Source organism: Sminthopsis crassicaudata, chromosome 4 (genome assembly GCF_048593235.1).
Source record: "Sminthopsis crassicaudata isolate SCR6 chromosome 4, ASM4859323v1, whole genome shotgun sequence".
Lineage (NCBI taxonomy): Eukaryota > Metazoa > Chordata > Mammalia > Dasyuromorphia > Dasyuridae > Sminthopsis > Sminthopsis crassicaudata.
In genome coordinates this window covers 348,823,543-348,967,721 of record NC_133620.1, presented here as the reverse complement: position 1 = coordinate 348,967,721, position 144,179 = coordinate 348,823,543, and the positions used below count along the sequence as shown (strand labels likewise).

The window sequence follows — 144,179 nt, the reverse complement described above, 5'->3', positions numbered from 1 at the left end:
TGAATGACCTAGAATAGGAAGAAACTAGTTAGTGGCGGGCCGACCAACTAGCCGATATTCCTTTCCTCATGCCTGGTCTATTACAATAGCAACTAGCAGGTTATTGTAATAGACCAAGCATGAGGAAAGGAATATCTGTACCAGGAAGGAAGGAAGCTGAGAAGAGAAAAGGAAGTGAAATCTAGAGATGTTGCAAAGGAGAAATGGCCAAGACTTGTCTACAGATTGGATCATGGGGCTAAGAGATCGTTGAGTATGGCATCTAGGTTGTGAGCCTGGGGACCCAGAAAATGGTAGTATTCTTGACAATTATAATAAAAATCCAGAAGTGGAGAAGATTTAGGGGGAAAGAAAATGAATTAATAATGTGGAAATACATTTAACATGATTGCACATATCTAACCTACAGCAAATTGCTTGATATCTTGGAGATTAAAGGGAGTGAGGGAGAAAAATGTGTAACTCAAAATCTTATAAAAATGAATGTTGAAAACTATATATGTAATTGGGAAAAATACTATTTACCAAAAAAAGAAAAAAAGAGAGATAATGAATCCAGTGTAAGCATATTGAGTTTTAAGATGTCTATAGGACATTCAATTCAAGATATCTAACAGGCTGATGTTAATGCAGGACTGGAGGGCAACAGCAAGATATGTAGATCTGAGAATTATCACAGAGATGATAAGAAATGCATCATTCTTGAGACTGTTTTACAGAAATAGTTAAATTTTATCTTGACCACATTCTTAGGAAAGGGTAAGAATTATATTCACTATTTTAAAAGATGGGGGAAACAATCAAGCAGATTTTTTTTGTTGCCTCCTCCATGCAGGGCACCCCTCTAGGCACTGAAAACACAAAGAAAAGATAAAATGACTCCTGCCTTCAAGAAATTTACATTCTTTCTGGAGAAACAACACATATAAATATAAATAAATACAAATAAATTTTTGGGAAAGGCTCATTAGCAGGGAGGAGGGAACCTCAGACAAGATCTCATTAGGAAGGAAGTTTTTAAAAAAGGAAATTTATTAATCTGTGTTTCTCAACTCCATATAGGCTCTCATAACTTAATGTGTGTATATGGGTGAGGGTCACAAAATTGTGATTTATTATCAGTAAATATTTGATTTATATATCCATTTGATATACCTATATGATTAGATCTTCAATGTAAGGTGTGGTTAACAGAGGAATTGATCCCTGAGGCAGGCAGGAAGAAGGCTCTGATAGAAATCATCTTTGTGGTCCCACCCTCTGGGAAGGTCTTCTAGTCTGAAATCTAAGGTATGTTAAACCCCTGTGACCCACCCTCTGTAGAGGTCTCCAGCAATCTCACCTTGCCATGCCCTTTCAGAAATCCCAGTCTTGTCTCTGAGATTAAATTTTCCCTATAAAATCTGCTTTTTAGCCATCCTATGACTGCTGTTTTCCTTTGGGTCAATCTACCAAGGCACTCTACATAGTGGCATCTTTATTCTTCCCCCTGTGCTACGTGGTATATCTCCTAACTCCACTATGTTTCCCATATAGCTAGCTCTTTTGGGGCACTATGTCTCTTTCAGCACATAGCATGCCCCAACCTCATGGAGTGTTTCCTTTCTCCTAGTAAATGACAAATTCCTACTTGCCCTTTCCATCATTAATTATTAAAACTCATTTCATATGGTTTCCCACTTTATTTCATATTTACCAATCCTAGTGTCTATTGTGTCCCTTCATTTTGTCTATAACCTTTTCCCTAAATAATCTACCTTTTGCCAAAGAGAATGGCCATTGTGAATGCTTCACGTGACAGAACCCCAAGTTTTGGTGCTTACTGTCATCTGGTGTCTAAGTCATCCTCATCAGTTTGGTCCTCAGACTACAGCATATACCACATCATATGTATTTGGGGTCACGTAAAAATTTCTCTGACAAAAAGGGATCTACAGTGGGAAAAGTTTTAAGAAGTCCTGATCTAAAGGAAGCTAAGGATTAAGGGTGCTACCCAAACTAAGAACCAAAAGAACAAAATGTCTAGTTAAGATCTTTGCCCTTCTTTCCTAGAATATGATGCTATGATCCCTTTCTGTTCATTAAAGATAAGGGTATTGATTTTAGAAAAGTCCTTTTAGTTCTTGGGAAAAGCTGTCTAGGAAAGAATCTAGTAGTTTTAGTTGAACTTTAAATGACACTTGTTCTAGAACAGTAGTCCACAAACAAATCTGGTCTGTTCCTTTTTTTTTTTTTTTTGGTAGCGCTTTTATGTTTTAAAATACAAAAAAAAAACAAAAAACAAAAAACAAAAAAAAAAACAAACATGCTTTTCCCCCCCAAAAAAAATAAAAAACAAAAAACATTCCTTCAAGGCAAAGAGTGTTCAGCTTTTGCCTTCCTATCTGTCCCCAGTAGCCAGCTGAGTGCCTGGAACATAGTAAGTACTTAAAAAATTCATGACTTCTTAATACATATATATACTTTATTTTTATATACATATACGGATATTAAAGATGAGGGCTGGAAACTTTTTTTTTTTTTTTTTTTTTTTTTTTTGATAGGGATGTGTATCAAACAAGTTTGGAAACCATTGCTTTAAGATATGCCTAAATCAGATTGTAGCAGCTAAGTGGTTCAAAGGATAGAACATGGAACTTGGAGTCATGAAAAAAATATGAATTGAAACTCTACTTCAGATACCTGTGTCCTGCTTCACAAAGTTGTTGTAAGGACCAAATGAGTTAATATTATGTAAAGCATTTTGCAGCTGTTAAAGCACTATCTAAATGCTAGCTATTAATTATAACGTCATTCTGGCCACACTGCATTATTCTCTACCTATTATTTTCATCCTTCCCTTACTTATTCCCTCTTTTCCTTTCGTTTTTCCACTCTCTTCCTTAAGTTTAAATCTTTCAAAGTCCTTCAAATTTTTCCTTTCCTTTAAGTCCTTTAAGAAATCACGTGCCCTTTCCTTTGTGGAAACTTCCCAACAAGCTCATTTTGTCCACTCCCAGTTGCAAATGAACTTAAGAATTCTGATTGTAAACTGCCTGTACTTTTGCTTTGTACTTAGCAGTCTTCCTCATATCTATTTGCATAAATCCTCTTCATTCCTTTCCTCTGCTTCAAAATAAAATATAAATTTCTTGAGAGCAATGACTGTGTCATCTCTGTTTCTTTAATTACAAACAGTATATTACCTTGCACATTAAGAGTACTTGTGCATTATTAAAATTTTTGTTTTAATTTTGTTTCTCAGTCAGTTGAATAGAGGCGTTTGCCTTAACTTCCAAGGTTGGACTGTTGGAAAATATACTTGTGTCAGGTAGCATTCAGGACATACCATATGGAATAAGTCACAAGTAGCAGAGTATCTGAGATGAATGTTTTACTTTTACTTCTAGTTCAAATGTTGAACTCAGAACTCTGATCTCTTTCCAGGGACTCACTACTTAAATGAATCCTGGAAATATCTGTTCTTAGTTTCTTATTACCAAAGAGTTCTTGTCCTTCCCCAGCCATTATCATGCCTCCTAATAACAAAAACTGGTTTCCAAGAAAGTAAACCTCAGCTCTATTCCATGACTGAGAGTAAGGAGTCACTTTATCCTGGCTGAAACATCCCCCCATCTGGAAGGAAGAATATAATATCAGAGTTTCCATAAGAGTTGCCTAAAAGGGAGTGAAAGGGGAAACAACAAAGCTGGAACCCCAGGCCTGTTGGGTTGGAAAAAGCTGTGGACCAGAAACTTTGCCTAGCAATATTCCATCAATGCTTTCTTCTCTTCTTCTGTAACAGGGTTTCTTTACCTTTCTGTAAAGCCATTCTTCCCTTCTTCCAGATATGTATGTACCCTACCTTTTTTCTCAGAATATTTCTTCTATTCTCTGTGCCTAGTTCCCCTTCCATTGTAATCACCTCATAGCTAAAAAGCAAAAACAAAAACAAACCACTTGAAGTTTTACCCAACTGTCCACATAATATAAAAATCTTTCCTGGTAGAATGTCATGTCATTCTGTGTTTGAAAACTTCCAAAGACAAGAATTTTGACATCTAGGGATTTAGTTCTGAAAGAACTTCATCTAATCCTTTCATATTGTTATTTTTGTTTTTATAATGGCCTCAGCATTTCTTGAACATAGCAAAAACAAAAGGAAAAATATTAAGTACTTCTCCATAGAGCCTTCTATTTTCTCTCATTTCCTCAAATTCCTCCTATTTTTCCATTTTTGTATATAATCAGGGAATTTCTGAATTTTACTCAACTGTAGATTGTGAAAAGTGAAGAAGGAAAGGACATGGGTGTCCATGACCACAGCTCCAGGCCAGGGTGTCTAAATAAGGGAAGACAGGGGAACATTAGCAGGAAGATTGAGTCTGTTCTTCAATCCAGTGGGATTCATGACTTTCTGTAGTCTTGTGCACCAAGCACTGTTCACACCCTAATCCACACACCTCCTCTCTAGAGGAGGCTCTTGCATGCAAGCTGTGTTACTTCTCTGTCCTTTCTCATGTCTTCATGCCTTTTGTCTTCATGGTCTCTAAGGGGAAGATCATGGTGGTTATCTGAAATGATCTACCAGCTTCTGTCTCAATGAACATTTGTCAATATCATCCTCAATTCCATGTGGAAAATAGCTCTAATTCAAATAGATAAAGAGGACACTGTGTAGACAGAGGCTACAAAAATTACATATGAAGAGCTTTGTATGTAAAAAGAGATCATGTTAAGACAACTGAAAGGAACTAGACTTGGAATAAAAAAACCCAAAAACTTGCCTCTGATATATACTGGCTGAATAATCCTGGACAATTCATTGGATGATTCACCTCTCAGTGCCTTATGTTTAAGATGATGGGTGGCAGAGCAGGTACCTGGATATCTTTACAGAGAAGGTACTCATTGGGAGTTCATTACACCAATGAAATCATAAGTCTGATTAAAAAAAATTGTGCATTTTTAAAGCACTAAATATCATCTATTAGTCAATTTTGATGTTGCTAATTTTTAATCTCTTTGGTCCTATTAAAATTTAGTTTTCTTAAAACTAAATAAAATTAGCATTTGCATATCCAAAGTACGACAGAAAAATAAGATTGTATATGAAATGAGAAATCTCAATTATTTATAGCTTACTTTTCCTTTTAAGTATATAATAAATTTATCATATAACTTTCAAAGATGCCCTGCTTGTCTATTTCCTCCTGACATTCCTTCTGTTTTCATCTATGCATTTAAATAATGCCTCAGTAGAAACCCTTATCTTTAACACCAACTCCCCCTTTGAAAAAAAAAAAAAAAGAAAGAAAGAAAATTTTCTTCTAACAAATGTTCCTTCTAACAAATTTGCAAAGTCAGAACAAATTCCTACATCCTTTGTAACTGAAAATGTTTCAGCATACTAGGTCATTACCTTTTTATCTGGATGTATGTATGTACATGTAGCATGATTCATCAGTCCTCTGAAATGGTGGTTGGTTATTGAATTATTCAGAGAACTTATGCTTTCAAAGTTGCTTTTCTTTACAATGAGGTTGCTGTTATATCAATTATTCTTCTGACTTTGCTTATTTCACTTTGCTTCAGTTCATATACATTTTCTCAAGTTTCTCTGAAACTATTCCTTCAATCATTTATTAATACTATTGTTCAGTCATTCCCTAGTTAATAGGTACTTTTAATTTCCAGCTCTTGTACTGTAATAAAAAAAAAAAACTACTATAAATATTTTTACACATATTATTTTCCTTTTTTCTTTGACCTATATGGGCCTTAAGCTGAATAGTGGTAATATATTCTGGATCAAAGAGTTTGCAGAGTTTAATGACTTTCAGGGCATAATTCCAAATTGCTTTATAGACTTGCAGAACCATGTCCCAAATTCAATGCCCTTTCCTTTATACCAAGTTGCTTTTATTTTTGTGAGTCAGCTTGTTGTATTGTTGGATAATCCTCATTGTTGTAAAGTTATTTTTTTGTGGTTAGGTGAAATTTGTTTCCCTATACTTTTCACTTATTGATCATGACTGTGCCCTACTGGACTATAAAGAATAAACTTAATCCTTCTGCATGATAGCCTTTCCTCAAATATTATAACAAAGCTATTCTGTTGCTCTTTAATATTCTGTTCTTTAAGCTAAACATTCTATGTTCCTCATATAAGGTGGTTTCTAAACCCCTCCTGTTTTCGCCATCTAGTTAGTCAATGTACCTCTTAAAATGTGACACTTAGAAGTGAATGTAATTCTCCAGATGTGGGTTGAGTGTAATGGGATTATCACTTCTCTTGATGTTATGAGAAAATTGTTTTAACAGAACTATGACTGCACCAGCAGTTTTTAAAAGCAGTTGTGTTATACTGTTTGCTCACCTTGAGCTTGTGGCTGTTAATTCAATGTCCTGCTCTTCTTGAACTTGTACCTGAATTTTCAACCTAAATACAGGATCTTATGTTTATTTGTGTTAAAATTAATCTTTCTGAATTGGGTATATAATTTGAAATTTTGATACTGCCTTTCCAGTTTGTCATCTGCAAATTTAATTAACATGGCACATTAAAATTTGGCTAGGCTTCCATTTTTCCTAAGCACATTTCAATTTCTGATCTCTAAATTCTACTGCAATTTTTGTTTTCTGCTGTGACCCCTGACTACTTCTCTAGTCTTATGTCTATGGAAAAGGGGATTTGTTACTGCCTGAGGCCTAGAAAAACAAGTTCCAGGGCCCAACTGAACTGATGGTATTGCTGTATGCATATGGGGATGAGAAGGAAAAATAGATGGGAAGAAGGAAAGCAATAGAGTGTTGGCTAGGAAATAGAGAGTGAGAATCATCACTCAAACCTACTACCTTTTCAGTGAAGATTTTTGACTTTCTCATCCAAGACACCTGGGATCACAAGACATCTCTTGTACTGAAAAGTAGCAATAGGCTCAATTTGCTCTTCCCTGAAACTTAGGGAGTAGCTGCGCAAGATTTGGCCAACTAGCTACCCAGATGATGGAGAAAACAAAAGGAAACAGGCAAGCAGAGAAATGGCTATGAGTGTTGGGGAAGGTATTTTTCTTTGAATTTTAATTTGAAAGAAAAAATGCCAGGGAAAAATATTGTAATGGTCCTAAGAAGGTTTATATCAGATCAAAGGATCAAATACCTTGTACTATTTTGGGGGAAGGGGTGAAAGAGAATTGGGGGAGCAGGTAAAAAAGAATGAGAGTAGCCTTTTGCAAATCATTCTGTCACAGTTTTGGGAAGTGTGATCTCAGACTACTCAGGGCTTGAAAACTTACTGTGATATTTGGTGGATGATAAAAAAAGAAGCACAAGGATCTTCAGAGATCATTTAACTCCTACTTTCAGGAAGATTGTACCTGAGCTTTTCTAGATAGGAGTCACTTCTCTGAGTGATAGGGCTCAACAGTTTAGTGCTTCAGGCTCTTTAACTTAGTGCAAGAAAGAACTTTGGAGGCTTCTGAACCATCCAAACCTCAGAGAAATGAAGCAGCTTGTTTGAGGTTCACTGAATTGGGATTTAAGCTGTGGGCCTCTAATATCAAATCCCAGTCTTTTTGCCTCTCACATTTAGGCGATAACAGGCTTTGCTCTTTACAAAATCTACCATATGGCTGGTTTAGAGAGGAGTAGGCTGGAGAACAAGTCCTGGGGTTGGACCCCTATGGTCTGAGTTTGTCTCATTTCTTTTGCTTATTCCCTATGGGACCTAAGGTCAGTCATTTATCTTCTCCTGATTTCAGTTTTCTCATCTACAAAATTATCTTTAAATCTATGATCTGCTCATGATCTTCTGAAATCTCTATGCTCAATGAACTAGAATGATAAAGGGGGTGTGTGTCTTCTCTTTTTTTCCCTCTCTCTGTCGCCATCTTTTTCTGTGTGTGTATGTGAGAGAGACACACACAGAGACAGAGAGACCACTGGGGTTTATCCAGAACTTCAGAGTTCTGTCAAGAAAAGTTTGAATTCATTAATCAAGCATAAGTAGAGTGAAATAAATAAGAAATCCTTCAGCATCTTATGCATTTATAGGGCAAAGTAGTCTAGCAGAAAGAGCCCTAGGCTGGGAATCAGAAGACCCATATGCTACATTCATATCTGCCTCCAGTTCATTGCATGACCTTTGGAAGGTCTCATCTAAATCAAGAAATTAGCATCTCCTATGTTCTCATGGGAATGAATAAAGAGACAGGTAAAAGCTATGGCTAATATAGTGCTTTAAGATTTATGAGTGACTTTATATACCTTATCTCATTTGATGTGCACAATAACCCAGGATGTAGGTACCACAGATATTATAATTTCTCTTTTACAGAAGAGAAAACTGAGGATCTAAGAGCAGAAGTGACTCTCACAGCTGGTAAATATCAGAGGCCTTCTGACTTTTTAATTGCCTTTTTTTCAAATACTTAGAACTCTTAGAAGAAAAACACCAGAGGGATAAATAAAATCATTCAGATCATTTTTCAGCCATCCTCCAAAAAAAAAAAAAGATTATCCAGCAAGCAAACACCATGACCTGGATAAAGCTAAGGGCCTCAGTCTGATCATGACCCTATTATTGGACAGCTGACAGGATAGAAGGCTTAAGTTTTAAGCCAATTGCTGTTTACAATTTTCTGACCCCCTACGTGCTTCAACCAGGTGAGTTTTTTTATTTTTTTTATTTTTTATTTTTTTAATTTTTTATTTTATTTTATAATTATAACATTTTTTGACAGTACATATGCATGGGTAATTTTTTACAACATTATCCCTTGCACTTACTTCTATTCAGATTTTTTCCCTTCCTCCCCCAACCCCCTCCCCCAGATGGCAAGCAGTCTTATATATGTTAAATATATTACAGTATAATTTGGATACAATATATGTGTGTAGAACCAATTTTTTTGTTGCACAGGAAGAATTGGATTCAGAAGGTAAAAATAACAGTTTACATTCATTTCCCAGTGTTCCTTTTCTGGATGTAGCTGGTTCTGTCCATCATTAATCAATTGGAATTGGATTAGCTCTTCTCTATGTTGAAGAAATCCACTTCCATCAGCATACATCCTCGTACAGTATCATTGTTGAAGTGTATAATGATCTTCTGGTTCTGCTTGTTTCACTCAGCATCAGTTGATGTAAGTCTCTCCAAGCCTCTCTGTATTTCTCCTGTTGGTCATTTCTTATAGAACAATAATATTCCATAACATTCATATACCATAGTTTACCCAACCATTCTCCAATTGATGGACATCCATTCATCTTCCAGCTTAACCAGGTGAGTTATTAAAGTTTCAGCCAGTACTCCAAATGAAACCCTTTATCCTTGAAGTATATAGCTAACACAGAAGGAAAGGGGGAAAAAAATGTCAAGGGATAGCCAGAATGGGGTTGAGCTGGTTTCCAAAAGGAGAGAGCGCAGGTTGTGGGGGGGGGGAGAGAAAGAGGGAGAGGAGGAGAGAAGAAGAATGGCAAAAGAAACTAAGAAAGAAAAAGTGAGGGGTAGACAGAGAAGAGGAGAAAGATGACTGAAAAGAAGGAAACAGCTAAAAACGTCTATATAGCAAGAATCATGAAAGGAAAGAAGCCAACAAACAGGAGTGGAAAAAGAGAACTAGGGAGACATGAAAGGAACTGTGGGGTAAGGGAAAGAATGCTTAATTTGGTGTTAGAGAACCTGGGTTAGAGTCTCCCTTCTGCCAGTCATTGTGTGATCTCTGTGGAACTCAGTTTTTTCATAGGTAAAATGGGGTGGGGTTGGATTAAATCTTTCAGCTTATATCCAGAATCATTCAGCAAATAGAAGGTCCTGCTATGTGCCAAGGACTGTGTTAGGTAAGGGGATTTAAAGAAAATCAAAGCAAAACAATTTCTGCTCCTAGGAGACATGAACATGGTTAAGTATAACAGAATAAATCTACAGAAAAATCATGCAAAATAAATACAAAGTAGGAGAGAAGGAGAGACTCCTTAAAATTGAGAGATTGGGCACAAGTCTAGGTAGAAAGTGGTGCTTGAGCTTTATCTTGAAGGATGGAAGGGAAGAGGCCTGGGGGACTGCCAATGCAAATTCACTGTGAATAGAGATAGAAATGTCATGTATGAGGAACACAGAAAAAAAAGATCAGTTTGTCTGAATCATAGAGGGCAAGAGTATATTATGAAACTACAGAGAGATTGGGTTCAGGTTATTTTGATAAACACTTTTTAGGAAACAGGGATAGTATGGCACGAATGAAATACAGAAAGACAGATGGAAAGAAATAGCTAAGGGACTAGCATCCACAGTTCAGAACCCCAAACACCTCTAGTTGACTGGGCTGAACAGTACAAGATATAAAACCATTTTTTCCTAATAGTAGGAGAGTACCATAGAAGACAAAAACCAGGAAAGACCTTAGAATAATCTAGTTCATTCTCTTCATTTTACAGAGGAGAAAAATCAAATGCTGAAAAGTTTAAGTGCTTAAAAACATTGTAGAGATGAACAAAACCAATTTTTTCTGAATTATTACCACCTTCTTCTAAGTATTCATCTATATCATCTCACAATTTGGGGGTGAAAAAACTAGCAACAATAGTAGTAATAGCAGATGCTCTTAGCATTTTATGGTTAAATGTACATGATCTCATATGATTTCACAATATTTCTATGAAGAAAGTTCAGGTATTATCTTTGTATTACATATGAGGAAACCAGAGCTCAGAAGTTGTGACTTCGCCAAGGGCACTAGTAAATGGTTCTTGAATCCTGGTCTTCAAACTCTAGGAATCAGTGAATATGTAAAAGAAAACCAAATAAACTGACAAATGACTTTAAAGTTGCCTATTCCTATTACATGTAGCAAAGATATCAAGGATGACATTGAGGTTTCTGGCCTCAACAGTAAGAGGAAAATTAAGAACAAGAAAAGATTTTGAGGTAGGATAATAAGCTCTCTTTTGGATATATTAAGTTGAAATACCTGTGGGACATCCAATTCTAGATTTTTCAGGATGATGAAAGGTATGTAATTGACTGTCGGGTAATGTATTTTCAAACAGTTTCTTAATTTTAACTAGGGGGTTTATTAATTGCCTATGTTTCTGTTACAAAATTGAAGAGGAAATGTCATGTAGTTTGCCTTTGTAGAATGGGTTATAGTTATATCAAATCATTAAGCCATCTTAGAAGCCTTTTTTTTGCCTATTGGAGACCATTCCTTGGTATTCTTTCTAGAAGGTGGAATAGAAAACTTCTATGTTATTGAATATGGTTTAGACAGTATTTAAAGGGGAGCATTATTTTCACCATTGCAGCCAAAGGTGAAAGCTCTGAAATGGAAGTTGATCACTTTGTGTGCTGGGTCAACTTCAAAACTCCATTTAAAGAATAGTTTTCCCACCTCAGTCATCCCCTCATTTCTCACCTGGCTACATACACTACTTTGGCACAGATTGATTGACTTCTCCACTGTGTCCCAGGAAGCTTATTATTGGGACACTTTCATCATCCGGGAAGATCTCATCAGCCTTGGTATTTTATGTTATTACACATTTCTCTCTCATTAGCGGGGGGGGGGCCGTGAACTCCAAGACTCTGGTGGAGGTCCCCCTTTGTTCTCCTTTTCAGCTTCTTTTATGTTTTGTCTTCCCATTAGATTGTAAGCTTTTTGTATTTGATTCTAGCACAGTACCCAGCACATATTGTTCTACACTTGTTCAGTTATATTTGATTCTTTGTGACCACATGGACTATACTGTCTATAGAATTTTCTTGGCAAAGATACAAGGGGTTTACATCCCCCTTCTCTGGGGGATTAAGGCAAACAGAGATTAAGTGACTTCACAAGGTCACACAACCAGTTCATGTCTGAGACCAGATATTGGTTTAGGTTTTTCTGACTCCAGGTTTGGCTTGCTATCCATCTAACTGCCCACATAGACCATAGTAGGCACTTAATGAATATTTATTGACCATCATATTCAAGCCACCTTTTCTGCTATCTAGCTTGAATATCAGCTCTCTTTGCCTTTTTCTATATGGACCTGTGGCCCAAAGTGAAAAAGACTGGAGTTATACAGATGATTATCTTTTCATTCATTTTAAAATTTGTTCCACTTGAACTATACTCACAGAGTCATCTTATACCTCTCATTGTAAATTACAATATATCTAGTAAAATTCATTAGCCTTGTGTACAAGGGCTATTACAATATACACTTTATCTTTTCAGCTTCACCTTATGCTACATATGCTTTACTCCGGTAGAATATGAACACGTCCAGTGTTTTCCTATTATAATATCTTTGCTTATGTTGTTTCTTCTGCTTTAACCCAATTTCTGCCTGATGAACCATCTAAGCCATATCACAAATACTGCTTCTTTACTGATGCTTATTATAACAGAAAGTTATTCTTTTTTCTGTTTTTCTGAACCACTCCCAGTGGTTTTCAATCTCTCTCGCAGCATTTAAATTTAGTCTTGTATTATAGTTTTGTTTTTTTAATTTAAATAGTGCTCTCTCTGCAGAAATTATAGCTAGATGGTTCAAAGGATGTCCATTCAAGTCCATCAAAGCATTGTAGCCTTTTAAAAGGTAGGATATCAACTCATTTTTGTTTTCTGTGTAGCCATATCAAATTCAAGTTGAAGAGGGCCACTAACCCTGTATTGTATATAGATAAGGATCCTTGCCAGCTGCATATTGACTTAGAAAGCCACATATTAGCATTATTTATATTCTGTTTTATTTTTATTTATTTCATTAAGTATTTCACAGTTATATTTTATTCTGGAATTGGCTATGAGTTTCATATTCTTCTGTGGAGCATATATAGTTAAATATAGTTGTTTGTTTTAGGTGTTCAGTTCCAACTAAGAAGATAATATTTATCTAAACTAGATATCTGTAGTTAGTTGTCTTTGGACAATGAGAATTTGGACAGTGACCTAGGGAGGCAAGTATAGGAACCCAGTTCAATTCAATGAAGTGTTCTTTCAGTCTTGGCTTTGTTGCTACTTGATTTGTGACCTTAGGTAAATTCTTAGATGCTCCTCGACTTTATGATGGTTGTGGTTTCATTAATTTCCCAAAACATTTTTTTTAATTATTAAAAAAACCCCACCCAACAATAACCAACAATAACCCCAAACCAATAAACCAAAAAAAATCCCTAAATAGATTTCTGTGAGCTCTACCTTAATTTGAGTCCTAAGTATTAATGTTTCATAACATGGCAGGACTCCTTTGTACATCTTTGTTCCAGTAGAAGAAGAAAGGGGGTAAGAGGACTGAAGGCCCATCATGGGAAAAAAAATGCTGACTTATTAAAATCCTATTTTGGATGATGCAAGTCTTCGCAATTTGTGGAATAAAGTTCTATCTTAATTTAAAACTGTTTAGTCATTTTTCAGTCATGTTCAACTCTTTATGACCCCATTTGGGGTTTTCTTGGCAAAGAGACTGGAGTGATTTGCCATTCCTTCTCTAGCTCATTTTACAGATGAGCAAATTGAGAGAAACAGAGTTAAGTGATTTGTCAAGGATCCCACAAGTAGGAAGGATCGAAGACTAGATTTGAACACACTAGGCCCAGCACTTTACCCCTTGCATATTTAGCTTCCCCTTAGATAGAACTAGTATAGTCCTAATCTGGGGGGAAAAAAATAAAAATAAACACTTAACAGAAAATAAAGATAGTAAGTATTATAGATTAATGAATATTTTCTCTTACTCTAGTTCTCTCAGCTTCTAATCCTTTACTCCTATATATTAGATATACTTCCTTGGTTAGCATAAAATGGTAAGATGAGCACTCCTGTAATGTACATAATCCACCAAAGTTGATGATGCTTTCTATAATCCAAAACATTTCAGAGCAATAGGATTCTCAATCTATTCTTTACTCTTTAAAGCTTAGTGTATTGTACAGTTAGTGTATATTTAGTAAATATTTAGTAGTAGTAGTATTTAGTAAACCTTTCTTGAATGGTTTGAATTGTGCCTCTTTAACTAAAAAACTTTATTTTCCTTTTGTGCACTGTCCTGATTTGTATTGTCAGACACTGGGGATACCTGTGCTCTGGCTTATTCTATGTGAAGAAATATATAAATATGTATGCATATATATATGTGTGTGTGTGTATATATACATATACATATATATGTATACATGCATGCATATGTAGGTATATCTACATACACATACATACATGTATGTATACACACATGTATATATGTACTATCTATCTCTTTATATGAACTAAAATAGACTATATATAAAAACATGCTATGATTTTCCAGGACCAAAGAAAATAAATAATTATCATAGCTTTCCTTTGAGCTCCCCTGAATTAATACAGTCATACTATCTGCTGATGGAACACTATTTAAATTATCATCTTAAAAACACACTCATTTCTTTTATTTTTTGTATCTACATTTCCTTATTTTAATACTTATTGCTTTATGAATTATGTTGAGAGAGAGAAATCAGAACAAAAGGGAAAAACCATGGGAGACAAAAAAAACAAAAACATAGCATGTGTTGAATTACACTCATATTTTCATATCTCTTTTTCTGGATGCAGATGACATTCTCTGCCCAAAGTCTATTGGGATTGCCTTGGATCATTGAACCACTGAGAAGAATCAGGTCTTTCATAATTGATCATCAAACATTCTTGTTGTTACTGTATACAGTGTATTCCTGGTTCTGCTTATTTTGCTTAATATCAGTTGTAAACTAATTTCTTTCCAAAAACCTGCATTCTGACATCTCAAGGGTTTCAGAAGTATTATTCAGTCTGTCAACATGCATTTATATATATTTATATAGGTACATTCTATGTGAAGAAAGATATAAGTATATATGTATAAATTCCTATCCACATGCATGTATATGTAGCTATATCCACATATAAATACATATATGTGTATATACATACATATATACTATCTGTATGAACTAAAATAGACATTGAAGATATAAATACAAAGAATGAAATAATGTCCACTCTTAAAGAGCTTCTTTTCTTTAGGGTAGACAGATGAATAAATAAAAGGTAGTTAAATCTAGGGGATTGGAAGCATATGTCTTAAAGACTTTTGTGAGATGGAGGTAAAGAGGTAGTTGTATTCTAGACATATGAGGATGGCCATTGCAAAAGCAAGGAGATGAGATGGGCGATTTTGTGTGAGAAACAACAAGAAGTCTATTTTAGCTAAATTGAAAACTATAGCAAGGGGAGTTAATATCCAATCAGGCAACAATGGAAAGTCACTTTGGTAGTGTATCAGAGTATGGAGATATTTGAGGCAAAGAAACTTATTAGAAGACCATCATAATCTAGCTGGACATAGAGATGGTAAAATGTGGCACTTGACTGGATATTTGGAAGATGAAGGATGAAGATTTGAGCAAAAGGGAGGTTTACATATGTGGGAGATTGAGAGAGTGGTTATATCTTTAACAAAAACAGGGAGGTTTGGAAAATAAGTTCTCTGTTACTGGTTTTTTCTTTTTCTTTTTAAACAACAATTTTATTAGTTTGTGGTGTCAGTCAACTAGGATACTATGTGCCAAGTACTGTATTAAACTCTGCATAAACAAAGAAAAAAACCAACCAAACTTGCTGAAAAAAGATGATTTTAATGGGACAACATGAAAACAATTTTGTACAACGATAAATTGTGGATAGATTAAGGAGATTCAGAAAGTCTTGAAGGAAGCCAGGGAAGCTAGAAATGGAGGAAAGGGAGAATGTTCCAGGCATGAAGGACAGTCAGTAAAAAAAGGTCAGAGTTGTGTGAAGAACAGTAAGAAGGCCAGCACCAAACATTTTAGTTTAACCTTATAAATAATACTCTGCTAGAAAAAATCGTCAGTCTACTTGAATCAAGTTTCAGCTTTCTTACACCCATGCACAATGCAGATTCTTCAGTATCTTATTAGCAGATGGCATACTATCCCAAATATTGAATTGCTTATGGTATTAGGCAAAAGTCTTCAGGCCAAGCTCCTTCCCTGATTAAAAAAAAAAAAAAAAAAAAAGGGATCCCATGAGACCTTAGTATCTTTGGATCTACTTAACTATTGCTTTAAAAATCTCCTTACTCCAAAAATAATGTTAGACAAAGGCAGGGAATGTTTTCTGCCAGGCCAGAGGGTCAACATAAATTCATTTTTGATCCATTAAAACAGCAAATTAGGATCAACTTAAAGGGAGGAGAAATTGAAACCAGTTGGATTTTAAGATTGCCAGGACTTTATGATTTCAAGTCTTCTTTCTTTTAGTTAATTCCATTGGAGTGGTTTGATTCTGATCCATTTTTTTTTTCTTGCTTCCCCCTTAAAAACCAAACAGCCAAAAAGTAATTACTGTTGATAGTAGCATGCCAGCTACAGAACTATAACCTTTACAGACTTGGGATTCCTCAAGAAATGTTGGAGGAGCATTCCAGAGACCCACGCCTCATATATACACAGATGCATTTTTGTCAGCTGTGGAGGGTGTGGGCTGTCTTTTCAGTGGTAGATGTAACTTTGCAAAGCCTTTGTGGCTAACTCTTCAGGAGAGGTTTCAGCCAGACTGGATCATCTTGATTTGAGGATTAGTGGCAAGGGGCTGGTTTGGTCATGTTGATTCACTCATCAGGGACTAACAGACAACTAGTTGCTAGACTTAGGATCAATCTTAGTGAAGAGGGAAAAGTTGAATTTAAAAAAAAAGTTAGAAAGGAAATAAGAGTACTAGATTATGACTCAATTTTAACTTCCCAATGGAAAAATACCAAGAAAATTGAAATAATTTGAGATACATAAAAAGGCTTCCTTCAATTACATTCACATGCATAAGATATTCATTCTGTCAGTCTCAAACAAAAAGAAAGCATCTTTATACTTTTTGTAATCATTTTAGTATACTTTTATTTCATTAGCTTTTGCTGTGGTCTTTCTACCAAAGTATACTTTTATGACTTAGATGGTCTTGAAAAGTTGCTAGAGTCAAAAAATTCATCCTACTGTGATCAAAATGTTTAGAGTGTCCGAATATAATTCTTCCTTTGCAACAACAACAACAACAAAATTAGGTTCTGTGTATATATATATATATATATATATTGTACCTAGGATATACTATAAGATATTTAATATGTATGGGAATGCCTGCCATCTAGGGGAGGGGGTGGAGAGAAGGAGGGGAAAAATTCTGAACAGAAGGGAGTACAAGGGATAATGTTGTAAAAAAAAAAAATTACCTATGCATATGTACTGTCAAAAAATGTTATAATTATAAAATTAATAAAAAAAGAAAAGAAAAAGAAATAAGGAAATGATCCAAAAAATGTTTAGAGTGCTCCTCAAAAAATAGAAATAAAATATATTAATCAATCTCTATGGTTATGTGTGTGTGTTTAACACCATTCACTGGATCAAAGGAAGGCAGCTGCTGTCATAGTAGATGAAGGGCCTGATGTAGAAGTGGAAAGCTTATGCCTCTGGCATAAACTGACTAATTGTACACAGGCTATTTAACTTCTTGGTATCCTGGACAACTCTAAGATAGAAGAGTTACTGGTCACTCTTCGAAGAAAGGTGTTTGCACACCTGAGAATTTTTTCTACTGATGAAATCATATGGTCAATATCCAAAAATGTCCATAATTAAAGTAGCTGACTACATATATATGTACACATATATACACACATTTGTAGGTAACATATATCAACATATATCTCTATACATTTATATTTTAATACCATTTATATGTTTATATATGTATGGCATATGTATTAAAGCAAGTCTGGCTTATGGAGCTAGCTTAACCTACAGGGTAGATAGGCAACATTCCATCTGTACTTTTCATTTTCAACGGTCATCCCAACAGCCATTTTGAATTTCAGAAAGGAATCAACAATAGGTCTATATAGTATCAGTCTCTAATAATTTACTGTCAAACTTTTTTTTTGGACTCCCCCCCTCCTTATTGGGATTCCACATATTCCACATATTCAAGACATTCTGCGGGTAAGAAACATATTAATAAGATGATGTTTACAGTTTTCACATCTGAAGATGGCACAGGAATGTTAGAATTTACAGCAAGTTAGGCCATGATGTTTACAGTAATTTTTTTTCAAGAAATCTACATAATGAGTTGTATGCTTAAATGGTATTGATGAAAATGTGAGAATTTAACATTTAGTAATTGTTCACTATGTGCTAAGCACATCTTCCCTTCAGTGAACTTATGTTCTATTTTGTTTTTTGGGGGTTTTTTTTGGGGGGAGAGGTGGTAGTGCTGGCAGATAGGGAAGAAGAATATGAATTTAGAAAATTAAATATAAAATATGTACAAAGCAATTTGGGGGGAGAGCATTGGTATGAAGAATAGTTAAATGTAAATAGGGGCTTCAGGGGATATAATGGAAGGGTAAGGGAAAATGAGATGGAAATATTTTGAGGGATAAAGGATATAAGGTAGAGGGAGTGAAGACACATGAAAAGAGCTTTGGCCTAGGTAGCCTATGATATTAGAAGACTTAGAATCATGAGGATTTTGAGCTTAGCCATGGGGCAGAAGATTATGTCCTCCACAGTGGTAATGGTAGTAGTTTGAATAAGAGGTGGAAATTGGTGGGGAAGGGGATATATAGATGGATTTTTTGCTGACTATTTTCAGCAGCAATCTTTTTATGGTCCTATATTTGAATAAGGTGTAAGAGATTTTAACAAAATACTGCTAGGTTTATTGCTTGCTGATTTAAAAAACAAAACTTCTTAGAACAAAATTATAGCTTTAAAGGTTCTTATCCAATAGGATGTCTATCATTAATAAGGAAAAAAGTATACAGATTTCTCCAAAAGATATAATTATGAAGAATAACTTTGTTCAGCAACATTAGTTCAGGTATAAATCAAGAAGATGTGTTCACTTATGTTATTTGCTAAAGTTATGAAGGATATCTTGCAGTTCATGCAAAAGAATTCCCTATTAATGCCTACAATTTCCAAATATTATTTGCAGATGACAATGTATTCATTACATTGCAAGTTAAGAGTGCTATAGAGCCTTTTCAGTGAAATTTGAAGTAATGCAAAAGAGCTAATCCACACTAGATAAAAACAAAATGAATGAAAAAGACTCATATATTTTGATGGGTAGCCTATTGAATTCATCTAAGGCATTTTGGACTGGGCACTGCTGATAAATAACAAGCTGGACCTAGAATATTGTAGTACTAGTAGATTTAGCTAGTGCATTTAAAAAACTGCCCATTTTTCTTTTTTTTTAAATTTAATTTAATTTTTTTATTTTTACAATTATAACATTTTCTTTGACAGTACATATGCATAGGTAATTTTTTTTTTTTTTTTTTTTTACAACATTATCCCTTGTACTCCCTTCTGTTCCAAGTTTTTCCCCTCCTTCCCTCCACCCCCTCCCCTAGATGGCAGGCATTCCCATACATATTAAATATCTTATCGTATATCCTAGGTACAATATGTTTGTGCAGAGCCGAATTTTTTTTTTGTTGTTGTTGCAAAGGAAGGATTGTATTCGCAAGGTAAAAATAATCTGGGAAGAGAAACAAAACAAAACAAAACAAAAAAAAACAATGCTCACAGTTCATACTCATTTCCCAGTGTTCCTTTTCTGGATGTAGCTGATTCTGTCCATCATTGATCAATTGGAATTGGATTAGCTCTTCTCTATGTTGAAGATATCCACTTCCATCAGAATACATCCTCATACAGTATCATTGTTGAAGTGTATAATGATCCCCTAGTTCTGCTCGTTTCACTCCGCATCAGTTGATGTCTCTCCAAGCCTCTCTGTATTCCTCCTGTTGGTCATTTCTTACAAAACAATAATATTCCATAACATTCATATACCATAATTTATCCAACCATTCTCCAATTGAGGGACATCCATTAAATTTCCAGTTTCTAGCCACTTTACAAAAAGGGCTGCCACAAACATTTTGGCACATACAGGTCCCTTTCCCTTTTTTATTTTCTTGGGATATAAGCCCAGTAGTAGCACTGCTGGGTCAAAGGGTATGCACATTTTGATAACTTTTTGGGCATAATTCCAGATTGCTCTCCAGAATGGTTGGATTCTTTCACAACTCCACCAACAATGCATCAGTGTCCCAGTTTTCCCACAGCCCCTCCAACATTCATCATTATTTCCCTATCATCTTAGCTAATCTGACAGGTGTGTAGTGATATCTCAGAGTTGTCTTAATTTGCATTTCTCTGATCAATAGTGATTTGGAACACTTTCATATGAGTGGAAATAGTTTTAATTTCATCATCTAAAAATTGTCTGTTCATATCCTTTGACCATTTACCAATTGGAGAATGGCTTGATTTCTTATAAATTAAAGTCAATTCTCTGTATATTTTGGAAATGAGGCCTTTATCAGAACCTTTAGCTGTAAAAATGTTTTCTCAATTTGTTACTTCCCTTCTAATCTTGTTTGCATTAGTTGTGTTTGTGCAGAAACTTTTTAATTTGGTGTAATCAAAATTTTCTATTTTGTGATCAATAATGAATGGTCTCTTAATTCTCCCTTGGACACAAACTCCTTCCTCCTCCACAAGTCCGAGAGGTAAACCATCCCATGTTCCTCCAATTTATTTATGATTTCGTTCTTTATGGCTAAATCTTGGACCCATTTTGATCTTTTCTTAGTATGTGGTGTTAAATGTGGGTCCATGCCTAGTTTCTGCCATACTAATTTTCAGTTTTCCCAGCAATTTTTATCAAATAATGAATTCTTATCTCAAAAGTTGGGATATTTGGGTTTGTCAAACACTAGATTGCTATTTTTATTCACTATCTTGCCCTGTGAACCTAACCTATTCCACTGATCAACTAGTCTATTTCTTAGCCAATACCAAATGGTTTCGGTGACTGTTGCTTTATAATATAGTTCTAGATCAGGTACAGATAGACCACCTTCATTTTAAAAATTGCCCATTTTTCAACAATTCCAAATTATTTGCTAATGTAAAAGCCCATCTTTTAAATACAGGTATTTGATGGGTACAAATCATGGTATTTTGGAGCTATTCTAAGTTAATTTGGAACAATAAAAATTACAAGTCAAAAGACAATGAAAAGATGTCTGGTGACATAAGAAGCTTATAAAATGTTACCAATAATCATTTATTGCTTCTAAAAAGTGATGGAAAGGACACTATCAGAGATGTATATGATGGATTACCTGAAGAGATAACCTAAACTAATTATGTAGCTGAATATTTGAGATACAAGATGTACTGTTGGTATCTTCAAAATGTTAAAATAACCAAAGGAAAGCATGCAGTGCAGTAGTTATGTCCCCTATGAAAGATTTACAGAAAAATATGGACAAGAATCAGAGCATGAGATGTGGAAAGAATACCATTGTTGTTGAGATCATTGCTAATGATCCACTGATATATCTAAATGGGTTATTAATATTCTCTAAGTCTTTTTCATTTTCTTTTTAAAAAAAAAATTTTTTTTTTTTTTGAAACAATTGGGATTAAGTGACCTGCCTTGGGTCACACAGCTAATAAGTGTTAAAAGAATCTGAAGCCAGATTTCAATTCAGGTTCTCCTGACTTCAGGGCTGGTGCTGCCCTGCCTTTTCCATTTTAAGATTACACAACCAATGCCCTTTATTTTTGTTTACTTTCCTCACTTTTTCCCATTATCTATCTCTCACCTTTATTGAGACTTTGCTTTAAAAATATCCCTTCTAAAATCTTCCTTTTATGTCTTTTACTTCAATCTTTTATCTATCATCCCTAGTACTATGCAATCCCTAACCATACTTGAAGAAGCACCTTTAGGTAAGATGATTTAATGCAGGTATTGTTTCTCGTCTCTGTTTTACAGGTAAAGAGCCTGAGATATAGAGTCATCCAAAAAACATTTGTTGAGCCCCTGTTCTATATAGGTTCCTCTGGAAAAGTGTCCTTAGGTGACAGTCAGTCATTGGTGGACTTTACACAAGTTGACATGTCTCCAAATGGCCAAGGTTGATAATTTATGATTTTATCCTAATGTTTTCCAGATAACTGAAAAGGTCCAAGTAATAGTTATTAGCCTTGAAAGCAGTACTTGCACTTTTAGACCGTCTCATGCAATGGAGTATGATTTTTTTCCCCTTAGGGCCCTCATATATGCCTAGATTATTCATAGTCTTCTTTTTATAGGTATTATACCTTGTGCCCCTCCCTGGCCCCACCTAATATTATTAGCAGAACATATATTTAATCCCAAATTCACCCTTGATTTCCTGAGTTGCAACTACCTAGCTGTGGGAATGGGGACCAGACAAGTTCAACCTTTTATCTGTTAGCTCTCATTTTTCGCTATGAGGAAGTCTATAGCTTTGAGCCTTTATAAAAGAAAATCCATTCTGAGATCTTTTTCACAATGTGTGAGGAATAGAAAAGTGAGAGGAAAATGAATAAAATATATACAATTGTTCCTTTCATTACAATAATTGGGTTGAAATATCTTAGAGGAGGACAGGGTGAAAGTGAATGGGTGTGAAATGGGTATAAATAATGAGAAGACATAAAACTTGCAGTTAGGAACACATGAAACATGAAAAATATATTTAAGGATCAATATAAATAAAAAATCCCGTACCTCAAACTGGGTGCATAAGTGTTGAAAGAGCATTGAGTAAAAGAGTAAACAAGATGTGGTGGAATTAATCAGAAGTAGCTTCTTAGAGCAGATGAATTTTGCAGAAGACAAAAGATGTGAGATTGGCTGATAGGAGAGGAAATCAGTAAGACTGGCATGTGCAAAGCACTGAAAAAGGAATGAGCAGAACTATGAGGGGACAACAGCTTTGATTTGGTAGCTGTGAAAGAAGGTAGAAGGTAAGAGGACATAAAGTGGGCAAAAAACTATTAGGCTTACAAATCTGTATCTTTTGCCATAACAGCAAATAGTCAATGTCAGCATTTGAGGAGAGTTGAATAATATGTTATCAGAGGATCATAGCTTTAGATCTGGAAAGAACCTTAGAAATTATCTAAATTGAAAACTCTCATTTTACAAATAGAGGCAGAAAGAGTGATTAAAAGCCAAAGCATAAGAGAAAGATAGCTGTAGAAACAAAAACCTGTGGGACGAATGAATCAATTTGTCCTTCACTTGTGTCCTACTCTTTGTGATTTGGAGTCTTTTTTTTGGCAAAGATACTAGAATAAATTCCCATTTCCTTCTCTAGCTCATTTTGCAGATGAAGAAACTGAGGTAAAAAGGGCTAAATGACTTGTCCAAGATCACAAAGCTAGTATCTGAAGCTGGATTTGAATTCAGGTCTTACCGATTCCAGACCCAGCACTCATTTACTTTACTACCTAGCTGCCAATCAGTCAATTAGCAGGTTATTTGAGTGCTTAATATATGCCAGGTACTGTGGCAAGAGTTGGGGAGATGCAAAGAGTGGAAAATAGTCATGGCAACCAATAAGCTGACATTGTAATTCCAATAAGGGAGACAAAGTACACAAATAGGTATGTGTAAAATAAATTCAGAGTAGATACAAGATAACCTTTTTGGAGCAGGTACTAACAATTGGTGTTGAGATCTAGAAAATACTCTTATAAAAGCAGTTGTTTCCCTTCTTCCTGTTAGAAAGAAAATAAGACAGTAAAGCGGTAGTTAGTGTGCAGTGGATAGAACACTAGATCCAGAGTCAGAAGAAGCAGAGTTCAAATGTGGCCTCATATACTTAACACTAGATATGTGACTCTGGGCAAGCACTTAACTCCAATTGTCTTGACAACTCTCTCGACACCTCCCCCCCCCCCCCCAAAAAAAAAAAAGATAGAATTATTGGATCTCTTTCTCAAAAAGGTTTATAAGATCCTCAGGATGAGAATAAGATAGGTCAATCAAAGCACGTATTTATAGGAAGATTTTGGAAGTTAGGAAATAAATTGTACCTTTTGAAATTTTTTTACAGAAAATTGAAATCTGTAGTCTGAACTCTACCAGGGCCTTTTTGGCCCTCAATTTATCACTTGCAACATTTTTTTTTATCCCTATCTACCAGATGTGTATGTGTATGTGTGTGTTTATGTCTGTATATAAACTGATACCTAGTTTAGAAATAAATTTAGTGTTATGTATAGGCATTTTAAAATAAGTATAATGGAAATGTATTGTGAGGCTTCTTAAGTGGTTAAACATTTTTTTTTTTTTTTGTGAAGGACTTTTTTATTTTATAACTATAACTCTTTTTTTTTTGACAATACATATGCATGGGTAATTTTTTACAACATTATCCCTTGCACTCACTTCTGTTTCGAATTTTCTTCTTCTTCCCTCCACCCCCTCCCCTAGATGGCAGGTAGTCCCATACATGTTAAATATGTTATAGTATATTCTAGATACAATATATGTGTGCAGAACTGAATTTCTTGTTGCACAGGAAGAATTGGACTCAGAAGGTAAAGATAACCTGGGACGAAAAACAAAAATGCAAATAGTTTACTTAAGTGGTTAAACATTTTTCTGACCTAAAACAACTCTAACATATGCACATTGCCAAAAGCTGACAATCAAAAAGAGAGAATATATATATATATGTATGTATGTATGTATTTCAATATTTAGTGTGATTTTGTATAGCTAAAATCAGACTATTCTTTCAAAATAAGGTATTTACTTCTAAGTTCTGTTGTGTTGCTTCTTTTTTTTTGTTTCTTAATTTTAAAAAATCTTTATTTTTTTGTTTCTTAATTTTCTTTTTTCTTTGTTTTTATTACTTTTATAATCATAATTTTTTGATGGTACATATGCATGGGTAATTTTTTTTACAACATTATCCCTTGTATTCACTTCTTTTCCAAATTTTCCCCTCTCTCCCTCTACTCCCTCTCCTAGATGACAGGCAATCCCATACATGTTGAATGTGTTACCGTATATCCTAGATACAATATATGTGTGTAAAACCAAATTTCTTGTTGCACAGGAAGAATTGGATTCCAGAGATAAAAGTAACATGGGTAGAATGACAATAGTGCAAACAGTTTACACTCAATTCCCAGTGTTCCTTCTCTGGGTGTAGCTGTTTCTGTCCATCATTGATGTTGTATTGCTTCTTGGGAACAACATTGGCAATGTCTTTCATTCAACAAAAGTTTATTACATTCTTACTATGTGCAATGTGCAAAGAGAAATAATTCATCTTGTTTATTGAATTAAGCAAGGCATTATGCTAAGGATTAAAAAAAAGATAAAGCCCTTGTTCTCAAGGGACTTAATAATGGGGGGATCATATATGTATGACAAATAATACTGATAAAAATGTACTCTTAAGGGCAAAGAAAAGTTAAAGTACTATATTTTTGTCTTGGATGTTGGGTAATCAGGAGACATCTCATTTAAGGTGGGCCTTGAGGAAGTATAAAGATTTCAACAGATGGAAATGTGAAAGGAAGTGTGTTCTGATATAGAGGAAGAAGAGAGCAGGATAAGATCAGGGGATATTAATTGTTCATTTTGATTGGAACAGTATATGAAGACATGAAAATGGAAATAAAGATGGAAAAGAATATGAGAGCTAGATGAGAGCCATTCATATTTAATCTGATTGAAAGTAGGGAGTCACTGAAAGTTTTTGAACTTATTTTGGCAGCTATATCAAGGATGGATTGGAAAAGGAAAAAGTTGGGATGTAAGAAGTTATCAAGTGGTCTAAGTAAAAGATAATCAGGGCTTGAAAATTTGAGAATAGATAATATGAGATCTAAGTCATAGAGAGAGGCAGAACTGAGAGGAGTCAATAACTGTCTTGCTACCAGTTGGTAACTGTTGAATGAAATAATGGTAGAAATGAAAAAAGATATAACCCTCTCAAGTGACTTAATAATGAAATAATTCATGTACACAAGAATGATAAGAGATCTGGTCAAAGTAATATAGGAAATCTTAGGAAAGAAACAGTACTTTGTTCTTGGGGTGAGGGGTCATCAGCAGATACTTTTCATCTAAGCTGGACCTTGGAGAAAGATAAAGATTTCAACAGGAAGGAATGTAGCAAGAAAAGAGAATCAGAACTTTATAAATGTGGTACTGTGGGTCAAGGGAGATTTTAGGGCTAGATATGCAGATATTGTAATCTGCTGTATAGATGATGATAAACCTTGGGAATAATTAAGATTAGGGAGAGAGAGAGAGATTATACTGAGAAGCAAAAAGCCAAAGTGTGTAAAAGCTTCACTATTTTCCCTAGTTACCTTCTCATCAAAACCAAAGATCATGTCTTAGAGAATGTAACCCTTTTTTATTCCTACCCTGGGACTTTAGTCCCTCGCCTGATTTGCCTGCTCCAACCAAGCTTTGCTTTACCTCCCTACGATCACCCCCTTCCTCTTCCATTTTTTTGGAGATACATTCAAATCAATATCAATACCACCATTAATCCTGGAAGCTGGAAAGTATTTGTTAAACTATCCCAGTTTGTTTCCATGTGCCATTTTGTGTTCACTCTTTTTTTATGTGTTGTTTCCCTCTATTAGAATTAGAATATTAAATACTCCTTGATTGATGGTACAATCCTCACATTTGTATCACAGTGCTTGGCATGTAATAAGCACTAAATACATTCTTTTTTCTTTCATTCACTTACAGGGAACACTTCCTGTTAGAAGAAGAAAGGAGGAAGATGACTTATTGAAGGAAATCAAGGAGTGGTCACACAGGTAAGAGAAGGGAATTACATGAAGATAAGGGAAGGAAAGCCGTAAGGAAAAAGGACTGGCCAATAAGTCACAGAAAAGTGATGGAAAATGAGGACTGAGAAAATTCTTTAGTTTTGGAAATGAAGAGGTCATTAGTGACAGAGAAAATTGGTAGGAATGAAAGTCAGTACTGAGTTCAGGAATTTAAGAAAATAGTGAAAAGTGACAAGATGAAAACACTGGTGTAAACTCTTCTTTCCAGAAGTTTAAGTGAAGAAAAAAAAAGATGCTAGTTGAAGTTTTTTCCTTTTTTTTTTTAAGAATGGTAGGGAGAATGGAAGAAGCAAGTAGAGATTGCTACAGCAATCATGAGCAAAGAGAAGGGATGAATAACTGAATGGAAGGGTTAGTTTTGGCAAAGAGGAAGGCAACCATTCTTTGACTTTAGTAAGGAAGGAGATAATGGGTATAGAGCAGATTAAGTTAAAGAAATACAGCCCAGTTTTCTCAGAAAAGTAGACTAGTTTCTGCTCAAGATGTTTATAGGCGTGTGTGTGTGTGTGTGTGTGTGTGTGTGTGTGTGTAACAAAACCTGCACAGAAAACAAAATAGAACTAGGGCAATAAGAAAAGACACTAATAGTAGCATAAGCATTCACAAGAGAATTTCTAATTGGGAAATGATTTAAGAGAAAAATAATTTTTATTTATAAATTGATTTATGGTTTGCATATTGCTTAGGAAGGACTTCTTAGAGGAATTAACAGTTGCCCTTTACCCAATCTATCTTTTACACAGTTGCCAAATTAATTCTTCAAGCACAGTTCACACCATGCCAGTCCCCTGCCTAAAAAGCTCCAAGGGAACTCTCTTTTGCTTCTTAGATAAGCCAAACTCTTGTTTAACTTTAAAAGGCCTTGCTCTACAGAAGTGAGTACTAACTTATCTTTCCATGCTCACCACACATTCCTAACTTTAAGTGCATTCTATTTTCCAGCCAAACTGGTCTGTTCCTCTCCCCGCCCTCCCCAAGATTTCTGTGCTGTTGCACATGCCCAGAACCGCTGCCCCTCCACCTGACTGTTAAGAATCTATCTTTTCTCTCCAAGCTCAGCTGAAGCTGTCTTCTCCCGAAAGCCTATCCAGACTTCCCACCCCCCGCACAAGCTAATCTCCCTCCATTTTTAAATCACAATGGTTACAAGTAATGGATTTGGACTTTATGCTGACACTAGCAGGGTGACCCGTCAAATCACTGAACCTTTTTGCTCATCTGTAAAAAAAGGGGAACTAGATAGACGTTAAGACATCCCAGCTCGAAACTGTCATCCCACGTCTACTTCCAGTAGAAGGCAGGTTCTTTAAGGGGACTGCTGCGTTTGTCTTAGTGTCCCCAGGCGCCAGCAGCGTGGCGCCGAGACGGAGAATAGGTGTCTTTTACACTAATGAGCAAAAGACGCTAGTTGAAAGTGGAAAAATTCGGTTCTGGAGGGAGACCCCCGCCCCGATCCTGAAGGAGGTTTCACGTCGCTTCCCCGGACTTGCCCCGGGCCGGGGCGTCACGAGCCGGAGCCACGACAAAATTTTCCTCCCAGTTTTTCATCACCTCAGGATTCCAAGAGGTTGATGGAGCCAAGAGGGGATTTTCCTGACCGAATTTTTCCGAAGCACGGCTTTAAAGCCTTGGTCGGATTTTGGCTTAGAGGCAAAAAAAATTCCCGAAACTTGGATCTTTTTTCTTAACTCAATTGACTACTTCCCAGTCTTTCTAAGACGCACAGCTCACGGACTCCGCGCCCCCAGCCTGACAGGTGCACCGCCTCCCCCTCCGCTCCCCTCCGCTCCGGCCCGCACCTTAGCCCCCCCCTACGTCGCGTTGCAACCCTGGGCGTGCACGCCTCGGTGGGGGCGCGCCCGGCTGCGGGATCGCGCACGCATGCCTCCCGCCGCCTCCACCTCCCTTTCCCTCCCTCCACCCATCCCTCCACCCCCTCCTCTTCCCTCCCCCTCCCCCCTCCCCCTGTGTGCCGCCCGATCGCTCGCTCGCTCCCTCCCTCGGCCCCTCGCACTCGCTCGGGCTGGGCCTCCCCCTCCCCCCGGCTCTTTCGGTCTCCTCAGGCGGTAGCCCGCGCTCTGTGGATGTGGCTGGCCGCCGCCACCGCCGCCCCCCTCTCCCTAGCTCGCCGCCTGCCCTGTAGCCGCCGCCTGCGCTTCCTCGGCCCTCCTCCTCCTCCTCCTCCTCCTCCTCCTCCCCCCTTCGTCCTCCTCCTCCGCCGTCTCAGCTTCTGCCTCGGCCGCCGCCTCCACAGCCTGGGCCCCGCCGCCGCGATGCCGGAGAAGAGGCCCTTCGAGCGGCTGCCGGCCGACGTCTCCCCGATCAACTACAGTCTCTGCCTCAAACCCGACCTACTGGACTTCACCTTCGAGGGCAAGCTGGAGGCCGCCGCCCAGGTAGCCCCGAGCCCCGAGATCGGTCCCGGGGACCGCGCGCGGGTCTGGGGGGGGTGAGGCGGGCGTGGGCATGTGGGGGGATCCGGGCAGTTAGGCCGCGTCGCTGGAGGGGGGGAGGCGGCGGCGAAGAGGGCTGGGGGCCGCGCCCCGCCCCGCTGGGCTAGGAGGCCCCGGAGGAGGCGGCGGCCAGGCCCACCCTCCCCATCTCTTTTCGACTTGGACTGGGGGAGGTGGGGGTGAGGCACTCTGGAAAATGAGCTGTGGCAAAGGACTGGGGACACGGGGACCCAGAAATCTGCCCGAGTCTCCCCTCCCCACTGGAGCCTCGGAGCACACCTGTGTGGATCTCCCCACTCCGCCCCTTCCGGGCTTTGCTGCATTATTCTTGAAAGGGTGATTCAGGGAGGAAGAGGGGTCATGGGAGGGCTGTCCCTCCTTCCTCTACCTTCCAGCCTGTCACTTCTCCGTCCTCCCGCGGGCTGCGGGGCTGGGGGCTGAGGTTGCGGGAGATTAGAGGCGGGGGAGAGCGGGGAAGGTTAATCTCGGTCCAGTTTGTTGGCACATTTTCCCCGCCCTTGTTCTAAGGCCAGGAAGATGATCCTCCCCCTAGTGACAGTGCAGCAGTGACTTTGTTCCCCTCTCTCCTCTCCTCCCCACCCCCCACCCCCTTGGAAGCTGGGGCACAAGCCCTTCCCTCCTTTTCTTCATTTCAGAGTCCCAGCGCCCCCACTCAGGGGCTCTGGAAGCAGGTGGATTTATTGCTACAGTGATAGTTCCCAAACAGTGCCTTCCCCGGGAACAGTTAGTTTTAGCATGTCATTGGTGAAAATACTCTTTTCTTTATAATTGTAGATATGAGTAAGTCGTACTTTTTTTCAGCGGTTGCTATATTTCAGATTTTGCTAAATTTCAAGGCTGCACGAGTACCATTTAGAGTGTTTGAGAAGATGAAATGGAATTTTGAAATAGGAAATGTTTAGTCTAACTTGGATCAGTGATAGTCTTTAAAACACGTGCCATGTTGGGAGAAAAATGAGCAATAATGCATTTGATACCCTTAAAATGCTTTTAAGGCTTCCCCCCCTTTTTTCTTTACTACAATGGGGATAGGAAAAACCCAGTAGGCCTGCGTTCTAGGGGACAGGATTTATCAGTGAAATTAAAGCGATATAAACTAGTCTTGGAATGTTTGTTAAAAGCTCATTCAGTGAACTTGGCAGACTTCTATGACAGCCTAAAGGGCAAGATAAACAGGGTAAAAATCCTTCCAAAATGGTTGTTCAAGCAGACGGAATATTTTTGATGTGCTACTGCGTCAAAAGGCAAAACTTAGCATTGTGAAAATGAGGTGATTTAAATTTTTTTTTTCCATTTATATAAATAAATGCAGAATGAGAAGATCTTGGTCTAAAATTAGGATTTGGGAGTCTGGGTCTAGGTATGGTTTGAGTGGAGTGATTTTTTTTTTGCTGTTTGATATGTTAGCAGGGGGTAGGTGGGAGGGGTTGTAAACATTCTGTCTTGTGACTTGGCCAAACTGCAGGAAGATTGACCTAGTGATGAATGAAATTGTGAGAAAAGAGTAATCTTTAAAAATCACATTTTTTTCATCTTTTTTTTAATTGTCACAATTGTTCCTTTTTCAGAAAAAAGAAAAGATTTATAAGAAGTACATAGAGAAATAGAAAATATATACAGGCAAAAAACAATTTTAAGTTTATTTCATAGTTTGAATTTAAGGAAGGAAAGAGGGGATAAGGTTAGAAGTTTTTTTTTTTTTTCTCCTCAATTGGAATACCTGGAGCAAATACAGGTTTCTTTTCTTTAAATGCTCTTGCTCTTCAAAAGAGATGACCATTACATGAAAGCCTATTTTTGGATTTGAGAATCTACATATTAATATATTGGAATATATATTAAAAACGTTTATGGGTATGTAAAATATGGAATATGTAAATAATAAAAGAGGAACATGAAGCTATTAAAAGGATATTGTATGTAGACCTAAGAGTATGTAGCAAGGTTTGTTGATGTTCATGTGAACTAAAAACAAGAAGCTTTCTCTTAATATTGATATTTAACTTAACAAAATTAATACCTTTAAAGACCTATTTTGAAATGCAGATGGATGGAATTAACTCCATTGGCATAGTATCATTAAAAAGTATGCAAATTGTTTAGGTACCTTAGTTGCAAAATGTTATGATAAGCCTAGAGTATTTGTACAGGTTACATATTAGAAACTTAGTGGATTTTTAACTTTGTTTTGGGTGTGGACCTATGGGGGAGGTGAAGAAATTATTGTCCATGTGCAGGTCTTTTTGCCTTTGTGCAAAATTAGTGCAGATGACTTAGGTTTTGAAATCTTATTTCTTTGTATCTAGAAAAACTAGTCTTCCCCCCCTTTACTATTTTTTGAGGCAAATGCATTTGGTAGATGTCTCCAGTAGTAAACTTAAAGTAGTTTATAAATTAGTGAATGTGGCTATCTGTCCTGATAAAACCCTGTGATAACTGGTATAATACTTGGGCTTTCTCCTGTAATAAACAGAAGTAGCCTAAATCTTCAAGGCCAGAGATCAGGATATGCCAGCAAAAAATTATATTGTTACTGAGAGGGTAGTTACAACTATAATAGTTATTTTGACTGAAAGGAAGACTCCTTGGCACCTTAATGGATATTGTCAGATCCTTGTGGTGTGGTAGTTATTCTTCAAAGCATTTTTGTATTCCATGAGTAATCATTTTGATATTCTTTGTATTCCCACTTTTTTTGAGTGTAGGAGGTGAAGGGTGGGAAATGGTTGTAATTGAATTGACATTTTTTCAGATCAATAAATACTTTGAAGATGTTAATAGGACCTTATTCTGACATATATTGACTTTGAATATGTTGTTGGGAGGTCTAAAATACCACAAACTGGGTATTATGCAGTAATATACTCCTTTAGCTGGTTATCAGGGAAGAAAGTCAAGTTTTCTAAACAATTTCTTTAGATGCCAGAACTTGAAAAAATGGAACCTCTTTTGAATGGAGAAATTTCTGGATTGCATTATATACCTCTGTCACCTTAAAGTTTATGAAAAGTAATTCAACCTTTATTACTGTAGGTATTTCCATCATTTACTTTGCTATGCCATAATATGACTCTCACATGATAATTTCAGATGCCATCTTAGTATCATGGGGCTAGAATTGAAAAGGAGCTTAGAAATTATTTAATCTGACTTATTTTATAGATGAGTAGTAAATTAATGCTCATCAAGAAACTTTCACAAGGTCATACATACAGCACACAAGTGGCAGAGCTAGTATTGAAATCCAGATTGAGTAAAAGTCCTGTACTTTTCCCAGAATACCAACAGTCTGACATTGGCTCAGATTGAGATGTTTATAAAACTATTTACCCCTTGAGTAAATGACCCCTGCCTAAGTTTTTCATAACTTTGTGTCATTAAAAATTTTTTTTTCTTCCATTATCCTTCTTCATCCTCAGTTTGTTTTTCTATATACCTTCTGCCCAACTAACAGATAACTTCTAATTTGTGACTTCTAATCACCTGTAAGCTGGAAAGTCAAATACACAATATTATTAGATAAAATAAATAAAGAGATTCTGAAAGGGAAATTGAGGCAGTCTCCTGTGATTGAGGTGCTTGAATTTTTAATAACAGCATGTACATTTATACCATTCATTTTAGATGGTTAGAGACTTTAAAGCTGTCTTGCTGAATCTAGTGAGGTGTACTATGGTAGTACGGATTGTCTGTTTATTATGCTCGACACTGAAATGTTTTTCTGTATATCTTGAGTTTCTTTAGCTTGTTTATATTAATGTCTAGAATGAGTCCTTTGGTCATAATATTAATCTCTTTTGGTTCTAAATGGGTTAGGAGTCTTCTGAAATATGATTTATACTGAAATCAGGTTTTGAGGTTTAAGCTTTGCACCTTTATTTATATATGCTTTTGCTAACATTTTGGAGTTAGAAAATTGACCCATATTTATGTTCACAAATCATCTTTTTATGGTTACCTTGAGAAATTTTACTGCTGCTTCATAGACTCAGATTATTATAAATTTTATATGCACATGGTGAAACTCAAGTATCTTGTTAATCTGAGTGAGTCATACTTTTTAAAATGACTGCCATTTAAAAATTGTCACAATTGGAGTTTCTGTTATTGACAATCTGGGCTTTAGTAGAAATTCTTGGTTCACACTATAATAAATACCTTGTATGAGGTGATTCTGAATGATTCTGGTAAAAACTTATTCAGAAAAACATGAGCTGCTGCCGATGGCAGTCTTTCCAGGGATAGGAAACCGCCTTTGTAAAATTGTTACTAAGGGGTCAGACTGTCTCCTTAGCTTGGTTATTACTGAAGTGCATTCTGTATCTGACAACCTGGTAGGCTAAAACTCTGGGCAGGAAACAAAGAAAGGATACATGAATATTCTCTAATTTAGAAGAATAAAATGAAAAAGTTGAAAATGAGCTTGTTATTAAAACATTTTAATACTTAATATTTTCTTCAAATCTAGAAATTAGAGACTAAATCTGAAGTTAAGAAACTTGGGTTTTGGAATAAGAAGATAACCTTAAGGCAGTAATACTAAAATTTGTTTGAACTGTTTATCACTTCAGTTGATGCTGAAATAGTATCACTTATATGTTCTTGCTGAGAGAAATCATGATGAGTTCAGTTGTATTATCAAATCAGTGTTAGTGTTTAGAAAGTACCAACTTGGAGTAGGTTGGAGTAATAATTTCGAGTAGTTTTGAAATCATCTTTGATTCTTATAAGACCATGTATATACCATTTACAATATTTATTTCATGAGTTATGGATAGTTTCTTTTGAAATAATTTTTCCTTATCTCTTTATTTCTGTAATATGTTTTAAGTACATGCAAGTGTTCCAAACCAAGGTTGTTAACTTTTTAAAAAAATAGCTTTTATGAGTAATCTCTTAAGTAGTATAAGTAGTACTAAGAGATAAAAAGTACTTCAATATAGTATTTTTAAAAATCTTATATAAGTAGTGTTTAATTATAAAATGTTGGGTGATGCTCAAAAAATATCTTTTTGATTGAAATCCATTAGTGGATTTCATTTTTTTATAAAGTCTAATGAGTTCTTAAAAATTAATGAACTCTTTTAATAAAACTCTGGGTGAAGTTATATTTTTAAAATATTTCTGTTCCTTTCTACCCTTTCTAGAACTGACAAATGTTCTTGAAAAAATAGTAACTGCTCAGCAGTTTAAGTTGTTAGTGTGAACAGGTGGTTTTCCCTAAATATGTTGGAAATTTATGTCCTGCTAGAAGTTGTAGACTATCCATTTCTAAGATATGCACATACTTTACGCCACAATTGTAACAGTGGTAAGATGCTAAATGTAATTTGACATAGCCTTTTTAAATCAGGAGAGTAAGTACTATTTTGAAGCTGGTAGATTAACTGCTTGGCTACCATTAAGTCTACACTAGATGTTGACAGAATGAAAATGTGGTTGCCTAGATAAGGAGAAAAAACAGGTAACTGAGCTGCTGTAATTGTTCTATTAGCATAAACTTTAAACTCAGCAAAAGATAACTATACATTTAGCTCTTTGGGGGAATGGTCTATTCAGTCACTGCTTCATTTATGTGTCCTTTTTTTAAACTGCAAAATAACAGTCCAATACAATATAGCTGGTAATTTATGAATAGCAAAATCTCTAGTCCAAATACTGTAGACTAAATAGCCTTTTGTGATATAATTGACTTAATGCTATTTGAGGATATTTTTCTGAAATAAATTATGGGAACAAACATTGTTTTTAAAATATTACTTCCTGAATAATGCATTGGCACTGAAACAAGAAAACTTAAGGAAAGGTTTTTTAAATTTGTTAAGGTTCAACACCATACTTCTAATGATTTAATTAAGGCCATTATTTACTCAGAAATTAATCATTGGTTTAAAATAACAACTTTTTCCTTCTACTTTTTAGTGATATAATTATCACCTTAATTACATTATGGTGTAGTAGGTAGAGTTCTGCACTTAGAATTAAGGAAGAATTGGATTCAAATTCTACTTATTTAACTAGCCTTGTAATACTAGAAGAGTAATTTAAAATCTCTTAAGGCTCAATTTTTTAATCTATTAAATAAGGGTGAGGGACTAAAAATAGCACCTATACCACAGGGTTGTTGAGAGATTCAAGGCTTTATAAATCTTTAAGCATTATATAAGTTTAAGTTAGCCTATTAGGTGTAAATTTCTTACATGTATAAAATTAATGATCTAAAAGATCAGTTTTCTTTAGAAACTTTGGCCTGATTTGATGTATTGCAATTTCATATAGGACATTTGCCCTTCCTATTCTATGTCATTCAGATGTTTGAGCCATTTCATTAGAATGAATTGTATTCACTAAGTACTACAAAATAAATTTGTATGCAATCAAAACTTGTGGAAAGGAGTGCTTTATTTACTCAACTCATTTAGAAGATGTACAAATTTTAGCAAATTCTTAAGTGTTGATGTTACTGTAGCTTTTACTGGTTTTTACATATTTTCATGATTTATACTAATTTACTCAGATCTTCTGTTTCCATCTCTGATCTCTTAATATTCAAAGCCCAGTTTTAAATGAAGTTTTGGCATAAACAGCTATTAACAATGGCACACAGTTAAATGAACAAACATCTTGTGAAAGATCAAGAGGATTCATGACATTGTTGATTCTTGTTCCTAGGTGAGGCAGGCCACCAATCAAATTGTGATGAATTGTGCTGACATTGACATTATTACAGCTTCCTATGCACCAGAAGGAGATGAAGGTAAGAACCATTTTCTGCTTTGGTTTGTTACACTATAAATGTTGTTTTAGAAAGTAAATAAGTATCTGTAAGAATTTCTTAGATATGGAGTGTTAGACATTTTAATGCCATTCTATGTCTGAGAATAATATAGTAATAGAATGATGGAAACCGGACAGTTCTAAACCTACTTCTTACATTGAATTCTTTTGTGGCCCTGGGCAAATCATTGACCTTAGTTTTTCACAAATGAAAAATAGAAATCTACTCTTAATACCAGGCCAGTTAAAATATACAGTAAAGGAATTTACTGAGTTTCTTGGTTCTAGTTTATACATAGTTTTCTTAGTTTTATTCTCAAACTGTAGCTTTAAACTAATATTTTGAATCTTACTGAACAAAGGAGCAAAGGAAATTTACATGGTTGAAAGGTACTTTAAGCAGAAAGGTCTTTTTAAAAGAAATATAATCATTGAATAGGAAACCTTCATATTGGCATCTTTTAAATGTGTGGAAAAAGTTATATTAAATCATGTTAAGAAACAAATTAGTTGAGGTCTCAAATCTTAATCCTATACAAACTGCCATGTAGAAATCATGATTGGCATAAACTTACAGAATTACATTGGCAGTTCCAGCAAAATTACTTTTTAGGATTATATAGTTAGACTAGAAGAAAGCCTCTCATTTTACAAAGTAGGTAGACTAGACAGGTTAAGTGCCTTGCCCAGGGTCACATAGGTATTAAGTGGGAAAGCAAGAGTCCACACCCAGATCCTGTGACTCTAAAGCCAAAGCTGGAACTTGTTGCCTCCTATGGCAGGCTATCTTACAATTATCAATATCTTTGCTATCTCCTGAGAAGAGACTATTAAAATTGGATATAAGAATTAAGAGATTTGAGTTTTTAACTTGAGTATTAGAGTAATATTCTTTGCTCTCTTCCATCTCAGCCTGCTCAAGGAAGTATTTAAATACTATTTAATATCTAAGGGTCTATTTAATGATTATTTTTAAAATTCTTTGGCCCATAGAAAAGAAGCAAAATTTAAACAGCAGATGCTTAAACTAACACCACAAAGCACTTGTGTTAAATTTGATTACAAATGGGATCAAACTGCTGTGGTTTTAGGTTTAGAGGAAGCAGATCCTTTAAATGGATTTGAATAACTTCCAGCTTTGTTTGGAATGGCTTGTTAACTCAAAAGAGTGATTATTTAATTTTTCTAACTGTGAAGAAAAATGGAAACATCTTAGCCAGCCATACCAAGACAAACTTTCTTCTTGGACTGAAAACACTTGAATTAATTGGAGGGATGCCAAAGAAGTTTTTAGTGGTTCCCATCTTAGACAGGTTAAAGTGAAAGAAAATAAAACACTACCAGCAATTACTCCTCTAGCTGGCTTGTTTAGCTTGTGTTTGATTTTTATCTTGTCTACTGTTCTTTGAAAATTGTTCTGAAAAGGTTCGCAAAGAAGTCAGAGGGCCTCCAAGTTTTGAATGTGCATACATTCAAAATTGATGCCCAAATTGATAGTGATCTCTAGTCCAAGGAAGCAATGGTGGGTGTATTAAGGGGGTGGAGAGAAATGAAAACTGTTGTAAGGAAGTCAAAGAAGGCTATGAGAAAACTACAGATGAGGCATTAATGTTCATAGAAAATTTCAAGTTAAGTATTTCCCTCCAATCTAGTCAAGGATATATTTCCTGAGTTCAGTCCCCTTATAATTGCTAATGATCTCTGCCTTAAAGGAGGGGGGAAGGGGATTACCAAACTAGATTTGAGGACCTTGTGAGAATTCACTCAACTCAAAGCTTTGAGATATTGGATGCTAGTAGGTCACACTAGTTTCTTATTTTGAGGTATATGTAGAGAAATATAAACAATTCAGAGTGATTTTTTTACTTTATTATTATTTAGTATCTACACACAAATGTGTACCTTGCAATTAGTTTTAGGAATAAGGTTAGATTTACCTGTTTTCAGGTATTTTATTAATATGCCTGCTCTTGAATAACGATAGTCATGATCATTTGATGTTTCTCCATAAACTGATAGTGGAACTTGATAAATTTGACTCCCCAAATTCTTAATACTAGATCCTAAGTACTAGATATTAATGAAATAAGAAAATTTGGGGGAAATGGAAGAAACATCAATCTTATGCCATCTATTTTCAGAAAAGCTGGTTCATTTGCTATAGGAAGGACTAACTTTTGGTGCATTAAGATGAAAATGATAATAATTTGAAGACATGAAAACATTGCCACATATTTAACCTTCCTTATAAGTTTTACTAATGGAAAAAAAAAGACTCGTGCAGTAAATGCTATAGTATTCCAGGAAAACCATGGCCTATGTCTCTTCAAACTTAGACACCTGTCCTTAAATAGAAATAGTTTATTTTAAAAACATTTGAGTTCTTACTTTGTAATATTTTAAAATAAATCAGTAAGAAAAACGGCTGAAAACTGTTTTTTTACTGTTCTGCACTTCAAGGGTTGGTGAAATCACTAGCACTTAAACCAGTGCAAGGAATGCACCTCCCTACACAGTGCAGGGATTAGTATTGTCTTCAGCTCCCGCAAGAGAAATACGAAACTTTTGAGTGCCTGAACTCAGGTCCTGACAGGTAAAGAGCCTTTTAATTTATCCTTAATAGATGGCTTGGACATAACCTAGAAAATTATCATTTCAGTCTGTACTATTTTTTTCTTCTGTTTACATTATGAGAATTATGTTTGTAAAATTATTTGTATAAGAGCATTGCCATACAGAGTTCCAACACATAGATTTTATATTCAGTGAATTCACATGAGAAATGTGTTTTAACAGATTTATTTTTGAAGGTGGATATATGAAAGAGAAGGGAGAGAGAATATATGAAAATTTGGAATATGCAAATGGGCAGAGATTTTGAAATAAAATTCTTAAATTTGCCCCAGAGACTGGTTGATCCATCTTTAGTAGTTCAGACTTTTTGATTTGCAAATTAGACAAATCTGTTTTTTGGCTTTACTGATTGAGTGATGACTTATAAGAACATTACTAGTGGTTAAAATAGTGTATTAAATAGTAGTATAGGATTGATAAATATGAATAAAATTGGTTTTTAGCTTTAATATATCATTTAAAAATAAGATATTGGCAAAATAATAACCCTAAAAGAATGGGAATTTTGTAAAACACTTTGGAAAACTACCTAAAAAGTGGAAGGATCTAAAATTTTGCACTTTGTTCTATCAAAGAATTTCGACTATGGGCAAAGCTAATGTGAGTATCCATTAGTATGAAATTTATGTAGCTGAATAGCATAACACAAAACTGAATTGAGGACCTTGTAGTAAAAAACTACACAAATAATGTAAAGAATATAAAAATAAAGATACTTGTCAGTGGCATGAACACTATAACTTGGTATAGTGCTCCCAAAAATCTAGTGTAAACTACTATTTGATAGCTTTTGCTCATTGGTACTATAATGGAATAGACTCCTATTCATTTTATCTTTGACTGTCACAGGATTCTTACAGTTGTAGTAAATGGCATCCATAGCATAAAGTACACTTTACGGTACATTATTCTAAATAGTAGGGTTAGTTAGGCAAAACCCACTGAATATTCTTGACTCAATTGAAGAGCCAAATATTTTTCTCATTTTCAGAGGAATCTAGTTTTATCAGTTCAACATGCTCTTAGTAATTTTTAAAAATTAGGTTCCATTTTAAAATTTAAATGTTTTATTTATCTTTGAACATTAGTATATTCAACTTAACTTTCTTAGTAATTGTTTACACCAATGAGCAAACGCTAATTTACATGCCTACTTTGTCAGACACTGGCATAGAATATAGGGATACAAGGATGTTATGTAAAAAGCTTTAAATCCCAAGGAGTATTTTTGCATTTTATTCTAGAAATGTGAATTTAAATTATTAGTCCCATGCTTCAGTGGACAATTCATTCAGAAAGTAATTAAGTCTTCACCCTGAGGGAGCTTACAGTCTATAAGTAAACATAAAAGTATGCACAAAACTATTCAAACATGTACAAAATAAATGCAAAATAAATTTGGAGGTGTGGTGAGGGATGACATTAGAAGCAAGGGGGATCTGAAAAGACCTCTTATTGGAACGTGGCAGTTTTTAAATTGAGTTTTAAAGGAAATTAGGGAATTTATATTTAAATTAATTTCAAATTATAAAATATTGTTGTTTTCCAGTCATTTTGTCAGATCTTATAAAGATTCTAGATTTGTCTATTTATACATTGACTTTTCCTCTTCTCTCATCCTTATAAATATGTTCTAATTTTCTGGTTCTGCCTTTTTTTTTTTTTTTTTTTAACTGCATATGAGAGGTTAGCAGACTGAACTTATCTTGAAGCCAAGAAGATTTGGGTTCCATCCTTTCCTTGTCTGATGCAATTTATTAAGTATATACCTCTGGCAAATCATTGCTCAGGATACAAAACAAAAATTTTTTTTGAGACAGTACATGAATCTTTGTCCCCAGGAATCTCATAGAATGATTAAACACTTTTAAAAACTCAGAAATGTAAATAAAATTGTATCCAGAGTTTTGTATTTGTATTTGTGTTTTTCTTTTGAAGATGAACATGATAATGACATAAAGGAATCCTTTTTTTAAAAAAATCTCAAGAATTTTGTGATTTAATTACATTTGAAATGGGATAGGGTGAGTTAGTATTTGTTGAAGCTGCAAATGATCTTAAAACTTTTGTTTCAAGTAAAAATGCCTGATTCTGGTATTCAGGGATCTATTCCTTTTGAGTCTTACTTACTTCGATACTGCTTCATGCAGTTGTTCAGCCAAATTGGACATACTTCATCTCTGTTATCATCCTCCTCTTTATTGTCCTTATGCTTTTGTGCTTTTCCCTATGACTAGAATGTATTTCTCATTGAAGTTACTCCCCTTCTTCAAAGCCCATCTCAGGCCTACATGAAGGCTTGTCTGTTGGCTCCCAGATCAGATATAAAATTGATAATATTATCAGAGTTCTCCTTGCTTGTCTCATAGTTGTTTGTACATATTTTTTCGTTTCTAGTAGATTGTAAGCCCTGTGGGGATAACAAGTGTGGAGTGTATATATATGTGTGTATATGTATATATTTTACTTGCATTTCCTTACACTTAATTAAATGTTTTCTGAATGAATTATTCACTAAAGCTTTATACTAAATATGTTCATTTAAGCCTCCAGGATAAAATACAAAAATACTCTTTTACCATTTAAAACCTTTTACAGTCTGCTTCTGGTCTGTCTGGGCCAGGTTATTTATTATACATTATGCTTCTTTGTGTGGTGTCCTTTCCAGTCAAAATGGCCTGCTTGCCTCTTACACAGTATTCCATCACTTTCATACATGTGTTTGCACAAACTGTTCCCCACATCTGGAATGCACTTACTTTGTCGTCAGTCTTGCTTCTGAGGGCTTCCTTCAAAGCTCAGCCCAAGTGCCGTTACTTCCATGATGCTGATATCCCAGCCAAGAAGGGTATCCTTTTGCATCCAAATAATTTTAGATTTTACTTTATAGGAAATTTGTATTTACTTCTTTGTGTATACATGTTGTTTCCCTCAAAAGAATGTAAGCTCTTTTGAGAGTAGTACAGACACGTAGGCCTTTAATCAAACCTTGTTGATTGGAGTATAATGTGAAACCAAATAAACAGTTACTTGGTTCAGTCCTACTACTGTCCTGTTGATAGTGGAGCAGAAAAAACTCATGAATAGGACATGTGACTAGGAGAAAGAAGCATAGTGGTTGGCACTTTGATTTAACTCTTGTTGTTAAAGAAATGACTTTCCTTGAACCAGATATTAATAAATGATCTAGTTGAGGTTTGGTAATCTGAGGGTTGTGTTAAAGTTTAACTCTGAGAACATTTTAAAGAGCAACTAAAGTCATTTAAATAAACAATACACATACACAATTTGATGACTATTAGCTATTTATTATTTAGAAACTCTTTCAGTAACAAACATATTTGTTTTGTAGAACATCTTGTGTCCTGTGTAAAGTTTTTGGAGTTGATTTTATGTTATTATTAGAAGAACCTATAAATTGGAAACACTAATGGACATACTATATTTATCTGGATACTTATACTTCAGAAGTGAAGGGATATAATTTAATGTAGTACTTTATTGGTTCTGTGGCACATATAGTAGGAATGTTACAATTATTACTCTATTTGGGGAAAAAGATCAAAATAAGAATGTTTCAAATAGTGACTTTTCTGCAGTTGTATATTTTTCTCCTTGATTATTATTTAGACCAAATTTGTATTTTTAGTGCATTAACAAGTGGGTTATGCTAGACTGTTGCCAAACTTATCATTATTAATAAATTGGCAAAATTATGCCACCATCATTGAGGCTGTTCAGTTCTATCTGGAAAGTCCCTAGCTTCTTGGAAATTTTGAAAGTTATAAATTCTGCAGTAATTTAATTTGGGTGGGGGTATAAATGATGGATTCCTCTCCCTCACCTCCTTAATTTTCTGGTTGTTTCACATTTCACTCATTATCCTTTAATGAAAGATTGCTAGACAGACAAATTTTAGGAATGTTATGTTTTAGTCTTATGTTGTAAATTATTATTATGATTTCAGTTAGAATTTAAAAAGTTGATTTATTTAAATCTTCTAGAATCATGCTTGATTATTGTACTGATCAGACTTTCAATGCTGTTTGTCTTTGCAATGTAATAGACGTTATTGCATATATTGTCTTCTGGTAGTTGGTTTTGTTTTTTGTTTTTAGTCTGTTCGGTTTGTACAAGTCTTCCCAGGTTTCTCTGAAACCTTTCCCTTAGTTGTATCTTAACAGCACAGTAGTTTTTCCATAACATAATTTGTTCAGTTTTTCCCCACTTGAAGGGCATCTCGTTATTTTTCAGTTCTATTTCAATACAAAAAGAGCTGCTATAAATATTTTAGTACATATAAAATCTTTTTTTTTTTTTTTTTGTATTTAGAGAATAGGCCTAGTAGTGGTATCACTGGGGCAAAGGGTATGCACACTTTAAAAAGTGAATAGGTCCAAATCAATTTCCAGAAGAGTTACACAAATTTACCAACTACATCAATAGTGCATTAATGTATCTATTTCCCCCAGTTTGTCCAGCATTTGTCATTTTTCTTTTTTGTCATCTTGGCCAAGCTAAGGGGATAAGCTAGAGCTACAGAATTAATTTTATTTATATTTCTTTGATTACTAGTGATTTGGATTCTTTTAAAATTTGAACTTTTTTTTTTTCTTTGAGAATTGCTTGGTTTTATATCTTTTGACAACTTATGCAGAATGTCTTCTTCTTTTAAGTGTGAATAAATTTATCTTGGATTAAGACCTTTGTCAGAGAAGCTTAATTCTTTGACATTACCCTACTCCAGCCTCAAGTTGACTGTTCCTTTCTATCTATCTTTATTTAGTTTAGTTTAGTTTCGCAATAACTTAATTTTATGTAACCAAAATTAACCCTTTTATCTGTGTGATCCTTTGTGTCTCTTGATCATGAACTCTACCCCATCCATTGATCTGAAAGGTCATCGTTGCTTTACTCCTGTTTATTTGTCCTTCATCTCTCTTTGCTTTCATTAAAGAATATTCACAGTTTCTAAAAGAGGTATATCATTTTACGGTTTTACCAATGGGTGTATCTATTCTCACAGCCAGTCTAGAATTGGGTATGAGATAAAATCTGAGTTCTGTTGATTTACATTTCCTTTACTAGTGCTTGCTTTTATTGAATTTGGCTAAAAAAGATGGTTATCGGAATTCCTTTAGAAAGAGCTTTTGAAATAGTATGTCAAATTCATTAAAACTTTGGCCTTGGGGCAGCTAGATGGCAAAAGCAGTGAATAGAGTACCAGCCCTGGAGTCAGGAGGATCTGAGTTCAAATACAGCTTCACTTAACAAATATAACACTTAACACTTGGCAGGTCATTTAATCTCAATTTCCTCACAAAAACAAGGAAGCAAGCAAGCCTTGGTGTCATCATACATCTATTTTAGTGATATTATATGTAAATACATGGACACAGTGATGAAATTAAAGTGTAGTTCTAATGGACAATAATATAGTCACAACAAGCTTGATATTTTACATCACTTTTGGCATATGATATGGTAAAGATTGCTCTCTCTTATGAAGGCTTTGTAAAGTGGTTTAAGTGCTAAGAAAATATAAACTAGGTTTTTTTCAAATTGCCTAAATTTTAGTTCCATTTAGGTTTGTAAGGAAATTTTCTTTGAATGTCTTAGGCCACTCTCTTTGATCTTTTCTGTGTAGTTTACACATTTTTTAAGCTTTATATTTGTATAAATTCTGCATCAGATATTTACTAGCAGTGTAACCCTGGGCAAGTCATTTCATATTTCTTAGTTTCAATTTCTTTGTCTTTAAAATGGCATATATAATAACACCTATCTCATGATAGTGTTGTGGAGATCATATGAGCTATGTAATGTACTTTGCAAATCTTAAAAGTGCTATATGCTACCTATGATTATATGGAAAGAGCTTTGAAAATACATGTAGGTAAAACTTTAAACTTTTCATATCTATGATACATATTAGATATATATATATATATATTATATATATATATACACACACACATATACAAACACACATACATATATAAATGCTAGTTGTGATCATCAAAAAAAAATTCTTAATAGCAATCATAGGTCGGGGGGATTCCTTCAGTCCTATTCATGCTTTATTCAGGCCTTTTAGTATATTAGTCAGCTTTTAGCTTAGATGAAGATGCTTTTTTTCTGAGCAATTTAATAGTGATTGATATTTTTACCTGAAGTGGGTGTTTACTCTATTCATTTCCATTTTAAAATTATAGATATTTAAATGAACTGACCTGTACCATCCTGGAATCTTCTTTTCATCCCTCTAATGCCCCAGTCACTCAACAAAATTTTTTAAAGTCTTGCTATGTACCAGGCACTGTGGGACACCCTAGGGTTACAAATTCAATAAATAATCCTACTCAAAAGGAGTTTACATCTGATGGAGGAGATGATAAGGACATGTATAATTATATACAGAATAAATGTAAACATAATACTAGGCCATTTATATGAGAGAACATTAGTAGTTGAGAATTTCAGGAAAGGATTCACATAGAAGGTGGGTGCTTCAGATAGGTCTTGAAGGAACAAAGGACTTCTATAAAGTAGACATGAGGATGGTGGATGAGATCCAAGTTAATTTACTCTCTCTCATTTACTAACACTGCTTTGAACTATGATTGGGGAAAAGTATTTGTAAAATTTTATTTGCTCTATTTTCTGCCATTCTGCTTAGACAAAGATATTATATCCTCAAATTATAATTTTCACTGTATTTAATGCTGAGAATAAAAACAGAAGAAAACAAATACTTGGCACATACTAAGTGCCTAATAAATACCTGTTGATTGACTAATTCAACAAAATTAACATCTTTATTGCAAAACAAATAAGATGGCCTTTTCTGTCCAGAAGCTTGGACATTCTAATAAGGTGAGAAAGAAGAGGGGAAAAATAGAAGGAGGGAATGAGAATGACTCTCATACAAGTTTAGACACAGTCTAGAATGGGAGTTAAGTTGGGAGCAAAGGGAACAACATAACTGGGGCTCCTCATGAAATGGGAGCAGGCCCCAGGGTGGAGGCATCCCAAGGTAAACAAGGCCACTGGTAGAAAATTAAAGCTGTTGAATGAAACAAGCAGCATGACTGGAAATTCTTAAGAAAAAGTGACAACTTCAAGAAAATGGAATATGGGAGAATTCATTTTCTTGTAAAAGCAGTGTTTTTATGCTGGTTAATTTCCCAGACTGTCCTGCAAAAGCTTTTTAGATTTCAAAGATATTTTGAATCTGTAAACTTGTTGAAGTGGCAATGTTCGTGTAGAATGCAGTACTTTTCTATGCTCTCCTTTTATATTTTCCTCAGGGGGTCCATCCAGTGTTTTAGAAGCACTCTTCTGAATTTCTTGACTTTCTGTGGAGTGTACACTGTCTTTCTAATACGTTTGCCAGGTAGATATGGCCTACCTCCCTTTTTTAGTTATATCCTCTGATGATATCCATTATACTGCTCCTGTACAATTCTTTGTTGATAATGTTCCATTTTGCCTTTATGCCCTCCTCACATCTCTCTATTGTCCTTTGGATGAGCTATAAAACTTTAATTTTTAGGAAACTTCCATAAGAATACTAATGAGAATAATACTGTAAAGATGCTTCTTTATAGCAGCTTACTTTTTTTTTTTTTTTTTTTTTTCCCCTTAAGGCTGGGGTTAAGTAACTTGCCCAGGGTCACACAGCTAGGAAGTGTTAAGTGTCTGAGACCAGATTTGAACTCGGATCCTCCTGAATTCAAGGCTAGTGCTCTATCCACTGCGCCACCTAGCTGTCCTTTATAGCAGCTTTCAATTTTATAATTATACAAGTGACAGAAGAATACAGGAAATACTAGTTCTCAGTTTATTTAAAATTTTATTTTCAAATCCTCATTCTCTTCCTTCTGTTTTTCTTTCTTTTCTCCTACCCTCATTGAGAAAGCAACATAACTAAAACCCTTATCACAAATGTATAGTTAAGCAAAACAATTCCCACAATAACCATGAGCAAAAAAATCCAAATCTTTTCCAGGAGTAGAGTTTTGGCTAGAATTGTGGCTGGTCATTGTATTTTTTAGAGATCCTAAGAGTTTTTTCTTAGAAATGAATTTCTAGTTGATAAGTTGTCAAAGGCAGTTTTCATCTGAAGAAATCAGAGCTATTTATAATCATATGAAAAAGTAGACTAAATCACTGTTGCTTAAAGAAATGCAAATTAAAACAACTCTGAAGTGCCACCTTACACCTATCAGATTGGCTAATTTGACAGAAAAGGAAAATGACAAATGTCAGAGGGGATATGGGAAAATTGAGATGCTAATGTACTGTTTTGGGGGAGTTATTACCTGATCTAAACATTTCAGAGAGCAATTTAGGGCTATATGCAGTGGAATACAAAAGTGATCCAGCATAATCCACTCCTAGCTCTCTATCCAAAAGAGATCAAAACAAAAAAGGAAAGGCACCTATTTGTCCAAAAATATGTATGTACAGTAGTTATTTTTGTGAGGACAAAAAATTGGAAATTCTGAAGGTGCCCATCATTTGGGGAATGGCTGAACAAGTTGTGGTATCTGATTGCAATGGAATATTATTGTGCTGTAAGAAATGTCAAGTAGGATGATTTCAGAAAAACCTGTAAAGACTTATATGAACTGATGCGAAGTGAAGTGAGCAGAGCCAGATCATCATTTTATGTAGTGATAGCTGAACTCTTATGATGATCAAACCATGAATGACTTAGCTATTCTCTGCAGTATAATGATCCAAGACAATTCCAAAGGACTCATGATGAAAAATACTATTTGCCAATAAAGAAAGAGATGATAGGTAGAAGCAATACTTCTGTATTTTGTTTTTTCCTTTGTCTCTATTTTCTCTCATAATATGATTGAACATGTATTATCTATATCAAGTTGCTTCTTATCTTAGGGAGAGAGGGAAGGGGAGGGAGAGAGAATTTGGAACTCAAAATTTAAAAAAAAAGTTGAAAATTGTCTTTATATGTTACTGGGGGAAAATAAAATATTAATATTTTTTAAAAGAATTTTGTCTTAGGACAAAAATTATTTGTCTTTACAATTGCTATTGCTATGTAAAAATTTCTCCTGGTTCTGCTCTTTTTTTTTCTCTGTATCATTTCATATAACTCTAACCTGTTTTTTGAAACCATCTAATCATTTCTTGTACCACAATAGTATTCCATATATACTGTTGTTTTTAAACAATACATTTTATTGATACATTTCCTCTTGATAATAATTTAATTGTAAAATAAATGTAAATTTAAAAAAAAAAAACCCACAGCAGCAGCCCACCTTAAAACCCCTCCTTCCCTCATCTCTTACCAGTACCCTCCAAAAACATTTTAAGTAGAAGAAAATGCTTTGTAAAGTATACCAGATTTAAAAGTATAGAGTTGAAGAGGGGACCCTCAGAAGCTGTCTAATCTTAACACTTTGCTTTTATAGCTGAGTATCTCAATGTCCAGAGAGATGAAGAGACCCGTTTCATATAGATGTAGCAGAGCTGGGATAAAAATAAAGATTCTCTTACTCCAAACCCATTATTCTTCCTACTGGACTGTGTGGTCTAGTTCAGGATATCTCTCAAGTAGATAACTAGATTTAGCCAAGATTCATTGAAAGATATAATAACATAGAAGTGTAGTTGTTTGACCTTCTGATTTTTAATGTAAAGCAAAAACATATAACATAGGAATAAATATATGTACATTTGCATACAAACTCACACATACACTTCTGTCAAATATTATCATACTGGATTAATGCTATACTACATGTCAACTTTTTTTTTCTCATTAAAATTTTATTTTTCCAAATACATGTAAAGATAGTTTTTAACATTTCCTTTTTGTGTTCCAAATTTTCTCCCTTTTCTCTTCTCCCTCCCCAAGGTAGCAAGCAATCTGATATAGGTTAATATATGTGCAACTTATAAACTTATTTCCCTATTTGACATATTGTGCAAGAGAAATCAGCTCAAAAGGGAAAAACCATGAGGAAGAAAAAGTGAACAACTAATCTTCTCTCTCAAAAAAGGTGAAAATATTATGCTTTGATCCTATTTAGTCTCCATAGTTCTTTCTTTGGGTGTGGATGGCATTTTCCATCCCAAGTCTATTGGAATTGGTTTTTATGATCTAGGCTAAAAAAGGCCCTAATTTATAACACTGCTTCTGTGTGAAATATCATCTAAATTTCAGACATCTAACTTAATATGAATATAATTTGTTTTTAAATTCTGAGTGAATATAATTTGTTTTTAAATTCTGAGTACTATTGTTCCTATAAGGTTTGTGAAAAATTTGACATACTCTTTAAGAGCATAGTCCTGAATGCTTGTATATCCAGTCTTTCTAATAGCTTCCATTTCCTGGATAAATTATATTACACTTTAACTTAAAAGGCATTTTGAAGCTGTTTGTATTGGTTTTTATATTTATGAGAAAATACATGCTCACTTGGGATATAATCTTTTGAGAAGAGCAAAAATGGTGAATAGATTGAGGAAGAACAAGTGCTCTAATATGAAACTTTATTTCTCAAGTTTTACTTTAGGCAAACCTTAATTTGAGTTTTCTCTTATTCAACTTATAGAAAAATAAGGAAATTTAAAAGAAAACTGATAGATTTAGTCAGAGGTTTAGCTTTAAGGAAAAAAGTTAACAATTACATATAGATATCTTCTATGTACTTAAGTTATTATTTGTGGTAATTAATTTTTTCCCCAGTTACATGTGAAAACAATTTTTAACACTCTTTCATTAAAAAAAATTAATTTCCAAATTCTTTTTCTTCCCTTCTCTCTCTCCCTCCTTGAGATGGTAAATAATGTATTATAGGTTATACATATATAATCATGTAAAACATATTTCCATATTAGTAATTTTGTAGAAGAAAACTATAACAAAAAGAAAGAAAATGAAAAATAGCATGTTCCATTCTTCATTCAAACTCCATCAGTTCTTTCTGTGGAGGCAGTTAGCATTTTTTATCATGATTCCTTTGGAATTGTCTTGGATCATTGTATTACTAGCATAGCTAAGTCATTCCCAGCTATTTGTACTGAATACAATATTCTCCTGGATCTGCTTGTTCACTTTGAATCAGCTCATATAAATCTTCTCAGGTTTTTCTGAAATCATCTTACTCGTTATTTCTTATAGTACAGTAATATGTTATAAATGTCCATGTATAAATAGGTCCTCTTCTCTTTTTTTTGATCTTTTGGGTTACTGACCTAGTAGTGGTATTGCTAGATTAGAGGGAATAGTTTTATAGTCCATTGGGCATAGTCCCAAATTGCTCTCTGAAATGGTTGAATCAGTTCACAATTCCACAAATAGTGCATTAGTGTCCCAATTTTACCACAACCCCTCTGACTTTTTGTCATTTTCCTTTTCTATGAAATTAGCCAATCTGATAGGTGTAAGATGGTACTTCAGAGTTGTTTTAATATGCATTTATCTGATCACTAGTGATTCAGTGCAATTTTTTCATGTCTATAGATAATTTTAATTTATTCTGAAAAATGCCTTTTCATATCCTTTGACCATTTATCACTTGGGGAATGACTTGTATTATAAATTTGACTTAGTTTTCTCTTTATATTTGAGAAATGAGGTCTTTATCAGAGATGATTGCTGTAAATCCCCTTCATACCTCTCCCTGTCCCCCCAGAGTTTTTTTCCTTATTTTTGCAAAACCTTTTAAATTTAGTCAAAATGATCCATTTTACATTTTGTAATGCTTTGTCTCTTGCTTATTTGATCCTCAATTCTTAATTCATAGAGCTGACAAGTAAACCCTTCTTTGCTCCCCTGATTTAATTGTGATATCATTCTTTATATGTAAATCATGTACCCTTTTTGTCCTTATCTTGATATATGGTTTGAAATGTTGGTCTGCACTTAGTTTCTGCCTTACTGTTTTTCAAGCAGTTTTGTTCCCAAAACTTAGTTCTTTGGGATAATCAAACTTGGTCATTTACAAGAATGTATAGTGTTCCTGATATATTCCACTAATCCTACCAACTCTGTTTCTTAGCCACTACCAGATTTCTTTGATGGTAAGTTAGATCTGATATGATGGTGATATTGGGCTTCCTGATCTCTTATCCCTGATCTCTTTGGGAAGGCTTCTAGCTTATCCCCATTGCAGATAATGCTTGCTGGTGGTTTTAGATAGATATTTTAAGAAAAGCTGCATTTATTCCTATGCTTTAGTCATTATTGAACAGAAAAATAATCTTGTTGTTAGATTCCCCCATCATAAAAGTATGATTAGCATAGAGCAGGAAAGAAAGCTAATCATATTTTTAAGATAATATTTAGCAAGAGATTAAAGAGAAAGAAGGATTCTGGTTATCATTCAATTAATCACTGAACCTTGTGTCTTCTAGTTAATTTAAATTTTTACTTTTGCTTTACATTTTACAATGTTTTTACTGCTGATTCTGTTTGGAGTGACATTGTCTCCTTTATTAAACTATAAAATAAGGGAAGAATGGGGGCAGGTAGGTGGTGCAGTGGATAGAGCACCAGCCCTGAAGTCAAGAGGACTAGGTTCAAATGTGGCCTCAGATATTTAACACTGCCTAGCTGTGTGACCCTGGGCAAGTCGTCACTTAAACCCCAATTGCCTCAGCAAAAAGGAAAAAAAAAAGAGGAAGTTATTTGCTATATGAAGATGCAATTTGGAAGGATTGGTAATCTAATTTTTCTGTGTACCTAAAAAGGGAGTTCCTCTGGCAACTTTTCTTGTGATAAAACAAATTTGTAGTGTTTAATAAACTTGGGACTTTGAACAAATGGCATATAAAGTTAATCCTGTGTATATCTTAAATAATTATTATTCTTGTATAATTTTTAAGCCAATTTTTTCAATATATCAGCCTCAGTACAATTAGAATAGATTACTTTAATGAGCTTGTCTTTAACAATAAAACTAATGGTTTTCCAAAAGTCCCTGTGATAAGTATTTTTTTATGTCTTTCTATTGATTCTGTTTCCAGCTTTTGAAGCAAAAGTTATGATGATTTGCTTCCATAAACCTTCAGAATGTAGCTTATCAGAACATATTAAATGTTTCATAGTTAATATCCACAAATAATTGCTACATTTTGTAGAATGTGAATGCATAAAAGATACTTCATTTTAGAAGATTAGTATTCTGTTGGCTCCATCTTTGCTGTTTATTGATAAATTCTGAAGCTTCTTAAATTTTTAGTGAACATTAGCATCCTTCATTGGGGTGTGCTACCTCCTGCCTTGATCATAAAGAAAAATTCATAAATAATATGTATGTTTTGTTTTGTTTTCTCCCCTAAGTGCTGAACATGATAGCAACCTTGGGAACAGGGGACAAATGTGGAGCTAGTCCCCAGCTTTTTTTGATCAGGGTTCATTGTTATTTAAATCTAGAAGGGGCAGCTAGGTGGCGCAGTGGATAGAGCACCAGCTTTGAATTCAGGAGGACCTGAGTTCAAATGTGAATTCAGACACTTAAGATTTCCTAGCTGTGTGACCCTAGGCAAGTCACTTAACCCCAGCCTCAGAAAAAAACAAAATAAAACATTTATTTATTTAAATCTAGAAACTTAATAAATAATATGTACAAATATTGCAATGCTGCTAGATGTCTGGGAATCTTTGTTTTTTGGAAAGTTAGAGTATGAAGCGATTTTGACTTGGCTTAAGTTGAACTCTAAGCGGCTCTAAAGGATAGTTACATTAAAAACATTTCTTTAAAATTCCAGTCTTGGTATGATTCCTATAAGATAAAGAATGAATTATATTAGTTTTATTACACAGGAATTAGAATTGGCTTGTCTAGAATTGTGTAGAATGATGAATTTTAGAGTCTGAGAATCTGTGAAATCAAGAGAGTTGTATGTAATACTGTTCATCATAGCTCTAAATTTTTAATCTTAGGATCTGGATTCAGATTCTGGCTTTACCACTTATTTCCTGTGTAAGCTTGGGCAAATAACTTTTAATTCCCTGGATTTGTTTCCTCATTTTGCAAAATGAAGGCATTGCTCTTCAGCGCCCTGTTAATTATTTATTTGTCCTGTATATAGCTTGTTTGTATTTCTTCACCATTAGATTGAGTTTTTTGAAAGCAGATACTGTCTTTTGCCTTTCTTTGTATCCCTAAAATATGTCTGTTACATGGTAGGCACTTAAATATTTTTTGACTAAAATTCTCTGATTCATCTTGAAATGCAACCTCAATTTTGGACTGCACTAATAAACTTATTTCCTCAGCCTTCCTAGAAGAGTATATCTCAGCATTATATTATACTGAATGAAACCTCTTTGTGAAAAATTACTGTTTTGAAAATTTTTGTGGAACTTAGTTTTTTGGCGGTCTACAAAATGAGATTTCTTTATCCCAAGTATATTTGTATTTTTAGAGGTTGAACAAGATTGACCTTTCTAGCAGGGGAGCATAACTTTATTGCATCTTTGGCCTTCTGAAATTGTGGTAACTTATTTAATCTCTTGTGTATGTGAGAGAAATAGTAGCACAGAAAGGGAGATTTCTCAAATATGTCATAGAAATATGAGGGATACGTTAACAACCTTATTTTTTCTGCTTCCACATTTATGAATTAGCTTAAAACTTGTAATCATTTTCTTACAGAGGCAGAAGTCTAAATTGTTCTGTATCTTGGCATTTAAAAGTCATATTTATATATATATATATATAATATGTATGTATGTATTACATGTATATACATATACACACAATATATACATAAGCCACATATAACATATGCTTTTGATAATTCTTTAAGATAGTAAGTTATTTGCTGTTAATGGAAATTTTGATTTGATAATAGGCTGTTATCTGAATTAAGTTCATGAGTTTAAACTGGTACTCTTTGTTTCAGAAATACATGCTACGGGATTTAACTATCAGAATGAAGATGAGAAAGTTACATTGTCTTTTCCTAGTACACTTCAAACAGGTAAGCAATGTAGTAATATTAAGAAAAAATGAGCTATAGAACTTATTTTTTATTCAGAATATCTTGAGTTTAAAATGTTTTATTTTGAATAACATTTTGAAAATGAATGCTTTTGTCATCCAGTAATTTATGTATCCTATATATTTCCCTTGTTTTATTTTTTCTGGTTATACATGTAATATTAACTTTACATTTTTTTTTTTTTTTTAATGAATCATGTTGAGAGAGAAAAATCAGAGCAAAAAAGGAAAAGCCACAAGGAAAAAAAGTCAACATAGCATGTGTTGATTTACAGTCAATTTCCATAGTTTTCTTTCTGGATACTGATGGCATTTTCTTTCATAAAGTTTATTGAGACTGCCTTGTCACTATTGACAAGAAGCAAGTCTTTTATAGTTGGTCATCACACAGTCTTGCTGTTACTGTGTACAATGTATTCCTGGTTATCCTTGTTTGCTTAGCATCAGTTCATGTAAATCTTTTCAGACATTTCTAAAATCAGCTAGTTCATCATTTTTTATAGAACAATAATGTTCCATTACTTTCATATATGACAACTTATTCAGTCATTCCCCAACTGATGAACATCTATTCATGTTCCAGTTCTTTGCCACCACAAAAGAGCTGTTACATTTTTGCACATGTGGGTCCTGATTTCCTTGGGGTACAGATTTACTAATGACACTGCTGAGTCAAAGAGTATGCACATTTTTATAGCCCTTTAGGCATACCTCCAAATTACTCTCCAGAATGTTTTGATCATTTCATAACTCTACCAACAATACATTAGTGTCCTAGTTTTCCCAGATCCCCTCCAACATTTATCATTATTTTTTCCTGTCATCTTAACCAATCTGAGAAGTGTGAGGTGGTACCTCAAAGTTGGTTTTAATTTGCATTTCTCTAATCAGTAGTGATTTAGAGTATTTTTCCATGTGGCTATAGATGGCTTTAATTTCATCATCTGAAAAATGTCCATTCATCTCCTTTGATTGTTTATCAATTGGTGAATGACTTTGTTTTCTTTTGTAAGTTCTACAGTTCTTTATATATTTTAGAATTGAGACCTTTATCAGAAACATTGACTATACGTTTTTTTCCCCAGTTTTGTACTTCCCTTTTAATCTTTGTGTTGGTTTTGTTTATGCAAAACCTTTTTAATTTAATATAATCAAAGTTGTCTATTTTGCATTTTACAATGTTCTCTAGTTCTTTTATCACATATATTTCTGATCATATATATCCATATAAGCTTTCAGTTGAAAATTACATCATGACTTGTACATTTTTAGTAGATAAATATTATGTTGGAAGATTCAGGTTCATTGAAACTGGTCCTGGGTCAACAGAGTTTTCTTTTTAAATGAAAGAAAGATGAACTTAGTGAGAAAGTGCTCACATTATTTTGTTTTAAGTGAGTTATGTTGTGTAATTCACTATTATTCAAAAACCATGTATATAAATCAAAATTGTTTTTCCTCTGATTTAAATGTATAATTTCAGAGCTGTTTTATCTTAATTTCTAGTTAATCTTCACTCCATTTTTAACTTTTTACATACCATGAAATTACTGATCTATAAGGTGTTTAAATAAAGGAGGTCTGCTGTTTAAAGAAATTTTGTGGGGAATGGACAAGGGACAGGAATCCTTTTGTAATGGAAACAGCCATTCTAGAATTTATCTGTTTTGTCAGTTCAGATGGTATCAGATTTTCTTAAAGCAGGTCATATTTATATTTTAGAAGTCAAGAGACTATTACAGTAAAACTAATGATTTTCTAACAGTGAAAGATTTCTTTGTTTAAAACCTTGTCAGAGCAATATTGATCCAGGAAAATCTTGTAGCTTTGTAAATTTCATCCCTACACATTGTAATTATAGGTAGTTTTTCTCTTCTCGGAGATCTCTTGTATATTGTTTTATATCTACATACATTCACACACACACACACACACACACACACACACACACACACACACACACACCCCACTATGGGCACGTATAAGCATATATGATGCATCTTTGTGTATTATCATCATTGTCATTAATTATTGCCTAGGCATTTATTGCAAGTGGTTAACTCCAGATTGGGTTGTTCAGTATTTGTTGAGATTTTACTTTTTTCACATTTTATAATTTGGAAAGTACAAAGTAAGCCATTTCTTACACTTTTTAATATATTCACATACTTTTTTGTTACGGTTGTGTAAGTGGAAAAGTTTCCACTTAAATTTTTACATAACCCTGGCTATATAGGTATATAAAAGCATCACACAAATCAAACATTTATTGAAAATCATAGTTTCTTAACCCCCACATTGTTACCCTATATGGGGTTTCAACCCACAGTTTAAGAAGCTGGGTTCTAATTCACCCATGTTTCAATTAGTAGTCATTTAAGTGTCTGCTTTGCATTCAGCAGTAGGGAAACAAAGAAAGATAAAAGACAGTCCTTTTCAAGAAGCTTATAGCATAATGGGAGAGACAACATAAAAAGAACTATGCACAAACAAGCTATAGACAGATGAAGTGGAGGTAATAAACAAATGAGAGACACTAACATTCAAGGGGCTTGGGAAGAGTTTGGAGAAAGTGGGATTTTAATTGGGACTTGGAAAAAAACATTGGTGGAAGCCAGGAGACAAACATTATTATATTTGTGATGAGAGTGAGAGTTCTAGACTAAATGTGGTGACAGCCAGAGAAAATGCCTAGAGTCAGGAAATGGAGTGTCCAATATATTGTAGAGAATGTGGTAAGATAAAAAAGTGTTAAAACTAGAAAAGATAATGAAACTGAGACTGTAAGGGCAATGTCTCTTACTTCCTGTCATTTTTGTTGTCACTTGTTGCAGGAATTCTAGCATTGTGTTGCCATGGTTCTTTATCTTGAGAAAAGAAGAGCTAGGACTAGATTCTGACAGTCAGTGGAGAAGGATACTAGGATATAACATTTGGAATTATTTTCAAACTATCTTCTGTGAGACTATGCATGTATCTTTGCTGAAAGAAAGAGGTTCTCATTACTTTGAATTTCAGCAGATCTTATAGGTTGTTTGTCTTTCCTAATAACAGCATGAAATTTTCAGCAGATCATAGGTAAAATGCTAGTAATCTTTCTATTTTACCTTATTAAACTACTAATGATTTGAGGGCAAAAATTTGAAATGGCGCTGATGAAGTACAAGTCCATTTCTTGCATCTGCAAGTGTGCTGGCTAGTTGTCTTTATAACACTTAATCATTGGAACAGCACTTTTCATGGTGAAGTACTAGTAGCCATTCAAATTTAGAACCATTTCAAATCCCCCTTCTTTAAAAAATAATTCATTTGCCACGCTTAAGCAAGGCCCACTGGACTATTACATCTGACTTTCAGTTGAAACTTGTTTTGTTGTTTCTCCCTTGAAAGCAGAGAATGTCTTGCTTTTTTTTTTTTTTTTTTTTTTTTTTTTATTCCCAGAATTATGTATACAGAGAGTAAGCAATTAATAAAATACATGCTTCATTCTTCATTCCTTTCTTCATGATTGATTGATTGATACTCAGGCTTTAAGTCCTAAAGTTCTGAAAGGGACATTCCAAAACATTATGAATAACATAATTAAGACTAATTATGGCTTCCAAAGTGATTGCTTGTACAATGATGGTACTTTTCTGGATATATATCCTAATGTGTTTCTTTATAATCCTACTCCTAATTAAATTTATGAATATTACAAGGAGTAGGCTTAGTCTGTTAGTAAGTAGTAATTTTAACTTGTGAAACATTGGTAACAATTCTATAGTTGTTGATTTTTAGCAATTTTAAATTTATGTCTTGAACCCTAGAAGCACTTGTAATCTGTTTCCTCTGGAAGTTAGTTTCTGATGAATTGACTGTACTGAACTAGGACTAAATGGAATTGTCTAACTTATCCTACATTTTTGTCAGCATTACATTACTTATAAATTAAACATATATAATTATTTGCGATTTGAAAAGTTAAATAAGCTTCAAGGTTCATTTTATTGGTATCTTTTTTAGATCAGTCCTTGACTTTTCATAAAGGATTACAATGGTGTCAAGATGAAGAGTTGTTGAACTTGAGTGAACCTAGATAACAAATATTGTTTATAAGTTTTTCTTAGGGATTCATTGTATACAGTTAAACAATTAAAATTTTTTATTAGATTTTACTATTAACATTGATTTAATTATTTCTGTTATGTACTTGTCTTACATCTATATAAGTGTGTGTGCGCACATGTGTGTGTATGTGTGTATTTTAGATAGGTATATGGCAGAATGGATTCAGGTCCTATCTCTGGCAAATTCTGATTCTGTGGCCTTAGGCAAATTACTAGCCTATCAGTAATTTAGTAATTCTCAAAGACTCTAAGTTGCAAAGTAGGTGCCAGCTGGCACTGGTACAGGGAGTTTCCAGTATCAACAAAATGACAAATCCAGACATTTTCCTTTACATTTTTGTAGACATAATTTGTTATCCTGCTTCTGCTTATTTGATCTAGCATCAGATCATATACAAATCTTACCAGTATTATCTTAGTTCTTTATATTTTATATAATGGCCATCATTTCCCAAGGTTCAATAATATTCCTTTTTATTTATATATTATATTCTGCCCAACCATTCCTATGTTAGTAATTTTAGACTGAAAGTTAATGAAGTGACATAAATGGGTTTATTATCTTTGTTAAATAATATCTAATATGTGACTCTTCTCAAAATGAGATGATTCAGGCCAGTTTCAATGATTTTGGGATGATGAGAGCCATCTACACCCAGAGAAAGGACTGTAGGAACTGAGTGTGAACTACAACATAACATTTTCACTTCTTTTGTTGTTGTTTGCTTGAATTTTATTTTCTTTCTCATATTTTTTTCCTTCTTGATCTGATTTTTCTTGTGCAGCAAGATAATTATATAAATATGTATGTCTGTATTGAATATATATATATATACACACATATATACCATGTTTAACATAAAAATAAGATCTAATGTTAATTGTAATTTTGGTCACATGAACAAAATGTTATACCACTAAACAAGTGAAAGTTATTAAGGTTCCTTTTAGAATTATTCCTGGAATCCCAATTTTATTTATTTTTGTTTCTAAGGCATACATGGAAAAAAAAATTAAGATGCCAACTGAATAAAACTTTTGAAAGTAAGCCGTTTTAAATTTAATTGCATGATAGTAATTTTCACTTATCCTTTGTCACAGGTACAGGAACCTTAAAGATAGATTTTGTTGGAGAGCTAAATGATAAAATGAAAGGTTTCTATAGAAGCAAATATACCACTCCTTCTGGAGAGGTTCGGTATGCTGCTGTCACACAGTTTGAGGTATGTACTATTTTCCTTACTACTTTAGTTTTTTAAGTATTAGTATTTGAAGTAAAGATTATTTCATTATATTAAGTAATTAATCAAATTCAGATAATATTAGACTTAATTGTGTTTGTGGTTTCAAAATCTTTGTCTGATCTTTAGTAAAAACTATAATGGTGATTGAATTTATACTTTGTGTCCCAAAAGTCTCAGCTCAATTTTAAACAATTAAACTGAGCAGAGACTTTTGGGACATTCTGTACCAGCTGCATTTACAAGAAACAAAACCAAACAGATAGATACTGAAGTGGATATTTAGTATTTAGATTGATTATAGCAATGGCAGTCTTCATAATCAGAAACTTTTTTTAATGTTTGAAAAGTGGCAAGTTCCTACTAAAACTGGACCATTTAAAGAATGAAGTTAATTTCCTGTGTAATGGGAAATGTTCCTTTGAGCTTTTAGAATTTTGTCTTTGTCTGAATGAGACTTGCTTTGTTTTCTTTTAAGAAAGATTCAATTGTTAGATCGAGGTGGGGGTGGAAGAGAGTTGGCATCATTTTAACTGTTTTCCTTAGTTGATGTTGTTTTTTTTTTTCCAAAGGTGATATAATTTGTGTGAACTAGTAGAGAAGTACATCTTTTTATTCATTAGGCGATATTATCCCATATCATTGCTATTCCTACTTTTCCTGTTAAAGATTGAAGAACCAAATAAGTTGAAGAAAACTAGTCCTGTGGAAACTTAAAAATAGGGACCACCTTGCTTTTCAAAAGGTTTTTCTATTCCTTAGCTTCGTTACTGTTTTTCTTTTTTTTTTTCCTGAGGCTGGGGTTAAGTGAATCGCCCAGGGTCACACAGCTAGGACGAGTTAAGTGTCTGACATCAGTTTTGAACTCAGGTCCTCCTGAATTCAAGGCTGGTGCTCTATCCACTGCGCCACCTAGCTGCCCCTTCATAACTGTTTTTCATTATTATTTTTTTTTTAATAAGGGAAATAACTTTTCTTCTTGCCCTAGCCTTACTACATGCTATATTAATTTTTATATTCTTTCTCCTATTGGGGTGAACATTATTGGCAAAGCTTTTGGTATTAAGGTTAAAGGAAATGCTGTAATACTTTGTGATGAAAGCAGAATTATAATTTAAAAATATTATTGTTTTTCTTTATCATTAAGGCCTGTAGTAGATGATAGCCAACAGAAAATGGAAAGTTTGTGATTTCTTCATGAAATTTTACTATTTTGCTAATTTAGAAATTATTTTTTTTTCTTAAGGCTACTGATGCCCGGAGGGCTTTTCCTTGCTGGGATGAACCTGCTATCAAAGCAACATTTGATATCTCATTGGTTGTCCCAAAGGACAGAGTAGCTTTATCAAACATGGTATGTATGTATAAATAAGTGGTTTGGAATTTGTAAGAAGCCATTAGAAATTTGGTTTTTACTTATTTAACTTTTCCTTAAGTGCTTTTATTTGAATTTACTGTCTGTACTTTTTTGAAAGAAATGTCATCTTAAGGCATAATTAACTGCAAGTAGTTAAGCAAGAATCAAGTTAAAACTGTGCTTAAGATTGTTTTTATTATGTGATGGGAGAAAGTAGTTTGGCTTTTTCTCAGTAAGCTGCAAAATTTATATTTGTGTTATAAAAGAAGTTGTATTGGTAATTAATCTTATTTTAGAATCATATTTCCATATATCCAGGCTAATCTTACTCATAAGTGAAGTAGCAGTCCTTAGCCTTTAGGGCAGGACTGTAAGCAGTCTTGGTAATGATTCCAGTAACACTAGAAAGACACTGCTCAGAAGCTTCCAAACACACTTCTCTCATGATGACTGATTTATCTGAAATTCCATAGTTTTATTCTTTTGTTCTTTTTCAGCTAATTAAAAAGCAGATATCCCTGAGAAAGCAAATATGCCTAAATCTGAAATATTCATGCCTTTAAGACAATGAGTTTTCCTATTCTTTCTTAAGATCTGATATTATTGACCTAAGCAGGAAGACAAATACTTGAATTGGTAGAAGTAATAGAACCTAATAAGCATAAAATTGGTGGGCCCTTCACAAGCAAACTTTTGTCAGTTTCTCAAACTGTCTGATGTTTATATTTGGTTAAAAAAGGTTTCCAGCTTCCAAAAAAATATTTATAATTCTGATGTAGTACAATATTCTCCCATGAACAAATCATTTCTTTATATTCATCTGCTCCAAGTATCTTTTATAATATAAATCCTCCTCAGAGAAGTTATATTTTGATTACCAGTACCCTAGTATGAATGGGTTAGAGAGCTTTCAGTACTGGATTGGTGAAGTCAGGACTGCGTAATAGATCTAGGCCTATTGTGTATGGTAATTGATAAAGGTTCTAAATGGGAAAGAAAGGCCTGAAGAAAAGTTTTGTGAAGTTTGCAGTGTTAACTTTTGTAGACTCACTTGCTTGTCAGTGACTAATGTATATATCTTTCTTTTTCTGCTTTTGAAAGAATGTGATTGATCGAAAACCATACCCTGATGATGAAAATTTGGTTGAAGTAAAGTTTGCCCGTACACCAGTCATGTCAACATACTTGGTAGCATTTGTTGTGGGAGAATATGACTTTGTTGAAACAAGGTCAAAAGATGGTGTGTGTGTTCGTGTTTATACACCTGTTGGCAAAGCAGAACAAGGAAAATTTGCATTAGAGGTAAATATATTTGGTGGGGAACCATGTTGGAGAGTTTTATTTCTAATGGATCATTTTATAATTTATAATAACAAGTAAAATTTGTTGTGTCTTTATGGTTCTCTATTGCTGTTCAGATAACTTCATGTTGAATTATTGTTTTGTAATATGCACATTAAAAGAATCAAATTATAATTAAAAAAAGATAACTTTTTATCTAGGGACAGAAGGGAAATAATGTAGTTATAATTTTAATATTTTTATTTATTGACTAGAATTTTAATAACTCTTTTTGTAAATCTTGAGCTATACCTAGGTTTCCCCTGTGATTTATCTGCTAATTATAATCAAAAGCTTTATCAGGCCTGTCCTTGTGTTCATTTTTTTTTGTAGGTTGCTGCTAAAACTCTACCTTTTTATAAGGACTACTTCAATGTTCCTTATCCTCTACCCAAAATTGATCTCATTGCTATTGCAGATTTTGCAGCTGGTAAAGTAAATTTCATTTTATTGCTGAATTGTATTGCTCTTTAAATTATATTATAAGAAAGTAGAATGTATTATAAATATCCATAATTTTTTTGTGTTTATTTTATAAAGGTGCCATGGAGAACTGGGGCCTTGTTACATATAGGTATGTAGGAAGCATATTATCCTGCCTTATCTTTTCTTTCTTAGTTTTCATATATAAGGACTGCTGACAATTACAAAGTAGTATAATAGGCTTGATTAATTCTTTTTCTTTAAAAAAAAAAAAAATACCCCTAACTGCATTTCAAAAAGTCATTGGAGCACTTTAAGCCTATTGTGCAAAGCTGGGAGATTTCAAAATTATCATTAGTAGAATTTTTCAGATGATTCTTCGTTTTAATTGATGTACGATCTTGCCATAATAATTCCGTAGTTATTTCTCCAGCTTTGAAAACTGGCCTCAGTTGTATATTTTCTAGTGAGTTTTTTACATCTTTATTACCACTATACAAACATTAGATTTTTAAAGCACTGTCTTTAAACAAGTTACTAGCTTCCAGTTTCAGTTGCCTGCTCAAGTACAGACAGCTCAGTGTTTTGTTTTTTGTTTATATGGAATGCATTTTTTCTCTTCTCCATTTTTAGAGAAACACAAGATTCTTCCTTATCTTCTAGATGAAATTCCATGATTTTAGACAGCTTCATATTTTATCTTCAAAGTGCGGGGATTCCTTTCTGGTTAAGTCTTTGATCTTTTATTAGTATTTAGGTTTTGTTAAGAGCTGAGGTAATCTAATTTGATCTTTTTCTTGTCTTTGCATACAATGCAATAGTGTTTTCCTTATAGATCTCTGGAATCAAATTTTATATTTTTATGCAAAATATTTTGCAAGAAACTTTTTTTTCAGTGTATTTTCCTATTACTACTTTGGTTTTTCTTGCTGTATTAATCAGCTTGATTTTTTTTCTTTTTAAACATAGGGAGACTGCATTGCTTATTGATCCAAAAAAACTCGTGTTCTTCATCCCGCCAGTGGGTTGCTCTGGTTGTGGGACATGAACTCGCCCATCAATGGTTTGGAAATCTTGTTACTATGGTATCTAATATTTTTAAGTGTTTTCAATATATTTACCTTCATCCTGTTATTGCTGCAAATTCTCTTGACTACGCAGCATTTCTGGGGTTGGTTGTAGTATTGTACACAAGGAAATAAATGGGTGTTATAAAGGAATTATTTTTCAAGGTCTACATTGAAAAATGAATTTCACAATTCTTTTATTGAGTGTTTCTGAATATTATTTGTTCAGCAGAAAAGGTGTCAAACTTGTTTTCATATTTGTTTATAATGTTTCATTGATCCAAATATCCTTCACCTACACATAAATATTAAGTTGCTTTAATAAGACAAGCATTCTGATCAGGTACCAAGCTAAACTGGCTATTCTGATGCCAGATAAAGTTTTGGGAGGGGAGGGAAATGGGTTCCTTTTTTCCCTTAAAAGTATTTTCTTTTTTTTTTTTTTTTTTTCATGTAAACTTAGTTTTCAGCATTCACTTTTATAAGATTATGAATTCCAAATTTTTTTCCTCCCTCTCCCAATGGGGAGACTTTTATTATTTATTAAGACTTTTAAAATAATTTCTATGAGTCCCTTTTGTGTAATATGAATACTCATATTTCTTTCTGTGTTGTGTTCCCCCTCTTCTCTTCCTTTTCTTTAAGTGGGAATCAAAGTGAAGCTAAAAGGTGTTTATAAATTCCCACACTGTAATACTGAAAACCTTGTTTACTAGCTTTCTGTAGTGAATAGTCCTTGTCCTTCAGACTTAGTCTACCACTCTTCTCTCACCCCCTAAACAAATACTATTTATGGAAGCCAACTGTGTTAGAGGTTGGGAAGGAGATTGCTGTGCCAAAAGCACAGTATTTAATAAACGAACTAGAAGTAACACTGTAGTGAAAGGACTTGAAGATTATGAAGCCAGCCAAATTTCCTAAATGTGGTATTCTGGCTGCCAAAGAGCAGAACGTGACTTGGATGGAGCTTGGGTCCATATGTCACAACAAGGAGAAGAATGAGGAATTTATCAAATCAACATGGTATATTTGAAGTTTCTAAAGAAAGCCCACCTTTTTATCTAAAAATAAATCTCTTCAATAATAACTACATTCTTAAAATGTTTTTTTGAGGGGAGAAAGTTCTCTGAGACTAATTCACTGTAAAAAGTGGTGTCCTCATCCTTGAAAGTTGAGAGGTATGCAGAAAGTATCTTTGTTAGCAAAAGTGGGTTAGCTATTTCTTTCCAAACAAAGAATGTTTTTGCACAGCTTTTAGAAGAGGGCGTGAGTTGTGGTTTCTTGGAGAGGCCTTTAGGAATGATTTCCCTCTACTGGGAGAGGATGTGTTTTACATTTTAAGATAACTTCAGGTCTCCTAATCATAGAACTTCTGAAGTCTGTTCCATATGGTTCTGCTTGATTTCCTTTTTTATGAAACTTCAGCTTTCTCCAAAGAAATGGACTGCTTAATAGATGTTTTGAGTTGCTTTTATAATTCATTAAATTGCTAATGTTGTGACAAAAGACTGAAATGTTTTATAAATTAGTTAAATAGATGTTTTCTTAAAATGCTCCTTGATTTTTTTTTTTTTTTTTTTTTTTTTTTTTAAAGGAATGGTGGACTCATCTTTGGCTAAATGAAGGCTTTGCTTCTTGGATCGAATATCTGTGTGTAGACCATTGCTTCCCAGAATATGATATCTGGACTCAGTTTGTTTCTGCTGATTATACCCGAGCTCAGGAACTTGATGCTTTAGATAATAGTCATCCTATTGAAGTAAGTTAAATAAGCTATTCTTTCCTGCTGTTAATCTTAAAAATAAAGCTATTATTTTTTTAGTAAAACAAATAACTTGCTACACAGAAAATATCCTCAAAGAATCCAAAAAAAGGAAAGGTTTATATAGTTAATTTTAATCTGATATTTTCAATTTTTAAAATTTATTTATTTTTTTTGCTGAGGCAATTGGGGTTAAGTGACTTACCCAGGATCACACAACTAGGAAGTGTCTGAGATCAGATTTGAACTCAGGTCCTCCTGACTTCAGGGCTGGTGCTCTACCCACTATATGACTAGCTGCCCCCTAGGTTACTTTTAAAGTAGGCTAGGAATGTGTTTGATCTTGTACATATAAATTTATACTACATTATATATTCTTGCTTACTGAAGTATAGTTATAAGTTACACATTTAAAACTGGTTTTCACAATACATAGTTATTATAAAGCTTTTTTCGGGGGGAAAGTTGTCTTTAAATTTTAAAAACTTAGGTTCTCTGGAAAGGAGAAGAGTTCATGACAAAGCAAGAGTTAGAGAGGTTCTTGGCAGGTAGAATGGGTAATTGTGATAAAATTTAAAAAGCTTTTGAGCAAACAAATGCAAGTGAATTTTTTTTTTTTAAAGCATGGGTATGGGGTGTTTTTATAGAAAATTTTTCTGAAAGTTTTCATTTTTAGCATCTTTTGAGAACTGAGTCAGATTTTCGCAAATAAGAGTTATATTTCTCAATTGATAAATGATCAAGGGATATGAATTTGCAGTTTTCAGAGGAAGAAGTACAAGCTATTAACAGCCATATTAAAAAATGCTCTAAATCACAAATAATTAGCAGCATAGAAATTAAAATGACACTGAGGTACTGCCTTACATTCAGCAGATTATCTAACATGACCAAAAAAAATTAACAATTGCTGGAAGGAGATGTGGGGAAAATGTGCTGTTGGTGATTCAGCCATTCTGGAAAGCTACTTAGGATCATGTCCAAAAAACTGTTAAACTCTACATGCCTTTTGACCTTTTCCTAAATGTATATACCAAAGAGATCAAAGAAAAAGGGAAAGAGTCCATATGTAGAAAAATATTATATCTACTCTTTCTGTATTAATAAAGAGTTGGAAACTGAAGGAATGCCTATCAGTTGGAATGGAATGAATGTGATGGAATACTATTGTGCTAATACATGATGAAGAGACTGGTTTCTGAAAAACCTGTGAAGACTTATAGGAACTGATTCAAAGTGAAGTAAGCGGAACTAGGACAACAATTTAGACAGTAACAACAGTATTATAAAGATAATGAAATTTGAAAGATTTTGTGTCTGGTCAACCCATTAACTGACTAAAACTGCAAAGAACTCCGTTCAACATACTCTTCACTTTCAGATACTCAGCATAGAGTTCAAATTAAAGTGTTGTTCCTTTTCTTTCCTTCTTTTTTGGACATGACTAATATTAGAGTTTGTTTTGTGTGATGAAACATTTGTAATGGTCTTTGTTTTTCTCCTCAGTGGTAGAGGAGTGGCAAGAAAAAGGGATAGAATTTGGAACTGAAAAATAAAACACAATTTTAGAAAATTTTAAAAACAACTTATCTGAAAAGATTGGCTCAGTTTAGCTGTTCCATTGCTCTTCTTAATACTTTTGATTGTCATTTAATCTTTCTTTATCCCAATTAATTTACTTGAAAAAAAGTAACTTAAGGGTGAGACATCAAAAATGAGTCTGACATCATTGAACATAATGTTACATAGTTATAAATAATTATCTTGATGTGAGAAATTAATGAAATAATTACTTTATAGTTCTCTCACTCTTTTCCACTCTCAACTTTTTTATTCTTTCTTTCATTCCATACAGTCATATTAGCTTGATTTTATTTTGTGACAAGAGTAATGAATGAAAGGAGATAAGGTTTAACTATTCTACTGTATTAGTATGCTATTTTAAATTTGTGGCAGGTCAGTAACATATATAATGGGTGGATCTCTTGTTAGATATAAGGGTTTTTCAGGAAAGTAATTTAATTTTTTAGTTTTTCTACTTTAATAAACTTTAAATCATACCATATTTGGCAGGTCAGTGTGGGCCATCCTTCCGAAGTTGATGAGATATTTGATGCTATATCCTATAGCAAAGGGGCATCTGTCATCAGAATGTTGCATGACTACATTGGGGATAAGGTAAAAAACAAAAAAACAAACAAACAAAAAAAACCCACACACACAAACAAAACAATCTTCTACCATTTATGGTAAAATTTATAGTAAAGCATTACTTAGTGTTTATGAAGAAATGTGTTAATATGTTATCTTTAGAAATGACTTCTTTATTTGGATTAAATTTCTAATAGCTAAACAAGTTCTTATTTATAGAAATGTTACTAGGTTTTAGTTTGTCTTAGTTTTTGTTTACTTTGGCTGTCATTGATCTCTGAGATAGTTGATATTGTAAAAAGAATACAGATTATTTATATGTTAAATGAAAGTAGAAAAGAATGTTTTAAAAACTTTTAATGTATGGACTTGAAAAATGATCATTTCCATATTCAAAGAACAGAAGAAAGAGGCTTATATATAAAATCTTGACTCCTAAGAGTAGCTTATTTAAAAAAAAAAAATTAGTATGTGTTGAATTTAACAATGTAGTACAAATGCAGCCATGCTTGAATGTCCTTTTCTGAATTTCCTTTTTTTTTTTTTTTTTTAATGTATTAATGTTTATGGATTTTTTAAAAAAAAATTATTTTCTACTGGAAAGGATTTTGTTTTTAATGGTTATAGTGTTGGAATTGACATTTAAAATGTACAATTCTAACTTTGGTACTTGAATATAATTATAGTTATTTTCAAAATGTAGAAATAAATTGAAATAAAAAGCAGTAGTGGAATATTTTGGTAAAAGAGAATATCAGTGTGGAAATGGGCAAAATCTGATAGTGACCAAATTATCATTTTAAAAATTGTATGTTTTCAGGACTTTAAGAAAGGAATGAACATATACTTAACGAAGTTCCAACAGAAAAATGCAGCCACAGGTAATCTTTAATATTTCAGGGGTATGAAAAAAGAAAGAAGTTTAACATTTTATATTCAGGAATCCTTGGATGTGATGCAGTGATTCATAAGAATTTCAGTGTTCTCTCACATGCCCAGTTTTCCATTTAGATTAGTGTATAGCATAGTAAGTGATTTACCTTTTCCTAGGAGTGTCAGTGGATCAAAAGTCATTGTCAGCCACTGTCTTACTGACTCAGCAGTATGTGCTGCTACTTTAATTGTTTAAAGGTGCTGTATTTACCTCAAGCAGAAGACTGTGGGCTATTGTCCAGATTCTAGAACTTTTGTCTTGCTTTGTTAGACAGTTGTTAGATAACTGACCATTAAATCATCTATAAAAATCATATAAAAATTAATCCTAAATTTTCTAGAGTGGAAAAAATAACTCGAAGTGACGTTTTCCTTTCCCAAAGAAAATTCAGTTTGGTACATTTTCTAGGTTCTTGTGGAAGGAGATATTTTGGGATAAGTAGGCAGAATTACTGGCTCTTGCTTCACCTTTTTAACTTTGCCCCATTAGCAATCTTCATATAACATTATAGATCTAAAATGAAATCATTTCATTGTATTCTGACATGTAATGCTCACAATTGTTTTTTGAGTCTCTGATCTTCATGGTTATTTACTGAGTACACAATTAAGAGTGGGTAGATATTGCTCAAATACAAAAGAGAGAAACACATAGTTCTTTGAGTATTTCAGTATACAAAAGAAATGTTTTTAGAAATAAGAAAGGATATGGATGCCAAGGGCAGATAGATCACTTAGAATGCCAAAATTCCATTGTAACCTGGACATAGTTTAGTTGTTAGATTGCTATAAATAGCTTTTGTGTTGAATTTAGTTTTCCTTTCTCCCCAGATATATGCTTTTCTTTTGGTGTACCTTTCCTAATATACTTTTCCATTTTTCATATGTTAAAGTCAATATTAAGCCTAGGATGGATTTGATGGGACCATGGAGGGTGGGCTTGGGAAGAAAAAAAATTGGAAATTCTCTCTTTTCTCTCAGAAATTCTGTCTTGCCCATACGCACTGAAAAAGGCTAGCGATATGTTATACTAATGTGGAATTATGCAAAACCCATATTTTTAGAAAAAGAAAGTGAGAAAATTATACTTCAGTTTGTATTCGCAGTTCTTTCTCTTGTTATGGATAGCATCTTTTCATTGTGAGTTCATTAGAACTTCTTGGATGATTGTATTGATTAGACTAATGAAGTCTCTCACAGTTGATAATCATTGCAACATTGGTGTTACTATGCACCTATGCATCTCCCCACATCCCTATTCAACAGTTCATGTAAGTCTTGCCATGTTTTTCTGAAATCATCCCCTTCATCATTTCTTACAGTATAATAGTAAGTACTCTGTCACAAACATATGCCATAGCTTGTTCAGCCATTTCCCACTTGATAATTAATGGATATGAACAGGCAGTTATCAGAAAAACAAATAAAAGCTATCTGTAGTTGTATGGGAAAAAATGTTCTAAATCACTATTAATTAGAAGCAACTCTAGGATGAGGCAGAGATAGATATACTAATGAACTTATGATGAAATAATGAGCTGCCTAAACTATTCTAAAATTATATCCAATGGGCTATAAAACTGCCATAAATTTCTTAGCTCTTTTTTCTTTAATTCTGTTATTCTAGTTTGATTTTTTAAATCTTTTTTTTTTTTTTTTTTTTTTTTTTTTTAAATTTCTTTAGATCTTCTAACTATACTTGTTAGGCCTGTTTCCAATTTGTATTTTTCCTTTGAGGCTTTACTTAAAAATATTTTCTTTTCTTTTTTGCTGAGGCAATTGGACTTAAGTGACTTGCTCAGGGTCCCACAGCTAGGAAGTGTTAAGTGTCTGAGGTCACATTTGAACTCAGGTCCTCCTGACTTTAGGGCTGGTGCTCTGTTTGCACCATCTAGTTACCCCATACTTATTGATATTTTCAAGTCATTGTTTTATGTGTTTGTTTCAAGTTTCCCCATGGTAGCTTTTTGTAATCAGGTTCTTTTTTGGTTGGTGTTTGCACAGTTTTCTAGCCTGTTTTCTTTATTTTAGGCTTTAGGTTAGTGTTAGTCTTTGCTTTCTTCTTGTGGGGTGGGGAGGTGAGGTTGTGTGAACTTAGCTTCTCTCTTTCATGCCCTCTGCTTTCACAGCTTAGTGTAGGGACCTGTAAGTTTCTGGTGTCCCAAAATGATATGAACCAGGGAGAGCCATCTCTCCTCCTCCCCACTTTTTGTACATTGTAAGTTCTTGACCTGGTCTTATTTTGTATGATTGTATTTTTGAAGATTGTTGCTAGTCTCTGTCACTGTTGGCCCTCAGGAAGGTTCTGCATGTTCTTCATGACTCAATCACTAGTTCTCCCTTGGCTTTTCTCTTGCCCTACTCTATTCTACTATAGACTTATATGGGCTAAAAGTTAGAACTGAGTACCCATCTTGTTCTTGAGCTTCCATCCTCACAACAGTATTTCTAATACTTCTTCATGGCTTTTTACATAGATAGGGACTCCTGCTTTCTCATTTTCATGACCACTCCTTTCTGCCTGGACCTGGCAATGAATAAATAGACAACAGAGCTATTAGATGGCACCCATTCCTTCTCCAAGGACTTTTATAAGCATCCCCTGACATTTCTGGTCAGATGTTTAGTCCCCTTCTGTCCCTTTGTACTGGTCTGCTCACTACTGCTGTGATGCTTTCCTGGCTAGTTCCAATTCCAATGTGTGTAGACCTCTTTGTCTTCCTAAATTTTCTAGAGTGGAAAAAATAATTCCCAGTGATGTTTTCTTACCTTTCCCAAAGAAAATTCAGTTTGGTACATTTTCTAGGTTGTTGTGGAAGGGGGCATTTTCGGATAGGTAGGCAGAATTACTGGCTCTTGCTTCACCATTTTGACTTTGCCCCATTAGCAATCTTCAGCATGTAGTATGTTAAATAGATTGCTGGGATAGGTCTCTTTTAGTCTTGTGGGATATGGGTTCGTAAATGTGGGGAAGAGGAAGAGAGGGAGAAAAAGCACAAGTTGTTAAAAGTCACTAATTAACTTGTCTACCAACCAGGCAGATTATACCTGTGTTACTAACTAGTGTAACAAACTGATAGATTGTTTAATTTATTAACATATCAAGTGGCATGAAAATAAGACTAATAAAGTGATCAGTCACACAGTAACTTAATATTTTATTCCTGAAGCTAATTTTTAAAAACTGCTTTGATTTGCCACATTGTTCTTAATAATAACAACATTTCCCTAGCCTTTCTACTTTGAGACTGGCCTTTCTTCTTGGCTGGACTTCTCAAAAGAAGCTTTCACTTATTCTTTGTTCTATTCTTAAGCCTTTTGTAATCTGCTAAAAACTTCTCTCAGAGATCACCAATGAGTTTTTTTTTTTTTAATCAGACCCCATCCTCTTTAACCCTAGTTGTCTTTTATCTTCTTGAAACATTCTTCTCTCATTGCTTCTAGGGAAAAAAATACTTCCATATTACTTTTTATCAGTTTGGTTTTTCATTGTCTCCTCCTCAGCATATTGGTCCTCTTCTTTCCTTCAAAATGTTAGTTTTTTCTATAGCCTTTTCTTTGATCATTTCAATTCAACTTCCTTGGCTTTAGCTGAACCTTCCACTCTTGATCTGTAGCCTTGATTTTTTGTTTCAAGCTCCACATCTATAACCCAGCTGTCTGCTGGATATGTCTGTGTCCCAGTGATATCCCAAATTTAATATTAAAAGAAAATAATTTTTTTACTTAATCTTATTTTATTTTTTTCAATTACATGAAAAGATAGTTTTCAAAGTTCATTTTTGTAAGATTTTGAGTTCCAGGTTTATAGCTCTCCCTTCCTTTCATTCCCCCTCCCCAAGATAGCAAGCAATCTGATATAGCTTATATATGTACAAATATTTTATTATTATGTTGTGGGGGAAAAAACAGAACAAATGGAGACGACCATGAGAGAAAAAACAAAATACACATAAGATGAAAATACAATGTGCTTTGATCTACATTCATTCTCCATAGTTACTTGGATATTGATGGCATTTTCTATCAGAAGCCTATTGGAATTGTCTTAGATACCTATTGCTGAGAAAAATTGTCTTAATATCATAATAACTCTTACAGTTCTGGTGTTAGTGTGTATGGTATTCTCTTGATTTTGCTCACATTGCTCAGCATCATTTCATTTTAAGTCTATCCAGGCTTTTCTGAAATCAGCCTGCTCCTCATTTCTTAGAGAATAGTAATATTCATTTTACCATATCAAGTTTATTATTTTTAAAAGTTGATTTGTCACTCTCTTGTCACAACCTGTATTTGCTTCCAATATCTTTAGAATTGCTCACAATATAATGTCAAGAACATGAGCCTATATAATGATTGTAGTCCCTGTTCTGTCACTAACCAATTTTGTATCTTTGAGTTAAATAACTTGACCTTAAAGGGGATTGGAAGTAGATTACTTTAATGTCAACTCCAGCTCTAACCTGAAGTCTTGTCTTTTTTAATCTCACATTCTGAGTCCCTCTGCTCTACCTTTTCAGTTTTATGGCCCTTTATTTGCCTCTGTGCACTAGGTTTAACCAAACTAGGCCACTTACTATTTTAAAATTAATACACCTTTTATTCTTTTTCTGCTGAGCCAAACATTTCTTTTCCCCAAGTTTTGGGTTTTTTTTTTTTTTTTGTTTGTTTGTTTGTTTTGTTTTGTTTTGTTTTTTTAAGTAATTTTGAGTTTCCCTCTCTGAAATACTAGCAATCAGATATATGTTACACATGTGCAATTATGTAAAACATTTCCAAATTAGTAATTTTGTACTAAACTTGAATAAAAGAAAAAAATGGAAAGAAAGTAAAAATGGCTTGCTTCAATCTGTAGTCAGTCAATATTGGTTCTTTTTCTAGAGGCAAATACTATGTTCTTCATCATTAATAGTTTAGGATTGTATTATATCATTATATTGCTAAGAATAGCTAAATCATTCACAATTCTTCATTAAACAATATTGCTGTTACTGTATAGATTCTTCAGGTTATGTTTGTTTCACTGCATCAGTTCATGTGAGTCTTTCCAGGTAGTCCTGAAAGCAATATGCTTCCCATTTATTATAGCACAATAATATATCATTACAGTCATACACCACACCTTATTTTGCCATTTCCCAATTGATAAGCATTTCTTTGGCTTTTAATTCTTAGTTACACAAAAGAAGCTTCAATAAATATATTTGTACAAATAAGCCCTTTCCCCCCTTTTTTTTCCGATGTCTTTGGGATATAGATTTAGTAGTGATATTTGATATTAAGTACCTTGCCTAACATTACCTGAACTGCTAGGTGATAAGATGCAAAAACAAAACAGTTCTGCCCCTCTCCCTACCCATCATCCCATTTTCAATTCCTTTATGGTTTTGGAAGCTAAACTAACTTTTCCAGAAGCCTTTTATAATTATCCCCTTCCTTTTAGGGTAATTGCTTCTTTTTTTTTTTTTTTTTTTTTTTTTTTTTCTGAATTTTGTAGGCATTTGATAATCAATGTACTTTTACATTTTCTGTCCTGTATTATAATTTTTTGTGAACATATTATTTCCTCATTTCACTGGGGCATACTATTAGTCGTCGTATTTGCCAAGCTTAGTATACCATTCAAGACATAATGTAATTTAAAAAAAAAATTAATCAAGGTAAGTAAACTGTCATATTGAAAACGAGTGTCAAAATGAATAATAATTTACTAATTTGCCAATTAATGAATTTTAATTGTTTTTTGTTTGAATATGAACAGTTACTGTTCTTATTACCATTTATGTTGGTGAAGGTAAATAACTTTTAATAGAAATAATAGATATTATAGGAAAACATTGGCACAAGAAAGTATTAAGTGAGCTTAGCCACCTATAATAAAATGAAAACAAGACTATTCATATATGTTCATTCACTTAGTGCTATTGATAACTTTAATCAAAGCTTAACTTTTTAATTTTAAAACAAATGATTGGTTTTTATAATAGAATTCAATCTAGGAGGAACCAAATAATGTCAAATCATTGTGATGTAGATTTAATTTCTAATTTGTTTCTCATAAAGAATCCTAAAGACTTTGAATTTTCATTGATTGCATTTCTTTTGCAGAGGATCTTTGGGAAAGTTTAGAAAATGCCAGTGGTAAACCTATTGCAGCTGTGATGAGTACATGGACCAAACAAATGGGGTTTCCACTCATTTATGTGGAGGCAGAACAGGTAAATTGACAGAATCCAACATTGTGTCTTTTTCCATGAGAGAAACCAAGAGAATATTAGCAGACTTCTTACATATGTTAATTAATATCTTAACTAGAGTTTCTAGATGATAATTTGGCAGGGGGGCTATTTTTAGACTCTTCTCTCTGATTTACATATGTACCAAATCGATATTTCACTGAGTTTGGTATTTATTAATTGGTTGGGATGTCAGTATGTTTAGAATGTATTATGGGGTATTTTGGAGGCATTTCATTGAATTCAAGGAGTGACTGAGTTAACCTCCAACTGAACTGTGAGAATTGTATATCTATCCTTAATGTCTGTTAAGACACAGTTTCATTTTATTATAAACATACCTCCATGATAGAGATAAGTTCAGAGCGCACATTGAAGCATTTTCTTTTGGACTTGGCTAACATGGGAATTTACTTTGCTTGATTGTACATATTTGTAATTGTTTTTGTTTTCTTTCTCAGTGAAAGGGAAAGATGGGAAGGAAACATTTGGGAACTGAAAAAATAAAAATTGCATTTTTTAAAAAAACATTAACTTACTGTGTAAGACTAAGAAGCTGCATGGTGCATTCGATTTTTTTTTTTTTTTTTTTTTTTTTTTTTGCTATTGTCACTTTTTTAAGGAGAGCAGAAATAGATCTTTTTTTTTTTTTTTTAATTTTTTATTTTATTTTATAATTATAACATTTTTTGACATTACATATGCATGGGTAATTTTTTACAACATTATCCCTTGCACTTACTTCTATTCAGATTTTTTCCCTTCCTCCCCCAACCCCCTCCCCCAGATGGCAAGCAGTCTTATATATGTTAAATATATTACAGTATATTCTAGATACAATATATGTGTGTAGAACCGAATTTTTTGTTGCACAGGAAGAATTGGATTCAGAAGGTAAAAAATAACAGTTTACATTCATTTCCCAGTGTTCCTTTTCTGGATGTAGCTGGTTCTGTCCATCATTAATCAATTGGAATTGGATTAGTTCTTCTCTATGTTGAAGAAATCCACTTCCATCAGCATACATCCTCGTACCGTATCATTGTTGAAGTGTATGAAGATCTTCTGGTTCTGCTAGAAATAGATCTTTAATCAAATGTGCTTTAATGTGTTAGGTCTCTTTTGACTGAGAAGTTATATCTGTTTTATGAAGTGTATATCAGTTTGTGACTGCTTCATTTTAGGGATGGAAAAATTCCAAAGTGTGCAAAATTTTGGTGTGTTTTTTAAGCAAAATTATACTAATTATAATCCTGTGGCTTTTAAATTACCATTCTGGAGCTGCATTTTTTATCTGTTCAGCTAAAATTTTTGATAATATAGGTGATTAGGCTTAATGGAATACTATGTCTGTTAAAGTTTATTGACTAAAAACATGTACTTGTTAGGTTTTTTTATCTTTACTAAACTGATTTTTTTTTTTTAGCAGATTTTTTAGAGCATTGAATTTCATAAAGCATAGTTGTTTTTTTGTTTGTTTTTTTGGGTTTTTTTTTTTTTTAAGATGTTGACAGGAATAATAGCATCTAAGAGAGGTGTTCCATTCATATTTAAGGAATTTGCCTAACCACAAGTATTAATTGGCTAAGAAAATTCTATAGCCCCAAGTTAGAAAATATTTCAGTCCCATGGTCCCTAGTGTAGGTCAAGTTTATCTGCCTCTGTTTCTAACATTCTTTACATTTTAGAAGGGAAAAGATAAATTGGTATAGAAAACCTTGACTTGGTTCTATCATCTGTGTAGTACTATTAAAAACATATATTTATGTTGTCCTGTATAATTTACCATTTTTACCATACCCATCATATTACTATAGAAGCATTATTTTGTTGATGAGGAAACTGAAGCAGAAGAAAGGCAAATAACCTGCTCAAAGTCATCAGCAAGTGGCAAATTTAAGCTTTTGATTTTATTTGATGCCCCAAATATCTGCACACAGTGGATATTTCCTTCCTTCCTTCCTTCCTTCCTTCCTTCCTTCCTTCCTTCCTTCCTTCCTTCCTTCCTTCCTTCCTTCCTTCCTTCCTTCCTTCCTTCCTTCCTTCCTTCCTTCCTTCCTTCCTTCCTTCCTTCCTTCCTTCCTTCCTTCCTTCCTTCCTTCCTTCCTTCCTTCCTTCCTTCCTTCCTTCCTTCCTTCCTTCCTTCCTTCCTTCCTTCCTTCCTTCCTTCCTTCCTTTCTTCCTTCCTTCCTTCCTTTTTCTTCCTTTTTCTTCTCCTTCCTTCCTTCCTTCCTTCCTTTTTCTTCCTTTTTCTTCTCCTTCCTTCCTTCCTCTTCCTTTTCCTTTCCCTCTCCCTCTTATCTGTCCCTCTTTCTCTCTCTCTCTCAATTGAGGTTGTGACTTGCCCAGGGTCACCACACAGTAGATACTTGACTAATTCTGTGTAAGTTTTATTATGGTCCACTTAATACATTGCATCATCATTGGATAATAACATGTAGAACTAAAAGTGACCTCAGAAGTTATTTAGTACAACTTCTTCATTCTAGAGATTCAGAAAATGAACTGGGGTGATTTCTTAGATTCCAACTCTAAACTCCTGATCCAACTTTGTGACCTGGAGAGATAAGTGACTTAATCTAAATCACAGTTCTTTAATTCCAAATTCAGCATTGATTATTAACATTCAGACCTCACTTTATGTAAGTGGACTCTGCTGATCTTTACATAAAGAGATTTTTACATAATGTGAGTTTGCCTGAAGATGTGGGGAAGAGGGAGGAAGTGAGGCAGGAAAGAAACTATATGTTGTGGAAGGATTGACATATGGTTCAAGGACAAATAGAGGCCAGGAGAGAGAAGTGAGAGCAAGAGGAACACATGGGCCAAGCCAGCCATGTGGGGTCTGACCAGAACCAAGAAGAAGAATGCATAGGAGCAGCCATATGAGGACTGGATACAGATAGGAGCAGATGGGCAATATTTGGGACTGGGCACAGACACACAGTACCTGAGCTTGGATGGATGAAAGAAATCACTGGTGGAAGGGTGGAGCAAGACAGAGGTCTCCTTTCTTAGAGCTGGAGCTCTCAAATCAGGCCTCCATCCAATAGCACAGGCTGTGTTGGTGGTTTCTCCTCATGTTTATTCTGCTTTTACTTGGAGGGGGAAAGAAGGTGGAAGTCCCCAGAATATCAAGACAAGGAACAGAGAGCAAGAACATGGCACTGTACAGTAAAACTAACATTAGTGTGTTTTTGCAATGAGCCTTTCTTTCAGAATTTTTTATATAAATTTTTTTTTAAATAACATTATCCCTTGTATTCATTTTTCCAAATTTTCCCCTCCTTCCCTCTACTCCCTCCCTTAGATGACAGGCAATCCCATACATTTTACATGTGTTACAGTATAACCTAGATACAATATATGTGTGTAAATCCAATTTTCTTGTTGCAAGTTAAGCATTGGATTCCGAAGATATAAGTAACCTGGGTAGATAGACAGTAGTGCTAATATTTTACATTCAATTCCCAGTGTTCCATCTCTGGGTGTAGTTGTTTCTGTCCATCATTAATCAGCTGGAAGTGAGTTGGATCTTCTTTATGTTGAAGATATCCACTTCCATCAGAATACATCCTCATACAGTATTGTTGTTGAAGTGTATAATGATCCCCTAGTTCTGCTCATTTCACTCAGCATCAGTTGATGTGTAAGTCTCTCCAAGCCTCTCTGTATTCATCCTGCTGGTCATTTCTTACAGAGCAATAATATTCCATAACCTTCATATACCATAATTTACCCAACCATTCTCCAATTGATGGACATCCATTCATCTTCCAGTTTCTAGCCACTACGAAAAGAGCTGCCACAAACATTTTGGCACATACAGGTCCCTTTCCTCTCTTTAGTATTTCTTTGGGATATAAGCCCAGTAGTAGCACTGCTGGATCAAAGGGTATGCACAGTTTGATAACTTTTTGGGCATAGTTCCAAATTGCTCTCCAGAATGGCTGGATTCTTTCACAGCTCCACCAACAATGTATTAGTGTCCCAGTTTTCTTACATCCCCTCTTACATTCATCATTATTTGTTCCTGTCATCTTAGGCAATCTGACAGGTGTGCATTGATATGTCAGAGTTGTCTTAATTTGCATTTCTCTGATCAGTAGAGATTTGGAACACACTTTCATGGAGTGGATATAGTTTCAATTTCATTATCTGAGAATTGTCTGTTCATATCCTTTGACCATTTATCAATTGGAGAATGATTTGATTTCTTATAAATTAGGATCAATTCTCTATATATTTTGGAAATGAGACCTTTATCAGAACCTTTAAGTAAAAATATTTTCCCAATTTGTTACTTCCCTTCTAATCTTGTTTGCATTAGTATTGTTTGTACAGAAACTTTTTAGTTTAATGTAATCAAAATCTTCTATTTTGTGATCAATAATGATCTCTAGTTCTCCTCTGGTCATAAATTCCTTCCTCCTCCACAGGTCTGAGAGGTAGACTATCCTCTGTTCCTCTAATCTATTTATGATCTCATTCTTTATGCCTAAATCATGGACCCATTTTGATTTTATCTTGGTATATGGTGTTAAGTGTGGGTCCATATCTAATTTCTGCCATACTAATTTCCAGTTTTCCCAACAGTTTTTTTCAAACAATGAATTTTTCTCCCTAATGTTGGTATCTTTGGGTTTATCAAACACTAGATTGGTATAGTTGTACCCTTTTTTGTCCTTTGTACCTAATCTGTTCCACTGATCGACTGGTCTATTTCTTAGCCAATACCAAATGGTTTTGGTGACTACTGCTATATAATATAGCTTTAGATGAGGTATACCTAGACCATCTTCATCTGACTTTTTTTTCATTAATTCCCTTGAAATTCTCGATCTTTTATTCTTCCCTATGAACTTTGTTGTTATTTTTTCTAGGTCACTAAAATAGTTTCTTGGGAGTCTGATTGGTATAACACTAAATAAATAGACTAGTTTGGGGAGTATTGTCATCTTTATTATATTTGCTCGGCCTATCCACGAGCACTGGATGTCTTTCCAATTATTTAAATCTGACTTTATTTTTGTGGCAAGTGCAAGTTGTGAATTATTAATTTCTAATAACTTTTTATTGGAATCTCTGGGATTTTCTAAGTATACCATCATATCATCTGCAAAGAGTGTAAATTTTTTTTACATAAAGTTCAATTTTTAAAGTGTGAATTTACTGTCTAATGCAGGAACTATCTGTAATAGAAAGCTTACAGGGCCTGGCATATAGTAGATGCTTAAGAAAAGCATATTGCTTGACTGAATTTCCTTTTCATAGCATTAAGAAAGCTATTGTTTCATCATTAATATTTTCCCCTTATTTTTACAACTCTTTGATTTCTTGTGGTCAGTCCATTCAGAAATAGTATCTTGTCCATTTTTGTTGCACATAGTGATCATAAATATTTTCTAGCCCCTGAATCTGTTCTGCCATTATTGTGACAACTTTTAGAGCCTGTATTCAAATAAAAAAATCTTCTCTTGAATTTATTTCATGTCTGCTTTTTTTCTGTCCTTCTAGAAGCATAAACACCTGGCTTTATTTCTGGATGTATAAAATTGTCACTGCAGCAAACATTCCAAGCCAGATTAATTGTTAAGGCATTTTTTTTCCCCCTAAATAAATAGCCCCATTCTTAATTGAAGAAAACTTTCTGAGTAGGTATTTGGGTTGCTTTTCCCTTTATTACAAGTACAAGTATATTGTTGAGTTTCTTTTTCAAAGTACATTTATTAATTTATAAGCTGTTCATAAAATTCTGCTGTTCTTGCTTCAGGCTTTTCAGTTGTAAAGTTTTTTCTTCTTCTTTGTATTATCATGTTAGTGTATAATAGGTCAAATAAAGAAATAATGTCCTTCCACACACAGTAGAATCCTAAAATTGAATTTTCATTTATTAAATCCAATATGTTAATCCACTATATACACTTCTTGTTCTTCAACTTTGCTCCATGAAGAAGAAAATTTATGTTGTTCTTTTATAGCTGACTCAGCTCTTTGAATGTACATAATTTTTTTGAATGTCCAAGGAATCTTTTAGTCTAAGGAGGAAATTTTAAGTACTGTCATTTTTTCTTAGGAATGCACAGTGCCAAGAATTTGATTCTAGGACTTGCCAGTTTAAGAAATGAATGAAAACTATTAGCCTGTGATCTGCCTTCTATTGCCAGCACTCTAATGAAATTGCTTTCTCAAAGATTATCAAAATTTTTCCCAAAAAAATTACTAAAAGATTTCTAAATCTTTTCCAAAGATTTTTTTTGGGCGTGTTTAAATTGAATTCCAATTCTCTCCCTCCCTTTCCGATTTCCCCTACTTATTGAGAAGGCAAGCAGAATTACTTCATTTACATATATGAAATCATACAAAATGTTTCCATATTATTTGAATTGCAAAAAAATAAAACAAGAAAATTATATTTCAGTTTGTACTCAGTCCTTTAGTTCTATCTCTGGGGATGGAAAGCATTTTTTCATTATGAATTATTTGGAATTGTCTTGGATTATTATATTGATCAGAATAGTCACATCTTTTATAGTTGATCATCTTTACAATATTGCTGTAAACTGATCACAGTGATCTACAGATCATTTCACTTTGTTTCAATTCATATAGGTCTTGACCATATTTTTTTGGAAACCCAACCAACCCCTCATTCAAACAATGAGTTAGAGTGCGATTAAATACCATAACTTTTTCAGACATTCCCAATTGAGGAATTCCCAATTCCTGTAAATGTCCAATTCTTTACTACCACAGAAAGAGGAGCTATAAACATTTTGATACATATAGGTCCTTTTCTTTTTTAAAAAAAATTATTTGGGGGTTCAGATCCAGTGATGGTACTACTGGGTTAAAGGGTATGCACAGTTTTTTATAATTCTTTGAACATAGTTCCAAATTGTTTTTTTGTTGTTGTTTTTTGGCTGAGGCAACTGGGGTTAAGTGACTAAGGGTCACAAAGCCAGGAAGTGTTGTGTCTGAGGTCAGCTTTGAACTCAGATCCTCCTGACTTCAGGGCTAGTGCTCTATCCACTGCGCCACTTAGCTGCTCTTCCAAGTTGTTCTTTAAAATAGTTGGACTAGTTCACAATTTCACCAGCATTTTGTAAGTGTGCCTATTTTCCCCTCCTCATCCTCTGGCATTTTTCATTTTTGTTAGGTGTCAGAGTTTTCATTTGCTTCTCTTTAATCAATAGTAATTTAGAGCGTCTTTTTCATAAAGCTATAGATAGTTTTGGTTTCTTCTTCTGAAAATTTCTGATCAAATCCTTTGATTTTATCAGTTGAGGAATGGCTCAATTTGAATCAGTTTCATGTATATTTAAGAGGAGGACTAGAAAAACTTGCTGTAAAAATTTTGATATTGCTTTATTGTCTATGATACATCTTTTAGCAAAATATTTCTTTCATTATCTTTTTAAAATAGGTGTTTTGCTTTGTTGAGATCATGATTGCTATCCCTGCACATTTTACTTCAGCTAAAGCATAATAAATTCTGCTCCAGTCCTTTATTTTAACTGTGTGTATCTTTCAGTTTCAAGTGTGTCTCCTATACACAATATAATGTTAGATTTTGGTTTCTAATTCATTCTGCTATCTACTTCTGTTTATGGATGAGCTTATCACATCTCATCATATTCAGTTGTGATTTCTAATTGCATATTTCCCTCCATCTTCTTTTTTCTTTTTATCCTGTTTTTCCTCAAAAGTCTGTTTTGCGTTTGATCGTTGTCTCTCTTACTCTGCCCTACTTTTTATCATTGTTCTGCCTTCCCAAACCCACCCAAATATCTCTTATTCCTTTCTTTCTTCTTTTTCCCTCTTGGGAAAGATAGATTCTATACCCATTGAGTGAGTATATATATTTTCTCTGAATCATTTCTGATGAAAGGTTAAAACGTTGCCTTACCCCTGCTTCCATTTTCTTCTTCACTATAAAATCTCTTTTTTCTTTGAAAATATTTTGCCTAATTTCCCCCGTTTCCCAGTACATGTCCTTTTTTATCCCTTTATTATTTTTTTTATGTCATCCCAGCGTAACTCACATTTGTGTCCTCTAGACTCCTTTTAACTGCTATAATAATGATAATATTCTTAGGTGTCACATAGATCATTTCTTATATAAAGAGTATAACTTGAATCCCCTGTTCTGTTATCTGTTAAAAATTCTCTTTTAAGTCTCATGGGTTTGAATGTCTTATTTTCTAGTCAGCTCTTCTTTTTATCAGTAATGCTTGAAAGTTCTTGATTTCATTAAATATCCATTTACCCCCTGAAAGGTTATACTCAATTTTGCTGAATAGATAATATATCTTAGTTGTAATCCTAGCTCCTTTGCTTTCCAGAACATCATGTTCCAAAGCTAATAAATCTTGTGTGATCCTGACTTGGTCTCTATGATATTTAAATTGTTTCTTTCTGGATGCTTACAATATATATTAGTTTTAATTTTTTATTTTTATTTATTTTTTTTTTAACCTGGGAGCTCTGGAATTTGACTGTAATATTCCTGGGAGTTTTCATTTTGGAATCTCTTTCAGGAGATAATCAGTGGATTCTTTCAATTTCTATTTTTTCCATCTAGATGGAAGATATTGGGGCAGTTTTCCTTGATAATTTCTTTATCGTGGTTTTTAGATAGTCCAGTAATTCTTAAATTCTCTCTGAGTCTATTTTTCAGGTCATTCGTTTCTCCAGATATTTTACAATTTATTTTATTTTTTTCATTCTTTTGACTTGCTTCTTGATGTCTCATGGAGTCATTAGCTTCCACTTGTCCAATTTTAATTTTTAAGAAATTGTTTTCTTCAATGAATTTTGAACCCCCTTTTCAATTCTGCCTACTCTGCTTTAAAAAAAAAAAAGTTCTTTTCTTTCTTTCTTATTTTCTGTATTTTGATGAGGCAATGGGGATAGAAGTCAAATATCTGAAGTTGGATTTGAACTCAGGTTCTCTGGACTCCTGGGTTGGTAGTCTGTCCACTGGACCACCTAGCAGTCCCAAGCTCTTTTTCTTCAATGAATTTTGGTCTCTTCTACCATTTGGCCAATTGTTCTTTTTAAGCTGCTATTTGTGGGAGGGAGGGGGAGATGGTGCTTCTTTTCCTAAATTTTTTCTCTACTATTCTTATCTCTTTCAAGAATTCTTATTGTGCTTGTGTCCAATTAGTATTTTTCTTTGAAGCTTTTCCTATTGATGTTTTTACATTGTTGTCATCTTCTCGGTTTATGTCTTAGTCTTCCCTGTCACCATAGTAGCTTTTTATGGTCAGGGTTTTTGTTGTTGTTGTTTGTTTACTCATTTTTGCAATTTATTTTAAAGTTGGGCTTGCTCATGTTAGGGTGGGGAAGCACTATCCCAGTATTGAAGGTTTTTTGTGCTGCTATGTAATTCCATAGTCCTGAGAGTTCAAAAGTTTTCATTGCTTCAAAAAGTGGTATAATCCTAGGAGATCTTGCTTTCCTGGTCTGTGTTTTTGGTCTTTACCTAGGAAGGGTTCCTGCTCCCCCTGCAACTGCAAATGCTAGAATTTCTTTCTGCCTTGGAACTGGGACCAAGGTCCTTTCTCCCTTGTGAACAATTGCAAGTACTTTTCTCCACCTCAAACTGCTTATGGACAATATAGTTGCCAGTCAGTACCAGTTACATCCAGTGTTCTTCTTAAAATTTTTTTAGAATGCTTGGTTTGATTTTCTCTATTGTTGTGAGTGTACCTATACTTACATCACCTCTCTGGTCCTGTGTTGTGACTGGGTAATTTTTCCCCTTTGTATTCCCACTATTTAATAAGAGTACTTTGTACCTATAGTTTTTGTGTTTGTGGATATTCTATGTTTACATAGCATTCTATTTCTGATAAGTTCTTCAGTTGGTCAGATGTCTTTGGGCTGAGAATTCCAGCAGTTATTGCTGTGCCTCTTAATTATTTTTATTTATTTCTTTATTTTGGTAAGATAATTGCCCAGTGTCACATAGCTCTTGTTAAGTCCTATGGTCCTGTCTCATTCTCATTTTCCTTGATCTTTCTGCTACATTTAGCATTATTCACTTTCTTTTTTTGGGCAATCTCTTCATTGATATCCATGACTCCTCTCTCTACTGTTTTTCTTCCTGATTTATATACTTTCTCAATTTCTTTTCTTGGTTCATCTTTCTCTTGCTGTCATAGGCATTCTTCTCTTTGTGTGCTTTATCCCTTGATTTTTTTTTTTAATCTATTCCTATAAATTCAATTATTAGCTCTGTAGGTAATGTGCCCCCTGAATTCTAAGTAGATGTTTTCAATTGTTTAGACTTTTCCAATTGGCTGTCTTACATATTAAATTCAGTATATCCAAAATCAGGCTCATCTTTCCTCTGAAATCCTTCTCTTCTGATTTTTCTGTGTCTATAAATCATACCACTATCCTTCAAGTAGCACAAACTTGAAACCTTGTTATTTTTGACATTTTCTTAACTCATATCCAGTTACTTGTGAAATACTGTGTCGTCTACTCCTATTATAGTAAATTTTTCCCTTCTCTATTCAAAGAGCCATCCTAGTTTGATACCCTTGCTTTGATTACTATAAGTTTCCTAATTAATCTTTTTTACTTTATTCTCTTCTATCCTTCATGCAGCTGCCAAAATAATATTCCTAATGGCCCATTCCCTCACACAGAACCTTCAATGCCTCCTTTTTTGGCAAAGGATAAAACTGCAAATTCTTGAAGGCCCTCCACAATCTGGCTCTAATCTATTTATCCAGCCTGTTTCTCATCAATTTGCCTTTACACCATCTAATCAGTAGTTCATCTTCTGCTTGTCTGCATTTGTGCAATCCCTTCTTCATAACTGGAATGTCTTTCTCCCCCATCTTAGCTTTTCAGAATCCTTATCTTTCCTGTCAATTCATTTACTACCTCCTCCATAAAGCCTGCCTTGATCTCTCAATGCTAAAACATTTTCTCCTTCCTAAAGTTTTCCAGAGTGCTTTGTTATTCTCTCCGTGGTTCTGATCATACCTGTACTTGTATCATCTCTCTGGTCCTGTGTTGTGACTAGGTCATTTTTTTTCCTTTGTATCCCCTCTATTTAAAAGCAAGAGTACTTTGCACACATAGTTTGTGTTTTTAGATATTATTCTCTGTTTACATAGTACTATCATTGCCATTTAATGTTGATGCACATTATACTTTTTTAGGGACTATGTATTGAACTAGCATTACAATGTGCTTTTTCACAGAAATATTGCAAAAAAAAATCTGTTAATACTACTATAGCCTTTGTTTTGCATTTTAGGTAGAAGATGACAGAGTGCTGAAGTTGTCCCAAAGGAAATTCTCTGCCAGTGGACCATATAGTGGTAAGCTAATGATGAAAAATAGATGCTAATCAGTATAACCTAATGTGTGTGACACCAGCAGTTTGTCAGCCAAGAAGAAATCGTTTTTAACATTAACTATTTCCTTTTAAAAGAATATTAAAATTTATTTATGATAATAGATTAAATACAAATGAATATATATTTTAATTCATCTTTACTTGAGGAATGAAACTTGTTCTCCACTCATGCTATGTATGGAAGGGGGCTTGGGAAAAAACTATAGAATGCACTCCACATGGACTTGTAACAATTTTTATTCTTGTAGATCTTCGGTGAAGGAAAGAAAATTATTTTTGTGTATTTGATGATTTCGCCTCTTAGGGATTCTGGTAGAAGGGCTAGAGGGCCAATTTATTTATTTATTTATTTATTAGGAATTTAGAACTTAAAAAAAAAAATGGGACATTGTGTAGACTGTCCCTTTGGCTTCCCTGCTTTTTATGGAATCAAAGGACATCTATGGAGAGAAGTTTCAAAAGTTTTTACATACTTGAGAGACATTTTGTGTAATGGGCAATTTGTTTTCATTTCTGAACTATATGCCTTCTCCCCCCCATCCCCATTTTATACACACATGTATATGTATGAATATATATATGTGTGTGGGGGTAGATAGTTTTGTTACTTAAAGTGATTTAAAAGTAAAACTCAAAGGAAATTATTTCCTATGCTAGCTTACTTTCTTTAAAGAACATAACACTTAACTCTATAAAACATACCCAATGACTCATATTATGTACCATGCCTGTCTTTTTTGTTGGTACCTTAGCATGGATCTTGTTTGTTGTTTGGCACTACAGCCAATTTATCTGAATCAACAAAAGTTTTGCCTCTTAGGTGTCCCTTCTTGGTGGTAAGATTGGAAAGCTAACAGTAAGCTATATAGTAAATACAGATATATATATACATATACATATGAGAGAGAGAAATCCTTGCATTTTTACAGGGAAAATTTTTCGAATTTTTGTTCTCTAATGCCCCATTCAGTTGATTTCCTTGAATTTTAAAGTTATAGGGTATTAAAGGTTATCCAGCCCAATTTTATGCCATATATAGAAATCATGTATATAATAAGTAGTTATTCTAACTTGAATCTATCCAGTGATGAAAAATCATTGTTTGACTAGGTAAATGTTTCAATTTTTGGAACTCTCTATCCCATATTGAACTCATTTATGGTATCCTCCAGAGCTGCAAAAACTAGTCCTTTTTTCATTCTTTTTTTCTTTTTCTTTTTTTTTTTTTTTTTTTTTTTTTTTTAAACATACTATTAGATATTTATAGAAAGTTGTGGACTTTTTTGTTTTCATTAGTCTAATTAAATATCTCCAGTTCCTTTTGCTCTTCCTTGTAAGGCATAATTTTCAGGTCATTCTTTTGATCACCTTCTTTTTAAAAATAATAGAGCATTTTTCAATATCCCACTTTAAATTTTACATACAGAACTGAGCATATCTGGCTATTGCCTGGCTAATGCAGAATGGAGTGTGTGTGACTGTTACCTTAAACAATACTTTGTTCTGGATGTTCTACGTCTATTAATGCAGCCATGTTACATTGTTGACTCCCTAATCCTTTTGGAATAGTTATACCAGGTCTTTCCATTCTGTGATACTTAAACAGCCCAATATATATATTTTTTTACCCACATGCAGGATTTTGCATTGAGTCCTATTAAGCTTCATTTTACTAGTTTTGGCCCATTGTTCTAGCTTTTTTTAATCTTAATTTTACCATCCAGTGTATTATCTATTCCTCCTAGCTTTGTTCACAAATTTGATAAGCATGCAGTCTATGCTTTATCCATGTCATTGATAAAATGTTGACCAGGACGGAACAGAGGCCAGAGCCTAGTGTCATACCACTAAAGAGCTTCTCTCAGGTACACATCAACATACTTTGAATTTAGTCATTTAGTGAGCTCTGTGAATGCACCTAATTTTATTATTATTCAGCCCATATTTTTTCATTTTGTCCACAAAGATAATCATGAAAGATTTTGTCAAATGCCTTTCTGAAATCTATATTTATTGTGTTTAGTGTTATCCGTTTGTTCATTTGATCTACTTTTTTTATTGTCCTTTAAAGAGGGGGAAAATAAAATTAATTTGGCATGACTTGTTCTTGAGCCAGCCTATACCTTAGTATGTATGTTATTATCTAATTAATTTATCCATTCCAGATTTTTGCTGTTGATCAATGTAAGAGAACACTAGATAATCGGTTTGGGGGGCCTTCCAACTCAGTTTCTATGATTCTATCACCTGGTCTGTAGTTTTCTGTAATCTACCTTTTCCCCTCTTTGGGGAATTAGTACAACCATTGCGGATTTCCATTTAAAACTCCAAACTTTTCTCATTTTCATATTTATGGAGAGTTGAATGGGAGGGGGAAGAAAAACTGGGTTATAATAACGTTCGAATATAACATACAAATGAGTAAGCTGTTACCTGACTTTATGAGGTGAATCAGTCTTTCAGGGAATTAGAATATCATTAGAATTTTCTTTTGCACTGATAATATTTTGCTAGTCTAAGGATTAGATAACACCTCTTTAAGTGAGCCATTTACTCACTAATATGTAGAATTAAGCTTTTGTGAAAATAGGCCTCCTGTTTCCTCAAAGCATCTTTTTTATCATTGTCTTGCTTAGGAGAGGATTGTCCCCAGTGGATGGTTCCTATAACAATTTCTACCAGTGATGAACCTAATGAAGCCAAACTGAAAATTTTGATGGAGAAACCAGAGATGACTGTGGTTTTAAAAAATGTTAAACCAGACCAGTGGGTAAAGGTTAGTTCTATTTGTAGAATTTTTATTCCATTTAATAGGCATCTATTTTCTGGCTCCAGATAGATAATTTGCTTTTTTTTTTTTTTTTTTTCCTCATTCTTCTGATATAAACTGATTCTGTCTCATATTTGTTTTATTTAGACCAAGATCTTTTATCAAGAAATTTCTTTTTAAAAAGGTCTCAGATAATACAACCTATATTATTTTGCAACTGTAGGCATGATAAATCAAGTGGTCCCATCAACAAACTGAGCAACAGCTTTTGAATTGAACTCAGATCGGTTTTTTTAATATTCCCATAGCTAAAGTCCAACCCGGGAAGAGAGAGTGCTGAGGGAGTTTTTTGGTTGTTTTTACATGTAGTTTTTTTTTCTTATTGAGGTTGGATTTTCCTTCATTGAGAGTGAACCTGGAATTAAGTTTAAAAGAGGAGTAATTACTAGGTAGTTTCTGAATTTAAAGGTAGTAGTTTTTCTTTCCTCAATCTTAGGGCTCAAAAATCTCAGTTTTGAATCTGAATCTCTCAGTTACAAATAGAGATTCCTATTTTCTTATTTGTCACTCATTTCTTCAATCCTTCTGGTGTTAGCATATGGCTTGGATGGTAGGACGTATTTTGTAACTGTAACAAATAGCAAAGTAATTGTCAGTCTTTGTCTTGGTTGAGGCCATAAAAGATCATTTTGCTGGCCTTAGGCAAGGCATAGTTTGAGTTACTTCATAATACCTTATTTTCCTAATTCATAAATAAGGACAAGGGGAAAGGGTGATAAACTACTTTTAAGCTCTGACATTCTGCAATGCCTCCATCTGTTCACCTCAGGAGACCTCCATGGGGATTATATCAAATAAAAGTGAAAGTAAGAATTAACTAGTAGATTATATAAATACGTAAGCAAAATATAATAAAGAAAGCGAGTTACATTTAAGATAAAGATGCTTTTTTTTCCCCCCTATCCCAAGGTCCTAGACCTCTCTGAAAATTATTTGTGGATCTCAGGTTAGGAATCTAGAAGATTCCCCTTTAATCCTAGTAAGCCTCCAAAATACAGAAGAGAGGTAGAGATTATTCCTAAATGTTTGCTATTCTTTTTGGAAGTAAAGTTCTTTTATTACCAAATTCAGTAAATCATTTGAGACAATAATTTTGCAAGCATGACTTGGCATTTTAAGGAGACAATAATTGCAATGAAGTATTGAGATTAGTAATATGTAATTTTAATTAAATCAACCCATACAGAAATTTGAAATTCTATCCATAGGACCATAGAGAACTGCAAATGACCAGTTTAACCCTTTCATTTTATATACAAGGAAAGAAATATAAGTGACTGGTTCAGGGTCAAATAGTGTGTCAGAGGCAGGAATAGAAACCAGATCTTCTGGATTTCAAGGCTAGCCCCCATCTTCTCTTAGATGCTCTCTTTCCATATAAATGGGAAGTTTCTAAAGCTAGAAGTTGACTCAGCAACAACTGGAACTTCATATCTTACTCTGTATGTGTGGGTGTACATATGCATGCATATATGTGTTTTTTTTTTTTTTTTTTTTTTCCAGTTAAACCTAGGAACAGTTGGATTTTATCGGACTCAATACAGTTCTGCCATGTTGGAGAGCTTATTGCCAGGCATACGAGACCTTTCTCTACCCCCTGTAGACCGACTTGGGCTACAGAATGATCTTTTCTCTTTGGTGAGTCCATAGGCTTTGTTGATTGAGAGATTTTGCTCGCATAAGAATATTTGATTAATATACTTACAATTCAAAAAACTAGGTTCTTCCTTTAGGTGGAGTAACTTTGTGGTTATGGCATACAATTAGCTATTCCCTCAGAGATAATTCTTTATCCTCGATCTAAGCTGCTATTCTGCAACTGTAGTTAGATGTTGCTACATAGGTTCTTTTCTGTCCACGGATTAATTCTTTTTGCTTTAATAGAAAATCTGTTTGTATACAGACTATTGAGATTTTAAAAATGCTTTATTTAGAATTGTCTATTGCATAGAAGCTATATAGCTAACTCTTGTTGTGGGAATCATAGGATGTTTTTCCCTATAATGCTTTGATTTTTTTCCAAGTCCTGTGCCAAATAACACTTGATATGTAGTTTAATAATCAGGCAGGTGTTAGATAATTTCTGGGTGCTTTTGACAGTTTATAATTCTGGATACCTTTAATAATTACTAGACTCAGCATGAAGTTTACTTTAATTTGTATCTTAAAGTTTCTCTACCTTCTTGCAGATAAAACTGGTTTTGGATTCCTGTTTTGTATAAACATAGATTAGCATGGAGCCCAAAACTTCAAATCTGCTGATTCCAGTGGCAGATTCATCCTTTCAGAAGAATAGGCTCTTTGTATAGTTGACTGCTAGGATAGAAATTGTTTTTTTCCTAATTCCACTTGTCAGTAAAGACAAGCATGAAAGAGCTCTGAGTCCTTTAGTGCCTTTCTGTCAACTTCTCAAATTTATAAAGGACAAAGTAAAATTGACATAGTTTGGATGACCTAGTTTTGAAAGCACCTCTGTTAAAAAGTAAAAGCCTCAGAAACTTAATAGACTTAAGTAGCTGTTCAGTTTTCTTTTATCCTAAACAGAATAGTTTTGTTTATTTTTTAAGTCTTGTTTAAAATTAAGAAAAACACAAAACTATTGGATTTTTATTTTAATAAGTGCTCCTCTGAACTTAAATGTTGTGTCATTTACTTCAAATTCAAGAGAGACATTTTGCAAAAATAGATAATGTTGAACTTGCTTGTTGTGTTATAATTCTGTTTGGAGATTAGATTAATTTTAATTTTTTCTCTCCCAGGCTCGAGCTGGAATCATTAGCACTGTAGATGTTCTAAAAGTCATGGAGGCTTTTGTGAATGAGCCCAATTATACTGTGTGGAGCGACCTGAGCTGTAACTTGGGGATTCTCTCAACTCTCTTGTCCCACACAGACTTCTATGAGGAAATCCAGCTATTTGTGAAAGATGTTTTTTCACCCATAGGGGAGAGGCTGGGCTGGGATCCTAAACCTGGAGAGGGTAAGGAGATCATAAATATATGTTTCAGAATTAAGGCTGTTCAGCCGGATAATAACATTAACATAGTTTTTACCTCTGGATGATATTAATCAATATTTTAATAAGTTGGAAGTTCCCATTGAAGCATTTATATTATCTTCTCCTTGAAAGTTACATAGACTGATAGATAAAATTATATTTTGTCTAAATTATCTGATAAATGCAATGTATAAAAGATAGGTATTCATAGACCCATAGCCATATCTGAAATATTTGCTTATCTTATTGCTACCAATTTGTTTCGATTCCTGATAAAGCAGAAGATAGCTATCTTGGTTCACATAATTTCTTTTAATTTTTGTCTATAAACTATTGCTGCAATTTTATTGGATTTCTTTTCAATTTAAGAGATAAAAATGAAAATACAAGTGTTTCTGTTGGTTTGACTTTTTTTGGGGGGTAGGCTTATGGGTATGAAATTAATCCTTTATAATTGAAAACATTAACTTTTTGCAAATCATAACATTATTACTTGAAATTTAATGGTATAATGGAATGAGTTTTGGATTTGTAGAGAGGGGGCTTCCTTTTAAATCCCAGCTCTGTTAATTAAAGCTTTATGATCATGGGCAAATCAATATGTAAAAAAGAGAACTGATTGGATAGCCTCTAAAGTCCCTCTTAGCTCTGTATCTCATATCTATGACTTTTGTTCTATGGTGATCACATATAAGCTCAAAACCTGTCCTTGTGACATACAAGAAATATTTTACTGATATTAGAACAAAGAACACACTTGAACAACTTTGTGTGCCACAAAAAGTCTGATGATAAGCCAGATTTCCCCAGGACCCTTCTTTATGCAGACCTTTCGAACAATATGTTTAGAAGAAAAAATTGAGGCTCATGTTTCTTTGCCACACATGTCTGCTCTTTGTTTTTTGGCTGTGATGAAATAATCCTGTGATTTGTTGTTGTTGTTATATATGGAACATATGATCCTGGGTGTGCAGACTCTTATTAAGTGTCTTAGATATAACTTAATGGCCAAGTATATACGCCTTAATGGTTTTGATAGACCTTAATCCAAAAAATAAAAGTGTCATCAAACTGAAGAATTAGTTAAATTCAGATCTATGGCCTCTGATTTTATTTTTGATTAGAGAGCAAATAAATCTTTTTTTTTTAAGCTTATCTAGCACATCATTTCATGCTTCCTTCCTCTTTTGAAATACTTCCAGTTATTTTTTTTATTAGTACCAAAAGATTTATTTAATAGTCACAAATGTCTAAAGAAAATTATTTTGTAATTTTGATGGGTCTATTTGTCACTCAGTCATTAAAATACTTTTGATATCCTAAGCACTAAGGACACAAATGCAAAAGATAGTTCCTACCCTGGAGGGCTCACATTCTAATAGAGAAGACGATATGCAAGTAATCATGTATAAACAAGCTGTATACAGGATAAATAGGAAATAATCATCAGAGAGAAGACACTGGAATTAAGAGGGATAGAGAAAAGTTTCTTGTAGACAGTAGGATTTTAACTATGATTTGGAGGAAACCTAGGAATGCTGGAAATGGAGATGAGGAGAGAGAGTAGCATTTTAGGCATGAGGAGGACAGCCAGTGAAAAGGGTCAGCTGAGAAATAAAAGTATTTTCTTTAAAGAATAGCAAAGAGGCCACTATCACTAGAAAAGAATATATGGTGGGGGAGGGGTGGATTTAGATGTTTAAGAAGTCTGAAAAGTTGTGGGAGTGGGGAGTGAGGAAAAGTTATAAAGGGCTTTGAATGCCAAATTGGATTTTATATTTAATCCTGGAGATGAGGGGGGTAGACATGATTTGATTAATTTGACAGCTGAAGGGGGAGGGTGGACTAGAGTGGGGAAAGATTTTGACAAGTAGGCTATTGCAATAATTTCAGTATGCAGAGATGAAGACTTGCACCAGAGGGGGAAACACTATCAGAGGAATTAAGGTGTTGTATTCAGGAGATAAATTCGAAGAGGTAAATGGCAAAGATAGAATCAATAAGCCTTGGCAATAACTTGCATATGGAGGTTGAGAAATAATGAAGAATCCAGGATAACACTTAGATTGGGAGAAAGGTGGTTCTATTGCCAGTAATTTCGAAGTCATGGGGATTGGGGGACTTTGAAAAGAAGGAGAAAATAATGGATTCTATTTTTGATATGTTTAGTTTTCGATATCTACTGGACATAAAACTTAAGAGTTTAGCAGAGGTTAGGACTGGGTGTGTATATTTGAGAATCATCAGCATAGAGATTATAATTGAGTTTATGGGATCTATTAGAACACTATAAGTGAAGTAGTATAGAGGAGAAGAAAAGAGGTCCAGGGACAGACTGTCACCCCAAGACTGGATCTGACCTGGATGCAGATCTAGCAAAGGAGACAGAAGGAGTGGTAAGATAAGTAGGAGAAGCAGGAGAAAGTGGTGTTCCAAAAACCTGGAACGAAGAGAGTATTTAAGGAAAGGACAGCAAGGTACGGTGCACTAGGTTGCAGAGATGCCAAGAAGAATAAAGTTTGAGAAAAGGCCACTAGATTTGGTATTGGAGACATTTTGATAAATTTGGAGAAGGCAGTTTTGATTCAATTATAAGATCAGAAGACATTATAGAATCTAAGAAAGAGTAACTGCAAAGAAATGGAGGAACTTATTGTAGGTAACATTCACATGGTGTTTAACAAAGAATATAAAAGATAAGGAATAATACTTAATAGTGATGGACTTAACAAGTGAAAAGCTTTTGAAGATGTGAGAGATAGGCTTGATTGTAGGCAATATGGAAGCAGCCAGTATATATGGAGAGATTGCAGATCAGTTAAGAGAATGAAATGATAGAATTGCCAATCCATAGGAGAAAGTGATAAAAAAAATTTTTTATATAAAAGCATTAACATTGACAGGGAGAAGGGTAACATCTTCATGTGAAAAGAGTAATAAGGAGGAGATAGTGGCAGAAGCTGTCAGAGTGATAGTAAACTGAGGAGGGGAGAAAAGAGCTCTTGAATGGTCTCATTTTTTTCAGGCAAGTATTAGTCTCTTAGCTGAGAAAGTGGGGTTGGGAAAAGCCATGGGAAGTTTGAAGAGGGAAGAAAAGGCTTAGAAGAGCTTCTAGGGTGAGTGGGATAATAAGTTGGTTGGTTGCCTGGTGGTAATGAAGACCCAATTTAGGTTACACAACATAAAATTGTACTAGACCCAGTCAAAAACAATTGTGTGATTTTCTGTTAAGCATCATGTGTGAGTGAGTGAGGAGTGAAGATAGCAGATGGGGAGAATGATTGTACAGGGGGAAAAAAACATCAATGTTATAAGAGGATAAGGTACTCATTAAGACAGTGTAGAGTTGAATTGGTTCACTAAAGATTTCAAATTCAGGAAAGGAGAAGGTGGCTGGGCAGAGGTAATAGCCAGTATAGAACCAAAAGAGAGAGGGATTAGAGGTCCTGGTGTGATTTCATATTGGAAGGCAGAAGGCAAAGTGGAAAGCCAATAGATAGTGATGAAATAAAATAATTTTGGAATTTGTGAATGTTTAACAAGATTGAAGGGTATGATTTTCTTCATGGCTGAGGTTGAGTAGAAGATTAGGTCATGAGAAATAAGAAGGCTGAGGAACTGTGAGGCTGGGATATTTTAGAAAATATCAATATTTATGTTCAAATACCCTAATATGAGGGCAGAGTTGAGGAAAACAAAGATTGTAAAACAGATACTGAACTCATTGAGAAAAGAAGGGTAGTGTCCTGGAGATCTACTGAAAGCTTGACAAGAACTACTAGGATTTTGATTGGGTGGTAGACATGGATTGTATGGACCTCAAGGAAAAAGATTACAGAATAATAGTTAATGGGGACATTGAGGTGGCCCAGTACATAGAACACTAGATTCATCTTCATGAGTTCAAATCTGGCCTTAGACACCTACTAACTGTATGACCTTTGATAAGTCACTTCATGTTCAATAAAATGAGCCGGAGAAGGAAATGTAAACCATTCCAGCATTTTTGCCAAGAAATAGATTCACAAAGCCAGACATGACTGAAACAGCTGAACAACAATGGCAGTGCTGGGGAGAACCTGGAAGTGGTAAATAGAGAGCATATAGTCCAACTCCTCTACCTCAACCAGCCTTTGTTGGAAAGAGTGATTAGGGAGGCTGTCATCATGAGGAAGGAAGCAGATCTCAAGTGAGTGAGCCACAAGATGATGAAAGGAGTGAGAAAGGAAAATTTTAAAGATGAAAACAAGTTTTGTTGTTAGTGGAGCATGCAATCCAGAGGGTACAGGGGAAGGGAATGAATAGTGTTTGGGACTTTTGGGAGGGAATTGTAGAGGAATAGAATTAAGGAACTGGGGGAGTGGGGTTGAGGAATGGGTTTTGGTATTTTCTTCTTGCCATCCAGTAGTTGGCATATTATACCACTTAAAAATGATAATAAAAGACTCATTTCCTGGATCAGAGAACTGCTTTTTACTGTGTAGTAAAGCCATTCTCTATTCCTTCATTAAAATGGATGTTGTTGTATGATGTAGAAAGAAATTCTACAGAATTTTGAGAATTCATTTTAACTACATTCACAATTCTTATTCTTCCACAGGTCATCTAGATGCACTTCTGAGAGGCTTGGTTCTGGGCAAACTAGGAAAATCAGGACATAAGCCAACATTAGAAGAAGCTCGTCGTCGGTTTAAGGACCATGTGGATGGAAAACAGATTCTTTCTGCTGATCTGAGGAGTCCTGTATGTTTTCCTATATTGTTATTTTAATTATTACAGTACTCTGTCCCATTCAAAGCCTACATCATTTGGTTTAAAAGTTCTTTCTTTTACAGTAATTAAAGTTGACCTATGCCACATCAAATCGGCAAACATTTATCAAGTGCTTACTATATGGCAGGCATCCTTCGAAGTGTTGAGGATTAAAAAGAAGCAAGGGATGAGGGAGGGGAATAGTCACTGCTCTTAAGAAGCTAGCTCTTAGGCTAATGGGGGACACAATATACAAATAGCCACCTTCAGATAATTTACAAATGGAGATAATCTTGGAAAGAAGTCCAGAAGTTAAGGAGAACTGAGAAAGGCATCATACATAATAGTTGAAACTTGAAGGAAGCCAGGAAACAGATGAAAAAGTCAAAAGACACTTATTTTAGGAGGTGGAGTATTGTGTGTGAGGCACAGTGTCCTTGATGACAGAGTACATGGAGGTCTATAGGATATAAGAACAGTGGAAAAGTAAGAAGGGGCTGTGAATGCCAAACTGAATTTTGTATTAGATCTGTGCTTAAATTAATGAAGACACTGTGATCGCTTAGTGGAGGAAGAGATGTGGATCAGCCAGTGCAGGAGTCCAGTTGGGTGGTCATGAGGGCTTCTCCCAGGGAGATAGAGTAAAAAAAAGATATATTTGAGAGATGTTATAAAGTTAAAGATTAGATGTGGGGAGAATGAAACAGGGTGGGAGCTACTGGGAGGCCCAGCATGTTTCTGCCTTTTTTTTTTTTTTTTTTTTTTTTTTTTTTTTAACAATCACTAAAAGTTAATACTTTGCTTGGCACTTAATAAATAGTTGGCTAACTGCATATAGCATATTTTGATATCAGTTTACCTTGTCAGAATATCTAAAACTGAAAATTATATCTCACCAAATTCTCTCTTTGATTGTTAACATTTAGGTGTATCTTACTGTTTTGAAGCATGGTGATAGCACTACCTTAGACATTATGTTAAAGGTGAGTACATGTGGAAACTGCTTTGTGACCTTGAACTGAGATTACTCTTAATCAGCTGTGGGTAATTGGTAAGAGACACATCACCAAAAGAAAGTGTAATGTCTCAATAAAAAGATAGGGAAAGAATAGTCCTGCTGTTGTTCAGTTGTAGTTGGGATTTTTCCATCTAAGACATTGGAGTGATTGGTCATGTCCTCCTCCAGTTCATTTGACAGATGAGAAAAGTGAGCCCAACAGGGTTAAGTGGCTTGCTAGGGACTGTCTTGAGGCCAGACTTGAACTTGGGTTTTCCTTTCTCCACACCCAGGGCTCTTTTCACTGATTCCTCCCCCAGCCAGATGATTATTCTTTCTACTTCTTGCCAGTTTATTGCTGCGTGTTTGTCCCTCCTTGCTTAACCTAAAATGTTCATTCTTTCTTTCTTAATTTTTAAAAAAATTAAATGGCACCAGGATGTAGGAAAAAAAAAACTTGGGATTGAGAACTCGAATTCATATCTTGTCTTTGACACTTGATATATACTATGGGATTATTGCAAAGTCTCCTTACTTAAGTCCATTTCCTTTTGTCGGATGGGGATAACATTACTTGTATTCTTTGTGTGATTGTGAGATAATACTTTTGTCAATTTTGTTATAATAAAAGTTAATAAGCAATTCAAAATTAAAATTCCTTGAAGTTCTTCTAAGTTTTAGCTCCAAACTTAGGAAAAGTCATTATCATAATTATTACATTTGAAGCTTCTTCACAAAGATGTATGTTCTAGTAAAGATATAGGTTCTGTATATTTATAAAATACAGTTTTATGACTTGAATTTTATAAAGTACTAATAATAGAGAAGATTGGATTCAAAACTTTAAAAAAAAAATTCTTATTCTTTTTGCATTTGGCCAGGGTTCAAACATTAACTATAATGCCTACCAGTGCATACAGAACAAATGTTGAAAATTACTTGGTTCTATTTACAGAGTATATGATCATATTATCCAAGGACTTAACTTACTACTTACTACCTTTCATGATAGAATGAGGTTTGTATTCTCTTAGTAATAAGGGAAAGAGGGAGACCAGCTGTTTTATAATTAAGTTGAAATTTAGTGTTAAAGGTGCCATCTAGTGGACATGATTCTCTACTTAGATCAGATACTTGAAAAAAGGGATGTTCTAATTCTAGTAATGAATTTTGTAGACTCAACAGAGGCTATTTTAGTGCTAATAATAATTACTGAAATTTGAGTTTTATTTCATTAGAACATGTTCTATAGGCAGCATTGTCTAGAGAAAATTAATAACTCAACTCTTACTCTCTGTAGCTTCACAAAGAAGCAGATATGCAAGAAGAAAAGAATAGAATTGAACGAGTCCTTGGGGCCACTTCACCACCTGAACTCATTCAAAAAGTCCTCACCTTTGCACTTTCAGTAAGTTAACTGGAAAACTGCTTTTGAAGCTAGTTGTCTGCAAATGTAATACAGATTTCTCTAATTTGGCTTTCTGATCATCAGTCTTACTATTTTAAGGCTTCTTTCTCAGGAAAACTGACATGAGGGAGAAGTGCCCTTCTTTTGGCCTGCAAGAATCTTGCACTGATGAGCCTCAGGCATTTTTGATAAATAATCTAGTTTGTTGTGTTTTTATTTTCATGTTTAACAGAGTTCTCTTTTCTTTGGTGTTGATTTTTTTAAAGATAAGTTGAATGTCTTAACTTAAATCCTATAGGTCATTTTAGAGTTCATAGAACTTAAAGGTCATCAAGTCCAATCTCCTCCTTATTACATATGGTAAAACTAAAGTCCAGTTAAGCTGTTTTTCCTCAAGATACTATGTGATTTTGGGTAGTCTTAAGTCTTAGTCTTTCCTGATCACAAATCCATCTCTCTTTCTATTATGCCACAAAGTCATTTACTTAAATAATGGTAACTTTGGGAGTTAGCCATTTATTCTCTGTTAAGTATTACCTTACACATTTAAGAAAGACTAAACCAGGGGTTCTCAAAGTATGGTGCTCGGGGGAAAAAAAATATTAAAAAAAAAAAGTATGGTCCTCGGGCCAGATGCTGCCCGCTGAGGACGTTTATGCTGCCAGCTGGGTTAAGGCAAATGGGCTGAGGGGCAGAGACAGAGTGTGAGTTTTTGTTTTTACTGTAGTCCGGCCCTCCAACAGTCTGAGGGACAATGAACTGGCCCCCTATTTTAAAAGTTTGAGGACCACTGGTCCTTTAATTAATTAATTTGTAAGCCATTAATTAATTTTTATTTTTTTAAGGAAGAGGTACGCCCACAGGATACTGTGTCTGTTATTGGTGGTGTGGCTGGAGGCAGCAAGCAGGGGAGAAAAGCTGCTTGGAAATTTATAAAAGACAATTGGGAAGAACTTTATAATCGCTACCAAGGAGGATTCTTAATATCAAGACTAATAAAGGTACATCAGATCATTTGTGTTCCAGTTTTTCTTCTTTTTTTTTTTTTTTTTAATTAAAGCTCGCTCTCTCTTTTCCTCTATTTTTGGACACGTAAAAATTTGTGTCCCCCTTCTTCTACTTGTTAACTATGAAACGTCTTCCTTTGTGGGTTAAACTATGCATTCTTTATCCTTTTTCAGCTCTCAGTTGAGGGATTTGCAATTGACAAAATGGCTGGAGAAGTTAAGGTAAGACTATTCTACTTTAAATGTAACTTTCGAACAAGAAAAATTTATTTTTGATATCTCTTGCTAAATTGTAGACTTAGCTGAGCCTGACATTTCAATTGCAGCATCAGGCTTAGATTATTTCAAGCATCTAGCTATTCCTTGCTCCTTATATGAAGAAAAGATAACATTGGTAGCCAACCTGGGATTGCCTGTAATCAGGAAAATTTAGAGATCTTATCTTTTCTGGAGACTCAACTGGAACATGGGTAAAGTCCTATTTCATTAAAACTGTATGCTTTCAGAGGATTATCTTCTTAGCCACTCTTTTTAGGGTTGATAGGCAAAGCCTCCTCTGTATGTGGACTCTGCACCCAGGGATTTTGGCATATCTGTTGCAGGCCCAAATTGATTGTTGTCTTATTCTTTGCTTAGCCACTTAATCACTGAACTTTTTTTTTTTTTTTTTTAAATTTTGCTTCATTCTTTTGGAAAAACTTCAAAGTGTCAAAAAGCAGTATCTTTAATTCGCTTTATAAGCCCAGAGAAACTTTCCCCCATCATAATTGTTAGTTTCTGGATTACCTAAGAGAAAAAGTAGTTACTCTCATAAGGGATTGCTACTTACAATATAGTTTGTATAGATAGGAATGATCTGCTAGGTGAGGAAAACTTTAGTGCTCCCATTTTTCTTAATCTTCCCCCATTTTTTTTCTTTTTACTCTTCATAAAATATCACTTCTTTAAGGCTTTTGTGTTCTTAGCTATCTTGATTTATATTGAAAATTATAGAAACTAGTTCATAGGTGGTTCCTACAGCTACTAGTGTTGGGAATTCTGATGTGGAAGCTTCATTTCCATGTTGGTCAAATGTACATATAGCATTTGCACCTCATGCTATTGCAAAGTGTCTTTAACCTTTTGGGTCTGTCTTCTCCAACCTCAGTATTGCCATGTATAACTCACTTTTGAGGCTCTTGTTTTTCATTTTCTACTATGCTAAACTGGATGTTTATTATCTAGAAAAATACTTTTAAGTCCTTTAGCACACCAATTTCAGTATTTAGAAAGCAAATGTATCAGGGTTGGAACTGTTGGGAATGTCTGTCATATGATATTATCATAAGTAGGAATCTGGATTTGATGATTCCTGATTCTCTCACTATGTGACCTTGGACAGATCATTTAACTTCTCTGAACCCAGATTTCCTCAGCTATTAAATGAGAAAGTTGGACTGGATGATCTTTCTTCCAGCTTAGTCTGTGGTCTTAAGATCTGGGGAACAAGTCAAAAATCTTATTTGAAGATTTTCAAGCCTAATATCTATATAAGAACTTCATGAAGGACATGTTTCTTTTAGGTAACTCAAGTTAACATACATAGATAACTCACTTCTGTAGATGAATAAAGCTTATGAAAATTTTCTAGGCCAGCTAAATTTTTCTCTTAACATTATTTGAAATGTTGCTTTCTTCCTCTGAATTCAAACACACTTTAAGCATGACATAAACACCCACATTCTGGGTTGTTTTGCAACAGGCTTTCTTCGAGAGCCACCCAGCTCCCTCAGCAGAGCGTACCATCCAGCAGTGCTGTGAAAATATCCTGCTGAATGCTGCTTGGCTGAAACGAGATGCCGAAAGTATCCATCAGTACCTTCTGGAGCGAAAGGCCTCACAACCCACAGTGTGAACCCCCAAGCATGCAGCCACTGTTGTCCTGCTACCTCTTGGCAAGGAGAAGGTGGAGCTACCCTACAGCTGATTCATATGCCAAGAATTTGGAGTCTTTTCTCAAACCAATGGGGGTTGGACAATGAATGTAGTTAACTGGTTCCTGCTCACACTCCAGAATTAAATTCTATAAAAAAAAAAAATCAATTCAACAAAAAAAATGTAAATATGATAGTAATAAAATAGAGCATAATGAAACTGTGAAACTTCCTGAAGCCTTGTCAATGGTTAAAAGGATTTAACTAAACTCTTATGATGTTAATGACAGATGTTCTGTTTTTAAAACCCTACAAAAGGAAATTTGAGAGGCTTCTCAGTCAAGAGGAATTTGTGAAGTGTCTTGGGCAGGAATGGGTTAACGCCTCTGCAAACAGCCTATGAGCCAAGGGAAGTGTGCTTTTGGGGAACGGTCAATATGAAAGGCAGATAGCTGGTATGATATAGTCTGAGTCTGTGCATAATTCTGAGTGTGTTTTTTTTTGGGGGGGGGTGGAAGAATGATAATCTGGGAGATTTATTTTCCTGCATAATGCAATCAGAACCAAGGATAGTAGTCTCTCTCTGCCTCCTTCCCTTCTGTGTGACCTCTTGGCAAAACAAACAAACAAAACAAAACACCCAATTACTCAGTTCTCCCTCCTTCTTGGTCCTACCTCTTGGTGTCCTTCTTAGAGGTAAAGGAATAATAAAACATCTTTATAGCCACATTAAATAAGAGAAACTGATGCACACTTTCTTTTTAAGGTGATTTTTTTTCCCCCTTTTTTTTTCTCTCCCCCTTTTGGCAAGAGTCCTAAATTGCATGCAAATGCAGCAGTAGAACTATAAAGGGTTTTATTTGGACCTCAAGGGATTTGTTCTACAGAAAATGCAATTACTTATTTGACAGATCCAGTTGTTGCACCTCTTCATGGCCAAAGTGGCATTAGCTTGTGCTGGTTTAATTGTGCATGTGTGAAATGGATGATAACTGGTTGTAAGAGCTGAATTATACCTTAGTAATAACTGGCAAAGGTAAGAGTATAAATCTCTTGCCACCCTTCATTCCATCTGCAGTGTATTCTACTAACAAGACCTCATTCATCTAATCCACTGGGGTTATTTTTTTTGGGGGGTGTTTGTTGGTTTGTTTATTTTTTTAGCCCTACCTCCACCCACCCTTTTTTGTTAACAGGAATTCATATTTGGTGTGGCTTAACTATTTCAGAAGGTCATCAGATTAACTGTCAGACTGCTTCCCTGAAACATTTTTTGTGCTATTGTTTTAAAAAAAATAATAATAATTAAAAAAAAAAAACTGTTGGCGTTAATAAAAATGTCAATGTGAAATTGATGCCTTGATTTTCTTTTCTGTTCACTAAGAAGGAGTTTAAAGGATCTTACAAATTTCCTAGATGCTATCATTTCAAACAGGATAAAACTTGACTTAAAACTTCTCTTCAGAAAAAGGGGGAAAAGGTCTTTCAGATTACTATTCAGATTTATTTTATATCACTCTCCTAACCGGATTTTTTGATTCTAGTAATACCTGATATTTTAGGCTTTGGAACCTAAAAGGAGGATCCTAATGGAATTAGGCTTGGAAATAGTCTTCAGACTTTAAAGCAACATTCACAGAAGTTAACTCTAACTTACAAAAAAGGAAGAAGTGTGATAGAAATGGAAGAGGTCCAAATTAGTGCTAGAAAATCTGGGTTTTGTTTTGTTCCACTTTGTCAGAGTGACATCACTTTTCAGAGCTTTTCCTCTCTGATTTCCATTGGTAAAATAAGGGAATTGGACTGGATGCTTCCTAAAATTACATTAATTTCTAAATGCTGAGTCATAAACATGAGACACAAGTAAATCAGTGTGGCCCAAAGAAAATCAGGCACTGGGCCTAAAAAGACAAATAACCACAGTCCTTTGGGTAGAATTGCAGTGGGAATGAGCAGATGGTCCTGACTGCAGGTTAAAATTTTTATCATATAGATAATGGCAAATCAGCTGTAAATAGAAAGGGGTGGGAAATTGAGTCATAATGTGATTCTTGTGCCTTGGGATAAAGCTTGAATGTAACTCTCAACACTTTCAGCATCATTTTACCATTACAAGGAAAACAGACAAAAAAAGAGCCCCCTGAAAAAAATAGACTTTTTAATCAGATTTCCAGATGTTAATTTTTTGGTAACCAAGATCAGTGTTTTCATGAGATTTTTTTTTTTTTTATGAGCATTTATTTTCTCTTCCTACTCTTCCCAGGGAGAGGAAATACCTTTGTAACAAATATGCATAGTATGAAACAAAATAAATTCCCATATAGGTAATTTCCAAGATTTTTCCATTTTTGAGGCAGAGATGACTAGTCCAGCACCACACAGTTAATACATGTCTGAGTCTGGATTTGCTGATTTAGAAAAAGAGGATATATGAATATTCTAGACTGAAAAAAATCACCCCATAATTACTTTTGACCTTGGAATGTAATTTTCTTTACACACAGAGTGTGTGGTCAGAGAATGTATGTGAAAATAAATAATAAAATCATATTGTGAAGAACTTAGAACATAGGAAGAACTGAAAAACAGTCCAAATATTCATTAAATTTTTTTTAACCTGGGTTTTGTTTTGTTTTTTTCCTTTTTTTAATCTAGTTTTCAAAATAATTTTCATGTCATTTTCTTGCTCAAAAGTATTCAGTGGTTCATTTACCTATGGGATGAGACAGATTTCTCAGCTTTTTTTTTTCAGGTTTATTTCACATTGCTTTCCTCATTGATGTTAACTTTGTTCTACCCTTTCCTGACCTCTGTACATTTGTATAAGCTTTAACCTATTCCTAGGATACTCTTTCCTCCATCTTTGGCTCACCTCATTGCCATCTCCTCTGTGAAGCCTTCCCAAATGAAAAGGGTCTCTTCTTTCCCTAGTTTCCCTAGAAAACTGATTCTGTAAACATCGTCTTTCATTATTTGTTATCTTAGTCCTATCTTTTATCATACTTCTACACATATTGTTTCTCCATTATTGGGTGGTAAGAATTTTCTTTGTACACCCATTATTAAGCTTAGTACTGTATGCTCCATAAATGTTTATTGAATGGGAAGGCTATCAATAATGTGAAATAGATCCCAAATAATCAGCCAACTGTAGGTGTTCTCAATAAACTTGAAACCAAAAGTTGTCATGGATAATCTCCTGACAATAGGCAAGCATTCACTGAAGCATAGGGTTAGAACTGGAAAGGGGCCTCAGATTTTTTCAATGTGGCTCCTCTTATCATAAGATAGGTAGTCAAGTCTCAGTCTTACTTGCTGTAGCCACGACTAGCAGTGAGGGCTTTCTGTAGGAAGTATTGTGGCCAGAATATCGTCAATCCCTTCACAGTCAATAGTACTATAAAGAATATCACAACATATAAAGAATATCACAACATAACTTTTTTTTTTTTTTTTTTTTTACTTCCATTATTATTTTTAATGCATACACATTTCTTTATGAATCATGTTGGGAGAGAAAAAATCAGGACAAAAAGGAAAACCCATGGGAGAGGGGGGGAAAAGCAGAAAAAACAATATAGTATGTGTTGAATTATATTGTTCCCATAGTTGTTTTTCTGATTGCAGATAATGTTTTCTATCCAAAGATTATTGGGATTGCCTTGGATCACTGAACAGCTGAGAAAAACCAAGTCTTTCAGAGTTGATCATCTCATATTTCTGTTATGTATAAAGTATTTCTGGTTCTGCTTCTTTTGCTCAGCATCAGTTTGTATAAATCTTTCCAGGTCTTTCTAAAATCAGCCTGTTCATCATTTCTTATAAAACAATAATATTCCCATTACTTTCATATATCATAACTTGTTCAGCCATTCTCCAGTTGATGGGCATCTACTCATTTTCCAATTTTTTTGCTACCACAAAAACAGCTGTTATAAACATTTTTACACCTGTGGGTCCTTTTCCCTCCTTTAAGATTTTGTTGGGATATAGACCCAGTGATGGCACTGCTGGGCCAAAGGATATGCACAGTTTGATAGCCCTTTGGGCATAGTTCCAAATTGCTCTCCAGCATGGTTGGATCACTTTACAACTCCACCAACAATGTACCAGTGTCCCAGTTTTGCCACATTCCCCACCAATATTCATCATTTCTTGTCATCTTAGCCATTGTGAGGAGTGTGAGGACCATATCTTTTTAAAGTGACTTACTTAACAATGACTTTACTACTTGAAAGTAGAGTCCGGACTCCTATTTATAGATCATGCTGTTTTTCCTTCCTCACACCAAGGATGAAGGGCCTTAAGTTCAAGAGAGGCCAATGCAATTTCTGAGTCTGAAAATGGCTATTTAATGTGCTTCTCCTCCTCGCTATAAAGACTGGAATGTATCACAATATATGGAATGGTGGAAAGGATTTTGGTCCAAGAATCTGAAGATCTCTTAAGATTTTAAGAAGGTTGGGGGGGGGGGGAGTGAATTCCTAATTGCCATACCAAAAAATGATGCTAGTGGTATATCTACTTGAGCAGAATATTTTGTTTTTTTCTAGTATTGAGTTTGCATTGTACAGAGCTATCTACCATGTTTTGCTTATTCCTTTTCATAACCAAAAGTACATATTTCTAGTATGTGTTAGGGTGTAGGCTGTAGCCATGAGAAGCCATACAAGATTCAGTGACTCCATGTGCTAAGCCAATTTTTTCCAACCCAACTTGTAAATCAAAATAAAATTTCTACTAAGGATGTCCCTGGAACCTCAACAAGATCGAGGCCTTTGCCTTCAAGCAGCTTACATTACATTCAAATAGGGAAATAAAACACCAATACATTGTTATAATACAGAATTTTTCATGGTGAGTATATTAAGAGATTGAAAAAGCAAAATAATTCTGTGAAACACAGAGAAACACAAGGACTTGGAAATTGGAAATTGAATACCTGCTGTATGTGCAAGTGTACTTTATTCTCTTCCATCAAGGAGACTTAAGAAGGCTTGGGTTGAGCTTTGCTCCCAAACAGACCATCATCACAGTTTACATCTTGTACAGCAGGGCTCCCAGAGCTATTAAAGAGATTCTAACTCAGAATCACAAGATCAAAACTTCTTAAACTTTTTCCACTTATGACTCTTTTTGCCTGAGAGAGTATAGGTTTATAAAATACATATATAAATCAAACATTTACTGATAATCATAATTTTGTGACCCCTGCATTCAGATATCCATCTCCACATAGGATTTGTGAACCACAGTTTGAGAAGCTGGACACTAGTGGACCTGCATGGAAACTGCCCCACATCCATCAGAGACCCTGAGCCTCAAGATGCTAGTGATCTTGAAAATTGAATGAGAACTAAATGTTCCACTTTCAGTGTGTGCTTTGAGATAAGGATACATGGTTGATGCTAAGAATAAATTAGGTCTATTCCAAGAGACCCACAGCAAACACCAGTTACTGACCCAGATGCTGAGATAAAGTCCATCCTACTTACAGTTTTCCCTTGCCTCTGTATCTCCTGCTTCTCAGTGTTGGAGTTACTTGCCATGAGAACTTAATATCACTGTTCAACTTCAAAGTACCCAGGAAGGTAGAAGTCATAATGAAATGGTTCTTCCCTTTCTTCTTCCATCACACAAATCCCTGGGACTTATTTCACATCTGCTGACATAAAAATTACCCCTTCTAGGAAGTAGAGCCAAGGTAGAAAAAGCACTCAGCCAAGTTCTCCCAAATTTCACTGCAAACAACTCTAAAATAGCACCTCAAATAGAATCTATGAGGGGCAGAACCAGCAAAAGTTTGTAAAACAATTTTCTAGCCCAAGACACCATAGTGATGAGAGTCAGGAAAGGGGGAAACCCCTTTTGGATAGTCACAAGGATAGTCCCATGACGGCACAGAGTCTCCTGTGAAGAAATTTACAGGCCCGAAAGCCTAGATTGATAAAAAGGTTTATTTGTAGGGATTTGGAAGTAAAGTTTAGTTAGTAAAGTTGAGGGTAGAGATAAAAAGAATAGGTCCAGTGGGCAGAAACCCTTGGCATGACTGATATAAGGATGCCATGCTTAGGACTTCTGCAAAACGTGGAGTCCAAAGTAGCCCCTTTTATAACGGGTTTCTTGGTGATCTTGAAGGTGGGTGAAGCCCCAGGTTCCTGGTGTGTTTTTAGCCAGGGTCAGCATTGAATAGAATTCAATGGGTTTAAACTATGGGGGTTGGGAAAACCCAAGTTAGCTCAGATCCAGTGGGGGCTGGGGAAAGCCTGGATATCATTGGAATTCAAAAGGGTGCTTTTTGACCAGGATTTGTGAATCAAAAGATCCTAGCTTAAAGGGACCTTAACTCCCATCAATAGGAGATAGGCAGGAAAGGTCTGTCTCATGGATCATGGTGGGCCCCAGGAGTGCAACACAGGGCTTGCAAATTGTTGCATAGATACAGCAGTAGATTTAGCAATTTTCAGCCCACAAACTGCATCTGGAGGGGAGGGGGAAAGAAAATTTGAACAATTGCAGGAGGATGATTTGCTGGTGCTGGGTTCAGGATCTTACTGCATTGTCTATTGTGGCCATTCCAGGTCACAATCCCAGGGCCCAACGGTACATGAGGCCACAGAGAAGCAGGGATCCAAGATGTTCCAAGGTAGACAGAAGTGCATATAGTTGCTTATTGGGGAGAAGGAAACCTAGTTTCATTGTGAATGCAAGCAGAGCAGGGCCATGAGGAGGGCTAGCACTGACAGCTACAGGGAACAAGATCTCTTACTGGGTAAAGACCAGAGCAGACCGGGGCAGTGATCACAACTCTCCTGAGATCATACCACCTTGGAAGCAGTGAAAATCAACAGGGCTAACTATGAAAACAACAGCAAGAAAGGCCTGAAGGTCCTCAAGGAGCAGAGCCCAAGTTTAACATCAAGTTAAAAATCAAGAAATTAGGTAGAAAACAATAAAAAGAAACTAACTTTGACAAGTTTCTATGGTGACAGGGAAGATTAAATCACAAACCCAGAAGATGACAAAGCAGCTACATACAAAGTTTTAAAGAAAATGTGAATTGGTCACAGGCTGCTTTTCCCCTCCTACCAAAAAAATTCCTGGAAGAGCTCAAAAACTTTTTAAAAATGAAATGAGACTAGTCAAGGAAAATTTGGGAAAAGAAATTAGTGATGCAAGAAAACCATGAAAAAAGAGTCAATAACTTGCTCAAAGAGGTACCAAAGAATACTGATGAAAATAACACCTTAAAAAGTAGAATTGGTGGGGCAACTAGTTGGTGTAGAAGATAGAGCACCAGCCCTGAAGTCAGGAGGATCTGAGTTCAAATCTGGCCTCAGACACATTTCCAGCTGTGTGACCCTGGGCAAGTCACTTAACCCAATTGCCTCGGCCAAAAAAAAAAAAAAAAAAAAAAAGTCAAATGGAAAAAGGCATAAAATCTCCTTGTAGAAAATCCTTAAAAATTAGAATTGGGCAAATGGAAAAAATTAATGAAAAAATGGAAAATTTGAAGTATCTCATTGGAAAAAAGTGATTTTGAAAACAGATTCAGAAGAACTCATTTAAGAATAATTGGATTACCAGAAAGCCATGATTAAAGATTTAGAATGCCTATTTCAAGAAATTAAGGAGAACTGCCCTAATATCTTAGATATAGAAGGTAAAACAGGAATTTAAAGAATCCACTAATTACCTTCTGAGATTCCAAAATGAAAACTCCCAGGAATATTATAACCAAATTCCAGAACTCCTAGGTCAAAGAGGAAATACTTCAGGTAGCCAGAAAAAAATTGATTCAAATACTAAGGAGTCACAGTCAGGGTCATACTATATTTAGCAACTTACATGTTTAAGGATGGAAGGGCTTAATATATTGTGTTCTGGAAGGCAAAGAAGCTAGGATTATAACCAAGAATAACTTATCCAGCAAAATTGGATATAATTTTTGGGGAGAGGAGAGGGAATAGATATTGAATGACATATTAAACTTTTAAGCATTCCTGATGAAAAGACTAAAACTGAATAGAAAATTGACTTTCAAATACAAGACTCCAGAGAAGCATGAAAAGATAAACATGAATGAGAAATAAGGGAATCGGTAAAGTCAAAATGTTTATATTTCTATATGGGAAGATGATACATATAACTCCTAAAAACTTCTTCCTTTGACTGGTCAGGTATCTATATAGAGGCACAAATGTGAGATGACTATAGTGGAATGACTTTTTTTTCTTAATTGAAGTTATTTTCAAAACATGCAAAGATGATTTTTCAACATTGATCCTTAAAAAACCCTGTGTTACAATTTTTCCCCTCCTTCCCCCTACTCCCCTCCCCTAGATGACAAGTAATCCAATATGTGTTAAACATGGTAAAAATATATGTTAAATCCAATATAGGCATATATTTATACAATTATCTAGCTGCATAAGAAAAATCAGATCAAACCAGAAAAAGAGAAAAGATAAAATTCAAGCCACACAACAAGAGTGAAAATGTTATGTTGTTATCCACCCCCAGTTCTCTGAGTACAGCTGACTTTTAATAGGATGATTTCAAAAAAATAAAGTTAAGGGGTAAGAAAGCGGAATATATTGGGAGAAAGGGGAAGGAAGAAGAAAAACCCATAAAAAAAATTGAAAGAGCTTTTGAAATAAAGAGTAGCAGGCAATAACTGAACTTACTCTTATTGAAAATGGCTCAAAGAACAGACACATTCAATTTGGCATAGAAATACAACACACACGCATATATTCATATAATATAGAAAAATAATTTATAGATGTGTATCTTAGTAGGGAAATGGGGAAGAAAGGAAGGAGAAAAAGGAAAAAGGAAAGAGAAAGTAGATTAAGGGAGGTGTTGGTCAGAAGCAAAACATTTAAGAGGAAACAGTAAAAAGATTAAACAAAGGATGAAGGGAAATAAACAGTTAAAAAATCATAACTGTGAATATGAATGGGATGAGCTCATCCATAAAATAAGCAAATAGCAGAATGGATTAAAAACCAGAATCCAACAATATATTTTTTTATACAAAATACACCTGAAACAAACACACCCTCAAAGCAATAAATCCTGTTGATACATTTCTATTATACTTCAAAGCTGAGGTTAAAAAAAAGGTGTGTGTGTGTGTTTGTGTGTGTTTATGTGTGTGTCTTATGTTGAGGGGGTAAGCAATCATAATTTCAGCATCCATGTTCTTAAAGAAAAATAGATCGTAAATATCAGTGGAGAACCTCAACTTTTCCTTCTCAGAACTAAATCTAACCACTAAATAAGAAATAAGAAAATGAATAAAATTCTAGTAGATTTAGATATAATAATTTCTGGAAAAAGTTGAGAGAACAGAAAGGAATATCCCCTTTTTTACATAATGGCACCTTCGCAAAAATTAACCTTTTTTTAGGGCATAAAAATTTCACAACAAAATGTGAAAAAAAGCTAAAAGAGAAAGCAGAAAGTACATCTTTTTCAGACTGTGATGAATGAAAAATCCTAGAGACATAATTTCTACCTGATTAATAATTATTAATTATGGTTAGCAAATCATTTAAAAGGTTAGCAGCAATTTCAGGCACCAAAAATAAATTTTGAATGACCCTGAGTGATTATAAAGCCTTTATTAAGGGGAGGAGAGGGGAAAGGGAGGGTGAAAAACAATTCTGACTAGTTAACCATGACAGGGTGGATGAGGTGGGCTTTCCTGTTGAGGATGTGATGAACTCAGCTGCCTTCAGCTGTCTTGACAAAGGTATCTATCGTTGCCAATGAACAGTAATAGAGCAAGAATTCCACCTAGGTCAGATTCTCTTTATAAGGTTTTCCCAAGATTAAAAACCATGTATCCCAAAGATTTTAGACAATGTATCAGCAATGTCCTTCACAAGTACTGGGAAAAAATAGAAAAGGGGAAATCTTAATCTTCATTTAATAATTGGTTGTTAATATAAGAGAAATAATCATTTTTCTAAAGACCATAATGCAATAAAAATTATGTTCAATAAAGAACTAAGGAAACAGATTTCAAAATTAATTAGAATTTAATCTAACATTAAAGAATGAGTCAAAAAATAAATCATAAAAACAATACTTTAAGGAAAATTACAATGAAAAACAACATATTAAAATGTATGGGATGCAGACAAACCAATATTTAGGTTTCCCTAATATGTTCCTAAATTCCCTAAATTTAGCCCAATATCTAGGGGGAAATTTATATCTTTAAATGCTTTTATCAATAAAATATTATTTACAGCAGTAGTATTATGACTTCTTTTTGCATTTTATTTTAAATAGTGTTTTATTTTTCTAAATACAGGTAAAGATAGTTTTCAGTATTCATTTTTCCCCCTGAGGCAATTGGGGTTAAGTGACTTGCCCAGGGTCACACAGCTGGAAAGTATTAAGTGTCTGAGGCCAGATTTGAATTCAGGTCCTCCTGACTTCAGGGCTGATGCTCTGTCCACTGCACCATCTAGCTGCCTAGATTCATTTTTGTAAAGCTTTTTTTTTTCTAAAATTTTCTCTATGCCTTCCCAAGACAGCAAGAAATCTTGTATAAGTTAAATATGTGTGATCCTTTTAAACATATTCCCATTTGTCATATTGTACAAGAAAAATCAGACCAAAAAGGGGGGAAAAAACAAATAAAAAAGGTGAAATGTTATCCTTTGATCCACATTCAGTCTCCATAGTTCTCTCTTTCTCTGAATGTCATTGGCATTTTCCATTCCAAGTCTATTAGAATTGTCTTGAATCACAATTGTTGAGAAGAGTCCATCACAGGCATCACATAATCTTGTTTCCATGTACAATGTTTTCCTGATTCTGCTCACTTCACTCAGCATCACTTCATGTAGATCCACAAAGACTTTTTCTAAATAAATATTATGTACATTTCAAGTTGCTTTCTTAAATAAGCTTTTCTTTTTTGTAAAAAAGAAGCAGCAAAAAATTCAAATACATATTCTACTGTTACTTTAGTTTATAAAATTCTCAAGTACTCAATTAGATTTTTCTAATCCTATCTCTTTTTTGGATGGTCCTAGATTCAAATAAACTTTTCTCTTTTCCATGAGTTAACTCTTAAAAATCTCTTTGGTGGCCAAGAAGCTAGACAATTCTCCAGATTAAAATTGGACATAATCTATAAACCTTAATTTTGGTGGTCTGGATAGCAATATTTAGTTTGAAATAAATATATGATAAATTCACAATGGCCATTATTTTTGGCAAAATGTAAATTTATTTATAGGTTACAGACAAAATGAAAGGATGAAATAGGCACTAGAAGGGATAAATATGAAATAAAATTGGAAGAGCATATAGTTACACAAGGAAAAATACAAATCCTCAGGGAATTCACAATTAACCAGGAGAAAGGAAATACCCCATGAGGTGGGTGAAAGCAATTGACTGGCAGGTTAGACTAACTAGAGTTAGCCAGTCAGGAAAAAGATGTCATTTAAGGGAAGACACTATGAAGAAGGGGAGAGAGAGAGTAACTTCATAGTCCTTAAATGAACTTAACAAATATTTTCAACATAAATAGAGGAAATTTACCCGTAGGGGTTTCTCAGGGAGTCTGGGGCAGTAAAGGGAAGAACCCAGGAGCCAGACTTGGCAGACCAGGTCCCAAACCCGCCTAAAGATATGCTAAGCAGGGCAGCTAGGTGGCGCAGTGGAGAGCACCAGCCCTGAAGTCAGGAGGACCTGAGTTCAAATCTGGTCTCAGACACTTAACACTTCCTGGCTGTGTGACCCTGGGCAAGTCACTTAACCCCAGCCCCGGGGGGGGGGGGGGGAAAGATATGCTAAGCAATATCTCAAAAGGTTGTTAGAAGATACCCAGAGATTAGGGGATGAACAATGAGGCTTGAAATAGAGTTCTTTACCATCAGGATAGTCTGGAAAAGATAAGTTCCCATCAAGGTTGTCTCAAAGGGTGAAGTGAATGTCTTTAAAAGATGCTAACTAGATTGGAGAAAGGATGGAAGATTCTGACTTCACATTATTCTTTTCAAACAGGATCTGGGCTTCCTGACAGGGGAAGAGAGTAAGTCATAGCATTAAGATTCAATTAAGTCTGGATTTATATTTTTAAATATTCAAGATTAATTCCCAATTAAAGTTTTAGTTGGAAACAAATGACTTAAAAGCTCTCTGCATAAATTGCCTTTCAGACGATTCTTTTAGGGGCACAGAGATCTATATAATTCAGTCAACAACATTATCAAAAGAAAAGGATTTACTCAGTTTATTGGGTGAGGAGCAGAAGAGCAGCTGGAGAAAAAGCCATCTCAAACTGTTTCTTACAAACTATTTTGCCTTCAATTATTTGCTTCTGTTGAAGGAGGTACAGCTTTTAGGGGATATATAGTAGTGATGAGATCTCCTGACCTTAGAGTTCTTTGTTCTACCAATCTGTCAATGATTCTGTTATGCCACAGTTCTCAGTTTCCATAATTATCCTGTCCCAATCCTGACTCAGTTTCCCTGCTTCTCAAAGCTCAATCCTGCAAAACCTTTCCTCCCTCTTAATGAGAATATTTGATAAGGATAAAAGATCTTATGTTTTAGAATATCAGAATTCCTCTCCCCATCCCAAGCTACCAGAATGTCAGATACTGTCTTATCAAGCTGCCTCTCCCCATCTCTCAGGTTCCACCACCCCATGCCTCCCCTCACTCTGTCAGAACCAGATTGTCAGAGTCCCGTTCCTGCTTTCAGCACCCTGATTCCGCCCCTGCCTCAGTCAACCCCCTGTATCTGAGCCACATGCATATATAGGTCATTGAGAACTCTCATTGTTTGCTGGATTCTTGGAGACTATAGTCTCATTCAGCCCTGGGACCAAACCATGGATCCATTTGGTCCCAGTAAATCTCTCCCATTAAATAAATTATTAAATTGTTTTCTAATCTCTATCCTGCCTCAGTTTCTCTGGCATTACAATTCTAAAGTCTTCTGGTCTTGGGATAGACCTGCAAACATTACTGAGTGTCAGATAGATAATCTCTTGGTCAGTAATAACCAAGTGCCTGGGATAATAGTGAATAGACCACACCAGACCTACCTTATCTGTAAACCATAAAATTAGCAAATAAGTAACATGAAGCTCTGGCCTCTCTAACTTTGTTCTATAAATGTATATTCTTTTTCCTCATTCTTGGATAATTCCTTTTGGAACTTAGCATTTTTCAATTGGCATTACAATTACAATAGACTTTGCCCCTTTGACTTTTAGATGGGTTCAAGCCTGCAAATTCTTTTGAGATACCCCATTACATTGGTCTGCAATACCAACCTTTTGCGTTCTCCTTTTGAACCTTAACAGAATGATTTAGCCAGAGAAAGTGAGTCTCTCAAACTCTGAACTTCTGATTCTTTCTGGTTGAGTTCTTGTTCTTTAACAGAGTTTGTTAAAAGATCTATGTGGGACCACATTAGCCATAAAAACAATTGGCGACTCTCAAGAATAAGAAAAAGCAAAAACAGGTTTATTACGATCTTGCAAGAAAAGACAATCTCCCATCTGACAAGGTCAGATATTCACTTACTTAATGATCACATTTTCATATAGGAAACAAGATCTTCTGAACACTTACCCTGATAACAGAAATTTGCTAGAAGAGGAAAGAGCAGGGGCATGATTATAATCAAAAACTGTTCCTTCGGGCCTCAGCTTGAACACATAGGATAAAGCGTTTTACTTCAGTTTAATAATTCTACCTTATGGCCAGATTTGGGAATAATCAGGTAAGTCCTTACACCACTAGAAATGGAGTCAGAAGGATCCAACCTTAAGTGAAGGTCAAAGTTGTTCTTCCAACTCTGGCCCAGATACTAACCTCCCTCCACCTGTAACAATTCAGGATCAAGTTCCTCTGAGTAGCTTGTGTCATATTCCTTTCAGATGGTGTATTCCTAGCTTGATGATCCATCAGACAATTGTACCTGAATTCAAAACTCTAAATAATATCAGCTGCAGGCCCAAGAGACTTTATCTCAAACAGCAAGTCTCAGTAGTCAAAGCTTCAGGCGAATTTAGCTCTCAAGAATCACATATCTGTATTGACTATAGTACTGACTATAATCTTAAATTGATAACAGTAAGAAATTCATCCTAGAAAGTTCACATCTTCATATCTAAGTAGATGGGTTTTAAATTCAACCTTACACAAATCATTTTAAGATGCTCAATAACCAATCTATATCAAAACATGTTATTAACCACATTCAAAGAGACGAAGACATAGACTACTATTCTCAGAATCTCCCTAAACAATGGGAAGTATTAAAATGACACAATACAACCTATTAAAATTAAAATAGAATATAGAATATACTGTCCTAATTCCACAGAATTAACAGATGTGAGAATTAATAATAATTTCTTGATCCTAAAAATGTTAATTCAATTTCCTCTAATTGACAAATGCAACATCAATATTGTTAAAATTCCTCTAAGCACAAACATTCCCGCCTCCCACCAAAACATTTCTAATTGCAAAATCAACTTTAGAGATTATAAATTATGCTTAACAATCATTTTTGAGATTCCCCCACAGGTCCTTTAAGCCTGATGTTCTCAGTCTCCAGACTGTGGTCTCATTCGTCTGTAACATCTGGTAAGGTCCTTTCCTTGTACTCTGTTTTTTCCAGGACTCTTGGAACTGCTATTCCAAAGTTGTTGTCTGGGCCAGCAATCCTTGCTTCCTAAGAGTTGAAAGGGACTAAGATACTGCCAGTATGTAATTCTTTAAAAACTTAGCCTTTGTCTGAAAAGATGGGACCTCTTCTTCCTGTCCTGGATAAGGCATTCCATACATTTCAAAGGATGATAATCCTATATCCCACTTAGGGACTGTTCTGACTTTGAGAAGTACTTGTGGTAAACATTTTGTCCAAGGTAATTTTGTTTCTATGCCTAGTTTAGTGATCTATTTTTTCAGTTTGATTCATTTACTCTATTCTCCCTGAGAAAGGTGGGTGCCAAGGGGTATGAAATTCCCATTTAATTCCTAAACACATTATGACATTTATAATATCCTAGAAGTAAAATGAGTTCCATTGTCTGAGGCAGTCCTTTCAACTAACTCAGATGGCTTCCATCCATTCAGTTAAGTGATCTATAATTACCAATATGTGTTGTCTCCAATTAGTGGCATTTCAGTGAAATCCATCTTATACTTTGGAAGGGTCTTAGCAAGATTTCCCTTCCTCCCTTTGTTTCCTCAGGACTTTTTTGTTAACGATCTGACATATCACACATCTTTCTGTGTTGTTTTGTCACTGTATAAATCCCAAAACACCCAAACTATTTAAGAATTATATCACACATTGCCTAGGTTCCCCAATGACTCCTTCCTCCCCCCCCCCAGAAAAATTCCCATCAATACTCTTATCCTTTTGCTTAACATTTTTCTCCTATTTAGGATTACCCACTATCCTTTATCATCTTTAATAGCCCCAAATTTAGACAACTTTTCTGTTTCCCTTTGATTATAGGCAGGGATCACTTTGGGATGATCTATTTTGAGATATCAAAACTAACATGAGATTTTCTCTGTCTCGTAGTCCAATTCTTCTTGCTTCTTCATCTGTAAGCCTATTTCCCTTCTAGGAGCTTCCCTTTTGGTACCTTTTGACACATACCACCACTATTTCTGGTGATAATGATATAATATAGCTTCTAAGGGAGACCACAATAATTTTAAGGTCCCCTCACCTTAGGGGGCTTCTGTTCTAACAATCTGTCTGTGATTCTGAATCTTTTGGCTTTGTAACTTGATACTGAGGCCTTCTGATCTAAAAATGCTATTGTTCTGTCAATGATTATAAAAGTCCTCTGGCATAGAAATATAATAATATTTCCCTTAAACTTTAGGGAAGATATATTAGTGATCCTGAGACTATTGTTCTAACAATCTGTCAATGATTTCAAGTTTTCGGTCCTTAGAATAATCCTACACACATTATTGTCTGTGGGTCAGTGATAAACAAATTCTTGAGACCATTCCTTGGCTCTACTTCTAGGCCATAAAATTAGCATATTAATGACATGAACAGTATAAATATTTCTCCTTCTATTTCTTTGCTAAATCTTCTAGACTTTATCCTGCTTCAATAGGTGTTACAATTACAATAAACTTTGCCTCTAGATGTGGATATGGGTTCAAGCCTGTAAATTCTTTTGAAGTATCTCATCATACTGGTCTATGACCTCCAATCTTTTGGGGTCCCTTCCCAACATCAACATTTGGTAACCCAATATGGGGAGAGTCTGGCCTCCCATGGCTTGATTCCCTCCTTGTCAAGGTAAGCCCATTTTTTTCTTCCACAGTCCTACAGCGGGACATCCCAAGCCACTGAAAGGGAGAAGGCTTATCTGGGTCATCGTGAGCTGTCCTGGGGATGCTCAGATTTGGACAATCTTGCAAGTTTCAGCAAAGTTCCTAGGGAACCTTTGCTTCCTTTGCTTTGGGCAAAATTGTATGGCTTTTGGCAAAGATGAGACAGTCCTCTTTCTTGTCATTTTTGTCTGTGTCTGCATCTTTTTGCAGAATGTTTGTTCTGTGAGCTAGATTTTGTTAACAGAAAAGATTAAAATGCAACCAGCAAGGGGAAAAAAAAAAAAAAAAGCTTCTATGCTGTAGTTAGAATGTTGAGATTATTTATTTATTATTATTAATTTCTCACCTTAGAAGGGAGAAAAGCCCAACTTTTTTTCTGTGGACTTCAGCTCTGGCCAAGGTGGGGGCTATACAAAAAAATTAGCGAATTTAAATTAAAATAACATCTTAGTAGATTCTCAAAGTTTTGAGAGCAATGATTAAGAAGTTTGGCAATTAGTTATTTTAAGATGGCAGGAAAAATTCCTGAAACATTGGAGATAATTCCAAGAATTTACTTCCTTCTGAAAGAAAAGAAAAAGAAAAAACCAAACTAGGGTAAATAACAACTTTTGGCTAACTCTTCCTTGACTCCTATCTTTTCTGGAGTCTACTTCTGCTCCTTTGGGAAAGCACCCCAGAAGGTATTAAGGGACCCTCTACACTCCATTCCCCTGAATCCTGAGTTTATTTCAGTTGTGGGGACTGCTAACAAGATGTTCCTCTACTTGCTAATTCTTCTCAGCTCAGATCAGATTAAGAAAAGAGGATGCTAAGGAATTATAGGGAACCTCAAATTCTGCCTCATCTGTAGAAATAAGGGAAGCAGTCATGGGGACCCCACACAACCTTCCTCAAAAACCTCCCCAACCCAGCTTGGAAGAATGGGGATGGAGTGGGTGGTCAGGCTCCATGGTCAGCATTTCTTGAGCCCTGGCACCTGAAACTATCATCAAAGGCATATCCTGGTGCCAGTTACCACAGCCTTCAGCAGGTTCTGTCCAGGAACTGCCTGGTAAGGTTCTGGGTACCTCAGCACCTCCCAGCATGGCAATGTGAGGTTAGAAAACCACTCAGCCTCTGCATTTGGTAAGACTAATGAAGGAAAGGAAAGGGGGAACCCCATTTCTCGGCACATTTCTCCCAGGAGGCGCAGTGTCCCCTGTAAAATGAATTTACAGGCCCAAAAACCTAGATTGATAAATAGAAGGTTTATTGTAGGAATTTAGAAGTAAAGTTCAGTTAAACACCAGGGCCAGAGGCGGCCACTGGGCGGGCAGGAACCCTTACATGGCTGGAAGGATACCATGTGTTGATGGGAGGGCTCCGGCAATGAGAGCGCTCCGGCTCGTTTCTTTTATCCCTAGAAGATGATGGGCGGTACCCATAAGTTCTCGGCAGGCTTTTCAGTTAGCTCAGATCAGGTGAGGGCTGGGGAAGCTGAGCTGAGAGTGGGGGCTGGGCCCAGATATTCAAAGGGTGCCTTTGACCAAGATTTGTGAATCAAGGTCAGCTATGGGTTGGGCAATTAGAAAGGAATCTTAAAGGGACCCCAATCCCCATCAAGACCACCATTCTATTTCAGTTGTGGATATATTTTTAGCTATGTAATTTATGGCAAGTTATTTTATGTCTTCCCAGTTTTCTGATTTGGAAAGAAAAATAACAATTGTTCTTGTGATTATCACATGATTGCAAAAGTGCTTAGCATAAAACATGCTAGAATGTTTTATGAATGTTAATTGCTTTATTGAATATAATTGCTTCATATTTGGTAACTTTGGGGGTATTTTAAAAATGTGACCAACAGATAAATGATTTCTACATGTATGTAAAATAATTTGGAAATTTGTTTGAGATACATAGTAAAAGCAATTCAAAGGAGCTCTAATTAAAAAGGCCACTAAAGGGATATGTAAATTGTAATCTATTTGCACTGATAGTGTTAACAGAATGGTTTGGGAACTTTAGGAAAACAGAAAAACAGTTTGCTACTACTTTAAAAACTCTTGACTATAAACAGCCTGCTTTTGAGTTATCTAGAATCAAACTTCTGAAGGCCCTGTCAGTAAAACCTGGCACCTTAACCCTTTTCCTGGCTCACAAAAGAGAAATGATTTGCATAAATTGGAAAATAACCAAATGGCAATTCGGTTTGTCTAGAATATTTAATCAGAATCTAGGGAATCTCATTAACTAAAGTTAAGTTAATTTAAAAATCTGTTCTCTCTCAATTTTAAGAATTATCTTTTCTTCCTAAAACAATAGGGAAATTTATTTAAGGGAATGGAAATTACAGCTAAGACTATTTGGCCATTACTTAGGAAAATTCTAAAATTGTTAACTAAATTATTTGGAGTTATTGCCATCATGTTAAATCTAAAATTGGTAACTGCTGTGTGTGGAACTAGAGAGACAAAGTGAAAGCCTTATAGCTTCACCTCCAAGTATGAGGTGTGCAATAACTTTTCCTCTTTCACAGAGTGGGGAAAGGTATCAAACAGCACTATCCATGAAAATACTAAGAATAGTAGTGATGAGCGTTGGGGTCCCTTTAAGATTCCTAATTGCCCAACCCATGACTGACCTTGATTCACAAATCCTGGTCAAACGCACCCTTTGAATATCCGGGCCCAGCTCCCACTCTCAGCTCAGCTTCCCCCAGCCCTCACCTGATCTGAGCTAACTGAAAAGCCCGCCAGAACTGGGTACCGCCCATCATCTTTTGGGTATAAAAGAAACAAGCCGGAACACCCTCATTGCAGGAGCCCTCCCAGCCAACACATGGTATCCTTCTAGCCATGTAAGGGTCCCTGCCTGCCAACAGCCACCTTTGGCCCTGGTGGCTTTCTAACTGAACTTTACTTTCCAAATTACTACAATAAACCTTTTATTTATCGAAATAGATTTTCGGGCCTGTAAATTCATTTTATAGGGGACACTGCGCCTCATGGGATCTATGCACCACAAATGGGGTTCCCCTTTCCTTTCCCTCATTAGTTGGGGTGGGCAAAAGCAAGCTCAGCCTCTTCCATGGGGTCTGTGCTTGCCAGTTTTCTTGACACTATCAGGATAAGCAAAGTCATCAGCCCTGAGAAGTGAGCCTGTTTAGGATTTGTAGCTTCTAAACAAGGGAATGTATTTACTAACAACCTATAAACTTATATACTGATTGATCCTCTTTGCATCAGGATAAGTTTAAACACATAAAACATATTTTTAAAAAATCTCCTACGTGTGTACGTCTTGGTAAACTTTTAAAATAATGTATTTAGCCCTAAGCTATGATTAGTATAATTCGTTATTAGAGATAAAATCTGTTGGGACTATAACTGATAATTTTTTGGAGTTTTTAATTTGATTGTAACCCACCATTAGAGAAAAATGCCATAAGATACTCAGAGGAATTGCCTTCCGGAACTATTGTAGTAGGTGGATATCTTATCTGGGCAATTGTTGGGAGGATAATCTTAGCTTCAGCTTAAGGTGGGAGCCTTCTGACTCAGTTTCCCAGTTGTGTTTCTTTTTCCCACCTGATTATTTCTGAGTCTGGCTATGAGGTGGAATTCTTATTGCACGATTGGCTGTCAGAGCTGAGAATGCTTTATCCCTGTCATGTGTGTATGGTCAGGCTGAAACCTGAAGGGCCTGTTTTGACGCTATTATAATCATGTCCTTGCTTTTTTCCTCTTATAGCAAATTTCTATAAGAAGATCAAATGGTCAGTAGAAGCCACGAGCCCAGTACAAGTATCCCAGGAGACACAGTGGTTTTCTACCTTACATCAAAGATGCTTTCTTTTGCATACCATTGTATGAGGATTCACAATTTCTTTTTGCCCCTGAAGGGGCAAATCCAGGGGAACATAACCCCCACCAATTAGCATGGACAGTCGTGTCCATAACATGGAGGTAGCTCAGGGCTTCCCGGACAGCCCCCACATATTTGGACAGGCCCTAGCTGTCCCGTATGTAAAGGATATCTTGATCTGCAGCCCCACAGAGGCTTCTTTGGCTGCAGCCATACAAACCCCTAACTTCCAGGCCCGATCCCCAACCCAGGGCTATGAAACTTCTTTGTCTAAAGGCCCACTTTGCCTATCAGTCTGTTAATCACTCCCTCAAATGGGGCCTGATCAGGCCGAGGGTTTTAGATCACTGAAAGCCAAGCTAATCTCTTGCCTTGGTCTTAGCCCTACCTAAAGCCTTTTACATTGTACAGTGATGGAAGGCGGGGCCAGGTCCTAGGATCTCTGGAACCCTTGCTTAGCTCTCAAATAAACTAGGTTTTGGGGGGCAACCCCCTGCCGTAGAGCAGTGCTGCCACAGTACTTCTAACCAAGGAAGCCTCCAAGCTCACCCTAGGCAGCCACTGGGGGTTCCCCCCACCGGGTTCAGAGCATTTTAGAAGCCTCAGTGGCTTGCCAGACACTAGGCTCTCCTGCGGGACACCCGACCTGACTCTGGGTGTGTCACACCCTTAATCCTTCCATCCTGCTCCCTGACAATACTCAGTGGGGTGACATCATTCATAACTGTGAGGAAGCTTGAGATTCTGTCTACTCAAGTCCACCTGAACCCAGATGGTGAATGGTTTAAAGTCGAGTCCAGTTTTCTTGAAAATGGGGAAAAGGAAGGTAGATTATTCTGTGGTGACCCTCAATAAAACCTTGCAGGCTAAGCCACTCTTCCCTCCTTTCCCTCTACCATCAGCCCCCACTGGGATTTCTACCCAGAAAGCTGAGCCCATTGCCCTTACTAGGGCTTTGGAACTGGGGAAAGGAATGAGAATGAACATCTATGCAGACTTCAAATACTCTTTTCTTAATTTGCAGCAAAAAATTCTCCTAATAAATATGCAAGGGAAATTCTACAGCTATTGCAAGCTGTTGATGGACTTAGAGAGGCTTCTATTATGTCTTGTAAAGGACACCAGAAGGGGATTCACTTCAGGCCCAGGGAACAGGCTTGCAGATTCAGCTGCTAGAGCCGCTGCCCATTTGCCCCTGACCATGGAACCCCAGCTCCCTGACTCTTAGTCCCCTTCATGTGGCTCCCAGGAACAGGTTCTTTGCTAATGAAAGGGGGTACACCCTTTTCCCCACGGGGTGGTCTCAAACACCTTCAAGCCAGCTTCTGATCCCAGAGGTAAGTCAATGGAAACTTCTTTTTGGCCTATACCAAGCCACCCACTTAGGAAAAAAAAAATGCTCTCCAGTCCCTTGTGAAACCTATTTTCACTGTTCACAAGCTAGGAGAAATAATTAAGCAGATCTGTCAGGTCTGCCCAGTTTGTCCTAAGTAAATTCTGAAAGGACTGTTAAACCCTCCCTCTCCTAAAGCCTATCTGGAGGAAGGGTACAGATTTGGGGAGGGCTGGGAGAGAGATTTTACACATGTACCCCCTCTCAGAGGCTTCAAATGGCTTTTGGTTTTGTTAACATTTTTATTAATGGGTAAAAGCCTTTCTTTATAAGAATGAAAAGGCTCAGAGGTTTTTGCTAAAGGAGATCATACTCACTTAAGATTAATTATCATCTCCATTCTGCCTGGCAGCCTTGGTCTTCTTGGGAAGGGAGAGAAAATGAATCACATCCTCAAGTGAGTCCTTAATAAACTATGTCTGGAGACTTGAGAATTGAGTGAAGAATCTCCCAGTAGGAAGGACCTTATAAGGTCATTCTGACCACTCCAACTTCAGTCAAACTCAAAGATTTCCACAGCTGGACTCATATTTCTAAAATTAAAAGTGCTACTCCTGGTACTTCTTCTCCTGCAGATATTCTTGAATATTCCTGTGAACCCATAGAGGACCTGAAAGTACTCTTCTACAAGCCTCCTGGAAACACTGGAAATGCACTGAATAGAGAAGGGAGAAATTGCCTGTGTCTTTCTCCCCCTCCCCCTGCTTCCTCTCTCTCCCTCCTCCCCCTCTTCCTCTCCCTCTCCCTCTTTCTTTTTCCACTTTTTCCAGATGTACCTTTAACAACACTCAGAGGATGAGAGCTTTGCTCCTAGTATTTTCTCTCCAGCTCTCTCAGTGTCATTTTGTGGGCACCCACTTGTGGGGAGATAAGTCAGATTAGGGAATTTCATGGGCACTGGGAGCATTCAGGATTGTTGGGTGTGCCCTCAGTATCCTCAAGGGAGCCCACATATGTGACCTAATGCATTATTTACAAAGGCCTCTTTTCCAAATGTCACTATCTCCCCCTGGATGCCTTTTCATTTGTACTAGCTACCCCCCAAGGGGAATAACTCTAACCTGGCTATCTCCTGTTTTCTTGCTGGAAAGGGATCTCTTACCCACATGATAATTGTAGGATATCCATTCCAAAATTATCCTGGCAAACTAGCTCATTATGCTTTCACCTTTCTTGAAGCGTCTTCATAATCGCCTGAGAACTAACATTCCTATTGGTAGATTTGTTTCCTCCAGACTCCAAGCTATGAACTTCCACCTATTTGCTCACCCTGAATATCATTGGTTAACTGATTGTGACTTCCATCACCCCTCTGAATGCTGCCATCACTCTCTTCAAGTCATGTGCCTCAGTCTGGACCCCACTAGGTAAAGGAGCAGCTCTACATCCCTTATCAGCATGAAGCAGCTCCAGAAGATAAGAGCTTCATCCCTTTGTCCCAAATGAATTTATTATAAAAACTGCTTAAGAGGGGAAATGATGTAATATAGATTCCAGGGGGAGACAGCAATAATTTTAAAGTCCCCTAATCTTAGGGGGCTTCTGTTCTAGCAATCTGAGAGCAATTCTAAATCTTCTGGCTTCTGTGATCATGAGGCCCTTTGATCTAGGAATGCTATTGTAAAATTGTAAAAGTCTTCTGACCTAGGAATATAATAATATTTCTTCCCTTAAACTTTAGGGAAGATATATTTGTGATCCTGAGACTCTAACGTTAGGATGCTATTATTTTAACAATCTTGTCTGTCAATGATTCTAAAGTCTTCTAGCTTTAGGACAATCCTAGGTCTGTTGGTCAGTGATAACCAAATTCCAGAGACCACTCCTCATTTCTCCCTCTAGGCCATAAAATTAGCATATCAATGACATGAACTAGATAAATTTGTCTCCTTGCTCCAGGTTCTTTGCTAAATCTTCTGGACTTTAGCCTGTTTCAACTGGCTTTACAATTACAACAAACTTTGCCCCTTGACTTGGACATGGGTTCAAGCCTGTAAATTCTTTTGAGAAACCTTGTGACACCAGTCTGTGACCCCAACCTTTTGACGTCCTTTCCCAGTCCTAACAGTCTTGCTTCTTTATCTGCAAGTCTATTTACCCTTGCTTCTAAGAACTTCCCTTTTGGTGCCCTTTGACTTGTACCACCGATATTTCTGGGGGTAACCATCAATTTTCTAATACTTGTTTGATTAGTTCACCATGAGCCACATCCTTTCTCTTACTATTTATGTGCCCCATTCCAACCAAATTTTTCCAAATGTATGTACTACTCCATAGGCATATTTGGAATCTGTATATATAGTTCCTTCTTTCCTATTCAGTTTCTTAAAGGCCTGATTTAGGCATATGAGGGTAAATAGACTTGCAGATAAAGAAGCAAGACTGGCCTCAATTTAATCTCTAACATCAATTTGGTAATCCATTTCTTAAGGATCTGATTCATTCTTTCCACTTTCCCCATGAGGACAAATGCCCAGGTGCAAGGCATTGTCACCCAATTTGCAATCCCTTCCCCATTATTTCTTATAAGACCTTATAAGTATGTTCCTTTATCAGAATCAATCATCTTTACCATACTTAAACACAATTTGTTCCAATGTTATTTCACTAAGCTATTTAAAGTAGCTGAGCTCAAGGGAAAATTTCCACCCATCCCCTACATCAGTTTCCCCACTGGTGTCATTTCACCAAAACCTAAACTAAATATTCTGGAGCCAGGCTCCCTCCCTTTGGAGGTGATGTAATGTGATTTTGGGATCCCCTGACCTTGTGTTCTAATGGGTCAGTGGTCCTGGGTCTTATGGCTTTGAATCTGCCTCAGGAAACTCCTAATCTATCTGATTCTGACCACTTCTTAGCTGGGTCATAGAACCAACATGCCAATGATAGACTCTTTAGCCTTAGGCCATGAGAGGCTGGATAAAGCTGTTCTCTCCACTTTGGCTACTCCAATCTGGAATCTAACTGATGCCATTGTCAGCATCAATAAAACTCTTTGCCCCTTAATTTGGAGACTGGCAATACCTGTGACACCGACCTGGGGACCTCCAAACCTTGTTAGAATGTCTCATCCGTCAATAGAGGGACACCTCCTCAATACCTTCCCATTTATCTCTAGATATATTACACACCTTCAGATACAGTTTGCTCTTCAATTACACAAATTCCTATACACCAAATTTCCTTGCTTTTACTTCTTTGTTAAAGGGAGAAAGCAAGACAAACCTTTAAGTTGAGGATTCTAAATAGCTTTGGACTGAATTTCACAAAATTTTTACCACATATCCAGCTGGGCTGGCAATATGTTGAAGCACAGCTCATACAATTTTTACAAATTGCCCAATACACAATTTAGCAAGCAACATAGTAGCTTAAATATATTTTATCTAATTAGGAGACACAAACATGTGACCTCTTTAGGTTAGTTATCAGAGAACCAAAAATTTTAACTTAGAATAAATCAAATACAGAGTTAAATTTCTTGTAACAATACTTCAGTATCAATGTACACATATTGTTCAAAATTTTATACCACAATAAACAAAGTTCACAATTTTAGCATGCACTAGTTAATAGCAATTATCTCATACAAATTCAGAATTTCAATTTAAACACAGCCCTAAAATTTAAGGTGGCAGAAAACTGCCTTTCCCAAGTGTATCCACAGGGCTTTAAGAAACTGACCGGCTTTAGGACCCCGGGGAAAGAGGATCAGAGAAATTTAGACCCAGGTGTCTGGCTACAGGCCTGTGGCCCTCCATGCCAGAAGTGTGGGGGAGGGATGGCATGTCAAAGATTTTGGGGCACCAGTACAAATCCCAGAAGAATTTGGGCCAGCCAGGGACACCAGCCTAGCCAGGATACAAACCTGAGAAGCTTGGAAAATCCCAGCGAGGAAATTTTTTCCTCCTGCAGTTTTTTTTTCCCCTATGAGCCTCAAGTTTTGGCCCTCAGATGTAATGATGTAAATTAGGCCTATTTAAAAATATAATAGCACAACTCAGTTTAGCTGATAGACATTGCCAAGCAACGTAAAACTTAGTCTCATAACTCCCAGAATATGCAAAAATGTTTTAATAGTTCTATAACTTTAACTGTTTCTACAGACCTAAAATGGCCAGTTCTAGGTCTACAGAAATGTTGATTTTTTTTTCTTTTTGGTGTGGAAATTAAAATTCCCAATTTCAGAACTAGTCCTTCCTCTCTCTAGCTAAAAGCTATTTGCATAAATCCAATTATAAATCGAAAAACAAGCACTTTAAAAATCCCAGGAATCTTTGTAATTTCCTTTCCATTTGTAATCTTTTCCTTTGTAATTTGGCTGACAGAAACACAGAAGACAAAACACAGACACATAGACAGACAGACACACACACACAAATACAAACTCTTCTCTTTCTTGGCCCAATGGTGGAATGGAAGCCCGGAGGGGAGTTCTGGAGCAGAAGCTTTAGGAACTAGCTGGTGGGTTTTGAAGGCTCCTCATGGGTGGGGGGGAATAGACAGTTTCTCAGGGTGAGCTACCTACCCAAACAAAACAACAGTATTCAATCCCCATACATTTAATCCCAATTCTTCCTAAAGAGCTATCTTCCCAGAATACCCAGTTAGATTTAGAGCCAGCTACTTTTCTTTCCTAGGGTTCACAGTATTTTATCCTCTTTTAATGGAGGACTCACTCAGTCTTAGCAAAGTATAATAGGAGAATCCTTATGGACTCTAACCGCCTAGGATTTTCCCAGTATTGGAAGGCTCATCAGTTGCTTGGCAGAGGAAAGTTACGTCTCTCCCCTCTCAACAGTTTTTGCCTGCTGGGCTGGGCTGCACAATTTACCTGAATGATTTCAAACATTCCTCAGCTGGTTTATCTCCTGGGTTGAATTAATCCTTTACCTTTGCTAGCCTACTTCTGTTTTTGCTTTCTTCTAGTGTCTCTCTTCGGGAGTTTACCTGATTGGAGCGACAGTTCCTGAGCCAAGTCCAAGGACCACCACAGAAGTCTTTGGAAGGAGCCTGCTGAGGATTCGGTACTAGAGAGACTCCTCAAGAACAGGAAATATCCCAGAAGGAGCCCCCACACACTGTGTGGGACAATATTGAGAATAAGAAAAAGTAAAAAGCTGTTTATTACAATCTTGCAAGAAAGGGCATCTCCCATCTGACAAGGTGTTTGTCAGTAAAAGGAGTGCAAAGTAAAAACTACAAAACACAACATTAAGTAGCCTGAACACAGAAGACCCCTACCCTTCCCCCACCTTGACCTTTTCTTCCATTTTTTGAAAGAGTCCAGGCTTAAATTCTAATTGATGTAATATGGCTTGTAGGGGTGACAGCAAGGATTTTGAGGTCCCCTGATTTTAGCGGGGCTTCTATTCTAACAATAAATCAATAATCCTAAATCTTCTGGTTTGGAGTCTGCCTCCGGGACTTCCCACATCCAATCTAGGAACAACAATCTGATTCTGAATAGACCATTCCTTAATTCATTGCTGACTGTCAGATAGCTTCTGGACTCAGGATAGTCCCAAGGACCAAACTCCTGAGACTATCATGATAATCTGTTGGTCAGTGAGAACCAAATTCCAGAGACCATTCCCTGGCCCTATCCCTGGGCCATAGAATTAGCATGTCAATGATAGAAATCTGGATAAAACTGTCTCCTCTCTTTTAGCACTTTGCCAATTTCTTTTGGAACCCAGCCCACTTCAATTGTTGTTAACAATTACAATAAAACTTTGCCCCTTGACTAAAAAATGGGTTCAAGCCTGCAAATTCTTTTCAGACACCTCACCACACTGGTCTGTGACCCCAACTTTTGGGGTCCCTTTCCCACCCTCAACATAATCATAGAAATCTGTCCCAGAAATAAAAGAACAAATTGGTTTTAAAAGAGGTACTTAAATGCTAATTAGTTATAGCTCTACTTGTTATTATAAAGTCTCAAGTCACAATTAACGTGTAGTTTAAAGCTATATTCCCATGAGAGTTTCTTCACTTCATTAATTTGACACAGACCCAAGGGCATTTTTGAATCCCTTCTCTGACATGGTTGTTGGGCTTATAATTGTGGACCATATATAGCCACTCCAAAGAGTCCCTCTAAAAGGATGGCTGCTGAGCATTTGTTTTGTATTTTTGCCTTTGTGGAATACCATTGTGTTAAATGTGCTGAGTGTGTTTATATGTCTGTGTTACTGCTTTTCCCCTCTCACGATTGTGGTTAGAGGAGGTTAGAGAGAGGGGAGGGTGTGATAATAGCATATACCAGTGTTGGGATTCAGAAAGGAGACCCCAAAAGGTTGGGGACACAGACTGATGTTGTGAGGTATCTCAAAAGAGTTTGCAGGCTTGACCCCATCTCCAAGTAAAGGGGCAAAGTATATTGTAATTGTAACGACCATTGAAAAGGGCTACGTTACCTAGAAAAAATAACAACAAAATTCATATGGAAGAACAAAAGGTTGAGAATTTCAAGGGAATTAATGAAAAAAAAATCAAATGAAGGTGGCCTAGCTGTACCTGATCTAAAACTATATTATAAAGCAGCAGTCACCAAAACCATTTGGTATTGGCTAAGAAATAGACTAGTTGATCAGTGGATTAAGTTAGGTTCACAGGGCAAGATAGTGAATAAAAACAGCAATCTAGTGTTTGACAAACCCAAAGATCCCAACTTTTGGGATAAGAATTCATTATTTGAAAAAACTATTGGGAAAACTGGGAAATTAGTATGGCAGAAACTAGATATGGACCCACACTTAACATCATATACTAATGTGTGGGAAAAGGGTGAAGAACTTACAGCACATATTGATCAGAAACTGTTTACTAAAGTAGACCAAACCTATTAGGCCTCAGTTTCAGCTTCTCCAGAATCACGTGATTTTAGATAAGGCCTAAACAACATTCCATTGTCCAACATGGCCGAAAAAGCTGTATATCACTTTGTCTAATACCAACTAGCAGTACAGTAGACCTATGTGACCAATCACAACTTATAGAGGGCAGGATTTTGGAGGTTCTTTGTTTGAAATGTATAAAAGCTGTAAGTATTTTCAAGGCTCTGGCCCTATCCTGCTGTAAAATTTGGCTCACAGACCAGGATGGGGTCCACTTCTCAAGATTCTAATAAATAATTCTTTCTATGAGTGATCTCTGAGTAGTCAATTTGGGTAGGTCTTCTTGTCCCAAACAGTTGGGGGCTCATCCGGGATGGGGTCTTTGGGGTAGATGGCTGTGTGCATCCTGAACAGGGATGGGAGCCCATGGAGCAGTTTTCTCCATGGTCTCTGGCTCTGGGTGTGCAGCCTCCCTCCCCTCTTAGACAACGACCTGAGGTGGAGATACTCAGTGGAAAGCAGAATTGAAGATTGAAGAAAGAGGACAATGAACAAGTCCTGACTGCCGGCACAGTCTAGAAGATCTACGAGTAGCTCGAGAGGTAAGCTCCAGTCAGATCCTGCGGGTCTATTGGCTGAGGGAGAGACAAGCTCTCTAAAAGAAGTGGAGGACTGTTCAGACCCCAAGGAAAGGGCTTCCCAGAGCGCTCTCGGGTGACTGTTGGTGTGACCTACACCGGTACTATAGGAAAATAGCAGTCCATGGATTTATATCAGGATGTTAGGGAATTCAAGAAAAATAGAACTCTGTGTCTGCCTGTGTATGTATGTTTGTCTGCTTTGCATTTTTTGTTCTGTTAAAAGTTAGCAAGCTCATAAGAGATAAGTATTCAGCCTCTGCGTTACAGGCTTAGAGAAATATCAGGCTGAATTGTGGGAATTAGAATTCATTCAAATTAGTAATTCTTTCAGAGTGGCTCAGGTAGAAAGAAAAGAAGTTTGAAAAATATTTTTTTCTTTTTCTCTTCCCCTGCCTCTGGCTTTGCAAGAGAAGGGAGAAAAGAGGGAAAATAAAGTTTGGGAAGTTTTGAGAAAATAGAACAGTGGTTATCACTCCTATAAATAAGGAGCCCTGTTATCAGAACTCCGGCTTGTGGGAATCTTGCCAAAAAAAAAAATATATATATATATATATATATATATATATATGTATATACATATATAGATTTTCAAGGTAAAACAATAATTGGTGCTTAACTCTTTCCTGGCTTACTAAAGAAAAGAAGTTTGAATGGAATATCTAGGTAGATTTTAGGAAATTTCATAAACTAAAGTACTGGTTAATTTTAAAATAACTTTAAATTGGAATGTGTGTGCTAAGATTGGAAACTTAAGATTGGAAATAAGAAGTTGTAGATATTGGAAGGGAGGAATAAAAATAGAGTAAGAGAGGTAAATGGCTGAACATGGGGGCTCTCTGATCTGTTGGAGCTGTGGAAAAACTAGACATACTTCTAAAAAAAGAAAAATCATTATTAGCAAGTTTGCTTTCATGGAATTAGAAAACAGAAAGTTTAAGAAGGCTAAACTGGGTAATTGTTTGTCTGCAACATTTGATTAAGAGTTTTAAGAACAATGGTTAAGAAATTTGGCAATTGGTTATTTTCATCTTGCATCTATGCTTGGTATAAAATTTTTGTGATTTTAAAGTTTTTAACCTATTGTATCAATTTGTAAGTAGAAGAACAAAAAAAACTTGACTATTTTAAACTGGTGGGGAAGTTTTCTCTGAAAAGCAGATTTTCAAAGTCTGCTAAAGAGGAGTAACAGCAATACAATCTTATCTGCTTAATGCCACCTGGGAAGCTTCTACTAGTGGCCTTGAAGCACTCAGGCAGAAGGAAGAAAAAAAATAAAACTATTTGGTTTGCTTCTGAAACATTGGGTAATTTGCTAACATTATGGGTTATGAATCTTGAAGTTTAAAGTTTAAAAAAAAGTGATTTAAAGAAAAGGGACAAAAGAGATTGATTTACAAAAGTAATTAATTTAAATGGAGCATCTAGTCAGAAGAGTTATTGGTTTGGAAGTGTTTAAAGTATGTCGGAGAAGATTTAAGTAAGTAAGCATTGGGAGGAGAGAGATAGAGAGGACAGGAGAATGAAGGTGATTTAAGAAGGATTCATTAGTGGGAGCAAATGATTTCAAGAAGAAATCAGTGGGAAAAAGAAGGAACTGGTTGGAAAGGGTAGTCAGGAGAGATTACTGTGAGACGGGATGTGTTTTTGCAGGGGGAGAGCAGCAGTGGGAAGCTGCAGCTGTTTTTGGTTGAAGAAAGTAAACTGATAAAGGGTCAAGCTGCTCTTACAAGATGTTAATTGATTGAACATTTGTTTCTTTAAATACATAATGGTTTTCGTATTTAAAGAATATCATCAGAAATGTGATATGTAGTTTGAAAGGGTTATTTTAAAAAAAGTTTAATTGATGTTTTTAAGAACTTTTCAGATTATTTTATGTGAAAATAGGAAGTTTTAATCAACTGCATTGATGTCAATTATTTAGAGGGGCTCCAAGAATAATAGTTTTTGCCTTTGTCCTTTTAAGAATGTTTTTGTTATGGACAATATGTAGTTTGGTATTTTTCTGTGTATTGGGTATTTATAAAAAAAAAAAAAGATTGGTATAAGATTCAATTTATGGAACATCCACTTGGGTATTTAAGAATTGTGTGAACATTCTAGGATACATTTCTTATTGTTAAAAGTCTTACAATATGTAGATGATCCTCTTGTGGCAGGGAGGAAAAAGAGTAACCTTGTCCAAGTCACTATCAGTTTGTTAAATTATTTAGGAGCACAGGAACTGAGAATGTCTTAAGACAAATTGCAATTTGTGAAACGTGAGGTAAAATATTTAGGCCATTTTATAAGTTTAGGGAAAAAGAAACTAGACAGGTGGAGGGGATTCTTCAAATTACTAAGCATAGGATAAAAAAAGAGTCTCCAGAGATTTCTAGGATTGGTGGGGTATTGCAGAACCTGGATTGATGAATATGCATTATTAACTAAGCCTTTATTAACTCATTTGTTGGAAGAGAAGCCTGATATAGTGCAATGGGTTTCAAAAGGGGAACAAAGTTTTGAAATGTCAGCCCCTATATTACTTTTGCCATCTTTGGAAAAGGCTTTTCATTTATATGTAAATACAGTAAACAATGTGGCTTTAGTAGTATTAGTACAATTGTACTAAGGGGAGGGCAGCCATAGCACTTTTGGTAGAAGAAAAAGGGTAGTTTAAATAGTGAGTGTCCTGCACCAGGTTCAATCAATTCTGAATCAAGAGGGCTGGGAGGTGGCTAACTGATTCAAGGATTGTAAAATATTAAGCAATATTATTGGAAAGAGATGATTTGGTACTTTCACCAAACCATAACTTTAATCCGGCCATGTTCTTATCTACTTCCCCTGGGGAACATGTGTCCCTGGAACATGATTGTCCAAATGTGATTGATTACCAAACTAAGATTAGGGAAGATTTGCAGGAGGTCCCTTTGTTGAAAGATGCTCAATAGTTCATAGATGGTTCTCACGAATAGTTAATGGGAAAAGGAAAAACTGATATGCTATTATTAATGGGGAAGACTTGACTCTGGTTCAAGCTGGATTCTTGCCAAAAGAGTGGTCAGCTCAAAATTTGTGAATTATATGCATTAAATCAAGCCCTAAAATTGCTTGAAGGAAAGAATGGAACTGTATATACAGATTCAAAATATGCTTGGGGAATTGTTCATATATTTGGGAAAATATGGGAGGAAAGGGGAATGGTAAATAGTAAAGGAAAGGGATTGGCACACAGGGCATTGGTCACTGAAATTTTGACTAATCTTATGTTATCTAAGAACGTTGCAGTGATTCATGTGCAGGGACACTAAAGAGGAGATTCATTTGAGATAAGGAGAAACTGCTTTGCAGATGAGGAGGTGAAATGGCCTGGAGAAGAGAAATCTGTAAGTACGGAGGAGATGATGGTGCTAATTCTGGCATTTCTGCCTCCAATGTCTCCACTTTCCCTTATCCCAGAAGAGAAGCAGGAAACCCAAAGCCTTGGCGCTCAGGAGGATAAAGAGGGCACTGGTTCCTCCCTGACAGCAGAGAGGTACTGACCACATGAGACATGTACTCCAACATTTACATCAGGGCAGTCATTGGGGTGTCCACGGCCTGTGTGATGTGCTGCTAAGTTTGTGGCACTGGCTTATACACAATAGCAGGCAACTGGTCAGCGGGTGTCCTGTTTGTCAGAGGATGAATAGGACAGCCCAATGACAAGTCCAAAAAGGAGGAGGGTCCCCTGGTATTAGGCCTTTCCAAAACATACGGGTGGACTTTACCAAGCTGGGGTGTCTCAGATATCTGCTGGTCGTAGTGGACCATCTGACCTCATGGGTGGAGGCCTTACTCCTTACCCGAGCAACTGCCTCAGCAGTCATAAAAGTACTCCTTGAGCATTTCATTCCAGGGTACGGATTGGTGGAGCAGATAGATTTGGACCAAGGCACCCATTTCACAGCTAAGATCCTCCAATCTGAGGCCCAAGCTCTAGAAATATTATAGGACTTACTCCATAGCATCCGCCCTCATCAGGTAAAATGGAAAGGATGGATAAGGAAATTAAACAGCAACTGATTAAATTGGCTGAGACACAATTGCCCTGGACCAAGTGCCTTCCCCTTGCCTTATTAAGAATTAGAACAAAACCCCTGAAGAGATGTGGAATTGTCACCTTATGAATTATTATATGGTCACCCTTATCTAAAAGGGATTCAAAATTCTTCCTTGGATCCAATATTTGAAACCAAGGATTTGTTTTTAAGGAAATATGTTATGTCTTTACTGCACCATCTGAAAACTTTACAACTAAAAGGACTTATTGCTCAGACTCCTCCCTTAGGATTTTAACAGTACATGAGTTGTAGCTTGGAGACGGGGTTCTGGTTCAGACGTGGAAGGAGGACAAGCTGGCCCTGAGTTAGAAAGGACTGTTCCAGATCCTCTTGACATCAGATACAGCAGTGCGTACACAGGAAAGAGAGTGGACTCAGCACACCAGAATTAAAGGCCTGGTGGACACTCCTAGGCTGTGGACTTCCCAACTGAATGCAGAGAACGAGCTGAGACAAACACTAAAAAGGAACTGATGAACTGTGCATGTAAAATCTTGATAGCGGTATTGATCTGGGGTACCTTATTGGAGCATTGCCTAAATCAAACAGGTGCAGGGCTATGGATGGGAGAGAATAAGTGTGAATGGTCTTTTACTCATCAACCAGAGAGGGTAGATATCATAGATTGTGGTGAGCATAGAAACAGATGGAGCAAGTTAAATATTGTTTGTAATGATGGGTCAGTGATTAATTGTGTCTACCAGCATTTATTAGGGGGTAATGAGGACAAACTGGTGATGGTCCAGATGAGGAGATTAACAAGCAATGTGTAGAGATGTTAATTGAATTTGACCACATGTAAGTTCTTCATTAGGAAATATATATATACAAAAATATTTATGAATAACAGGGGGGACTGTGTGGGAAAAGGGTGAAGAACTTGCAGGACATATTGATCAGAGACTGTTTACTAAAGTAGACCAAGCCTATTAGGCCTCAGTTTTGGCTTCTCCAGAATCATGTGATTTTAGATAAGGCCTAAACAACATTCCATTGTCCAACATGGCCGAAGAAGCTGTATATCACCTTGTCTACTACCAACTAGGAGTACAGTAGACTTATGTGACCAATCACAACATATAGAGGGCAGGATTTTGGAGATTCTTTGTCTGAAATGTATAAAAGCTGTAAGCATTTTCAAGGCTCTGGCCTTATTTTGCTGTGAAATTTGGCTCACAGACCAGGATGGGGTCCGCTTCTCGAGATTCTTTCTATGAGTGATCTCTGAGTAGTCAATTTGGGTAGGTCTTCTTGTCCCAAACACTAAGATAAGATCAAAATGGGTCCAAGATTTAGGCATAAAGAACAAGATCATAAATAAATTAGAGGAACATAGGATAGTTTACCTCTCAGACTTGTGGAGGAGGAAGAAATTTGTGACCACAAGAGAACTAGAGATCATTATTGATCACAAAATAGAAATTTTGATTACATCAAATTAAAAAGCTTTTGTACAAACAAAACTAATGCAAACAAGTTTAGAAGGGAAGTAACAAATTGGGAAAATATTTTTACAGTTAAAGGTTCTGATAAAGGCCTCATCTCCAAAATATACAGAGAATTGACTCTAATTTATAAGAAATCAAACCATTCTCCAATTGAAAAATAGCCAAAGGATATGAACAGACAATTTTCAGATGATGAAATTGAAACTATTTCCACGCACATGAAAGAGTGTTCCAAATCACTATTGATCGGAGAAATGAAAATTAAGACAACTCTGAGGTATCATTACACACCTGTCAGATTGGCTAAGATGACAGGAACAAATAATGATGAATGTTGGAGGGGATGTGGGAAAACTGGGACACTGATGCATTGTTGGTGGAGTTGTGAAAGAATCCAACCGTTCTGGAGAGCAATTTGGAACTATGCCCAAAAAGTTATCAAACTATGCATACCCTTTGACCCAGCAGTGCTACTACTGAGCTTATATCCCAAGGAAATACTAAGAAGGGAAAGGGACCTGTATGTGCCAAAATGTTTGTGGCAGCTCTTTTTATAGTGGCCAGAAACTGGAAACTGAGCGGATGCCCATCAATTGGAGAATGGTTGGGTAAATTATGGTATATGAATGTTATAGAATATTATTGTTCTGTAAGAAATGACCAACAGGAGAAATACAGAGAGGCTTGGAGAGACTTACATGAACTGATGCTGAGTGAAATGAGCAGAAGTAGGAGATCATTATACACTTCAACAATGATACTGTATGAGGATGTATTCTGATGGAAGTGGAAATCTTCAACATAGAGAAGAGCTAATCCAATTCCAACTGATCAATAATGGACAGAATCAGCTACACCCAGAGAAGGAACACTGGGAAATGAGTGTAAACTGTGAGCATTTTTGTTTTTCTTCCCAGGTTATTTTTACCTTCTGAATCCAATTCTTTCTTTGCAATAACAACAACAACAACAACAAAATTCGGTTCTGCACACATATATTGTATCTAGGATATACTATAATATATTTAATATGTATGGGAATGCCTGCCATCTAGGGGAGGGGGTGGAGGGAAGGAGGGGAAGATTTGAAACAGAAGGGAATACAAGGGATAATGTAAAAAAAAATTACATATGCATTTGTACTGTCAAAAAAAAGTTATAATTATAAAATTAATAAAAAAAAAAGAAAAGGGCTAAATTCCAAGAGAATTTAGCAAAGAACCAGGAGCAAGAAGATAAATTCATGTCATTGATATGCTAATTTTATGTCCCAGAGGTAGAACTGAGGATGCTCTGGTCACTATTGCCTAAGGAACTTAAATTATCACTGACCAGCAGATTATCTGACAGTCAGCAGTGTTTGTAGGACTATCCTAAGGCTGGAAGTCATTAGAATAATTGACAGGCAGATTGGTAGTACAAAAGCATTTTAAGGTCAGGGGGTCTCATCACTATTTTGTTTCCCCTAGAAGCTGTATCCCCTTCTACTTGAGATGAATCTTGACTAGAACACCTAAGGGCCCTAGTAGAACCAGGTTTCTGAGGTTGGGCAAGAGTCTTCAAATTTTTCTTCCTGCCATCAGATATGTCAACCTGAAATAAACAAGACCACCAAAACAGCAAAAACTAGGGTGTTCTAGCCCAGTGGGGCCACCAGGGTGGAGTGGGGGCTGGGTTAAATACATTTCAACTAAGAGAAAGTATTATGGAAGGGACAACCTTGAGAAGCAGTTACTTAATTGTTTTGAAGGAGTATAACTTTTAGGGGAAACAGCAATAAGGAGCTCCCTACCTCCTCCACCTTAGAGTGCTATTGTTCTATTACTCTGTCCATCAATGATTGTAAAAGGCTTCTGGCCTAGGAATACAATAATATTTCTTCCCTTAGACTTTAGGGAAGATATATGAGTGATCCTGAGACTCTCTAACCTTAGAGTGCTATTGTTCTGACAATCTTTCTGTCAATGATTCAGTCTTCTGGCTTTAGGATAGTCCTAGATCTGCTGGTTAGGGACAATCAAATTCCTGAGACCCCTTCCTCAGTTCTACTTCTATGCTATAAAATTAGCATATCAATGACATGAAGAACTGGATAACAGGATAAAATTGTCTCCCTTCTCTTAGTCCTTTACTAAATTCTTTTTGGAATTTAGCCTGCTTTAGTTGGCGTTACAATTACAATAAACTTTGCCTCTTGACTTGGAGAAGGGTTCAAGCCTGCAAATTCTTTGGAGACACCTCAGGACACCAGTCTGCCACCCCAAACCTTTTGGCATCTCCGTCCGAAACTCATCAGTTTCACATAATAACTGAAAGTCCACAGAGAAAGTTGGGGAAGGTTCAGGAGCAATGGGCTCTTCTTTTTTAAATTGGATTTCCATAGTTCTTTGTAACTGCTTTCAATACATCTCAGGCAACTCATAGCTCTGGAATCCTACAAGATTTGTTGCTTTCAACAGCATGTTACTCAAAAATTTTCTATGGTCCCTTATTCCCTCTAGTATAAAACAACAGGCTTCTAATTCTGGTATTTCTCTATAATTTTTACACACTGTACCTTGCAGTCAACCTGAAGTATCTAATATTGCTAAAACCCATATTCCATCCATCTTCTGACTCTCTAGAACCTACTCTTTTTTCATTTCTCCCTCTTGGAGTCCTTTATTCAGATGCCATCTCATATGGAAAATCTTTTCTGATCTTTAAGTTATTACTGTCATTTATTTATTTTCCCGTGGGTTATGCCCTGAATGTTTTTACGATTTTTGTTTTTATATCCCTACCTAGCACACTCTTTATTTCAAAAACATTTGTTAAACTGAATATAAAAGTAGTCTTAAGTAGCTTAACTCAATTAGCTAGTGTTAATAGTTTGGTGTGAATTTGATGCAAAAATAAAAGTACCAGGAACGATAAAATGAAATAGATTTGGGAGAGTATAATTACAAAAATATATTATAAAATAATATTGTCTCTAAAGAAACATCCATCACAGGTTATATAAAGATTTGCCATTTACTTTCATGAAATAGCTCACAGGCTCAAACCAACAGGACTAGGCAAGGTAGAGTCATACCAATTGAGCAACTTGTTTCTGGGGAAAGGAGGGGCGACATGACTTTTAAAGACAGGGAGGGAGGGGAAATCTTAAGGAGTAAGGAGGAATCTGGAAGGAGTTTGGTTATCTAAAGATATGCTAATCAAGGTTGGAATTCTAATAATGGGAAGCAGATGTGCTGATTAAGAGTTCTTGCTTCTCATCATTCTATGCTAACAAGACAATCTGGAAGAAGTGAAATGATTAAGATTTGATAATAAGAACAGGACAGGCTCCTTTTAGCAATTTCTGAGAATGAGCTGATTTAGGATTCACATCAAAATTTCTTCTTGTTTTTTCTTCATTGTAGGATTAACTGTGCTGGGGGTTTTGGGGAAATAACACATTTATACACTATTTTGTACAAGTTTTTTTTTTTTAATGAGTTCTTGAATGGGGTTTTGGACCAAGAAAAACTAAAGAGTTGATCCCTGAGGCAAGCAGGTGGAAGGTGTTAAAAATAACACTCTTGACACTGAAAATCAGATATCAAGGAAAATTTATTAAAGAATCTTAAGGAATCATCTTAACATTTCTGACCAGAAGTGGGCCCCACTCCCCTTCAGGAAGAGAGAGCACTGAATACAGAAGTGGGGGAACCTTTATACTTGCTCATGTGATGCAGGATGATATAAGGAGACTGAGAGGCAGTTGTGTTGTCTGACCTCTCTGCTCTTCCCTCTTGCCTCCAATTTATTTCATTCCCAATCCACAAGGAACATCTGCATTAGTAAAGGCTGCTTTGCAGCTCCTTCAAGCATTATGGTTCACAGCTGTGGAGGCTCTCGGAGAATTGACCTGCCCCTCACTTAGGCATGATTCTTAACACCAAAAGACCCATCTTCTGTGGAGGTCTTGAGCAGTCTCTCCTGCCATGCCCTATCAGAAATCCCAGTCATGACCCTGAGGTTGAATTTTCCCTATAACATCTACTTATTGGCCATCTCATGGCTGCCACTCTGCTCTGGATCAGTCCACCACAGCCCTCTGCCTCTGAGTTTCTTTCCTCTTCCTGAATATCACTTGATATCTCCCCTAATTCCACTCTGCTTCCCAACCCTACTTCTCCTTCTTATAGCTAACTCTGTTAGTCCTGAAAGGTACTTAGCCTGCCAGCTAAGAGCATGCCCCACCTCATGGGGGGCTTCCTTTCCACCGGGTAATTGTGAGTTCCATGTTCTCCCACTCTATTTCATATCTACCATTCCCGGTATCTATTGTATGCCTTCATTTTGTTTGTAATCTCTTTCCTAAATAAATTTCCCTTTTTACCAAAGAGAACGGTCACTGTGAATTCTTCACATGACCAAACCCCAAATTTTGGGTGCCATCATCATTTTCAGCTGCAAGTTTAGTTTAATGTCATCATTAGCTAGGGTGCATAAACCTGGAGATGGTCTTCCCCAAGGTTTTGTAGAGAAAGAAGTTGTTGGTATGAGGAAAGGGCTCTTCTCTCAGAATTCTAACCTGCAGGTATGCTACCTTGCTGGTCTTGAAATTAGGTCATGAGTTATTCCCATAGGACTTCACTACCTCCTGAATAACTACTCTGCTGAGCTGAGCAGTTGTGTTACTTTCACACCTTCAACAACCCTATTAATCTGATGAACACGGCTCACTAGTTTTAACAAATAAATGTGCCTTAGAAGGAGGCCCAAGTGTGTGTCAAACCAAGTTCAGAGCAGTGAGGGGAAAGGGGAGGTCAGAACTGGTCTTAGTAGCTGTGAATGTGATTGTCATCTGAACTGGACAATCCCAGAGATAATGTAGAGGCAGGAATCACGTTAGGGCATTGCCAAAACTGCCTTGTAAACTGCAAAACACCCTGACATTTTTATAAGAGGCAGCATGGTATAATGGAGAGAATGAATGTTAGTCAAGAGACCTCTGTTCTGTTCCCAGTTCTGACACTAAATTGCATGACCCTGTACAAGTCACATAATTCTCTCTCTCTCTCTCTCTCTCTCTCTCTCTCTCTCTCTCTCTCTCTCTCTCTCTCTCTCTCTCTCTCTCTCTCTGTCTCTCTCTCTCTCTCTCTCTCTCTCTCTCTCTCTCTCTCTCTCTCTCTCTCTCTCTCTCTCTCTGTGTGTCTCTCTCTTTCTCTCTCTCTCTGTCTCTCTCTCTCTCTCTCTCTCTCTTTCTCTCTCTGTCTCTGTTCTCTCTCTCTCTCTCTCTCTCTCTCTCTCTCTCTCTCTCTCTCTCTCTCTCTCTCTCTCTCTCTCTCTCTCTCTCTCTCTCTCTCTCTCTCTCTCTCTCTCATTCTCTCTCTCTCTCTCTCTCTTTGTAAAATGTTGAGAATAAAACTTGATCTAACAGCCCTCAAGGTTTATTCTGAGTAAAATGATGTGAACTGCCAAATCCTATTCACATGGAATAATGTGAAGATAGTCTATTGTCAATTCATCCATCCTGCCTCCAATCTAGTTAGCATCTTTTAAAGACATTCACAATAACCTTTGAGACAACCTTGATGAGAACACAGCTTTTCCAGACTGTCTTATTACCATAAATTAAGAAGTTAAACTTTCCCAGATTATCTTCACTGGCATACCTTTAGACAGGTCTGGGATCTGGTCTACCAAGTGCCTGCCTTGTCTTTGTACCTGAGAAACCCCCAAGGCTATATTTCCCCTATGAAAGATCTGCTTATGGTAAATTCTCTTCAGGACTTAAACCCACTATGGGTACTCTCTGTTCCTCCACATAGTGCCTCCCTTTAATGAGGCCTTCCTGATTATTCTAACTAACTCCAGCCAGTCAATGGCTTTTTGCCATCTCATGGAGTACTTCCTTTCTCCTGGTTAATTATGAGTTTCCCAGGGAACTTGTCTTTTTTCTTGCTAACTACAAACTTGCCCAACTTTATTTCATATTTGTCATTCCTGGTGTGCCTCTTTTATCTCTTATTTTTGTCTGTAAACTCTTCTTCTAAATAAGCCTTCCTTTTGGCAAAGAAAATGTCCATTATCAATTTGTCACATGTTTATTTCAAACTAGAATTGCTATCTCAACCTCCTCAAAAGGGCTTGAGAAACCTTAAAATCTCACATTAAATATTATTATTTCCTCATCAGTATCAAACATTCTGAGAGGAAGCAGGGTGAAGTTATAAGAAACAAAGGGCCTTAACAGGGACTCTGCAGATTTGCTGATGTAGCCAGGAAAAGATTTTTATTCATAATCTTGCAAGAATGGTGTCCAAAGTACATCCTTAATGTACCAAAGCGTAACTTTTTCTACCTCATCCTGAAACACAAGTCCCTGCTTCGATTGCCCATAGGCTGGGTGCCACAAAGGTTGCAGCCCACCTGGGGTACCTAATTTCCCAATTCGAGTGTGAGTTCCCTACTCCTGATTACATCTCCCATGGGCATTCACCTTATTTGATCACAGTTCCCCCTCAACCAGTTGTATGTTCTCCGTCACATGTTTATAAATGGGTTATTATTTAGGTGTTTAAAGTTTCCACCCTCTTCCTCCTCCTCTTTTGATGTAGAACCAGCATTTCCAACCACCTTTTCTACAAAGTTTATTGAGCCAGCCTTAGAGCCAGGAAGAATCTGATCTGGGTACAAGTCTAGCCTCTGACACATATTGGCTATATGACCTTGAACTTAATCTCTAGTGCTCAAAACAATTCCCTAAGACGGTAAGTTGTAGAGCAGTTTGCCTAACTACATGGGTGGAGGGGAATTCTCTACACTAATGAAATTTCAGGTTTGAAAAAAAAAAATTCAATAATCCACCTTGCTATAGTATGCTAGCATGTGGTCATTATTGATTCTGTAAAAAATGTCTATTTTAGCTGTTCTTCAAGAAGTGTTAGTTCCTGGAAGTGTCAAAAAGATCCTATCTTGAACCGAAGGATTCAGTCCATTTGTTCTCTCAAGTTACCATGAAGCTTACAATATAAAACAAATATTCCAATTGATTTTGAAATATTACAAAAGAAAAGGTAAGCCACACCACAGACCTAGGGGCACAACAGCAAAAGCCAAATAAGCATGGTAGTCAACCTACATTTGGATCTTCCTAGGCTAATTAAATCATTTGCTACTATTGTGACTTTAGTGCAAGATATCCAAGCAATTCTTGGCTTTCTCTTTGTGCTCAGGTACTTGTAGTTTGTTGAAAGCCTAGTGGAATTTCTATATCTTTATCCTAATAACTAAGCCATGAAAAGACAAAACAAAGAAAAAACAATTGACCAAGTGTGTGTGTGTGTGTGTGTGTGTGTGTGTGTATACATATATATAGATATATATATATATATATATAGATATAGATAGATAGATATAGATATAGTGTGTGTGTGAATATTATATATATATATATATATATATGCACATTACTACAACCAAGTTAAATTTATACCAGAGATCCAAAGATGGTTTAATATTTTTTCCTTCTATCTTTCAAACTTAGGACTCTTCCTCAAGTTTGGTAGAACTAAGAAGAATAACAAATTGCTTAGTCCAAAGACCAAGGAAAATTTCCACTGGAGCTGAAGCTGCTTCCTCTTAGTATCTCAGATGGTGTTGATGTGGGTGATACAGATACCTGATGATGGAAAGCACTAAAAGTTGGGGTTGTCATGTGAAGAATTCACAATGGCCATTCCCTTTGGCAAAAGGCAGGTTTATTTGGGGGAATAGGTTACAGACAGAGTGAAGGGATACGATAGATACCAGGAATGGTAAATATGAAATAGAGTTGGGAGACCATATGAAAGACAAGTTCCTCAGTGGAACTCAGTTACCCAGTAGAAAGGGAGCAGCCCATGAGGTTGGGACATGTCCTTAGCTGCCAGACTAAATCTTAAAAGAGACTTAGTACCCTAAAAGAGTTAGTTCTAAGAAGGAGAAGTAGGGTTGGGAAACATAGTGGAGTTAGGGGAGATACCACATGGCATAGAGGAAGGGAAAGGGAAAAGAC

At 35.5% G+C, this 144,179-nt stretch overlaps 1 protein-coding gene across 1 annotated transcript; it reads left to right on the top strand.

Annotated features, from left to right (window-relative positions):
- The first annotated feature begins 28,713 nt into the window (after positions 1–28,713).
- Positions 28,714–101,756, top strand: NPEPPS (aminopeptidase puromycin sensitive). Its single transcript, XM_074261318.1, is given in 24 exon segments — positions 28,714–29,136; positions 35,887–35,971; positions 53,524–53,601; positions 58,832–58,953; positions 60,218–60,325; positions 61,430–61,630; positions 62,003–62,099; positions 62,210–62,243; positions 63,062–63,086; positions 63,088–63,177; positions 64,754–64,918; positions 66,995–67,099; positions 67,893–67,953; positions 74,114–74,223; positions 85,523–85,586; positions 88,261–88,400; positions 89,958–90,092; positions 91,214–91,433; positions 96,052–96,194; positions 97,130–97,186; positions 98,501–98,608; positions 99,454–99,609; positions 99,790–99,837; positions 101,357–101,756. Coding segments are annotated over 24 exon segments (2,817 nt in total). The 5' UTR covers positions 28,714–28,824; the 3' UTR covers positions 101,510–101,756.
- Positions 101,757–144,179: the final 42,423 nt, after the last annotated feature.